Genomic DNA, 144,179 nt, shown 5'->3' with positions numbered 1-144,179 from the left:
TTAGTTCTTTATATATCCTAGAGATTAATGCTCTATCTGAGGTGCATGTGGTAAAATTTTCTCCCATTCTGTAAACTCTCTCTTCATGATATTGATTGTTTCTTTTGCTGAGAAGAAACGTTTTTACTTTGAATCCATCCCATATATTGATTCTTGATTTTATTTATTGTACTTTAGGAGTCTTCTTAAGGAACTCAGATCCTAGGCTGACATGGTGATGATTTGGGGCAACTTTTTCTTCTATTTGGAGTCTCTGGTCTAGTGCCTAAAATCAGCATACTGTAGTGACATGACCACGTCAGTGTTTATAGCAGCTCAGTTCACAATAGTTAAGCTATGTAACCAACTTAGGTGCTCTTCAACAGATGAATAGATAAAGAAAATGTGGTACATACACCCAGTGGAATAGTAAACAGCCTTAAAGAAGAATGGAATTATGGCATTTGACAGTAAATGGGTGGAACTGGAGACTATCATGCTCAGTGAAATAAGCCAATTCCAAAAATCCAAAACCTGAATGTTCTTTCTGACACTTGGATACTAATACAAAATAAGGAAGGGTAGGAAGCAAGAATAGATGTTTATTGGATTAGACAAAGGGAAATGAAGGGAAGGGAGGAGATATGGTAATAAGAAAGATAGTAGAATAATCAGTCATAACTTTCCTATTTGATAGTAGAGGATAGGAAAGGCAACAGAATACAACAGACACTAGTATGACAATATGTAAAACAGTGGATGTGTAACCGATGTGATTCTGCAATCTGTATACAGGGTAAAAATGGGAGTTCATAACCCACTTGAATCAAATGTATGAAATATCATATGTCAAGAACTATGTAATGTTTTGAACAACCAATAATAAAAATTTAAAAAAAGAAAAAAGAGGGGAGACCCAACATGGCGGCCGGGGAGGAAGGAGTATTTTCAGGATCTCCACAGTAACGCGATCAGAAAGACCCATTAATACACCTAGAATCTACCTACGGAGGAACCTCTAGCAAAATTCCGTGGAAAGGAGACCTGCCGGGAATCAGTAAGTTTATGAGAGGTGACAGTTTGTCCCAGATGAGTGAATCTTGGCCACGCGGTGCAGAGGTTCAGTCTCCCTGCCAGCCGCCGCCAAACGGCCGCCAGCGCCTGCCCGGTTCTGCAAACGGCCCCCGGCGGCCAGGCCCGGCGCGGCGATAAGGGTCCCCACCTGCACGGCAAACAGCCCCCTCCCCGCCCACCCAGCTCAGGAGGCGACGTGAAGGGAATCTAACCAAGCCTTTATGAAATAGCGAACTGGGCTGCGTACGGGGGTTGCTGAACTGCTGAAACTGGTGCTCAGAGTAGCGGCTTTAATAGAGACTTTGCACAGCTTGTTAGAGCTCCTTTCACCATTAGTCTGTAGTGGACCACCCGGCCAAGCAGCAGAAAAAAAAACAAAAAGATTGAAAAAGAGACGCTTGGCTCCCAGACGCTTTCCTGTTCAGAGCCGCGGGTGCTTTGCGCCCATATGCTTCCTCTTTCACTTTGCTCCCTGCAGAGAAGCTGAATGGGTAATCAGCAGTGGATCTTAAGTACCTGAGGCAAAGAAAGCTCAGTACACCCCGCCCTTTTTTTGTTTGTTTGTTTTGTTTTTTTTTTTTTTTTTTTGAATATTGTATATACAGGGAGAGTTAGTGGACTGAAATTGTTGGCTGGGCTGGGATTTCGGGCCGAAAATCCAATCCGCGGGAGCCGCCATTTGCTTTCGGCATGCTGCCTTGATGGCCCTGTCTACACTGTCCAGCAGCCACATCTAGAGACTGGAACTGGGCTGCGTGCCGAGCCCTGTCCTCTGAAGTCTGGACCACGGCCTCAAGCGCCTCGGTCGCCTGTTCCCTGCTGCACCTTGGGGCAGAGCCTGCGCTGGGGTCGTTGGGCACCCCCCTGCGAAGAGACCCGTGCTCTGGAGGAGGGGGTTGGAGAGCCGTGGCGGCAGCCGCTTGGGCCCTGGGAGCTAGGCACCAGGCCGAGGAGCAGCGGAGGCCGCGGCGGCGCTGCTAAGGTCGTGAACAAGCGTGGCACCCAAGAGCGCGGTTATCGCTCCCACCAGGGCTGACAACAGAGGTCCCTTGCACCAGCTACCAGGGGAGTTGCTACCTGAGGGCAAACAAATTCGCTGGGGGTCCTCAGCCCCAAGCCCTACAAACGTAGGGTCCGAGGGAGGAAAACAGAAAGGGTGTGCCCAGGCATCCTTGAAAACAGGGCTCCCAGGAGCAGCAGACCTGGCGTGTAGCCAGTAAGGTGGTAAGCATCACAGGGAGGGGGGCCTGGATTGAGGAACCACAAGAGAAAGAGCTAGGCACTCAGGACTGGAGACTCGCACAGTATGGGAAGAAGAGCTGAGGCACAGTGATTGGTTCCCACCTATCAAGAGGAGAAGCCTGGCCCAGTGGGCATAGCTCCACCTACTGGAAGAGAAGTTAATCGAGCTCTATGACTGCATTTATTATTATTATTATTTTTTTTAATGATTATTATTAGTTTTTTTTTTTATTTTTACTTTTTGTAGTTGATGTTGTTGTTCTTTAACTTTCTTATCAATGGTTTCATTTTTTTAATTCTTTTTATTCTATTATTATTACTATTTTTTTAAACTTTAATTTCCATTTTTTAATACCATTATAATTCTTTTTGTTTGTTTTAAATTTTTATGTTTTCGTTTTTTCTCTCTTTCTCCTCACTTTTTTCTTTTGTCTATTCATTTCTTTTCAACTTTCTTATTCCCCCTCTCTTGAACCCCACCTGCCTACACTCACTCTCTTTAGTGACTTCTTCCCTTCCCCTCTAATACCTCTTCTCCCAAGCATCAAATAAATTTATAAGAGTAAACAGTAACTCAGCAGTCAAACAGAATAAGAAGTATCATGAGCATAAAAAAGCAAGGAAGAAAAGGAGTACAAACAATGCAGGACAGCCTAAATATTCAGGAGGACCTGGAGTCATCAGAAAAATGGCCATATAAAGAACTCAAGGAACACCTTAGACAGATGGAAAGGAACCTTAAAGATCACATTGAAACGGAATTACAAAAACAGATAAAAGAAGAAGTTAAAATCTTTATCAGGAGATAGAGATTATTAAAAAAAAATCAAACAATAATTCTAGAAATGAAGGAAACGATAAACCAAATTAAAAACTCAATCGAGAGTATCACTAACAGAGTGGAGCAAGTAGAAGCCAGAACGTCAGATAATGAAGACAAAATATATCAACTTGAAAAGAGTCTAGCCAACTCAGATAGGCTGGTAAAAAATCACGAGAAAAACATCCAAGAGATTTTGGATAACTTAAAAAAACCAAACTTACGAGTCATCGGGATAGAGGAAGGCACAGAGATTCATGCCAAGGGAATGAATAACCTGCTGAATGAGATAATTACAGAAAACTTTCCAGAAATAAAAAAAGAAACAGATATACAAATTGTAGATGCATACAGGACACCGAGCACACAAAATCACAGTAGACCAACGCCAAGACACATTGTTATGAAGCTATCCAATATACAGAACAAGGAGAAAATATTAAAAGCTACAAGAGAAAAGAGACAGATTACATTTAGGGGTAAACCAATAAGGCTGACAACGGATTTTTCATCACAGACGCTGAAAGCGAGAAGATCCTGGAACAACGTATTTCAAACACTGAAAGACAATGGATGCCAACCAAGAATTCTGTATCCAGCAAAATTAAGCTTCAGATACGACAACGAAATAAAAATCTTTCATGATAAACAAAAGCTAAAAGAATTTGTAGCCAGAAAACCAGCATTGCAAAGCGTCTTGAGCAAAACTCTACACGAGGAAGAAATGGAAAACAATAACCAAAACCATCAGCGGGAAGTGCCTCGGTAAAGACAGAGGAAGGGGGGAAAGCTAACCATGGAGAAATAAACTAAATTAGGGGGAAAAAAAAGATAAATAATCAAACATGTCAGGAAGTACAAACCATATATCAATAGTAACTCTAAACGTTAATGGCTTAAACTCTCCAATAAAGCGACATAGGCTGATAACATGGATTAAAAAAACAAATCCAACAATATGTTGCATCCAGGAGACTCATCTGATTGGAAAAGACATACACAGACTCAAGGTAAAAGGTTGGGAAAAAATATACCAAGCACACGGTCCTCGTAAGCAAGCAGGCGTGGCCATTCTCATATCGAATAAAATCGACTTCAAGACTAAGCTAATCAAAAGGGATAAGGAAGGACATTATATACTGTTAAAAGGAACCATTCACCAACAAGACATAACAATTATCAATATTTATGCACCAAATAATGGCGCTGCGACGTTCATAAAACAAACTCTCCTCAAGTTCAAGAATCAAATAGACCACAACACAATAATCATGGGTGACTTCAACACACCTCTCGCACCATTGGACAGATCCTCCAAACAAAAGTTGAATAAAGAAACTATTGACCTCAATATCACTATCAATAACCTAGACTTAACTGACATATATAGAATATATCAACCATCATCAAGTGGATATACTTTTTTCTCAGCAGCACATGGAACCTTCTCAAAAATAGATCATATATTATGCCATAGGGCAACCCTCGGTAAATATAAAGGGGTTGAGATAATACCATGCACTTTATCAGATCATAATGGAATGAAACTGGAAATCAATGATAAAAGAAGGAAGGAAAAATCCTACATCACATGGACAATGAACAATATGTTACTGAATGATCAATGGGTTACAGAAGACATAAAGGAGGAAATCAAAAAATTCTTAGAGATAAATGAAAATACAGACACAACATATCGGAATCTATGGGACACAATGAAAGCAGTTTTAAGAGGGAAATTCATTGCCTGGAGGTCATTCCTCAAAAAAAGGAAAAACCAACAAATAAATGAGCTCACACTTCATCTCAAAGCCCTAGAAAAGGAAGAGCAAAACAATAGCAAATGTAGCAGAAGGCAAGAACTAATCAAAATCAGAGCAGAAATCAATGAAATTGAAACAAAAGAAACTATTGAAAAAATTAACAAAACAAAAAGTTGGTTCTTTGAAAAAATAAATAAGATCGACAGACCCCTAGCCATACTAACGAAGAGAAGAAGAGAGAGAACACAAATCACTAACATACGGGATGAAAAAGGCAATATTACAACAGACGCTTCAGAAATACAGAAAACAATTAGAAATTATTTTGAAAACCTATATTCCAATAAGATAGAAGAAAGTGAAGACATCGATAAATTCCTTAAGTCATATGATTTGCCCAGACTGAGTCAGGAGGAAACTCACAACTTAAACAGACCAATATCAATAGATGAAATAGAAGAAGCAATCAAAAAACTTCCAACCAAGAAAAGCCCAGGACCGGATGGGTATACAGCGGAGTTCTACAAAACCTTTAAAGAAGAATTAATACCAATACTTTTCAAGTTATTTCAGGAAATAGAAAAAGAGGGAGCTCTACCAAATTCATTCTATGAGGCCAACATCACCCTGATTCCGAAACCAGACAAAGACACCTCAAAGAAAGAAAACTACAGACCAATATCTCTAATGAACCTAGATGCAAAAATCCTCAATAAAATTCTGGCAAATCGGATACAAAGACATATCAAAAAAATTGTGCACCATGATCAAGTAGGATTCATCCCTGGGATGCAAGGATGGTTCAATATACGGAAATCAATAAATGTTATCCACCACATCAATAGGCTTAAAGATAAGAACCACATGATCATCTCGATAGACGCAGAAAAAGCATTTGACAAAGTACAGCATCCCTTTATGTTCAAAACATTAGAAAAAATAGGGATAACAGGAACTTACCTCAACATTGTAAAAACTATCTATGCTAAGCCTCAGGCTAGCATCATTCTGAATGGAGAAAAATTGAAGGCATTCCCTCTAAAATCTGGAACAAGACAGGGATGCCCCCTATCACCACTTCTATTCAATATAGTTCTCGAAACACTGGCCAGAGCAATTAGACAGATGAAAGAAATTAAAGGCATAAAAATAGGAAAAGAAGAACTTAAATTATCACTATTTGCGGATGACATGATTCTATACCTAGAAGACCCAAAACGGTCTACAAAAAAACTACTAGAACTAATAAATGAATTCAGCAAAGTGGCAGGATATAAAATCAACACACATAAATCAAAGGCATTTCTGTATATCAGTGACAAAACTTCTGAAACGGAAATGAGGAAAAACACTCCATTCACAATAACCTCAAAAAAAATAAAATACTTGGGAATCAACCTAACAAAAGAGGTGAAAGACCTATACAATGAAAACTACAGATCCCTAAAGAAAGAAATTGAAGAGGAGCTTAGAAGATGGAAAAATATACCCTGTTCATGGATAGGCAGAACTAACATCATCAAAATGGCGATATTACCAAAAGTTCTCTATAGGTTCAATGCAATGCCAATCAAAATCCCAATGGCATTTCTTGTAGAAATAGATAAAGCAATCATGAAATTCATATGGAAAAATAAAAGACCCAGAATAGCAAAAACAATTCTAAGCAGGAAGTGTGAATCAGGTGGTATAGCAATACCAGATTTCAAACTATATTACAGAGCAATAGTAATAAAAACAGCATGGTACTGGTACCAGAACAGGCGGGTGGACCAATGGTACAGAATAGAGGACACAGAGACTAAACCACAAAGCTACAACTATCTTATATTTGATAAAGGAGCTAAAAACATGCAATGGAGAAAGGATAGCATCTTCAACAAATGGTGTTGGGAAAACTGGAAATCCATATGCAACAAAATGAAACTGAATCCCCTCCTCTCGCCATGCACAAAAGTCAACTCAAAGTGGATAAAGGAGCTAGATATCAAATCAGAGACTCTCCGTCTGATAGAAGAAAAAGTTGGCTCCGATCTACAGATTGTGGGGACGGGCTCAAAATTCCTTAATAGGACACCCATAGCACAAGAGTTAGTAACAAGAATCAACAAATGGGACTTTCTTAAACTGAAAAGTTTTTTCTCAGCAAGAGAAACAATAAGAGAGGTAAATAGGGAGCCTACATCCTGGGAACAAATTTTTACTCCTCACACTTCAGATAGAGCCCTAATATCCAGAGTATACAAAGAACTCAAAAAATTAGACAATAAGAAAACAAATAGCCCAATTAACAAATGGGCCAAGGACCTGAACAGACACTTCTCAGAGGAGGACATACAATCAATCAACAAGTACATGAAAAAATGCTCACCATCTCTAGCAGTCAAGGAAATGCAAATCAAAACCACCCTAAGATACCACCTCACCCCAGTAAGATTGGCAGCCATGATGAAGTCAAACAATAACAAGTGTTGGCGAGGATGTGGGGAAAAGGGTACTCTTGTACACTGCTGGTGGGACTGCAAACGGGTGCGGCCAATTTGGAAAGCAGTATGGAGATTCCTGGGAAAGCTGGGAATGGAACCACCATTTGACCCAGCTATTGCCCTACTCGGACTATTTCCTGAAGACCTTAAAAGAGCACACTACAGGGATACTGCCACATCGATGTTCATAGCAGCACAATACACAATTGCTAGACTGTGGAATCAACCCAGATGCCCTTCAATAGATGAATGGATAAAAAAAATGTGGCATTTATACACCATGGAGTATTACGCAGCACTAAAAAATGACAAAATCACGGAATTTGCAGGGAAATGGATGGCACTAGAGCAGATTATGCTTAGTGAAGCTAGCCAATCCCTGAAAAACAAATACCAAATGTCTTCCTTGATATAATGAGAGCAACTAAGAACAGAACAGGGAGGATGAGCAGGAAGAAAAGATTAGCATTAAACAGAGACATGAGGCGGGAGGGAAAGGGAGAGAAAAAAGGGAAATCACATGGAAATGGAGGGAGACCCTCATTGTTATACAAAATTACATTTAAGAGTTTACGAGGGGAATGGGATAACAAACATGGAGGGAAATGAATTACAGTAGATGGGGTAGAGAGAGAAGATGGGAGGGGAGGGGAGGGGGGATAGTAGAGGATAGGAAAAGTAGCAGAATACAACAGTCACTATTATGGCAGTATGTAAAAATGTGATGTGTAACCGATGTGATTCTGCAATCTGTATTTGGGAAAAAATGGGAGTTCATAACCCAACTGATTCTAATTTATGAAATATGATTTGTATGATTTGTCATGAGCTTTGTAAAGTTGTGAACATCCAATAAAAAAAAAAAAGGAAAAAAAAAAAGAAAAAAGAAAATAAATAAATAAATAAATAAAAATATTTAACATAAAAAAAAAACGACCAGTGTAATTCCATATCTTATACAAGCACAAGATCAGAAAGTTATACTTCATCTATGTACAATATGTCAAAATACATTCTACTGTCATGTATAACTAAAAAGAACAAATAAAATTTTTTTTAAAAAACAAAAACATTTAGAGATCAATATGCCATTGATATTTAGTGAATCCTAAAAAATAAATGTCTTCCTTAATCTAAAACTACATCTGTAATTTATAATTTTAATATGAACAAATATATTCAATAAAATTTTTCTTCATAATTTTCTTACTTTCACTGCTGTCATACAATATTTGGCTTATTCCAGAATGTGATATGAATTTACTAGATTATAATGATTTCTGGAAATTTACTCCCTTGATCAGTACATAAAATTTTATTTTTTTCTCATTAAACCATTTCAGAATAAAACTCTTAACCAAAATTACTAAGGTAATTAACTACAAAGAATGCAGCAATCTCTTAATCTAAGAATAGCAGTTAATACTCTATTAAGACCATTGAGACAGACTATCTATTTTTATTTATTTTGAAATGATATCAATCTTAAAATTTGTAAGAGTACCTTAAATTTGGGGAGGGGGCTAAGGGTGTAGTTCAGTGATACAACATATACTTAGCATGCATGAGGACCTAGATTTGAGTCCTAGCACCCCATCAAAAAATATTTTTTGAGTGTGAATTGTTGACATATGCTCCTTTTCTCAAAATGAAACAGTATTTCTTATAAATGATCATACTCTTCTACATAGTACAATGTGAAATCTGAGAGAAGAAAATTAACATTCATGTATTATTAATACCATGGTTTGTTTGTGAGGTTTTTTGCATTTTATCAGGAGTCTTAGAATTTAAACTTGTCGATTATTGATTATGTCCACTCTGATCACTTGAATAAAGTAGTGTTTTTTCAGGCTTCTCCTTAAAAAGTTACCTTTTCCCTTAGTAACAGATAAGAATTTTGTTGGAAATTATTTTGAGACAATATAAAAATTCCATTCCTTTTTAAAAATTAATTTTATTGTGTATATTGAGGTATACAGCAGGATGTTTGGGATTACATATAATTAGTTAAAAGACTGGTGAAACTAATATATCCATAATTTCACACAGCTAATTATTTTTCAAATTTTGTGACCCAAGAAACTAAAATCTACTCATTTAGTATTAATCCTGTATACAATGTAATTTTGTCACCTATAGTCCTCATGTACATTATTATATCTCTAGACTGGATCATCCTACATATTTACTACCTTGGGTCTTTTGGCCTGTATTTCCCCATTCCCAACACACCTGGTAACTATGCTTCTGTTCCCTATTTCTATATATTTTAATATTTTTAAGATTTCCTGTTTAAGTGAGGAAATATGATAATTTCTTTCTGTCTGGCTTATTTCACTTAGCATGTCATCCAGTCTCATCCATGTAATGATAAATGGCAAGTTCTCCATATTTATAAGGTTCAATAATATCTCACTGTATATGTGTGCCCATTTCTTTTTCTATTCATCCATTGAAAGATTCTAAGATGGTTTACAATCATGGATCTTGTGAATCATGCTACAGGGAACATGGTAGTGCAAATGAGTATAAGGTGGTGATTTCATTTCCTTTTACTGAATGCCCAAGAAAGGGAATGGTAGGTAATATGATAATTCTATGTTTAATTTCCTTTAGAAACTTCCACACTGTTTACTATAATGACTATACCAAACTGTACTTCCACCAGCATAATTCCCTTTGCACAATATAATCACCAACATTTGTCATGTTTTGACTTTTTGATAGTAGACATCCTAACAAATGTGAGAGAACATCTTATGGTTTTTATGCTTGTTTGTTAATTGAAACTAAGAATTGAACCCAGGGGCACTTTACCACTGAGCTACATCCCCAGAACATTTCATATTTATACTTTTATTTATTTGTTTGTTTAATTGTTTATTTATGTACAGGGTCTTGCTAAATTGCAGGGGCCTCCCTTAAACTTGCCTCAGCCTCCCAAGTCACTGGAATGCCCAACTCATAATGGCTTTGGTTTGCATTCTTCTGATGGTACTAATGAAACTGGGCATCTTTTCATGTACCTGTTGGTGATCTTTATAATTTCTTTGGAGAAATGTGAATTCAGAACTTTGTCTCATTTTAAATCAGGATATTTATTTTTCTACTATTAAGTTGTATTAGTCTTCATGCATTTGTGATATTAGCCCACTATCAGATCTATGGTTTATGAATATTTCTCTCAATGGAACTGAACTGCCATTTCATTTCAGTGATTATTTCCTATACTATGCAGAAGGCTTTCAGTTTGATCTGCTTCCATTTATTTAGTTGTCCCTGTGGCCTGATCTTTGAGATATCCCACCCACAAAAATCATTTCCAGTGCCAGTGACCAGGAGCTTTTCCCTATTTTCTCCTAGGAGTTTATTGGTTTCGGATATATTCAGATCTTTTATTCATTTGTATGTGGTTTGAGATCATGGTCAAATTTCATTCTTCTGTAAGTGGAAATCCAATTTTTCCAGCACTATTTGTTGAAAGTCTGTCTTCTCCCTATTGTATCCTTTTGGTGCTTTTGTCAAAAATTAGTTGACTATATATGTTTAGATCTATTTCGGGGCTCTCCATTTTGTTTTACTAACCCATCTGTCTATTTTTCCATCACTATCATACTGTTTTGATTACCATAGTTTTGTGATATAATACAAAACTGCGACCTGGGAGGACTCCAGCTTTGTTTTCTCTCTCAGAACTGTTTGGCTACTCTCAGTCTTTTATTGTTCCACAATATTTTTAAAGTTTTAAAATATTTCTATGAAAAAATTCTACTGGGAATTTTATTTGTTCTAATTAGTTATACATGACAGTAGAATGCACTTTGATACATCATACATAAATGGAGTATAATTTCTCATTATTCTAGTTGTACATGGTCTGAAATCCCACTGGTCATATAGTTATATATGTACATAAGGCAATAACATCCAATTCATTCTCCTATCTTTCCTACCCCAATTTACCCTCCCCTTTCTTCACTCCCCTCTACCTAATCTAAAGTAACTCTATTCTTCCTTAGTAGGAATTGCATCAAATCTGTACATTGATTCGAATAGCAAAGATATTTCAACAATATTAATTCTTCCTGTTCTTGAACATAGAGAAATTTTCAATTTACTTTTGTAGCGTTAAATGTTTTTCATCAATGTTTACAGGTTTCAATAGATCACATCTTTGGTTAAATTTATTCCTAGACATTTTTTTGATGCTGTAATAAATGGACTTTCTTAAATTTCTTTTTCAGTTAGGCATTTTTAAAAAATATTTTTTAGTTGTCAATGGACCTTTATTTTATTTATTTATATGTGATGCTGAGAATCAAACCCAGTGTCTCACACATGCTAGGCAAGTGCTCTACCACTGAACCACAACCACAGCTCCAGTTAGGCCTTTTTAAGTATAGAAATACTTATTTTTATGTTTATTTTTATCCTGGAACTTACCTGGAATCTTTTATTAGTCCTAAACTATTTTTTCAGAATCCTTGGGTTTCTTTTTTTGACAAATTAGATCATGTCAGGTACAGATAGAGATAATTTTACTTTTATCTTTTTGGTTTTGATGCCTTCTATTCTTTCTCAAGCCAGATTGCTCTTCTAATACTTTCAGTATTATGTCAAAAGGGGGAATGAGAGCAAGATCTTTGCATTGTACCAGATCTTAGTGGAAAATATTTCAGTTTTTCTCTATTGATTTCAAGGTTAGTTTTGGAGTTTTAATAAATGACCTCCATGATATGTAGAAATTTTCTTTCTATACCTAAACAATTGAGGCTTTTTATCAAGATACAATGTTGGCCTTTGTTGAATGCTATTTCTGTGTTGATTGAGTTAATCATATTGTCTTTATCTTCCATTCTGTTAATGTCATGCATCACATTGATTGACTTTTATGTGTTTAATATGTCTTGTATTCCAGGGATAAATCCCAATTGGTCATGACATAATATTTTGGTATGTACTGGATTCCATTTGTAATATTTTATCAAGGACTTTGGATCAATATTCAGTGAAGAAATCAGTCTTTTCCTTGTGATTTATTTTCCTCACTTTGGTATCAAGGTGATGCTGCTCTCATAAAATGAATTTGGAAGCATTTCCTCTGACTCTCTTTTTCAGAAGACTTTAAGAAATATTAACATTAATTGGCCTTTGAATGTTTGATAGAATTCTGTGAAGCCATCTGGTCCTGAGCTTTTCTTTGTTGGAAGTTTTTTAAATGCATCTTCAATCTCTTTATTCATTATTGTTCTGTTCAATCTTTTTAATTCTTCTTGCCTCAATCTTGTTAGGTTGTATTTCTCTGGGAGTTTATCTATTTTCTCTAGGTTATCCAAATTGTTGGCACATAATGTTTCCTGATAGTTTCTCCAATTCTTTTTTTTTATTATTTCTGAAACATCTTTGTAATTTCATCATTTTCATTTTTAATTTTATTGATTTAATCTTCTTTGTTCCTAGACTAGCTAGGTTTTTCTCATTTTTTTTCCAGAAAATTAACTCAGTTTTCTTTATTTTTTCAATAGTTTTTCTGCTATTTGTCATATTTTATGCTAATTTTTATTATTTACTACTTCTTTTTTTTTCTTCTAATTTTTAGGTTTAGTGTTCTTTCTATTCCCAGAGGCCTAGTGTTAGAATGTTTACTTGTGATGATTCTTCTTTTTTAATATAGGCACTTATTACACAACTTTATATAAATAAAACTTTATATAAATTTAACTATCCCTGCTCTCTTTTGCTTAACATTTGAATATAATACCTTCTTTCATCCTTTCACCTTCAGCCTCTGTGTATCCTTAAAGATTAAATGGGTCTCTGGTAGGAAGCATATGGTTGGATTTTATTTAAACCATTTAGCCCCTCAATATCTTTGGTTGGAGAATTAAATCAATTTACCTTCAAGGTTGGTATTAGTAAGTAAGAACTTACTACTAACAATACATTATTTTGGGGTTATTTCTTATCCCCTTTGTTCTTTTTACCTCTCTTATTATCATATTTGTGATCATTTTCATTTTCTGTGGTGATAAGATTTGGTTCTCTTCTCCTTATCATGTGTATATTTGCTATGTTCTTTTGCAGTTACCATAAGGCTTAACTCCAAAAAAATTATAATTTTAATATACTATTTTAAGCTAATAACAACCTAACTTCTGTTTCATACAACTCTACAATTTTACCTCTTTCATACAATTTATGTTTTGATGTCACATTTCATATGTTTTTATAGTGTGTTTCTTAGCAATGTTTAGCTTTAGTTATATTTAATTGTTTTGAATTTTAACGTTAATATTAGATATTTGGATGATTTAAACACAACCTTTACAGTATTGAAGTATTTTTTACTTTGCTATGTACTTACTTTTACCAGTGAGTTTTATACTTTCATATACATATTCAGGATAATAATTATCTTCCTTTTGTTTTCACTTAAAGAACTCTCATTAGTACTCTTGTAAGGTAAATCTAGTATTAATTTATCCCCTCAACTTGTATTCATTTATGAAATATTTTATTTTTCTTCATTTCTGAAACATAGTTTTGTTGTGTGTGATACCCTTGTTTTGCAGGGTTGTTTTGTTTTGTTTTGTTTTTTGTTTTTGTTGTTTTTGTTTTTGTTTTTTTGGTTTTCTTTCAGTACATCAACTCTCATTCTTTCCTGTCCTACAAGGTTTCTGCTAAGAAATACATTGGTAGTCTAATGGGGATTCCTTTTTATCTGAAGGCATTCTTCCTTTTGCTTTTGAAATTCTGTCTTGAATTTTAAGTTTGGTATAATATACCTTTGAGAGGACCTCATTTGATTAAATCTATCTGGGATCCTTTAAGCTTCATGGATCTGGACACCTATATGTCTCTCAAGATTTGGAAAGTTTTCAGCAATTATTTCATTAAATAAGCTTTTCATTGCTTTCTCTGTTTCTTTCCCTTCTAGAATTACCATAGCACAACAATTTCAGATAATTGAGTCCCCCATGCCCTGTAGTCTATCTTCACCCTTTTCTTCGTTTCTCACTGAGTCTCTGCAGACATTCATTTTACAGATTATTTCTTCTGCTTTTTTCTAGTCTGCTGTTGAAGCAGACTGAATTCTTCAGTTCCAAGATTTCTGGGGGTTTTTTGTATCAATCATTTTTTGTTGGTTGCTCATGGAGATAATAAATTGTTTTCATGATTTGATTGAGTTATGTATATTCTTTTGTATTAGTTGAGTTTCTTAAGGGCATTATTTTTTTATTCTTTTTCAGGCAGTTTATAAATTTACATTTCTTTGGAGTTAGTTTCTAGAGAATTACTTTGTTCTTTGGTGCTTTTATGCCTCCTTGCTTTTCCATGTTTCTTGTGTCCCTTCACTGATTTCTGCATACCTTATTGTAAAGTCACTTCTTTCAAACTTCACAGAATGACTTTAATAAGGGATGTTTTCACCTACAGGTGGATCTGAATAAGTCATTTGGTCAAGGTGCCTACTGGCTTTGATTCTGTGTGGGCACAGTGGCATATCTCTACAGCTTCATTTGTGATCATTATAAACACTGACTCTGAATTTCTCTTTAGTTTGGGCTTCAGGTGTTTGTGGAAGTAATGTTGAGTGCCCAGGCTATTAAGGCAAGAGCTTGTTCTTGCCTCTCAGTGGCAAATGTTAACTGAAGAGGTCACTTTTAGTCCTGGGTCTGGCATAACTCACAGGCAGCCACAGTGACACTGGGATCCAGGGAACAGATATTTAGAGGCCATGAACTTGCGTACCTGATTTCAAGATTTTGAGAAACTACTATAGCACTGGGACTTTCCCCAAGTCATAATCATATGTAGTTTTTTGTTGTTGTTGTTGTTTTTTGGGATTTTTTTTTTTTTTTTTTTTTTTTTTTTTTTTTTTTTTTTTTGCTAATGCAGAGTTTGTGCAGCACACCTCAGCAGCTCAGGCTCAGGGGGCTGAGATGAAGCTCTGTTTCTGGCACTCAGGGACAGCGTACAATACTAACATAACTTCAGGAAAGAAGACTTGATGTGGAGGCTTGAACACTGGAAAGTCAGGAACAGATGAAATTTGACCCAGAAACAATAAGGCACAATGACATCTCATTCTCTTGTTGAAAATACTCTGGTTGCTTCAATTTTGGAAAATTACAAATAAAATTGCTATAAATATTTATATATCGTTTGTTGTGCTGAAATAATTTTTCACTTTAGTTGGATACATACCAAACAGTGTGATTTTTAAGGAAATACAGTGATTTTTCTTTCATTTTTTGAAGACTTTAATTTTTATAAGTTTTAGGTTCACAGAAAAAATAAGGGGAAGTTACATATTTCCCATATACTCAGTGTCCCACACATGCATACCCCCCCTATTATAAACAACCCTGATAGAGTGGAATTTATTACAATTAATGAACTTACATTGGCAGAATCATTAGTACCTGGACTCAACAGTTTACTTTTGATGTTGTACATTCTATGGGTTTGGACCAATTTATAATGACATGTACCCTCCATTGTGGTATCACACAGTATTTTTACTGCCCTAAAACTCTGTGCTCTGCCTTTTTCCCCTCTTGAATCCTCAAACCCCTGGCAACCACTGATATTTTAAATGTCTCTAGCTTTGCTTTGCCTTTTCCAGAATTTCATATATTTAGAATCATACTGTGTAGAGCAATTTCAGATTGGCTTCTCTCACTTAATATTATACCTTTAAGGTTTTTTCTTCTTCTTCTTTTTTGATGCCTTGATAGAGCTTTTCTTTTCCATGATGAATAGTATGTCACTTGTAAACATACCACAACTTATTTACTAATTCACCTACTGAAGGACATTTCTTGTTGCTTCCAGTTTGGACTGTTATAATTAAAGCTGCTATAAACAATCATATGCAACTTTCTGTGTAGACAAAAGTCCTCATTATCTTTGGTTAAATATCAAGGATTATCACTGCTGGATTATATGGTAAGAGTATATTTAATTTTATAAAAAAAAAACTGCTAAGCTACCTTTCACCATGTCTGTAGCATTTTGCATCCCTACCAGCATTAAAAGAGAGCTCCTGTTGCTACATGTCCTCCTATAACGTCATCAGTGTTTCAGATTCTTAAGTGCATTCTTCTGTGATTTAGCTGGTATTTCCCTGATAACTTATGATGTGAAGCATTTTTTCATATGTTTATTTAACATGTGTATTTCTTCTCTGATAAGATGTTTGTTAAGGTCTTCAATCCATTATATGTTACTTGTATTTTTTCCTTATTTAAGCATTATTTGTATATTTTGTTTTTTTGTTTTTTTTTTCATAAGACCTCTTTCATTCATTTTTTTTTTGGATTTTTTTTTATTGGTTGTTCACAACATTACAAAGCTCTTGACATATCATACTTCATACATTAGACTGAAGTGGGTTATGAACTCCCAATTTTACCCCAAATGCAGATTGCAGAGTCACATCGGTTACACATCCACAATTTTACATAATGCCCTATTGGTAATTGTTATTTGTATATTTTGGATAAGAGTTCTTTATTACATTCTCTTAAGAATGTTTTCTTCCAGTCTGTGATTTGTCTTCTCATTTTCTTGACATTATCTTCTGAAGAATAGAAGTATTTAATTTTAATGAAGTCTGGAATATTTATTTTATCTTTTGTAAATCATGTCTTTGTATCCAAAGTGTTATCCTGAAAATGTCATCCAGGCTTTCTCTTGTGTTATCTTCTAGGAACACAATACTTTTGCATTTTCCATTTATATCTATAGTCAACCTTGAATTAGTTTTTGTGAAGTTTATAAAATCAGTGCTTAAATCCATTTTGATTTTTTTTGCACGTGTTGCTCCATTTTTATAGCACCATTGGTTGAAAAGATTATCTTTGCTCGATTGTGTTTCTTTTGCCCCTCTCTCAAAATTAGTTATTTATATTTCTGTGGCTCAATTTCTAGGTTCTCTATTCTGTTTCATTGGCAATTGTTTATTTTAAAAAACTAAGCAATATTAACTACTGAAACTTAATAGTAAGTTTTGTTCTTTTTAAAAATTGTCTTGGTTATTCTGTTTTGTTTGTGGTTGTGTGTTTTTTCCTTTTTATATAAACTTTAGAATAAGTTTGTCTATATTCAGAAAATAAGTTAATGAAATTTTAATTGGGACTTCACTGAGTACATGGAGCTAGGAAGAAGTGATAATTTGATAATACTGAACCACTGTAATGATGTATACCTTTTATTTACTTAGTTGATTTCATTCATTAGAGTTTTGTGATTTTCCTCATATTGAACTTGTGCATATTTTGATAGATTTACACCTAACTACTTCATTTTGGCATACTTATTTAAATAAAATTATGATTTTAATTTTAAATTTCAAATTGTTCATTGCTTGCATATAGAAAAACTATTGACTTGTATGTTTGCATTGTGTCCTAGAACCCTGCTATAATCACTTCTCAGTTCCAGGGGCCTTTTTGTAGATTCTTTAAGATTTTTCACATAATCATGTCACACAAACAGTGACACTTTTTATTTTTATTTTTCTATATACCTTGTATTTTCACGTCTTATTTTAATACATTTGCTAGAACTTCCACTATGATTATGCAAAAGAGTGATGGCCAGAGACTTCATTTCATGTTCCTGATCTTAGTGGGAAAAATTTCAATTTTCTCAATTTTAGTCAAGATGTTATTATAGGATTTCTGCAGATATTCTTTATTAAATTAAGGAAATTATCATGAATGAACATTGAATTTTGTTGAATGTTTTTTCTTCATCTATTGATATGGTCATATAATTTTTTTTAAATCTTGTTGATGTGATAGATTACTTTGAGATTTCTGAATGTTGGACCAGTTTTGCATATCTGGAATAAATCGCACTTGGTCATTTGTATAATTTCTTTTATATTTTGTTGTATTAGATTTGCTAATATTTTGTTAGGTATTTTACATTATGTTAATGAGTGATATCAATGAATATTTTTCTTGTGTTGTCTCTGGTTTTATTATTAAGGTAATCCTGGACAAAGAATAATTTTGGAAGCATTCTTTCTACTTCTATCTTCTAGAAGAGTTTGCAGAGTTGGTATAAGTTCTTCCTTATGTGTAATAGAATTCACCTGTGAACTCATCTGGCCCTGATTCTTTCTGTTTGGGAAAATTTTTTATTATAGTTTCAATTTCTTTAATAGATGTAAGTTCATTCAAATCATTTATTTCTTATTGCATAAGTTTTGGCAAATTTTGTTTTTCAAGAAATTATTTCTTCTTAATTGTCAGATTTATTGGCACAAAGTTCTTCATTGTATTCCTTTATTTTCCCTTCACTGTCCATAGATCTGTAATGATGGTCACTCTTCATTTCTGATATTAATAATTTATGTGCTCTTTTTTCTTAGTTAACCTGGCTAGAATTTTATTGATTAATTTTATTGATCTTTTGAAACAATTAGCTTTTGGTTTCATTGATTTTTTCCTAATAATTTTCCATTTTCAATTTACTGATTTCTACTCTAATTTCTATGATTTCTTTTCTTCTGCTTTTTTGTACTTAATTTACTTTTTTGTTTCTTGTTTCCTATCATATAAATATAGATTATTTATATTAGATCTTTCTTTTTTCTAATATTCAAAGCTATAGATTTCCCTCTTAAGCTTTGCATCTGCTGCATTCTACAAATTATGATAATTTGTGTTTTCATTTTTACTTAAGCTCAAGGTATCCATGAATTCTGAAAATTTTTAATTAGACCTGTGTGTTACTTAGAAGTTTTATGTATTTTCCCATATTGGGATTATCTCATTATCTATTATTGGTTTCTAACTAGTTCCATTTTGATCAGAAAACAGACATTATGTATTTCTATTATTTTAAATGTGTTAAGGTATGTTTTATAGCCCAGAATATGGTCTCTGTTGGTGAATATTCTATACAATCTTGAAATATGCTGCTCTCTTTGGATGGCATAGCCTATACTTATTCACTATATTACATGATTAATGTGTTGTTGAGTTTAATTATGTGCTGATTTTTCTGATTGATGCATCTATTCATTTCTGATAAACGGTATTGAACTCTCCATCCATGACAGTGAATTCATTTATTTTTTCTTGCAATTTTATCATTTTATGCTTCAAGTAGTTTAATACTTTTGTTCAGTGTATACACATGAAAGACTGTTATGTCTCATTGGAGCATTGTCCCTTTTATCATATTGTAATACACTTCTTTATCCCTGCTAACTTTCCTCACTTTGAAGTTGGTTCTGTCTGATTTCTTTTTCTTTTGATTAGCTTTAAAAGTGCTAACTTAGTATTAGAATATCTTATATCCATCTGTTTATTTCTAATTTATATGTGTCTTTATATTTAAAATTACTTTCTTATGCATAAAATGTAGTATGTTTTGTTTTTTGAACCACTTGGGAAATCTATGACTTTTAATTGTTGCATTTAGATTATTAACATTCAAATTGATTAATGATACAGTTCAATTAACGTTGACCATGTTTGTTCATATATTCTATTTCTTGCCTTTTGTTCTTTGTCCCTAATTTTTTATTTCACTCTTTTCACCTTCTGTTTCTCATGTCTTTTCATTTTCCCCTTTCTAAGCATATCAATTATGCTTTTTTTAAGTTTTAATTTTCTTAAACTTTGTAATTCATATTTGCAATTAATTTTAAGTCTACTTTTGAATGATAATATTTTGCTTCAGGTATAATGCAAATATTTTATAATAAGATCCTTATGATCCTCCCTCTTGTCCCTGTGTTATTGCTGTCATTCATTTTATTTATATGTGTATACATAAGCATATATAATGAAGTATCTTGAAGCTTGTTAAGGTTTAGATATAAGATGTCTCCCAGTGAGCTCATGTGGTAGACAATGCAAGAATGTTCAGAGGTGAAATGATTGGATTTTAAGAGCTATAACCTAATCAGTGGATTAATCCATTTGATGGATTGATAATTTGAACGAATCTCTAAGTGGGACAGGGGGGGTGTGATTGGAGGAAGTAAGTCAAGCAGGCATGCTCTTGGAGATTGTCTTCTCCTTGACCTCTCCCCCCCACTCTCTCTCTCTCTCTCAATCTCCCCTCCCTCTTTCCCCCACCTAGGCTGCCATGAGCTGAGCAGGCTTCCTTCACCATACAATTTCACCATGATGTTCTGCCTCACCTCAAACCCAGAGATATGGAGTTCGTTGAGTAAAGACGGAACCTCTAAAACCATGAGCCAAAATAAACTGTTCTTCCTCTGAGTTGTTCTGGTTAGTTATTTCAGTTGCAGCAAAACAAAGTGAACACAATGCAGTTGTTATTTTTTCAAAATCTTATCTATTAGATGAATTTTAAAAAATCAGAGATATTACTTTACCTTTACTTTATTTATGCATATTTTAGTTTCTTACCTATTTACATTTTATTCTCTCTAAAGAACTTCCAAAAGAAATGTAGTTCTACTTATAATGCAGGTCTATTTGAAACAAATAGCTTCAATTTTAGTTTGTCTGAGAACATTTTTATTTCTATCTTACTTTTGAAGTATAATCTCACAGGGTATAGTGTTCTAGGTTGATGATTTGTTTCTCTCAATGTTTTAACAGTTTATTCCATTCTCTTCTTGATTGCATGATTTTAAAGGAGAAATCAGATATAATTCTTATAATTGTTCCTTTAAATGTAGGTGTTTTATTCCTCTGGCTTCTTTTAGGATTTTATTATATCCTTGGTTTTCTGTAGTTTGGGATGATATGTCTAGGGATAGCTATTTTTACCATTTATCTTGTTTGGTGTTCTCTGAGACTCGTGGTTCCAGAAAGTGACTTTAATTTAGAGAACTTCTTTGTCATTATTGTTTTAAGTATTTTTTCTTTTCCTTTTACTTCTTTATTCTCCTTCTGGTGATATCTATGTCTATATCTATAGCCATATGTCAATGTATATCACTTTTTAAAATTCCATAGTCCTTGTTATATTCTATTTTTTTGTTCAGTTTTGTTCACTTTACTTTTCAGTTTTTTTTACTTTTTTATTGATATATCTTTATGTTCAAATATTCTTTCCTCAGTCAACTAATAAGTCCAGCAAAAAAAAAAAAATTATTCACTCTATTAGTGTTCTTGATTGCTAGCATTTCTTTTTAATTCCTTCTTAGGCTTTTCCTCTCCTTAATAACATTACCTGTCCATTCTTACATGCCCTCTACTTTATCCATTAGAACCCTTAGCATGCTAACTATATTTATAGTCCAATATTTTCAAAATTTCTGCATTATCTAACTCTAATGATTACTCTGTCTCTTTAATGTGTTTTGTTGTTACTGTTGTTGGGTTTTTTCTTTTGTACTTTTTGATATATCATGTAATTTTTTTTTCTTGAAAGCCAGTCATGAAGTGTAAAAGAAACTGCTGTAAATAGGCCTTTAGAAATGCAGTGGTGGGGCTGGGGATGTGGCTCAAGCGGTAGCGCACTCGCCTGGCATGCGTGCGGCCCGGGTTCAATCCTCAGCACCACATAAAAACAAAGATGTTGTGTCCGCCAAAATAAAAAATAATTATTAAAAAAAATTCTCTCTCTCTCTCTCTCTCTCTCTCTCTAAAAAAAAAATGCAGTGGTAAGATTTCAGGCAAAGGGAAGACTTCTTTGCTAAAGTCAGTCTTTTAGTGACAGTGAACTGCATATGTATTTTGGGGGAATCTTGTCCTCTCTTCGGTGACACAGATTGGCATCCATCCCTTCTTCACAGCCTAGAGAGACTGGAGTTGGGTATTTACCTTCTCTCAGATTAGATATGCTCTGATAACACTCCTGTAGATTAGACTCTGATTCTGAGGGCAGATCTTGCTAAAAAAAACTACAGAGTGTTCTGGAATACTTTAAAAGGGGTCTTCCTCCTCCCTTCTGCTGGTACGATGAGATGTTTCTCCATCTATATGGTGTGAATCAAGCTCCTAAAGATCAATCTCACATTTTGGAGGCCTCTTTTTAAAATTCTTTTTAGTTATAGTTGGACACAACACCTTTATTTTATTTATCTATTTTTATGTGGTGCTGAGGATCAAACCTGGGGCCTCTCACATGCTAGGCAAGGGCTCTACCCCTGAGCCACAACCCCAGCCCCTTGGACGCCTCTTTTTTTTACTCTCAGAATTGTTCACTCTGAGGGTCAGCAATTCAGCAAATGTGGTTCAGGTTTTCCTGCTCCAGAACTGGTTGCTTCAGTAGTTTCCCATTCATAAGTCTCTACTATTGTTGGCCATGGCTTCCTGTATTTGTCTACAATTAAAATTTTAGTATAGCAGTTTGCCTCATGTCCTCACCTCTATTAGAAACTGAAGAAGAGTTGTCAATTTTTCTAACTTTTTACCTGTTATTAGGAGAGAGTAGTGAGTTAGGAGAAAGTGGTGATCCAAGCTCCTTGTATGTGAAACTGAAAGTCAGACTTGCAAGTCTATATTTAACACCACATAACAACTCAAAACTTCTCCTAAGCTGCATAACCATAAATATACAATTTGCATTTCCTGAAACAATGGATAAAGTCATTTTTGTTCTGCATCTGACCAACAGAAAGTATTGTCAAAGTTTTGAATTTTTGCTATACAAATAAGTATGTAACAATCATGTCACTATTCTTTAAATTTGAGTCTCTCTAATGATAAATGATTGTGAGCATTTGAAATTTGCATATTTGATATACATGTATCTTCTATGAAGCATGTGTTCAATATTTTGTTACTTCTTTTCTGTTGCCTTGCTTATTTTTTTTTTTTTGAGTTTTAATTAAGAGTCCTTTATATATTCTGGTTATGTGTCCTTTATCAAACAGTTGATTTGTAAATATTTTTGCATAGTCTCTTGTTTAGCACTTCATTCCCTTTATAGTGTATTTTTTAGATAAAATTTTATTTTGATAAAGTCCAATTTACCTTTTTTCCTCTCTCAGTAATAACACATTTTGATTCTGTGTCCAAAAGAAATCTTTATGCCATAGGGGACTTCAACTTTGTCTCTCTCCCTCGGAGTTGAAGGCTTTAATTTACCTTAAATTAACCCTTAAAACATTTTGCAAAACACTGGCTGTACTTCAGAGCTACACCTTGGAGAGAGACTCCACAGTCTTTCCACTCACCCAAAATTTCTAGTGAATACCTGTTGAATTTTCATGAGAAAGAGCCTGAGAGTGAGTGTAAATTCCCTCTTTATTGGTGGCATAACAGGTAAAGGGCATCCTCTCACTGTAGGCCATTCTCATCCCATATCAATTTGTTCCAAAATTTGCCTATATCTTACATGCATATTCCAAGGACTCAGTCTCCCCTATGATATACAGTAGAAAATAGTGGGCTGTTTACCAGTAAAGAGATGAGTTTTTATAAAATATCTGGTAACTTGTTGGTCCTGTGACTTCAGTTCTCTAATAGGTATAAAAAAAATATGATTTTTAAAGTTTACTTAACTTCTTCCTGTGGTTAGAGTGACAGACTTTTTTCCAGCCTTCCATATCCCAGGCAGAAACATATCTTTGAATAATCTTTTATATTGTTTTTGAATTAAAAACTCTGAAAATTCCTCAAAGGATTAAACAAACTTTATATGTATGTGTTTTGTGTGTAGATGCATATACAAGAAAAAAAGAACAAAAAGACAAGTTTCATTTTTATTCAAATAAGTAAAGGTACAATGAGATTAATGAAGATTTTCAAAAATCTAAATTGTCATACAATTTATTACACAATTTAGGTTAATTTCATAATTGATTTATACAGTGGCATTTTCTATTAGATGCCAGTGAGCATAATGAGATATAAAATTATAAGACTACATGAAGCTTGTTAAGAGGACAGGAATATATATCAAACTTAAGTTACTGTTCAAGGAAACTACTGATTACTTGTCCTCCATACTAGATTATTAAAGATCAACTTTTGCAAGCATAAAGTGATAAAAATGTATTCTAAGGACACCATTTCTGCTGTAATAAATGTAGTTTTATTGTGTATGCTAAATGAACAAATGTCGGTCTTTCATGAATCTTGCTCCTGAAATAATTGAGTGCTTTTGGTATTTTGAATGATGGAATAAATTATATAGTTTTTTTCCAAGCTAACTACTGAAAGAAATAGTGTTCCCTTCCAGAAACAACCCTTTTTTAAAAAATCCAAAAAAAAAAATTAAAAGGAATCATTAAAACGATGGTGTCCTTGTCCCTCAAAAGACAAGCCAACTGTTAGCATCAACACAGCATTGGCTATGGAGAGCAGTCCAGCAACATGACTCCTCACTGTTGAAAGCCTGCTGAGGAAGTGAAAGATTGATCTGTCAGGAAAGAGGGAAGGGAAAAGGTCACAAGTGGTGTGAGAAGAATACAGCATGGGAAGACATGCCATGTGTCTTGAATCATGCATCCCTCCTGAGCAGGATTCAAGCCGCACTGCAAGTGAGAAATGGTGTGATACATTCCTCAGGCTAAAATAAGCATTTTATCAGATCTACTCTGGGAATTCACAACTCTTCACTGTGAACTCTCCCAGATTTAGAAGGACATACTTCATTTGAATCATCAGAGAGAAATGAACATCCTGCCTAGTCACCAAGAATTTAAAATTCATGGAAAAGGTATTTTAAATTTAAAATACATGCTTAAACATTTTTTATTTGTTCTAATTAGTTATACCTGACAGTAGAATGCATTTCAATTCATTGTACACAAATGGAGCACAATTTTTCATTTCTCTGGTTGTACACATGTAGAGTTGCACCATTTGTGCAATCCTACATGTACTTAGGGCAATGATGTCCATCTCATTCCACAATCTTTCCTACCCTCTGCATAATTAAAAAGCATTGGAAGTATTTTGACTGGTTAAGATTGTGTAGAAATTTATTCAGCATGATAGATCAAAACTCATCAAATTCACAAGGCAAAACAATTTGTCACCAAATTCACAAAGCAAAACAATTTTTTCCATGGTGCTAGGAATCAAACTCAGGGTCTCACATATTCTAGGCAAGTACACTAACATTAAACTACATCCCCAGCCTGCAGAATTTCATATATGTGTCCTTTCTTACTTGTTTTTTTACTTAAGTTTCTATCGGTCCTGAGTTTCACCCTCACCTCCTCATCTTTTCCAAACTTTCCACACTTGTCAAACCCTCTTTACATGTATAAATAAATAATCTTTCCTCCATAGATTATCGATTGTTTGCTTCTCTTGCATATTTACCCAAAGTTGCTGATGTTTTAAACTGGAATTAAATATTTCCTGTCTCACTGATGAGTCAGTCTTAATGTAAACCTTTCTAGAAATTAAATAGATAGGAAAAAAAGAAGAAAAAAGAAGCAGGTATGGAGACCAAGACTCAATGACTCAGCTTATTCTGGGTGATCAAATTTTACTACACATATTTTGCACAAACTGAATATGTCAACACCCTCTCTTTTATTTTTGCACTGTTAATGAAATAAAATTTTTCAGAAAGTACAAAATTGGAAGAATTGACTAATTATGTTATTCTGGCTTCTAATTCAACATGCAGAAATTTCCATAATACTATTATTACTGATTTACTGAAACCAGCATGTAGCTTCATTATTCTATAAAGCTTGCCTTCAAACAAACACTTTTCAACCTCTATTCCCATTATTCCAGCCACATTTTATAAGTATCATGTGATGACTTTTGAGTCACTTTCAGGGACTAATATTTATATTCAGTAAGTCAGATATACCTTCAAGTACTAAAAAATTTCATCCATCCTAAATTAATATTTAATCACATTTTCAATACAAAATGTTCCTCATTCAGTACAGACTGAACCACTGTTCAGGATCTATAATGGGAGAGGTAAAACCTCATCTTTCACTTCTACTTGACTTTTTTCTAGAGCCTGTTAGAAGTTTAGAGAAACAATGTGAAATTTTATATTTGGATAAAAAAAAAAACTCTGCATAGTGCATATAAATGTAGGCTTTTTTTGTGCAAAATGAGTAGCATTTTTTGCAGACCCTGTGAGAACTTTTGCCTTTGGTATTCCCCAGATAAAGGATATGTATTTTTGGCCTGTAGATTTTTAACCCATCACCACTTGGTACATACTCCCTAGAGGATTTAATGCAGATTTTTACTTTTGGATTCTATTTGCCCAGCATACTGTGATATTAATTTACTATTTTTGCCAGTGAGACCAAGAGTAGAGAGCAGAAGCCATTCCTTTCTATCATGTTGTCTGATTTCAGTACCTTTATTATTTTTAAAACTCATGGTAGTTCTATATTTGTCAATGTTTTCGATTCTACTTGCAAATGCAATGTATTGAAGATAAAGTGATATGTCTTCAAAGCACTGGCATATTCTAAAGAAGTGAAAATTTGTGACTCTCACACATACCATTTCAGTAAATATATGCATAGCTGATCAGACTCAGCCTTCTTCCTTTATTTTAAGAGCATTTTCAATGTTCATTTACAAGACTTCTTGAAAATACAAGTGAAGTCATCAACTCCTTACAATCTAAATCTTTCTCTCTACAATCCTGAGAATGTCATGAAGTTTCTTTTTTTGATAATATCAAATATAACTACACAATGATAAATTCACCCTACCTATGTAAGTTTACTCTGCCTGTCAGTTTTACATCTTTTATCTTGTCACTGACCAGCTAAGAACCTGAATGTCAGTTTTATTCAGAATAATAAATTCAGAATTGCCAATGACAAAAGATGCTATTGTCACCTTCTATTTATGTAAGAAAAACTAATAGAGGGCACTGGATTTTATAGACCTTACTCTGAAGCTTTTCATCATTGCAAACCCAAAACATTGCAAAAAGCAAAAAGACCAAGTAATCCACAAATAGACAAACAGAGGTCACAAGAAAAGGACACAAAACACAAAGTCTATGCAGACTGTTTTAAAAAATCAAACAAAAAAAAATCTCATTTTTTTCACATGCCCAAATTGCAAGATTCTAAGAAATCAGGCAAATAAATATGAGTGTCATTTGCATGCTAATTTACATACACTGTTAAATAAAAAGTTCTACACACCCTGTTTGTAAAATTACCTGCCTACTTCAAAGGGAAGGCTGCCTGGTAGAAAAGGATGAAGTCCTGGGCTACCTCTAAAGCAGAGCCAACATAGGAAAAATCGTAGTATGCTAATCTCTCTCTCCTTCCTCCAATGTTCCACATGGGTGAAGCCAAGTTGAAACAAATAATAGACATCATTTTGAAAGAATGAATACATGCATACACATACAAAAAAATACATGGGGGTTTCATCCAATTTACAAAACTTTACACCTTTATTTTGCTTTTCCCAGTCAACTCTCCAACTTTCTACATGTCTATTTGCTGCAGGATACAGACTTGCACAGAAAACATCACAGAAACACCTGCTTTTGTCTTGTTTGGTTGAGCCATTCAGATTCCCCAGCAGGGTAAGAGAAGAAAGAAGAGTGGTGGAGAGGTGATAGGGGTGTTTATTCTCTGGTTCCTTCTGTGAGAAGCCACCTTAGATGAGCAGTGTCCTCCGTAATCTTAACTTCTCTCAAGGTGGACTCTCTCCTTCCTTTTTCTGGGTTATAGAAGACACATCCTTCTCTTGTAAAGGGTTAAAATGTCTCTTTCTATCCCAAGAAAACAACCTTCTTCTCTGTTATTTTCATACACACTTGAAAAAAATTATTTATTTTTGTGGTTCTTGGGAAAATATTCTTTTTAGTAAACATTTTTTAAAGTATGCAATTTGGAATGTATCAGCAGTTCTTGCTGGAATCCTGGCTGAAAGACTTGAGGATAAATAATATTCCTGCTTTGTTACCCTTATATACTAAATGGATAAAATAATGCTAGAGAAGGGCACAGAATAAATATTTAATTTATGAATCAGCAAATAAAGTCTGTCAATGGAACTTATACTTAAAAATAATACTAAAAATTCATGTTTGCTTTTGTGTTTTCTCCTTTGGTGATTATGGGGCAGGCCAGGATTTAGACTGATGATAGTGGATCTCTCTACCTTAGGTCTTCTCTCCAACATCTCATTGGGACTCTTAAAATAGCTTTGGTTTCTGTTTTTATTTTAGATCTCCTACTGTTTATTCCTCGTGTAGCATCCAGGACAGTTTCTTCAAAAGTGTATATCTTAACTCTGTAGCTTCCAAACTTTAAGATTAAATCCAAACTTCCGAAAGTAACACTTAGTATTTGCTAAAATTTTGGTGACAATCACCATTGTCTTCAGACTTATCTATTAAATCCTTAATATCAACCCTCAAACCCTATTCCAGTTGCACAACTTCTTCACTTCTCCAAATGTACCATGCATTCCTTCCTGTTGTGTTGACCTTATGTTTTCTGTTCTTTTTTTCCATTTGCTTGTTCCTTGCCTGAATACTACCTACATATTCTTCAAGACCAAAAATGAGCACCTTATCACTTAAGAATTCTATGGCATTTGCAGAAGCCTCCTGAGCTCCCAGGGCACCACTGATGCATTCACTTTGCAGGGCACAGCTCATCATGAATTAAAATGTGCTGTTTATTTCACTCTCTGATTTTAATTTCTAAGATATGCCTGGCACACTTAAATCTCACAATAAATACCTATATAATGGATGGATGAGTAAATTAATCAATAAGATCAATGTGAACATAGTTGCTTCTTGATTTGAATCCTGCTCCCAACCCTTATAACCTGAACATCCTGAAGATTTTTCACTCTGACAATTCTCTGGCATGTGTCTCAAGAAAAACATATAATAAAAAATTAAAAGAAAAAAGAAAAACACACAACAACAACAACAAAAAACTTTTGTTAGAGTAGATGTCCATCAGTCAAATACATTCTAGCAGTATAAAGAGAAAATATATTAAGTGTAGAGTAGACTTAAATGAGTAATAGTTATTAAATGACAAAAATTAAAATGCTTTGTTTTCTATACTTTAAATCTATTAGCTACTTATTTCATAATCTTTATAGAAATCTGATATTTGGTATTTTGTGTACTCTTAAAGTTTTGGAACAGAGATTTTGTTTTCATTGCTGTCAATATCAAGTGACTGTCTAACACAACTGAAAAAGAAATTATTAGAAAGTTGCCAGGGAACTCTGAAATTCAGTAGTAATAACCAGAGATTCAAATCCAGTTAACAGGAGAGAGGCAGAGATGCTCTGAAGGTCACGGCTGCTGTTGCTGCTACAGAACATTCTCATGGAAGTCACCAACCACTGCAATGCATGAACTCCAATTATTTTTCTTTGCTCTGTCCATTAATCTTGTACAGGGCATCTGTATATAACCTCTCACTACAGTTTTGACAACGGGAGAGGCATAATTCCTTAAAAAGAAATCCAATACCATTACCAACAAAATAGAGACTAAACTCTGAGATAAGGAAACAAAGCCATATGTGAAGCAGCAAACATCCACCAAAATTATATTTAATTATTTTTTTAAACTTTGAAAATGAACAGTACCTACATTAGTAAATAACAGAGGTAATAAGAACTTTAAAATATAGAACATAGAAATAAAATAAGTGCATAAAAGCCAAAAGGGCATATTATTACTTTTAATAGACAAAAATTTAGATATTTATAGTATATAACATGATGGTTTGACTCAGGCATACATTTTGGAAAGACTAAATCAATCTAATTGACATGTATTATCTCATATAATCATTTTTAAGGTGTATGGTAAGAACTTTTAAAATTTACTCTCAGAAATTTTCAAAGGGTATTATTATAATGTGTGCTTCAGATTCCCAAAATCCCATTAACCTCAATATAAGTTACCATAACAAAACCAAAAGTAAAAACTCCCTTTAATATTTAAATTTATTATTTATTCATTCATAACATAAAATAGTTAAATGTTTTAAATATTTTTCATTGAAAGATTTTAAGATTATTTTAATTTTTCCTCTATAGGAAGCACTTTCAGTGGAGGAACACCACTAATCAAGAGGGAAGCTCTATGGAATAAAAAGAATTGATATACCAAAAAAAATTGCATTGTAGAAATGGTGGAGAAAGCATTTAATCAATAAAATAGGATACATTTGTGTTGTTCTTTCCATGATGTGCACACTGAACACTGTGTTTGTTTCTGTTTCCAATAGCTTTCAGAACATAATTATAGAATTATATGTTATCTACCCAGGGTGGATGCTTAATCTCAAAATAAAAAGATCAAAAAAAGTTTGTTCTGTTTGTTTTGGTCCCAATTTATATAAATTACAATGGCTATTGGATAGGCACAATTTTATCACAAAGATTAAAAGGTTAGACCTCATTACATGTCACCCATGCAAGGAAAATTCTATATTTCTCAGTTTTATTATACTACCCTTTCCCCATCTGCCTTCAATAGTTACAGCAATAACTATTGACTCCTCTAAGGAAAGGGGATGTCAAAGTGATTAGGTTCTGTCAGCACAGACTACAATAAAACATAAGTACATAGTTTTACCAGTGTGCTCCCTACCTTTACGATGCTTTGATTGTAAGCAAAGTTATGCCAAAGGCATTTGTTTAGTGCTACAAAACACTGAGTGTTACTTTGCATTTTGGCATGAGATTGGTGCCAATGACCCCAAATAAAAAACAGGGGCTTGCAAGGCGCAGTGGCAAACACCTGTAATCCCAGCAATTCCAGCATTTTGAGAGTCCATGTCATGAAGATTGCAAGTTCAAAGTCAACCTCAGCAACTTAGTGAGGCCCTAAGCAACTTGAAAAAACCCTGTCTCTAAATAAAAACAGCTGGAGGCCATGCCTTTAGCTGAGATAGTGACACAGTATAGACACTATCACCAAATAGCTGAAGAATATTTGCTGCTGCTGGACGTGAGGCAACAAGTCCTATGTGAAGGATTTCAGTCTTATCCATTCATTAAATCCAAACTTCTGAAAGTAACACTTAGTATTTGTGAAAATTTTGGTGGCAATTACCATTGTCTTCAGACTTATCTTTTAAATCCTTAATATCAGTCCTCAAACCCTATTCCAGTTGCATAATTTCTTCATTTCTCCAAATGTACCATGCATTCAGACCTTAGCACTACTGAGATCCATCTCTGCACATATGTTCAGGAATCAGGATGATAATCTCACATTCTGGGAAAAATGTAGAAGAAGAAGATTACAAGATAGAAACTGCTGCTTGGTCCATCAATGATGGTGACTTTCACCTTTCTCCACACCAACACTGTAGTCCCCTGATCCTCAGCTACCACCTCTCCTGGTCTCAAATGATTATATGGTGGTATGACCAAAATTTTTATCCCAGTGGGAAATGGACCCCAAGTCATCTTACTGCTTTCAGGCAGGAGTTACTATAATTACTCATTTTAGAAAATATGAGGAACAAAAGCATACTAGAGTTTTGTTTTCTCTCAGCATCAAAGGCTGGCAGTTCAAGATCAAGCCTGGCAGGATTGGTTTATGGTGAGGGCTCTCCTCTTGGCTTTCAAATGGTCACTTTCTGTCTATCATTATGTGGCATTTCCTCTGTGCACAGGCTGTGTAAAGAGCAAGCTCTGAAATCGTTTCTTCCTTCTCTGAGAACACTGATATTATTAGATTAGGGTTCTTTAATTTCTAGAATTTATAAATGTTACTTTGTAAGGAAACACGATATTTGCAGATATTATTAAATATCTGGATATGGACAGATAATCCTAGCTTATATGGGAGGTCCCCAAATATCATCACAACTATTTTTTTTTATGAGGGAAGATAAAGGAGATTTCATGAGAACAAGAGAGGAAGAGGCAATGTGAGCAAATAGGCAGAGATTGGAGTGATGTGTCCACAAACCAGGGAATGTTGGTGGTCACCAGAACCTACTAGTGCAAAGAATTGATTCTCCTAGTGACTAAAGGGGAAGCAAAGCCCTAGATTTTGATCCATTTTACTTATTTTGAACTTTTTTCTCCAGAACTTTGAAGAGAAAAAAAAATGTTGTTTTAAAATACAAAGTTTATGGTAATTTGTAATAGAAACTATAGAAAACTAACATTAAAAATTCCTTTCTTCTTTTACCAGGCTCAACATTTCACCAGCTACATTGTAAAATGACTTAACCTTATAGTTATAACTAGTCTCTTCTGAGAGGAGGGGTACATATCATTATCATATATTAAAAATTATACATATTTCTAAAAGGGGAGGGTGAGACAATTGACATTTTATCAATGAAAAAAAAGAAGTACTTTTGTTTTCAAATAAAATATTGACAATAAAAGTAACTCCATATTAAAAATGTAACTATAAATTAGCTAGATTTGACCTTTGCACAATGTATATACTTAGCTGGACCATATTGTACACAAATAAATACATACTCTTTTGATATATCAATTTAAAGTTTACTTTGAAAAATAATAAAGAAACCCATAGATTTTGAAAAGCTAATGATTCAAAATCCACCAAAAATTATTAGATATGGGACTAAAATATACTTTTCCTCCCTTTCTTCAAATAATTAAGTGTAAAATATACTAGAGATTCACTTAAGATAACAATAAACATTCCAGTGACAGACCTCTTTTCTTTATATCCAAAGAATTCCCTTTTATAAATAGAATGAGATTTTAATAGGAATTAAAAACTAACAAAAATGCTAGTAACTATCAAACCCACTTACTGGGGTCAAGAACTATCATAAAATTTTTCATGTTCTTTCTCTCTCAAGAATCACCACAATCCCACAAGGAAAGCATTTATTTTTTATGCGAATACTGGGAGACAAAAAGAGATTAAGCCACTTGCTCCAGGTCCCTTTCCTATTAAGTGACAGGCAGGATTTAGCCCAAGGCCAGTGGCTGTTGAGTCCTACATTGACCATTCCTTAAGCCACAGTCAAGTAGGTTCTGTAATCAGAAAGACCTTGGTTGAAATACAGGCTTCATTATTTACCAGCTGTGCAACCTTGTACAAGCCATGTAATCCAAGTCTCAGTGATATCATCCATAAATAAGGCTAATGATAGTATACAGCTCAAAGTGTTCTTGTGAGGATAAAACGAGATAGCTCTTAAATATTTATTCCTGGGTGGCACTTAAAAGTCATTCAGTAAATGCTTATTACAGGAGTTACACTTCCAGAATGGCAATGTGGGGAGCTCTATGGACATGTTATCCAGAAAAAGAATCATGACCGCCCCGAATTATTTTAAAATAATCATTTAAACTTTGTTATTTTTTCTAAACACATACAGAAAAGAAGACACATTGCTTCAAGGAAATTTACTAAATCTGGGACAGACATCCAAGAATCTGTGACACTTAAGTCACAATGCATTCCCTCCCTTTCGCATACCTAAGCTCTGTGTAATAGAAGCTCAAATCAAGGTAGTATGGCCAAGAAAATGGGACCTCTTCTCTCCTAAACTCACAGCCAAGGAATACCATATCTTGTGGGTTTGTGTGAATCACAAACACTTCCTGTTGCCTCAGCTCCAAGTTGCAAAGCCCACATTGTTAGTGATTATAGCAAAGAGGCAAGGGCCCCCTTCCTCCTCCCGGTCCTAATTCATACAGGAATGGCAATAGATTGGTGGTTTAATCTATAAACTTTTATTTTCACAATTCTGAGGGCTAGGACATCCAAGATTATAGGGCTGAGATTGTGGCTCAGTGGTAGAGCACTTGCCTAGCATGTTTGAGGCACTGGGCTCAAGCTTTAGAACCACATAAAAATAAGGTATTGTGTTCATCTATAACTAAAAAAATAAAAATAAAGAATGTAGCACACTGAATTCCAACATAAAGTATATCCACAAGACACTATTTTAAAAAACTATAAATAAATTGCAGAAAGATCAGTAAAGAGAGGAGAGTAGAGAGAGAGGAAGTGCTGGGGACTGAATTAGAGCAAATTATATTTCATGCTTTTGTGATTAAGTCAAAATGTATCTTAATGTTTTATATAACTAAAAAGAATTAATAAATTAAAAAAATGCTTTAAAAAAGAAGATTTGACTGTAAATGCATTAAGAGATGAATGGTAACTCCTTAAAAACAATATGAGGGGCTGAGGTTGTGGCTCAGTAGTAGAGCATTTGCCTCTACCACTGTGAGGCACTGGGTTCAATCCTCAGCACCACATAAAAATAAATAAACAAAATAAAGGTATTGTGTCCATCTACAACTAAAAAAATTTTTAAAAAATATGAATTCCAGGAAGCAAGTTTACTGGAGAGAACTGGGTAAAGAGACAGCTAAGAAGAGCCCTCAAAGTGTTATACCAAACCTTAAAATTTCATAAGAGTCCTAAAAAATTACCCCTGTAAAGGAACCCAAATGACTATGGAGCAATTAATGTCTGGAGCATTGTCAAAAATAGAGTGAGGCGCTGCCACTGAGTGGAGGCTGACAGCTGGATCTGAGATCCACAAAAGATTTCGCTTTGTGTATAGAGTGGTGAAAGATAAACTCAAATAGAAATTTGCTACAGCTATGATTAGGCCCATGCCCAATGCTGTCCGTTTAAAGGGCTGACGCAGAGGCTTCAACATGTGAGAGAAATAAAAATTCTTACTATTCTCACATATATAAATGTTATAGATATCATTATATAAATACATCCATAGCATGAGTGTATCTCACTTACATCATAGTTACCCATAGTATTGTGAGAATTAAGCAAGACTATTCATAAAAATACCCACTCTAAAGTTTTAGCTAACATGGATTAGCATTGTCTTTGCATTTCCAAAACAGAACTTTGGGTAAAAAAAAAAAATTATCTGTGGCTTTACAACAGAGCTAAGATAATTTGTTCCCATAAAAATTGTCAATGCAGTACCAACTATGAGAATGACACAAACAACAATAACAATATTTACAATGGCATTTGTTGTTGGTGTCTATGGGCCAAGGACTATACTAAATGTTTTGCACAAATAATTTCCTTCATCTTTACAAACTTTCTCCTCACTAGTTACTTTATAAACATAAATTCTAGATAATAAGGAAGCAATCATGCCCTCGAATTATTAAAAAAAAATAAGCATACACCTGCATATTTCAAACTGCATTGGTCCTGAAACAGGCTAAACATTTCTGTATAATGAATTATTCTATATTCTACAACACTGATGCAAGTACTAAGTAATAAAATGTTTATAATGTAAAGTTAATCATACATTCACCCACTGAGTGAAACAATAAACTTTGAAGGAATTGTTAAATGACTTATCTGTAAACGAATAGGATTTATTGCCCTCTAAAATTCCTAACTTCTTGGTAGGAATTTACTCAGTCTATCTGTATGTCACAAAAAGAAAAATAAAATCAAAGTGTCTGCCTTTGTCCTCTAGTGCCAGTCAATGTCATTTGAAACCTTCTCATTACTGTGCAAAGGCAAAATCCAGAGACCTGCATCAACCATTGTACTAGAGCACTTCAGAGGAGAAAAGAAGGCAAGATGTGAGGTTATATTTTGCCCCAGCCTGAATCACTCTGACGGGAGGTCACCCATCTCCTGAACCTCAACACAAATATTAATACATTGTGGGATACAGTTCCTTGTTCAGGTAAAGTATTTGCCTAAAGTGCATTGTCCCTTCTATAAGTCCTCTTAACTAAATAAAACAAAGCTTTCTAACCACTGATTTTATTCAAATTGTCACATTGCCATCTTGTGGCTGCATTTGGTAGGAGAGGAAACCAATAATCATTGTGAGGCCCACACACATTCTCTTCCTGCCCTCCATGATGTCATCTCAACTCCCTGACTAACTCACAGGAGGCTAAAAATGCTCTGCTGTTCTCATAGGCAGCTATGGGATCTCATGCAAGTAGAACTTCTATAAATTATAGGAGTGTGATTATTGCGCAGGCAAAGATATCTTCTCAATAAAGTATAAAGTAAGAAACTAAGCTGAAATCTCAAAACATCATTTTATGAAGCACTACACAGAACTCTAAAGAAGAACCATGAGGCCAAAATTTGCTTATGAGCCTTTACCATTTTCTCTAACTCCAACACTGGCAGAATGAAGGTTTCCAGCAGTATCATAAATTTTCTGACCTCCAGCTCAGGTAGCTACATATCAAGCTGAAAGCTGTGACCACTCTAAATAAGGCAAACTCACCTTACTTGTCTATTATAGGGGTCCACAAAGACCTGCCTCAAGACCAATATAATTGCCATGCCCACTTTGTTGCCTTAAATTCCAAGCCCTATGTCATTTTAAGATATTATTTCTATGAAATATTCATCTGACGCATAAATAGCATGCCTTAGTATAGCTTCATACTAACATCAACTTATATTTGCCTATGGAATCAACAATTCATCAAAATCGTCAGTTTTAGTATTGAGATCTAATCATGAAAGAATGAATTTTGTAAAGTGGAAGTGAGTTGGTGTTCCAGAATATTCCAGAGCAGGAAATTTTTCAAGAGAAAGATGGTATAGTTACAAAGAAAGTAAGTAACTCCTGTTAGGTTAGCTGGGGAGGAAGAAAGGGTAGTTAACAATTCAGGGAACCCAAGAGGAAGAAAGAGGGAACAATTGGGAGAGAAGGGCACTTAAGGAATAGTTACAAAGTTTGGAAGACTGCATCTTAGTGCTTTAATTTGAGACTGATTTACAATCTATTACCCATACTGGCTCTATGATACTCGGAGAAAAGAGGGTTGTAACAGCAAGCAGCAGTTTCTAACGAAAACCTCAACAGCCCAAAAGGCTGAAGAGACACAAGTACCTCCAGGTTATTTCGTGGAGCACTGCTGTGAGTTCTCCAACAAATAGACATGTCCACATTCATTATATTTATTTCAAAAACTCTGTTCATTGTGGGTGCTTTCAACTGAATAATAACCTCAAGAAATAGTTCTTGCTACTCTTCAACTTACCCCAGCTAGTCTTGAAGCTGTGGAAAAGACTTAAACTGCTTATTATGTTTAAAGTACCATTTTCCATTTCTTTTAAATCCCTGAATTTCCATTAATCTTAAAATGTTTTATGTTAGTAGTTATGTGGATTTTTATAAACAACAGAAACATATCTCTATGTCCATTTCACAAAATGTTTTATATTCCCTGTATTTATGCCCTACTGTTAATAGACACACAGTTAAAACTATACTTTGGGGAACCTCACGGTACTTGTACACAAGGATACTCACTTCAGAAGTTAACAGACCTAACACTCCACTTCAGATAATGACTTACAGTTTGATGGCAATGGCAATTTCTTAACAAGGGTCAATATAGTAATAGTCACTGGAACCATTTAGTAATAAAATTACAAAATTGTTGTGCTTTTGAAATTGAAGGAAGCAATGAAAAGAAATAATTTTAATAGAAACAGGCATTCTCATCTCAAATATCAATTCTTTAAAGAACATTTGTACTAGATAAGTCTTATAAAGTATCATTACAGGAATTTCTGACTTAAGTAAAAGGAAAATAATCAATAATAATAAGCTAGTGTTCTGGCTCCACTCACTTCAATCTTAATTGACATCTTTATTTGAGTACAGTAGTTTGCCAAAGGAACAAACTGGAAAATAAGAACAGTGAATACTTCCATTGAAACATTTACAAAGTACCAGCTTGAGCTAAACTTGGAGATGTATTTGTGCTTATATCTGTTATTGTGTACCAGAGGTCCCAGCTTGCACTTACCTCGTGTTCTTACTGAAAATTAAAATTAGTCAGGCATGTCTGATATCTGCTGGAGGAGATAAACAAGAAGGTGGTTTTTTTGGGTTTTTTTTTTTTTTTTGTGTGGCCTGAACTGATCTTCATGAGAGGAGGTAGATGATTGAAGTCTCAGTCTGTTCCCAGAATGGAAGTTGAGTCTAGTGGTAAGGGTGGCTGCAGGCAAATGTAATTGAACTGTATTTATGACATATTAGACTTAGTTCTAATCCTTGCACAAGAAGATACAAGCTCAAGTCAGAAAAGCAACATTGTCTCCAATTCTACTAAATACACAGCAAAACTCTAAGGACTATCCATTTAGCCACTTTGAATCTCAGCTTTATGAGTGCTAGAATCCTGGTTCTGACATTGCCAAATTAGTCATCAACAGTCAAGACAGACATATAGTCATGGCTTTCACACCCAAGCCATCCTGGGGAGGTCTGGAGCTGCAGAGAAAGGATGTAGTAGGTATTTATAGGGTAGCTGGATTAACATGAACAGCACAATGAAAAGCAAGACTGCTGAGATAAAAAGCACAAAGGTGAAGAGCAGTATGGGTGCAGGTTACTCACCTGCCTTTCCAAAAAAAGAGTTGGTATTGCAAAGCAAGACTAATTTTTTTTTGTTTTGTTTTGGTTTTTAATTTTCCTCATTTATCAAGATAATTGCAAATTTCAGATTTCAGGATTTTTATTGTTGGTGATATGCATTAATTTGAAAGCAGATAGCTTAATTTCATGATGATCAGTTGAGTTCACAGTGCTAGCTCTGAAAAATTATGAATTTGGTCTGATAATGTAGCTGATATGAAAATCATCATTGGTTAATGAATATAGAACACTTGGATAACATTCATTATGCTGATTACTTTCATGGCTTTTCTTCAATTAGTTTCCCCATTATCACATATTCCTTTTTATTTTTAATTACCATTTTATCAAAATAGAAAAGATGACTACCAATCTGAATAAATCCTAGAACAGGAGTATATATATCTGCTGCCCTGGCAACTGTGGGTGTGAGGCTGCTGGTGTTCTGGCTCCACTCAGAACCTTGGTAGTAAGATCTAATGCTCTTTTAAGCCATTAGAACTCTAGCTTGAAAATGATTTGTTTCTGATATTGGATTGATTTTTAACAATCAAATCGGAGACTTCCTTATAATTAAACAACAAAATTTGTACAACTACTCTCATTGCTATAATTATTATTTTAGGTTTGATTTCAGTTTTCCTATTTAATGCTTTCACTTCCATGTTCCCTTGACACATTTTTTTTTAAATTATTCTTTATGCCAGGTGTGATGGTGCAGCCTGTAATCCCAGCAGCTTAGGAGGCTGACAGGAGGACACCTAGTTTGAGGACATTTAGAGTCTCCAAACAACTTAGCAAGGTGCTGTCTCAAAAAAAGAAAAAAACATCTGGGGATGTGTTTCAGTGGTCAAGCACCCCTGGTGATATCCCCAGTAACAATAAATAGATAGATAAACTGAGTTCAATCTCCAGTATCCCTCCACCACAAAAAAATGTTAGGAAAGCACTGATCCAGCAATTTTACTCCTCGGTATATATCCAAAGGAAATGAGTTCATATGTCAAAGAAACATCTGAATTCACATGTGTGCTTTTTTTCTTGTTTGTTTTATGGAACTGGGGAAGGGCTTCAGAGGCATATTTACCACTGTGTTACATCTTCAGCCTTTTTTATTTTTATTTATTTTATTTATGGGTTTTTTTAATTTAAATAGGGGCTGGCTGAGGCAGGCCTCAAACTTGCAATCCTCCTGTGTCAATCTCCCTAATTGCTAGCATTGCAGGCATGCACACCACATATGATCACTCCAATGTTTATTGGAGTACTAGTCACAATAGCTTTGAAATTAGTGTATCAACTGATGAATAGATAGAGAAAACAGTGAGTACATACAATGGAAGACTACTTAGCCATAAAAAAGGTAAAATATTGTCATTTATGACAACACGAACTAACCTAGAGTAAATTACAATATAATGAAGTAATCCATAAAAGGAAAGACAAATACTGCATGATTTCATACATATATGGAATCTTGAAAAGTTAATCTCTTGACAACTGGCACTAGAAGAGTGGTTATCAAAGTCTAGGAAGAGTAGAGGTAGGAGAGGGATAGGATGGGGTTGATCTCTAAGTTATAATTAGAGAAGAGAAATAAGTTGTAGTGTCTAAATGTACATTAGCATAACTATAAGTAATTATATTTGAATAAAGCTAGAAAAAAAGCATTTTGAATATTTTCACCACAAAAGAATGATAGATGTCTAAGGAGAACCTAATTTAATTCTTGCAAAGCATGTACACGTATCAAAATTTATCACATGGTACTTCATAAATATGTATAATTTTTATGTATTAATTAAAATAAATAAATACATGAAAGGTTAACAGAGCGAAACTAATGAATATCTCACCTTGTACTGAATATTATTCCAGTGTTGAGTAGTTCATAATTATAATGACAATTTGATTTACCACTTTTTAAAGTATACAAAAATAATTTCACAAACTGTTTTAGTCAGCTTTTTTGCCACTGCAACCAAAAGACCTAACAAGAATAATTAGAGAAAAAAAAAAGTCTATTTGGGGGGCTCATGGTTTCAGAGAATGCAGTCATAGATAACCAGTTCCAAACCTCAGGGCCTGAGATGAGAAAGAACATAGTGGAAGTGTGTGGTGAAGGAAAGCAGCTGGGGACATGGCACCAGGGAGAAGAGAGGGAGCTCCACTCAACAAGAAAATACATATCCCAAAGGCATAACTCAAGGGTGCCACCTCCCCCAGCCACACCCTACCTGCCTGCAGTTATCAACCAGTTAATCCTATAAGGGGATTGACTGGGTTAAGGCTCTTTTAACCTAACCGTTTCACCTCTAAACCTTCTTGCATTGTCTCAACACAAGCTTTTGAGAGGCATCTAATATCTAAACCCTAACACAAACAATGTAAAAATATTTTATAAAATTCAATATCCATTCATGTTTTCATATTATTAACAAAAATATGGACAGGAATATACTCCCTTTATATGATAGGAAATATCTATTAAATCCTAGCAGTAACTTCATATTTGCTGATTTAATGATGAAATTTAAGAGCTTGCTTCTTGAAATTGTGAATGAGACAACTAAGAGCATCATTATCCCGTTAGCTCAAATCGACATTATGCTAAATGACATAACCTATATAATAATGTAGAAACCAAACAAACAATATGTTGTCATTGATTGTACACACCTAGAGTATCCAATACTCTATAATTAAAATTTTAAATGATATAGCTTAACATGTTAATCAAAATATCAAATATCTAATATTAGGCAGCATACAAAATGTATAAAACCCAAGTAAAAGTAAGATGCAATCACTCCATACTATAAACATAGCATGTCTCTCTTAATCAAATTGACTCAATGCCACTCAATCAATATCCAAGGTGATCGTTTCATGAAAATTGACATGATGATTGAAAAATTTCTACAAAAAGGCTAGGATAGAGTATATTCATGGGAATACAGTGAGTAAGACTAAGTGGTACCAGTTCACACACAGTAACAGAACAAAATATAGTGTGAGAAACAACCAATGATAGAACCCAATTTGTGGCACAGTTGATATGGGTAGCTGTAAAAAACAAGACATCTTTCTATTTGGTGTGGCAAGATTTATTGATATAGGTTAAAAATAACTAGTTGATTGCTGCCTCGCTCACATACATGAATGTTCAGCTTGGGGAAAAATTTTTGACATTCAGGATTTCACTCTTTTCTGCATGTACATTATGTAAATATGTAAATCTTTACATAAATATTTAAGTAGCAAATACTATATATTATGTAGTATATATTTAGTGTTAAATTATAAAATACACTAAAATATATTCTAAAAGAACCTTGCAGATTTCTTCTGTGGATCAGTGGCACTAATGTCCTGTCTATATCCACACCTTTTGCTCAGAACTTTTCTGAGACCCCCTGTAGTCTGTTAGGGCTGCCACAGCTAAGTGTTAGAGGCTGAGGGGCTTAAATAACAGAAATGTTTTTCTTAGTTATGGGGGCTAGAAGCCCCAAATTAAGGTGTCAGCAAGATCTCCTGAGGCCTCTCTCTCTCTCTGACATACAAATAATCATCATCACTGTGTTCTCACAAGATCTATTCTTTGCCTCTCTTTTTTTGGTGTCTTTCATCTTGCCCATACTGTATAAGGGGTCCACCCTTATGACTTCATTAAAGTGTAAATATCCTCTTAAAGTGCCCATCTGCTGAGAGCCATAGCCCAGTCAGAATGACGCACATAAGCTATACCAGAGGAAATAGTAGGACTGCCACACACACACAAAAAAATAATTTAGCAAAGGGGAAACTAAATGAGCAAATAACTTCTTTTTCTACAATTCGTATTGGTTCATTATAATTTTACATAATAGTGAGATTTGTTGTTACATTGTAAGGGTCCGGCGAAACGTCAGAGAAGGAAAGACCACACGAGACTAGCTTCATGCAATGGCAAGGGGGATTTTTATTAGGGATCCGTTCCAACGCGTTGGGGCTCTGTGCTCACTCAAGAAGGGAGAGCAGCCCAGAGCCCAGAGCAGAGGTCAAGCAGAGCTTAAGTACACTTTTTGGAGAGGGCGGTGGGCTTTGCATACATCAGAACAAATCATCATGAGGCGCGGGGAAATTGAACATCAATTCTGATACGTGATTAGTCCATTCATTGGCGGGAACAGTTTGGGTAGGGGTGATTGGTCACTTCTAAGTGGGGTACACATTCAAACTGATTGGTTCTGGGGCCTATATGCTCTACGTGCCATGTTACCTGGAGCCCTTAGCTATTAAACAACCAGGGAATCAATGGAGATATTTACTGGGCAGTTCCCGCATTGTCCTAACAACTTTACAGAGATTACAGGTTCCGGGGATAGCAGGGGAATTGTAACAATAAACTTTTACCTTTTAGCCCAGGCCTTGTAATCTAGAAGCTTTACAATGCCCTAGTCTTTTACACTTTAACTCAGACTTTTGCAGCTTAGAATCAGCTTAGAAATTTTACCTTTACAACATATTCACATATGCAGACCATATAAGTATAATTTGGTCAATTGCATAGCTTCCGTCTCCTTCCCTCCTCCCTGCCTTTACCCAGTCTCCTTCCTTTTCAGGCCTCCCTGAGGAAAGAACTTCTTATCTACTTTTGGCTGTCATATACCCAAACCCTGCATTTTGTGAACCACAGATAAAATGTGCTGGCCATTTATTTTATAAAAATGTCAAGATTTTAGTAAGGATTTGATTTCAAGTAAATCTGAATTTTTTTTTTTTTTAACAAATGAGTATCTTTAGCTATTCTGATATTTAAATTCAATTGTTCTTCTCCTGGCTGAGGTTAGACTCAAAGTAACCTTGAATTCAATTTTGTAGTGACCTTAGAAATAAGTCTCTTTGACCGATAGAGTAGAGGAAGTAGACAGAGGGAGAGAGGAGGAGAAGGCATGGGAATTATTAGGGAATGAGACCTACCAAATTATGTGATATCTCTGAACCAATATACTGCCATGAATCCTACTTGTATATATAATTATAATCACTAATTAAAATAATAACAATAATAATTATGGAAGAGAGGTGATTAGAGTAGAGCAATTGAATGAGGGGATTGGGAGGGGTGGAAAGGGGAGATACTAGGAAGTGAAATTGATCAAATTATATTATGTGCATGTATGGATATGACATAATGAATCTCATTTTTATGTATAATTACATTTTGCCAATAAAAATAAATAAAAGAAACAAGTCCCTTATATTGGGGAACAAAACAAAACAAACAAACAAACAAACAAAAGAATGACGCATGGCATTTTTGCCAGAAGTGGTTGAGAGGTGACACCAGCAAGCCATTGAGATGATAATGGTTATGTTAAGCTGTGTATTCAATTGTAATATTAGACCCCTGCTGTCTGCCTCTGCCTGCTACTTTGGAGTTCTCACGGGGATTCCGGGAGAGTTCCCATTGGTTGGGGAAGTGCCAGAGGAGGGATTTTCCCGTTGGTGGTTCCTGGAGGAGCCTCGTGGCGTTCAGGGGAGTTCCCGGAAGCGTGTGCGGAGTGTGCTGGTGGAGTTCAGAAATAAAGTTTGTTCCTGCTTCAGTGGCTCATGATTTGTGCCCAGCCAGACTGCAGCACCCATCTCCAAATATGGTCACACTAAAGATCAGGACTTCAAAATATGAACTTGGAGAGGGAGGCAAAGTTCAGTCTATACAGTTTTACCCGTTCTGATTTTAGGCCCAACTATGTGATTAGTTTTGCTAAACTGAATGTGAGATAACATGAAGCAGAGTCATAACCTAGATTCAGGATTAAAGAGACAACGATAAGGATGTATCAAGCCATGGTCCCATCTTTCCAAGAATATGATGAGAAGATTCAGTGATACAGACAGTTACAGAAAAAAACAGATATCACAAAATAAGGCCCTATTGCATTAAAAAAAAAAAAACACACACACACAACAGAAAGTGACAGACATATTCTTTCACTCTCCTTTAGTCTCATTCAGATTGGGCTCAGGGACAGTATGTTGGATAGTTTGAAAGAAAGCCAAAGACAGAGGATCTTAGGAATCTGAAAATTTAGAAAGAAATCACACTGTAGGCCAACCTATCCCATCTTGTATTCAGCCATGTTAAAAAATAAATAAATATGTATCAAGTACACATCCTATGCTTAGAACTCTGCAAGACTTTTTTTTGTGGGGGGGGGGTACTAGGAATTGAATCCAGGGGTACTTAACTACTGAGCCACATTCCCAGCAGCCCTTTATTTACTTATTTATTTATTTATCTTTAAATTTTGAGACAAGATCTCACTAAGTTGCAGAGGTCCTCACTAAATTGCTGAGTCTATCTTTGAACTTGCAACCCTCCTGCCTCAGCCTCCACAGCTGCTGGAATTATAGGCATGCACCACCCCACCTGGCTCTGCAAGACATTTTAAAAGAATATGGAAGATAAACTATTCTCCCTGATCTCAAGAAATATACAATCACTATTGGAGAGAGAAGACTTCATCCATCACAGAGCAGTATTACAATAATGGGCACTGATGGTCAGATTTAAATGATACAATCAGCCTGAGGAAACAATACCTATGTTTTGCTGCAGATTATTATGATACACACCTTGTTTTAAGATAAATTTGATACTCAGAAAGGAAAGTCTTATGCATTATGTGTTTCAAAGTACATTTGTGCATAAATATTTCATATCACATTATATCAATAAAGCCAAATGCCACATGAATTCCCAATCTTCTGTAAGATAACACATTTATATTTATGGAAGCTGAGTTTACATTAATCACCAAATAATCATGTGTCTACTCACTTCTTAAGGGAACCCACTGACAGGTGATAATGAAGTCAATTACATGATGTCTGATCTCAACCCCTTTGGGTAGTTCCATTGATTTCATAATTGATTTAAGTAAGAAAGATGAATGGTTTATGTGTTGTCATATGTCCTCATGGCCTTAGGCAAAGAATTCAGATCTTCAAGACAGTTCCTCCCCTTCCTATTTAGTTTTAAATCAGTGTATAAAATGTACTTGCTGCTTTGCTCTTCAGAACTAAGAGATGCACAGACTATGCTGACAGGATTGAGTTCGGAGCTCATTTTACTACACATTGTAAAACACTGATAAGATAATAACCATTTTCAATTATATTCAGTCAGGCAGCAACACTCAAAAGTGATTTTAGTAAAATCTTATTCCTAATCTCCCAAATAGGAATCCAAAGACATGGTTTTAAAAGCATAGTCAAAATGTTCCATGGACATATAAGATTTTGCCAAAGTGCAGAGCTCTGAGGCAGGATTATACCCTCCATTTGTTAACCATTCTTATTCTCTTTCTTTCTTTGCTGCCATCAAGACCCTCATTTAGTCTGACTCCTCCCTTTGCATTGCTTTACTGTGTCCAGTTTCTTTTTCTCTCTCCTTCATTAATTGGTGTAGACTGTCTTTTCTCTCTCCTGTTTTCTCCTTTTGTTTCTTTCTTCTTCCTGCGTTTTTTCACATATGACAACAAGCAATTTGTCTTCCCCTCTCTAGAACCAAATTTTAAGTTTTTGCATCAGCCACATGGTATGAATTCAGGAGGTAGGTGGAAACTACTCATGAACAAATAATGACCCCTCCACCCCGTGGAGGCAGTAGTTCCTATTAATCAGGCAATCTGTGATAGCTAGCTGACCAAGAGCAGCACCTCATATTTCAGTCCACATGTACTTGCCAACTGAATGTATCAGGCTATATAGAATCCTTCTCTGGTGAATTTTCTATTGCTATTGATAGAAAAGATCGTCTTCTCTCTTAGGATGTGTTCTAAAAGACATGTTTTCAGGAATGCTCAGAACCATGCCCCTTATCCAGGGACAAAGCTGAAGGTGACCCTCTGAGAGGCAAAAATGAGAAGCTGAGCAAATCTTTGCTACATAAATTGCCCAAGTCGACTCTCTGAAGACAAGGCTTCCCTCTACTCCACATTCACGCCTTCAAGCCTTCTCCACACTTTTCAAACAATTTTCTTTTCTTTTGTTGACTTGAATATTGTGGTGTGTTTGTTAGAGTTCATACTGTGTTTCAGTTACTTGAAAGTAAGTCCTAATAATTTTTCTTCAGTCTCATTCCTTGACAAGGCTTTCAGGGAACAATCTGTCAATATTCATAGAATGCAAAACTTCCCCAATCTTTGACTTGGAACTTCCACTTTTAGTAATTCCTCCTAAAGATATATACACTCTGAGCTGGAATAACACAGTATTATTTATACATAGTGAAATATTAAAGTGGCCTAATCAAAATGAAATATTGGTACAAGAATGGATTGTATGACCTCGTTTTATCATTAGTGTGGAAAATAGCACAATATTTAAAAGCATAATGTATAGCATATATAAAGTGATATGGAATAATATCCAAAATAGTAGGAATAAATTAATTAAAGAGATAATAGACCTGTATGACACACAAAAAAAATAATATTGATGCAAAAAATTAAGAACCAAGTGGAAATTATTCATATTAATAAGCTAGAGTAATTAACTTGTTAAAATGTTCATGTTACCAAATAGATCTACAGATTCATTGAGTTCAACATTAAAGTTCCAATGGAATTATTAACAGAAAAATAATTCTAAAATTTATATGCAACCACAGATATACTGAACAGAGAGGTTTTGACCAAGAAGAACAAAGCTGGAAATGTTATACTACCTAATTTGGAAAATTTATTGCAAAGTTACAGTAATAAACACAGTGCCATTGGCATAGGAACAGATAAATATATGAGAGGTGTTGGATAAACTTGATATTCAAAGGCAAAAGAATAAAATTGAATCCTTGTCATACCATGCACAAAAATCAACTAATAATGGACTAAATACTTATTTAAATGTAAAACCTGAAATATTAAACTCCTCAAAGAAAACATAGGGAAACCCCTGTTGTTTATTATTGGTGTGAACAATGATTTCTTTGGTATAAGATATCAAAAGCAGTGACATTCAAAACAAAAACAAACAAATGAGATAGCATCAAACTAAAATTCTTCTTTACAGGAAAGAAGAATTCCTTTCAAAAATGAAAGGAATCTATGGAATAGAAGAAGATAACTGAAAACCTTATGCCCAATAAAGGATTAGTATCCAAAATATGTAAGGAACACATAGTGTCAACAACAACCAAATAGGTTTTTCATACTCCATTGATCTTATCCCCTCCCAAATGTCCTACCTCCTAATAACCTGACCTTGGGGTTAGGATTTCAACCTATGCTAAGGATGGAAGACAAGAATATAGAGGGAGTCAGGACAACTGAAGGTCACACCAGACCATACCAGTTTCCTATAGACAAAAAAAAAAAAAAGAAAAAAGAAAAAAGAAATATATCTCTCTTTTGCTTAATCCACTTCAGCTGATTTCTTCTTCTGGCAGCTGAATGTCATTACTAACTGCTACTGGAGGGAGTTTCAAGGAACTTGAAGAAAAAAAAAATCATTGTGTGCTTTTAGGGATGGGGCATAAAAATAAACTGCTAAAACTCATTTTAAAATAGATAGCTGCTCAGGTCATTAAAAGCATAATGACCATTTTTTAAATGTTGAAGAATAGTGAACAATCGCAGGTTTTTGTATTTTTTTCATCATTTTGTTTAAAAATTGACCATTTAAAAAATGTTAAAGAATAGTGAACAATTTCAGGTTTTTGTATTTTATCATTTTGTTTTTTGAGTTGTGTACAAATTGAAATATCATATATGTGGTTATGATGCTCTTCATAATTCTCAATGAGGTCTTGATCTTACACAGTGCAAGCAGGGAAATGTTAAGACTGAAAAACTACAAAAGAAATTGAGAGTGGCCCATATGAATTAATTGATAAAAACCATGAAAACCTTCAATAAAATAAAGAAAAAGATAACTATACGAAAATTAACATTATACTTTCGTTTTACGGATGAGTTAATAATTGATATCCTTTCATGGTCTTTACCAATATATTAAAATCCAAATGATAAAATCTGAATTTTTCAAATAAACTCATTTATATTTTCTAAATACTTTCTAAAGACTTTTCAAGATAGATACCATTATTAGGATAATAAAATTTTCTTATGTTGAATGATGTTAAATGATAAGTATTCCAATGATGAATATATTTAAGTGAGACAAAATAATTTTTTCTTTTCTTCCTTTCTTCCTTCCTTTCTTTCTTTCTTGGTGGTGATTGAACCCAGGGCCTTGCTCTTGCAAGGCAAGCACTCTACCAACTGAGCTATATCCACAGCCCATAAGTTGTTTCTTAATGGGGAATAATATTAATAGATGAGGGTAAAGATTTAGTTTCTTCTCATAGCAGAGAGAATAATGACCATTGACATGAACTATTTCAATAAAATTAAAAACTCCAGTTTTTATATTAAAATACGTCATTGTTTTTCACTATATTAGAGACATGATTATGTTACCTGAAATTCCAATTTTATCTCATAATTGATTTCTCAGTTTTGTTTCTTTTATTATTGCTTGTACCTCACTTTTTAGTTTAAGAAGTCAAGTAGAAACACATGAGAAATGAAGCACTTTTAAATGTGACACATCGTTTAAGATTACAGGAGGAAATAAAGTTAAGAAAGGAGGTCATAGTTATCTATGTGGGGCTCTCCTAGCAGAGCACACACCTAGAAGGAACTGAAAGCAGTCAGGACATTTTCAGAAGCTCCCCTTCATTGCCTAGGGCAATGTCACCATTGCCTAGGGCCAGACTTCAGATTCACCTCACTAATCTGAAACTTCATCACAGACTGCATGCAGTGGTGCACACCTGTAATCCTAGCTCAGGAGGCTGAGGCAGAAGAATTACAAATTAAAAATAAGTCTTTAGTGGTACATATACACAATAGAATATTACTCAGCTACAAGGAATAATAAAATTATGACATTTTCAGGTAAATGAATAGAACTGGAGGCAACCATTGTAAATAAAATAAGCCAATACCCCCCAAAACAAAGGCCAAATGAATGTTTTCTCTCTGATATGCAGATGCTGACCTGGGGGTAGCGACACAGGTGTAGGTTCAACAGATTATACAGAGGGGAATGAGGGAAGGGGGAATGGAAAAGACAGTAGAATGAATCGGACATAAATTTTTTATGTTCATATATGAATACATGACCAATGTAATCCCACATCATGCACAAACACAAGAATGGGAGGTTATACTCCATGTATGTATGATGGGTCAAAATATATTCTACTGCCATGTATGACTAAAAATTTAAAAAATAATAAATAAAAGTTTAAAAAAAGTTTAAAAAAAAAACAAGGTTGTATTTATTTTTATTATTTGGTACTGGGGATTTAACCCAGGGCACTTAACCACTAAGCCACATCTCCAGCCCTTTTTTTATGTTTTATTTAAAGACAAGGTCGTGTTGAGTTGTTTAGGGCCTGGCTAAATTGCTGAGGCTGGCTTTCAGGTTCCCAGTCCACTGGGATTACAGGTGTGTACTACTGCACCCCACTAAATTGTAAATTTTTAAAGTGTTGATTCTACACAAGACTCCTAAGAGTCCCATTCTTATGGTTGATAGTGCTTAGCTGAAGAGGTTAATTTAGAAAACTCTGACTGGGACTGAAAACCTATAGATGTTAGTTGCGATGCTTACTGTGCCATAAATTTATAGTGAAAATTTAGTGCATTATTGTAGCTACTAGAAGAACCTCATTCAGGTGTTTCATAGATGTTCAGACTCAAACAATATGAATAAAAATGTTGGGGCTGGGGATGTGGCTCAAGCGGTAGCGCGTTCACCTCGCATGCGTACTGCCCGGGTTCGATCCTCAGCACCACATACCAACAAAGATGTTGTGTCCCCCGAGAACTGAAAATAAACATTAAAAATTTTCTCTCTCTCTCTCTCTCTCTCTCTCTCTCTCTCTCTCTCTCTCTCTCTCTCTCTTTCTCTCTCCTCTCTCACTCTTTCTTTAAAAAAAAAAAAAGAAAAAAGAAAAAAAATGTTTACTATCCTCTCAGTAATGACATCTAATACAGCATTGCAAATACCTAAATGCAATTGAATGTCCATTCCCAAATTACAATTTAGAACTAATAGAAATAAAGATAGAATAAATATGTATCTAGATACACCTGACCAGGTATGAAAGAAAGAAGTTGATTTGCCATGTGTGATTTACAAGCAGAACATTCCACATAGTAGCTGTGTCATAATGCTATTCTTTATTTTATTGGTTTATTTGTATATGGTACCAGGGATCGAACCCAGTGCCTCACACATGCTAGGCAGGTGCTCTACCACTGAGCCACAACCCTGGCCCCACAATGTTATTCTTTTTGATTTGGTCTTCATTTACCTAGATATTCATAATCATAATTTTACTTAATTTATTTCAGAAAAATAGAAAGATTTTATCTGGATATTTAGCATTACTTGACAAAACAAAATAATAATCTATTCCCTTTCATGAACTTATATATTGGCATTCAATCACACTAGTTGGAAATTTAAAATAGGTCATATGAAACAAGTACATTTGTTAAAATATTTCTGTTTGCATTCTAATGTTTTTATAAACTTGTTTCTCCCTCCATACTCCCCACCTGTCATTAGGATCTCAAGAAAGGACACAGGGTGAATACCATTCTACAAAAAAGACACTGATTAAAGGGAATTGCAGGCAGAAAATAACAGAGTGGCCAGATACTTTTGAGGCCTCATAGATGTTGAGGAAAAGAGTAAGGAAGGTGATGAGAAAGGTTGGCCATATCCACATTTTTTTTTTCCTTTGGGGGAAAAAGAAAAATCCTACTGGGAATGGTGGCTCTTGAAAAGAGGTGTGGGAGACAAAAGGTAGTTATATTTACCCAGGATACACCACGAAGGCTGCAAGTCTTGAACATAGGTACAGTCAGTAAATGTCATCTATAAAGGTCTGGGTAATAAATATTTTAGGTTTTGTAGCCCATGTGGTTTCTATCACATCGACTCAATTCTTCCCTCAAGAACATGAAGACAGCCGGAAATAAGTTAATAAATGGGGCTGTATTCCAATAAAACATTCTTAGAACATCAGGTGGCAGGTGGATTTTGCTTACAAATTGCTGTTTGCATCCACTGGCCTAAGGGAAGCCATGCATGTGGCCTTGTTCAATATATCAAGTCAGGAATCACATAGTGCTGGCAAAGGAAAGCAGCTAGAGATACCCTAAGGTGATACTTTCCCCTTGCTTCCTCTCCAATTGTCGGGACCATACAGGGGAGTCAATGGTATTCACGTTCCTTTATAAAGATAATGCAATGGAAATTAAGAAGCACAAAGGACTATGATAAAGAGAATGCTCTGTGTAGGGACCTTATGACTAGTGATCAAAGATGAGAACCATGCTTTCCATTAATAGATGTCATGATGTGTAACGGCCAAACATCCATTGATCAATGCGATCACTAACTCAAGAAATGCATGGGATGACTCACTCTACAGCATTGACCAGAGAAAATCACTTGATTCCACAGACTTTGCCTCTTGACACTACCATAAGTTCCCTGTGAGCTCCAGATCATATTATCAGAAAGGATACTGGCAAAAAGCTGATAATGAGAGACACGATCTTGAGAATTCAAATCATCCCAAATAGAACAAGTTAACAAGTTACCCAGAGAAATTGCTTAAATTTCTGAATATGAATTCATTTACAGTATTTTAAATTAATGTATTGAGGTAAAAGTAGGACAATAGGGAGCTTTATTCTACCTTACAGAGTTGAAGCATTGTAAGGAAGAACAGATAAATCATAGGAAAGAGAGAAACATGTTCATTTTATTTATTTTCTAGGAATACTTATTCCTAGAAAATTCATTTTGTGAAGAAATGATGTTAGTCCAGTGGCAATCATCACAATTCTGCATTCTTTCTACATATTGAGATAGAAAAAAAAATCTCAATGCAGTTTTTCACCTTTAGATTAAGGCTTAGATTCTCACAAGAAGATGAAACACCAAAAGGAATCACAACTAACATCTATAAATTTCAAGTCAAAGTCAGTGGGATAATGCACTCCCACTGAAAAGGAAAAAAAATAAATGTTTTTTATGAAAAGTTAGAAATTTGCTTCACTTTTAACATGACCTTCTTCAACCTCAAAAATTTTAAATTATGAAATTATGACTATTTTGGAAAGGCTAAAAGAGGTTTTAGAATGTGACTTCTGTCCAAGCTAGATGATATGTTAAACTGAGACAGAAAGTTTGAATTGGTTAAAATAGTTTTCCATCTTCAGTAGATTTGTCCTTGCCTTAGACCAAGAAATTTTGATGACCACCTATGCCAATATAATATGGTGTATCTTTGTAATATGGTGGTGATGATATATAGAGATATATCTATATATATGAGCCCAGGGACACTGTACCACTTAGTCACATCCCTGGTCCTTTTTATTTTTAATTTTGAGACAGGGTCTCACCAAGTTGCCCATATGGCTTCAAACTTGTGATCCTCCTGCCCCAGCCTCCAGAGTAAGTGAAGGCAATCCAAATTATTTCAAAGGCAATCTTTCTCTAACTGTTCAATGCAGTCATATGCTAGTTTCTATAACTAAAATTAGAAATTAAGATCCATTTTCCCAGATGAGTCTTAGAGAATATTAATAACAGAAATAAATACAAGAATTTGAAAATACAGCAGTTCTTCATAGCTAGAAATTTGTTTTTTAAAATTTGCTCCAAACTTTTATATTATGATATTTCTTGAAAGTCTGAGTCAATGATATAAAAACTTTCCAAGGGAGGGAGGGGGAAGTGCTGGGAGTGATATTGGCCAAATTATATTGTTATATTGTTCGAATGTATGAATATGTAATAGTAAATTCCATCATCATCATAGTGTACAAATATAATGTACCAATAAAATTGTGGAAAAACAAAAATAGATAATTATAACTGGACTTAATTTTTTTTTCCCAGAAATGCTATTACTTTTGACTAAAAGTTTTTGTAAAGTCCCTGCTAGATATGCGGTATGGTATCTTTTGCTACATTAACAATCCTCATTTCTGAAAACAGAGATTCTGACTCATTTTCTCATTGTAAAGAATGGAAAGGATAGACTCCTCAAATTGTATGTAATCATGTAAATTAAAAAATAAAAGCACCACATCAAATATTAAAAATAAAATAGAAAATTTAATTATATAAATCCATGTCTTTTTTCCTACTAATTTCACTCTAATTAAAGGATAAGTAGCTGGCATATAGGTATCCACGGACTATGAACACTTTTGACAAATTCATTAAATTGCACCATTTAATAAAAAATAATAATTGCTATGTTTAAGAGATCTTTTTATTTAAAGACACCATTAACTATAAATAAATGAATACCCTTAATTGAAAACTCTATTGCCAAACTTCTTCCTGCAGCTATGGTGAAATTGCAATAAATCACTGAGTTGATCTTAAAGCACGAGATGGAACTATGTTTATTCACCAGCTGGTGGTTTGTATTCACTAGCTGGCGATCAAGGGACAGGCTGCAGGTCTACACCCTTCAACCCCTCCAAGGGTTAGGGTATACCTTTATATTCCAAAACTACATTAATTATAAGTGGCTGTTGGTATGACTCAAAACCATAAACAAACATGAGAAAAAATATCATAAGCAGAGGGGAAGTGGGCCAAAACAACCCAAGTTGGGTACAGTTAAAGAATAGTTACTAATGTCTAGACAATCATTCTCTGATAGGGTACATGGTCCAAGAAAAATGGGAACCAAAAAGAACAATTTTACATTGGATAAGCATTTTCATGCTGTGTTGTCAAACATGCTATGTTAAGCAACTGTTGATGGGTACAGAGATGGAATGTTCCCCAGGGGGAAGCATTTCTTACGTGACACGGAGTCCCAGAGCAAAATGGAGTCTGGTCATTGCCCATATAGTCTGGCCCATAACACTGCTAAATATAGTGTCTAATCATGACAAAATAAAGATAAATCATCAGACATTTCATCTTATGTTTTTAATTTGGAATTTTCAAGCAACTTTTATTCTGAGATAAGAAAAGATGGGTCAATAATTTATCTTTTTCTAGTTTCATAGTGATAGCTAGATATTTAGTACTTCCTTGCTAAGAGAGATTTTTAGGGAAGGAAAACAAAATCTCCTTGAATCATTTTCTGCCCTTTGAAAAGTGAAGTATAATGAGGACATTATTTGAAGTGAGATAAGAGGAAAGAGAAATAGGCAAATGTTTCAGAAGATTTTAACCCTTGCTATTAGGTAATAAACTATTGGAAAGTGAACTGAACAGAGATGGGGCATGGACGCAGAGTGAATAATGAAATTTTTTTCCTCTGAGAAGCTAACAACCCTTGCAAAGTGTCTTTAGCATTTTTTAAAATTCCCCAGCTCTTCAAATTTGGCAGCATGATGAAAAGCCAAAAGGATGGATTTGGAAAGTGGGGAAAATCAATTTGTGAATTACAGAATGGTGGAGAGGCATCTGGCAGGGAAAGTAGCATTCCCATTTCCACTCTGAATGGCTCAACAGTCGAAATGCTGGACTACATGTCTTCGATGCTAACACCACTTCATTTCTGACTTATTTTGTGAAGAGAAGTTAAAGTAATAAAAAGTGAACAGTGATGATAATTAATGTATTTCATACTGTTGCTTCTTTCAGTATAGTTTTCCAACAAAAGTAAAAGTCAAGAACTGTTTTCAAATATTCCACATGATTTCTTATGGTTTTCTACATACCAAAGGTTTACAGAAAATTGGTCACAAATGCTATTATTTCTGAGTACTAAAATAATGTCCCCCAAATATCCTCATAGAGTTACTGAAAACAACTACTTTCTGGATTTAAGACAGACCTAAAGACTACCTTTTGTGTGTGTTAGGAGCTGGGAAGAGGAAATGAGGTCATGATGTAACGGTGCCAACACAGCTGTAAATTCTTTCATTCATTTTATAGGAATCAGCTTGAATACCAAACAGTAATTTAACCTTCTCAAACCATCATTTCCTCATCTGTCAATATACCACAAAAGATTATGTAGACTAGCCAGGTGTGGTGGCACATGCCTGTAATCCAAGTGGCTCCAGAGGCAGGCAGGAGGATTGTGAGTTCAAAACCTGCCTCAGCAATTTAGTGAGGTCCTAAGCCACTTAGTGAGACCCTGACACAAAATAAAAAATATAAAAGCCTGGGGATATGGCTCAGTGTTTAAGCACTCCTGGGTTCAATCCCTGGAGTCCAGAAAGAAAGAAAGGAAGGAAGAAAAGAAGAGATAAGATTATGCAGATTAAAGTAGTTAGCATACATGAAGACACTTGTATTGATTTCAGGAAAATTAGGTTCTGAATCTATGTGATCTTTGTTGATTCATTAATTGCCCCATATGAGGGAGATGATTTGAATATATACAAGAGTGTTAGGTAGTAGCTAGCAATGAGCAATGAAATGCAGGCAAGATCACAAATGTTCTTTAAATTACTTTAGGGTATTCTTTAATCTAATTCTAAAGTAGACAAGAAAACAAAGAGTAGTAGTTAATTTGTAGAACATATACAGAAGCAGAGGAGTTAGTTGGAAATCACATCAAGAGAAAAGAATTAATAGGACTAACTCTTGCCAGGGTCAACTGAGGTTGATGTGAAGTTAGGAATCATTGCTAAAAGTGTCTTCAATTGTCTGGGAAGGAAGATTCCTTTAGTAGCACAGGTTAACTGAGGTAATTTCTGACCAGTTACTGACTCTAGTGCCCACATTAACATGGATTTGACTTGTACATAACCCCCCCACTAAATATGATGGCCACCATGACAGTTCCAGAGAGGGTCAACTAAAGTCAAAAACTCTGCCACCTGACTTAAAGGAGGGGTTAAACCCCTGATTGGCAAAGAGTACAGAAGGTGGTTCCTAGCTCTCCTGGTAAATATCAAACACTAATAAATTTGGAGACAGAGTTGTTTCCTTTGTCATTCTTTGCTTGGAGATGGCCCACTTTCTCTCTTGAGGATGCTCTCTGCTTGAGCCTCACTTTGCTTTTACTTTACTTTCACCTCATTTTCACTTATTTATAAAGTTCTCTTGCCTGACTTTTGGTGTGTTTTAATTTTCTTGCATTGGAACACAACAACCAAGGTTTAGAGTTTCAGATGCCTGCTTTTCTGTGACAAGATTATAAATTGCATATTCCATATAGTCGTTTTCTAAGGCACATTTGAGATTAGATCAATAGCAAAATTTGAAGCATGAAACAATAAACTTGTTAAATACTAGAATTCTCTCCCTGAGAAGGGTTTGCCTTACATAATTCCTGCCTCAGCCTGGGGGGACCTTATAGTAGGAACTTGGAACTGATGAGCACTTAAGTCAGATACACCAGCATGTTTTACACTTATATAAAATCTCAAATTTACTTTGGTTTTCTCTACCATGGTTCTTTCCCTGTTGTGGTTTAGATAAGAGGTGTCCCCCAAAAGCTTATCTGTGAGACAATGGAAGAATACTGAGGAGTGAAATGATCAGATTATGAGAACTTTAGCCAAATCGGTGGATCAGTCCACTGATATGGACTAATGGGTGGTAACTGTAGGCAGATTGGGTATGACTGGAGGAAGTAGGTCACTGGGAGTGTGACTTTGAGGTTTATATTTTGTCCCTGGTGAGTACAGCTTGCTCTCTTCTTGCTGACTGCTTGAGTTGATTTCCTCTTCCATGCTCTTCTAACTACTTCACCTCAGGCCCAGAGCTCTGGAGTTGGCCATGAACTGAAACTCTGAAGCCATGAGCCAAAACAAACTTTTCCTCTTCTATGTTTTCTGTCTCAGGTCTTTTAGTCACTGCAAAATACAAAAATAAACAAACAAACAAAAAATAGACTAAACCACTCCCCAAGTCAGGGTTCTTCAATATTTCTTCAGTTGTAATCTTGCCTTATCACTTGGCAAAATTGTTAACAGTCACAGATAAGACACATGAAGAATAGCAAGCTCGTAATAAATATGCTATGGAACAAATGATCAACAGATACTTTACCTTAGAAGGCTGACAGATAGGGCACTCATTTGCTGTATTTGTGCGACAAAAAATATAAATTTTATGATTCATTTAATCATATAGATTTCCACATCTTCTTTAATAGAATGGGTAATACAATAAAATAAATATATGTGTTATGCTAACACTGTGAGAACAACTTGATTTTTTTTTCTGACAGGTGTTTTATAAATTTCTCTCTGATGTTTCCATAAGTCATTAACTTATGATATAAAATTATGATTTTATGTCTTTGTAAAATCACAAAAGAAACCTTCTCTAGGTGAGTAACTTTAATACCACCTATTTTAATATACTAACGATGTTAGTTTGAAAAGTTAGTTTTAATTTTAATCAATTAACCTCCTTGCATTTCCATTCTCAGTAAAGCATGCTCCTAAGAACAGGGAATTTCCTTGGCATGTCAAGGAGTATGGTAATTACATGTGCATATGTTCCTGGGAGGGACTGAGTGATATGACTTGGAATTGACAGCATCTTGGTGCTAAGAGCCACAGCCAAGTAATATGATCCATGGCATTTTTGGTTGCAAGGTGACGCCCGGCAAGCCATTGAGATGATATGATTATGTTAAGATTTGCATTCATATGAATATTGGACTCTTGCTGTCCACCTCGGCCTGCTACCAGACTCCTGGAGTGTTCCCATTGGTTGGGGAAGTGCAGTAGGAGGGAATTCCGGAGGAGGGACTTCCTGTGAGGGTCCAAGAGAACGCAGCGTGGGTCTGTTGGCAATCGTCCCAGGAGCGTACAGGGCATTGGCGGCAGTTTCAAAAAATAAAGTTTGTTCCTGCTTGAGTGGCTCGTGATTTTGTGCCCAGCCAGACTGCGGCATCTTGGTATGGCTGGAATTAAAGAGTCAAAAGGATTTGACATTATTTGAATCTATGTGAATCAGAGGTATCACATTTTTGACTTAAAATGTATTATAAAGCTACAGTAATAAAAACTGTATGGCAATGACTTAAAACAGACATATAGACAAATGAAACAGAATAGAGAACCCAGAAACAAACTTAATGATCTGAAACTGTTACAGCAATTATGGAAAACAGTTCAAAAATCAAAACTAGAGCTTCCATCGGATCCAGGAATCCAATCTCTCCTGTATATATCCAAACAAAATAAAATTAGTATGTTGAGGAGGTATTTGCACTCCATGTTCATTGCAGCACTATTCATGATTGCCAACACATCTAACCATGTGTGCTTTTCCCCCCACATCCTCACCAACACTAAGTTGCTTGTATTATTGATAACTGCCATTCTGATTGGAGCGAGATGAAATCTAAGAGTAGTTTAGATTTGCATTTCTCTAATTGCTAGAGATGTTGAACATTTTTTCACATATTTATTGGCCAAATGTATATCTTCTTCTGAGAAGTGTCTGTTCAATTCCTTAGCCCGTTTATTGATTGGATTATTTGTTTTGGATGTTAAGTTTTTTTGACTTCTTCATATGTCCTGGAGATTAGTGCTCTAGCTGATGTGTGGAGCAAATAATTCTTTAAGACACACTTGGATCTAAATATTCCCCATATGATTGAACCACAGAACATGTCTTTCTGACCAACTTCTGTTTATTCCCTTGCCACAAGCTACTAGTATTGCATTTTTAAATGAAATTAAAGTTGTGCTTCTGGGCATAAAAATAAAGTATTCTGCTACCTTTAAAGGTAGCAGAATACAACAGTTACTAATATGGCATTATGTAAAAATGTGGATGTGTAATCGATGTGATTCTGCAATCTGTATATGGGGTAAAAATGGGAGTTCATAACCCACTTGAATCGAATGTATGAAATATGATATGTCAAGAGTTTTGTAATGTTTTGAATAACCAATAAAAAAGTAAAATAAATAAATAAATAAATAAATAAAATAAAGTATTCTGTTTGCACAAATTTCTATTTCTGTGGTTAAGAAAACTTTAAACATCTCAGAAATTTACTCCTATAGAAAAAAATTACTTATAGGTGTGTTTGTGTGCGCACACATGTGTACACCCAGCCAAGGCTGGAGTTATGTTTAGCCATTCCATAACCAATTTGTTTCCAAAAACTTTCATGTTGGTGCTGGAATGTACCAAGTTTGGGTGTATAAGACAAAAAAGAACCTGACAATGAGTGTTGGAGCTGATTATTTGGCATCATGTGGAGAGTAGACAGTGTTAGTGTTAGTATCTATTCCAAAATTTCAGACAAATCATAAATCTCACATTGGCACTTGGGAAAAAGTCTTTAAATTGTGTGCTTCACTTTGAGATCCATCAATTTCTGAGCATCCTTTTCATAAGTACACGGAAGAGATAGAAAGAAAGAGGATATGCTTGTGCAAGGTACATCAAAGTGTGGAAAATCATAACTGAAAGAAAATTTTAGACATTCCTCTGAAAATGTTTCCCCCTAGAAATAATTTTCCTGTATGAATCAATAGGTTTCTAACTTTAATCTTTATATAAATATAATATTTGAAGAGTTCAAAATAAATAGTTTTGAAAGCTTGGCAAACACAAGAGTATCACCAATGCCTGCCTCTTCATCCCGCCCTCATACTCAATAGCCTACAGGGCAGAAGTAATTGTTTTCCTGTTATTCATTTTTTTATATATTTACTTTCCATTACTCAATAAAGTTTTTTGTCAAATATTTGCTATTATCTTTCCACTCCCTGTTGTAATAAATGAAAATATTAAGGCTCTTACAATCTAGCTTGCCCTACACTTTGTCCACCGACTATAATAAATTATTTTCCAATCTCCATTTATTTATGATTTGTATTATCAAATATTTCTAAGCCATGGAATATATTACATTTCCATTACTTTTCCTGACATTCTCTGTGGTGATGTTTTTCTGACAATTTTTCAAATTTGAACCTCATTTATTTTTTAACCTCAAGCTGTTATCCCTGAAACAGTCATCTTCTCAAAGCAAATATGAAAACAACTATTGGTGAAATGTTAATAAAAACAAAAATCTTCCCCCAACCCAGAAATATCACCACAAAGGGAGAAGGGAAAGAAAACAATTGTATTATTGAATATTCATTAAAACCCGAGCCTTATGTGCATCATAGCACAATTCACTAAAGAAGCAGCAAGAACAGAAGGAATCCCTACACTTCCATGTAGCCAAACAGATGCATCCTGTTATGTTCATATTCTCAAGATACAGAATAACTGATCCTCAGGTAAGAGGACCTGGCAGCGTCATTTGTCACATGTAGGATGAAGACTTGCTTTCTTAGGTTTACATGGCAACCAGAGAGACCATCTGAATTAGCTAATTGGCTTTATCCAAAAGATAAATATCTTGGGGGCTGGGGATGTGGCTCAAGGGGTAGCGCGCTCGCCTGGCATGCGTTCGATTCTCAGCACCACATACCAACAAAGATGTTGTGTAAGCCAAAAACTAAAAAATAAATATTGAAATTCTCTCTCTCTCTCTCTCTCTCTCTCTCTCTCTCTCCTCTCTCTAAAAAAAAAAAAAGATAAATATCTCATGTCATTATAATAGGAGGTAGTTTGGAGACAAGGAACCTGCCTGTGTTAGGCTTCCACCTTCCAAGAAATTGGGAGGTAAAGGCTGTCTTTCTTGTTCATTTCATTACAAAGGATGGTTCCAGGTCTTTGAGAAAGACATACATGGGTCACTAACTGGAAAAGGGGCCATTTGGCTTTTGAAAAGACTTACTTATCTTTCAAAGAGACAATTACATGTTTTGTGAAAGGGAAAAGGAGAAAAATCTGTTCTTATTTTTATCAGGAAAGAATGCTATTTTGTACTTTTAATTAATCCTGCTATTTTAAATTTGTATTTTTCCTTATGTATCCCAGTGTTCAGTAACAAACTCACAGGGGACCTGTGAGATATTGAAAATTGTTTGGAAAAGCACTAAACTACTTGATATCTGCCAGGCTCTGTTTAAACTGCTAGCTTGAGGAATTCAGAGACTTGATTGCTCAGTTCTTTTAGGTGATGCCATTTCTCTGCCAAAGCTGGGTCTTCAGCAATTGCTAAGATAAAGAGCAATTACTTGCAAAAGAATGTGAGATAGGAAAGGAAGGTGACAGCATTCTATGAGTCCAAGGTTTGAGAAGTTATACAGTACCTAACAGGTGCAAACATTACTAATTGTGCTTAAGAATAGAATACAATTTTTTTAAAATTTCAATTTATGTTTTTTTCAAGTAACCATTAAACTTCAGGGAATAAATATTATTAATTTTGACCTATTAGGTTAATAAACATAATTGTTATCCCTTTGAGTCTATGTTTCATGAAAAAATGAATGAGACAAAAAAATTGCTGAAAACTGAGAAAATCTGGAATCCCCCGGACTAATACCTAATCTCTGCAAAAGTACTATACCAAGTAAAAGAAATACAGTAAACTCACCTCAGTCTGGGCCTCTTTTCCTCATAATTTCATTAATAAATATTTTCCCTTCCATCCTCTGAGACTTTATTAGATTAGGATGTGTCTTAGAAAATGATTTTATCTAGGCAGAAAGAACACAGATATGAGGTGGTGCCTAACTTAGGTTTCATTCCTTTTACCAACTCCAGAGGCCACTGCTATATGGTCATAGGAATAATGAAGCTTACTATTCATAGTTATATATGGTGATAATTAATTAATGAATAAACATCTTTCGACCCAAACAGAAACATCCACCCAACCATGGAGCTCAAATCCTGGGTCAAAACATTCACTGCAAATTGATAAATTCTCTGACAATGCAGCACTCCATTAACTACACAGCTATCGATGTATAAATCTGGCAGTTTTGTGACTAGCAAAGAGGATATGACATTGGAAAATTCTTCAGGTAGGTAAGCACAACCTGTTCAACTTCCACCCTTTGAGACTTCATGTGCACAATTGCATATCTTCAATGTAGCTAATTACCCAAGTCATAATAAAGGAGATAGGACAGAAAAGAAACAGGAAAAAAAAAAACACAAAAAGAGTTAATCTGTATGTTATCATCACTGGATTCATGAACCATTGCCAGTGAAGGTCATTCACTTTAACTGGAATAAAACACAATAGCAATGTGAATTTATTAATCTCCCATAAGAATTTCCTTCCATGCATTACATTTCCACCCCTCATTTCTTTCGTCTCATTTCATGTCTTCTATTATTTTGACCTTAATAAGTTTACTCCCCAATCTCTTACTGGCCTACATGCAAGCCACTTACTGTAGGTAATTAGCTTTAGTGTGCCTGGGCCTTGTTATCTCAACCTGTGCTGTTTGCAGCCGTGTTTTATGATTACTCTTCTTATATCAGAATTTAAAAGCATAAAAATAGGATCAATGTCTGTTGAGGACACTGTGGCTAACTTTTTTCAGTCTCTAGTAACTAATTGCTTTGTCATACTCATACTCGTTTGCTTAAAACCACAAATCCAGACAGATGTGCTGTCTAATTAAAAAACAATAGGGTAAGTCAGATTAAAATTTAAGAAGTGTTTTTGCATTACCAGGTCCCTAAGTTCAAAATCAAATACCAAACGACTACAGGTTATGCTGTATAAACTTGTTTAGAGAGACCATGGGCAATTTGAAACCAATTAAAATAATTTGCATTCTTCTGACCAAGACAAACTTGACATTTCCCTCAGAGGAAATTGTGTGTGTGTGTGTGTGTGTGTGTGTGTGTGTGAGAGAGAGAGAGAGAGAGAGAGAGAGAGAGAGAGAGAGAGAGAGAGAGAGAGAGAGAGAGAGAAATCTGGGAATTGAACCCAGGGCCTTGTGCATGCAAGGCAAGCATGCAACCAAGTGAGTTATACCCCCATCCTAGAATCAAGTGTTCTTTATCAGCCCCATTGAGAGGTAAATATCCAAGAGTTATTGCTCAAGTCTTTCTCAAGGACCCAGAAGATATCCCATTGAAACTAATCATCCAGGAAGGTAGGGCTGGGATCTTCCAACGTCCTTAAGACGACAAGAGTCTGACTTCAGCAAGCTCCTTGTTTCATGTCCTGCAACTGCTTGTCTTGAAGATGTGAGAAAGTTTACTTTTCCTTTGGCAAGGCCAGTGGCAAAAACAAATGGTCCATGATCCACCTTCAACCAATCTCATAGAAACTCTACCACTTTTTGTTTCACTGGAGTGGAGTTCAGACTGAGTTCTGATCTTTCTTCCCTATTGTAATAGCTTTGAATAAAGTTTATTTGCCTGTTTAACTCTGAGACAGTTTTTGTTTGACACTCCAATGTCCAATAATTATAGAACATATTCAAAACTATCAGTTTCATTTCATAGCTTTTTCCCAGGACTGGCTCTGGTTTATCAACTGGGTGTTGTGTAGCTAGGGGAGGATTCTAAAAAATAAAGCATTTACATGTCCAGTTTATATCAGCAAAAACCTCATATTTAATATTATCAAATTATCATAACATTTATGAAATGATATTTGAAAATAAAAGTACATGAAGGAATGAAATTATTGTGTCATTCTGATTTTTCCATTAAATTGTTTCTCAATGATATATATATAGAAAATGGATAAAATATAATGAATATGACATTCAGCTTATTCTGTTTTAACATAGTAAAATATGGAAACATTAATGTTTGTTTATCATTCTTTCCTTGAAATTATCATCAGTAAACACAATGTTTGATGCTAGTTTACAATCCATCAAAATGAAGAAATGGATGGCATCAGAAGGGAGGTAGTTGGTAAGTGCAGTTCCTGACAGATTGAGTTTAGGATGCCTAAGATTTACCCCAAGGGAGATGCCCGAAAAAGCCTGCATGTGGGGAGACAGAGCAAGGATGAAGATGGGCATTTTGAAGGCATGAGAGGAGAGGAAGAATTTTCTATAGAAGGAAGAACTTTGAATTCTTTAAATGAACAAGAGATGGGAGAGAGGAGAAATTAATATTTCTAGAGGCAGAAGTAGGTCTGACTAAGCCAGTTTGGGGACAGAGCTGTGAAGTCATTTGTGATTAGGTATTGCCTTGTCACATTATGTTAATCCATCAATTTCTGTATCACTACCACAGCTGGCACTTTCCTGCATAAAAGTTTCAGATAGGGTTGGTGTCCCTCCCATTTGTGTTCTGGTGAAAATTTGAACATTCTTAACAAAAGACTTGGACTTGTCACTTTTGCCTGAAAACGTTCAGTATGTGGCTAAAAGCAGAATCAAAGAACTGGCCTCTCTGCCTCCATTTTTGCATCCATCCCCTTTGCTCCCAGTCACCTTGGATTCCAGAAACAAGATCTGATCTAGTGGAAGCTATCCTCTAGGCAACAGCAATTTTCTTACCTGGGACAAGACCCTGCCTGACCAGTCCTGAGATAGTAAACAACAGAATACATCTGATCAAGATCACCAGTTTGGCAGTTGTGAAATGTCCCTAACTGTGCAAACCTCCCAGCCCTTGTTTTTGTTCCCCTTTCTATAAAACCTCAAAGTCATCCTCAGACCCTGGAAGACAAGGATAAGGACATCGGTCCCATTGTCTTTCCAGTGTAGCTGCACTGATTGAAATGTGCACAATTGCATATGCTTCTCACCATTATGGTTGAGTAATTGGAATTGACTTGTTGATTCACAGAATCAGGCCTCTGGCCTCAGACTTCCATAACATCTTCACTGTTTTATCATAAACACTGTCTGGTGAGGAAGGGGTGATGTATCTATATTACTTGTTCTAGTCTTGACTCTGAATGCCTACATAATAAAACTCCTGGTGAAATATTAAATTGTCTTTAATGTTTAATAGAATTGATTATTTATACTTCTATTTAAGCCCAGCACAGTGGAGCATGCCTTTGATCCCAGTAGCTCAGGAGGCTGAGGCTGGAAGATCACAAGTTCAAAGCCAGCCTCAGCAAAGGCGAGGCACTAAGCAACTCAGTGAGACCCTGTCTCTAAATAAAATACAAAATAGGAAAATAGGGCTGGAGATGTGATTGAGTGTCCCTGAGTTCAATCCCTGGTACCTACCCCAAAATAATTTTAATATATTTCTATTTTACATATATAATATACATTATATATATATATATATATATATATATATATATATATATATTATGTATATTATATATATATATATATATATATATATATATATATTTCTATTTACAAAAATCCAAGTTGAGTTCTTCTTTCTCTCTCTTCTCTCTCTCACAAGTTTTTGAAGCTTAAAACATTCCTGGGATTAAGAAAAGGGCAAGTAAATGTTTCTAGAATCTGAATGTATTGTCCTTGATTTTTTTTGTTTAAATCTTTGATTGTTTCACTTATTAATTTTCCACATACATACACACACTTCATTTTACCAGTTAGATTTTAGGTTTATGAGGAAGTAATTCTAGTCACAATGTTGCATTTTAAAGCTTCAGATAACTTGGAAAAAAAACTTTGGTAAAGGCTATTTTATATGAAAACCACATTGCATAATGTATAGATTACATGGCTATCCAAAATAACTTAAAATAACGAAACTTGCACCTATAAAAAAAATTGTTGTTAGCTACTAGTTTATCTTCTGTCAATATTTCAAAGGATTTGCAATGAGAAAGTAGTAGAATGAGAATAATAGTGCTGAGAAAATGCAAATATAATTTTATAGAAGGGCCAGAAATACTACATCAGGAAGAGAAACAGGTTCAGGAAAAAAGAAAAAAAAAAAAAATCCTTTGTTGAAGTAGTAAAAGCAACACTACCACCTTGTGGCCAAAAGATAAATTGCATCCTGGAAAGAAGAAAATATAAATTTAACAATTTCTGTCCTTGAAATAATCCACATTTTTATGCCTACTGCCTCAAATTTTCTTATTTAATAAAATATAAACATAGAATTTTAAAAATTGGGTTAATACCCATAAGAGTTACGCGTTTTTGTTTTTGTTTTGTTTTAACCTGTCTCTCTCCAATGCTTTCTAACTTTCTAGCATATTTTTTACCTAATTCCTCGCCCCACCACCCAGAGCTTCTGTATTTTCACAAGCTCCAGTTACCTCAAAATTACCCCTATTTCTTCCCTCTCTTTTACTTTTAAAGTATATTTATAGTCTCGCAATAATCAAAATTAGAAATAAGAGAACATGATTAAACCATTGAACACAAAATGTGAGCATGCCTACCCCCAATCTTCTACAATGCGTTAGTTTATATTTAGTAGTTTCCAATCTGGATTTATCTCAGAATCTCCTGGAAATATTTTTAGCAACTTATTTTATTTATTTATTTATTATGTGGTGTTGAGGATCCAATGTAGTGTCTCACATATTAGGCAAGCGCTCCACCACTGAGCCACAAACAAACCCAGCCCCACCTGGGAAATGTCTAACAGGCAAATGTAATTAGTCCTGAGTAGAACTTGAGTACTCTTAGTTTTTAAAGTTCTATAAATCACCTAAACTGTCATCATTATTGCCATCCACTCCACTTAATCTCTGCTTAATTAACGTTAAAAGTAAGAAACAGATTTTTTGCATTGGTCTGAGAGGAAGAAATGTAAGAAAATCTTAATGTTTATTTCCTCTGAATACGTATAATAGGGTACTCATATACCAAAGTAACTAATAAAGGTGAAACCCGCAGGATTTAAACTATAAGGGCCTTATTTCTATCCCACTGTTGCCTTCAAATTCATCCTGCATGACTTACTTTCCACACCCTCATGGCAATATTCTTACATTCCATAGCTATGCAGCCATTTTAGGAACTAAGGTCTCATGTCTCTTATTTCCCCCAAATTAGAACTGACTGTGTTCTTCTGCATCCAGAAATGCATGGAAGAAATGTTACCAAAAGCTTTGTCCTTGTCCCTGATGCCAACCCAATAATGAGGACTCAGTTTTGAGAAAAAGGAAAAAGAAGTTTGTTTTGCTAGTAAGAGAGAAACACAGGAAACTCCTGTCCCAGAGGCTGTGATTCTGCCCATCAAGGGGAGCAGGGACTTTTAAACAGGAGATTCAAAGGCTATGTTCTACCATGTTCTCTGCCAGAGTTGTAATGCACTTTTTTAATTTGGGAGAGTCATTTCTGAGAATTTCTAGTACCATCCCCAAAGTCTGAATTATTTCATTCTTAAAGCCAGTATGTGTTTGAGGACTGATAACACTGCCTAGGATGGTGAAGAAAGGTAAACTGTTTCCCCTGGGATTAGGGAGAAGGAGAAACTAGAAAGGAGCAGGGAGAGAGGAAGGGAAAGAAACATGTCTGTTTAAAAAATAAGTTTCAGTAGCAGAGCAGCAAAGGCTATATTCAAAGCATAAAGGGACCACTGCTACAGAAAAAGAGGAAGAAAGGCAAAAATATGTCACTGTCAGGCCTTCTTAGTCTGCTCTTGGATATCACTGACAGACCACTGTGTCCTCCATTGTGGCAGGCCTTCAAAGGCTGGTTCATTTATGGAATGTAATTGTAGGTCCAGGCTGAACTGAGGGTCCCAGGTATGATGATGCTCACTTGACCTGACTTCTTACAGACATTACCCATCTTTGTTCTAGCTTCTGGTCTGAGCTCTTAACAGGGAATGGTTGAGGACAAGTTCCAGGAAAACTGCACAAGTTACATACACAGTAACACATCAAAGCATGTTAACACATGGGAAGTTCTGATCCTCAGAAGTTGCAAACATGTCTATTCCTCTTTGATTATGGTCTAGAAAGGCTTTTCTGTGTTCCTTTACCCTTTCAACGTATTAGGGCACAAACTCCATTCTTCTGGTGGCATGGCAACTCAGCAAATATTAAACTAGGGAAGAAATATTAGCCTCAATTCTACACACATTTTCAATTTTCATCACTAGTATGATTCTCTTAGGGCCTTCTCTCCTTTGACTTGAGGGAAACCATCAATAGCTGTTTCCTTAAAAAATAAAGTATTTTAACCAATTTTATGGGGGTAAAATTATATAGAGTAAAATATCATTTTTAAGTTTAATTATTTTTAAAAAGACATTAACAGTCATTATTGTTGAGCCCTTTTTGCAGATGGGATAGATATTTTTCAGTACAGCAATAACTGTCTCTCCAGAGATTTCCAGTTCTTTTATAAAAAGTGTTTTTCAGAAAGGAAGGTCTGTTTGTTTCTCCCAGCATCTTGGCCTCAGGCAGGCTGCAAGACTGGCCATTTACATTGATAGTATCTGGGGAAATGCCCCGTGGCCTTTGGTTTTACTGTGTTCCACTCCAAATCAAGTTAGCCTCCTCTACCACCAAAACTGCTAGTTTTTACTCTTCCTCCAACGCATAGTAACTATAAAGATAAGGGAATGGGAGTAACCCCAGCTACCACACCTAGGCATTCCCATTGTTCTTATCAGAAATTTAGTGGTTTATTGGTGAATACATATTTCCTAATTTATTATATGCCTTTGATTTCCTGAGTCATGAAATAGTTAAATAATTCTTCCTAATTATGTTACATCACCAAATTTTAGGAAAGCATCTGATAAGCTTCTCCTGCCACCATCCCAAATGTTTGTCTCAGTAAACCAGATCTTTACAGCATATTTGGCAGTGATAGACTTACTTATGTGTATATCGGGTATGGCAGATTAAATTCTAAAGATTCCCTTCCCTTGGCCCGTTCACTGAAAACTCATGCAAATGGTGTGGTAAAGAGAATTTGCAGATGAAATTTGCAGGCCCTTAAAATAGAGCTTTTATACTGGATTGTCTGAATTGGCCCAATCTAAATACACGAGCCCTTTAAAAGCAGATAATTTTATCATGCTAAGTGGAGAAAAATGCAGCAATACAGAGAGCAAGAAAGGTGTAAGAGAGGGGGAGGTCAGAGAGATTCAAATCTTAAGGACTGGCATGTCCTTGCTTGTTTGTAGATGAGGAAGTGAGGGCAGCTGCATGAGTCAAGAAATGTGGATGATCCCCAGGACCCAAGAACAGTAGCTTCCAGATATTAGCCCTCAAGGAAACAGAGACCTTACTGATAAAATGGTCTGAAGCTGAATTTACCCAACAGCCTGAATGAGCTTGCAAGTGTATCCTTCCCCAGACCTTCCACAAATGCACAACCTTACTTTGGCTTCAACTTGAGAAGAAAAAGATTGAAAACAAGCTAAACCAGTATGCTTGGACTTGCAACTAGCACAAATGAAACTTATTAATGAATATTGTTTTATGACACTAAATTTGCAATAATCTGTCATGTTAGTAATAGAAAACCAATGATGCAATATAGGACAAATGATTTGTAGATAATGAGAGCCAGGTTTCTCACTCTCAGAGAAAGGCTTTACAAGTAAAAAAAGGGAAAACTGAAATGAACTCAGTGGCACTAGATCTCAATTGGAGGTATTCAGTGCATATTCACATATGAAAAAAAAAAGAAATAGATGTTGAGATTTGTGTTGACATGAAAATCTTGTTTTTTAAAAGCCATTCTTCAATACAAGGAACTAGGAATTCTGGTAGAAGGTAAAGTACAGGAGCAGAACAACCAGGAACATTTATTTATTTATTTATTTATTTATTTATTTGTTTGTTTATTTATTTATTTATTTATTTTTGGTACTGGGGATTGAATCCAGGAGTAATTTACCATTGTGCTACACCCTTAGTCTTTTTTTTTTTTTTTTTTTTTTTTTTTTTTTTTTTTTTAGTACAAAGGATTGAAGCCAGGGGGCCTTTACCACTGAGCCACATCCCCAGCTCTTTTGTGTTTTATTTTGAGACAGGGTCTTGCTAAGTTGCTTAGGGTCTCTCTAAGTTGCCATGGTTGAGTTTGAACTAGAGATCCTCCTGTCTCAGCCTCCCAAGTCACTGGGATTACAGGCGTGCAACTGGCTTTTTTAATGTTAAGACAGCTTCTTGCTGAGTTTCAGCGTTCTCACTAAATTGCTGCGCCTGGCATGGAATTTGCAGTCCTCCTAACTCAGCCTCCCGAGTCACTGATATTGCAGGCAACACTGTGCTCAGCTAGCCAGGAACATTTTATGGTGCTGAGCTATACAAATATGCTCAATAATGATGTGCATATGAAACAAAGAAACAATTACCAACATGATAGTGCTCCCAACTACCGAATGTAAGACAATTTAATGAATAAAAATAATATTCCACAGAATAAAAAAAAATCAATGTATACTTACACAATTGAGCAAACTTATTTGGGATAGCTCTTTCTTAGAGTAGAATCCTAATTAATATAAACTTAAAGAAGTGATGGAAATAGAAAATCATTGTTGGCAAAAAACAGATTAGAGTGCATGTAAGAGTCATCAATAAATGTCAGACTTGGGTGAAAGCTTGTTGAGAAATAAATATTTGCATGGTCTACAAGTATCTACACAAGAGATATTTCTTAAAAACAAAGAAGGAAATAAAGTTAGACCAGTCATTGCTGGCGAACACAAAACTTATCAAAATGATCAAAAATCTACCATATACAGTCATCATATTGATACAATGTGCTGGAAGATCAGGGGCACCATTTTTAGAATTTTTGCCAAAAAATATATATCAGTATTAATCATTATGAAACATCAGACAAACCCAAATTAAAGGATATTTTACAAAATCATTGGCCAATCCTTTTCCAAAACATGAGGATCTTGTATAGTAGCCAGCCACTAGGACCACTCCAGTGACCCAGCCTTTTCATTTCTGTGGTTTCCTCCTACATTGTATCAGACGTGATAGGCAGACTTCTAAAGATGTATCCCCCTCCCTGGTTGATTCAACCTATGAATTTAGGTGCTGTGGTGAAGCATCTTTGCATATGTGATTAGGCTTGCCATGGTTCTCTGAATGACAACAGAATGCAGCTTTTAGAAGGAATATGTCACTAATACTAGGTCCCACTAGATACTATAGTTTGAGTTTTGGTTGTTCTACCACTCTCCTTTCTATCGTTCACCCCTGCCATGTCCTCAGGCCCTATGAAGGGGACCACATGTTGGGGAATGGAGCTAACAGCCACATGAACACCCCTTCTTACAAGCAGATGATCCCATCCCAGGCAAGTCTTTCTATGATTATAGTCCTAATTAACATCTTTACTGAAAACCCAGTGGAACTGCTCCTGAATTGCTGACCCACAGACACCATAAGAAAATAAATATTTTAAGTCACTGAAGTTTGGAGTTAATAAATATTCTGCAATAGAAAAGAAGCACAATAAGAAAAGACTAAGAAACCATGAGAAATAAATTTAATGTGGGATTTTAGGAAAGAGCCAGACTAGGTAAAAACTATTAGAGTCCCATGTGATTTCTTCATAAGTATTTTAATGAGCATTTTGATAACCAAGATGAACTAAATATGTCCGTTATAAACCATATTACTTCTCTAAGTTTCAGATATTTTACAATAAACTATCTGCAACATGTAGCCTACTCATATAAATCTTATGTCACTCTGTCACACAGAAACTATCATGTGCAAGAATGTTTCTAGTATATATCTAATAACAAATGTTTTCTATTAAATACATCTGTTAAGTTACCAGAAATCATTGAATTCATTAAATTGTATTCACCAAGTTCAAATGTGCACCAAGGTCCCTTTCCCATCCATAAACGTGTTTATATTCACAAACAGAGACAAGCCAAAATTTCCAAAACTGTGTTATTTAATAAGATCAAATGCTTAAAATAATCTAATACAAACATTCTGATTCAATAAAATATATGTACATTTATTTTGTATAATTGTTTACAATAAAAATCCTGAAAGAAATTTATATCTATATATTCCTCCAATGTACATGGTAAAGTCAAATATATTCAGTTTTTCTATCTATATAACAGTTTTACATTTGCATTTTCTACAGTTAAGACAAAAATGTCTTAAAAGTTTTAAGATATATATCCAATTATGTACAAAATCCCATATATCAAACGTATAAGTTCAACCTTACTTTAAAATCATTACAAATTGTAAGAAACACATTATGAAAAAATTTGTCCTAGAAGTAGCATATAACCTAGGTGGATACAAAAGTAAAAACCCATATAACCTAGGCAGATACAAAAGTAAAAACGATGATTATAAATTACAGTAGTGTCTGTATCACCTATTGTCAAAGGAGGTATTCTTTCTAAATATGTATATCATAAATAATGAATCCTTTTAAAGGCTAAAATTATTGGTTTATTCTATTTTCATTAAAATGTTTGTTTAAAATGTTATCATCTTACAAAATAGAGTATACTGAATACAATGTAGCCCTTGAGTACAAATGCCAATTATTTGATGACTTGTTCAAACTGTTTCTATGCATGGGATGATTTTTTTTTTGTTCTTCTCCCTAAATTAAGTGGTCCTAGACTCACATGTTTGTATAATTACTTTCTCTAGTTTACTTTCTTATTCTCATTTCACATTTCTATCAGTAAGTGTCTCAGATTTACCATTAGTTTACTCGCTGTGAAATTTTCCCTTGCAGTTCTTTGTGTCCACACTAGCACTCATCAGCCTAAATTCTACTTTAGCCTTGGTCCCAACAGGTAGCAGCGTCTGAATGTGTCTGGCTGGGTGAGAGGAAGAGTCTCACATGAGGTAATGACATATTTGTTCCCCTGACTCTCTCACATTTGATTGCTGAAATTTCCCACTTCCCAAATACCTGAATTTTTGGCTTTCCAGGTTTAATTTTTGGTGCTTAAATGTTCCAGTTTAAGCAGCTCTATCTATCCCTCTGCTTCCTGACCTTCTGCTTCTCCCATAATAGCCAAGTGTGCTTGCTTCCTAACACCTCCATCCTTCTCCTTGAATTTCAGCTTATGAATGCTCCTAGGATCCTGAATACTCATCTCTCACAGATTTCCACCAACCAATCTCTTAAATTCTGCAAATGTCTAGTCCTTCTGACCCTAACTTCCCACTAGGTCTTTACTCTCTCTGTGATAACCTCATCACAGTCTACTAAAACTCTGCTTGGGAAAAAAAAAAAAAAAAACCTAGGGGAAGGCTCTGATGGGGAAAATCTGATAACACTTTTCTAGTCAGTAAAATTTTTAACAATAGTAGAAGTTGCTTTGGTTGATTTGAACTAGTTCTTCTATATACTGAGTAAATTTGACATAAATCTGACCTACATAAATGAAGTTTATTTATAATTTTATCAGGTTTATGGAATACTTCACCTTTATACTAAATGCAGCAAAGAACAGGGTTTAATGTTTTAATCAAATAACAATAATAGATGCCTTCTATGTGCAAAGCAATATTGTAGGTAGTCTAAGTAATGTGCTAGGTTATCAGGTTTAAAATTAAGAAAAATTATTCTGTATAGAAGTAATATCACATTAAGGAATCTTTTTATGTCTAATTGGCACTTTTCATTGTGGAAGCTGGTTCTTTCTTCTGAAATATATATAATTGAATAATACTATCACAAAACAAAAAAATAAGTATTAAAAATCAGCAACATAAAAAATCAGCTACTGGAAATCTTATGTTGAAATGAACTTATATATTTGATGTTGAAATTTTTCATATACTGGGACACAAAGAAGGTAACTAACCTACCTATATTCTAAATAGTTCAATAACTTAACTTTAGTAAAATAAAAATCAGATTAATATATGTAATTTAAAAACAAATTACATTGTAAAGCTGCCTTTAAATTAACGGACTTTCACAATTCCAAGAAACAATAACATAACAGTGATTAGTTTAAATTTTTACATTACAAGTTTTCCAAATACGTTTAGATTATTAGAGACAAAAATGCAACAAGTTGTAAACAAAATAAAAACTTTTCATCATGGTGTTTTTTAAATATGGATTTTAAACTAATTTTTAGCTATTTTTCTTGTTATTGGTTGGAGATTTCATACCTAGACAGTGAAAAATAAGTGAGCCTGTGTGTGTTTTGAGGCTTTGGTTGGCTTTGAAGGCACAGGTCTGTTTCTTGTATGAAAATCAAGAGTCCATACATATACAACAAACACATGTGATTATAAACCATCAGTGTTTAAAATACCATTGACTATACTCGGTAGATAATGCTGCTGTGGCACTGTGTGTTCTTAGAAATGGAGGTCAATTTTCCAACTGTCAAATAATCTTTTCCTCTTCACCCTTCATTTCCTGCTTTGTTGAGATCCCTTTCTACTGTAACCGTTGTCACAACTGCATTCTGATTTTGAAATGACACATCTGTGTTCAGTGGTGGTGGTTTATACAAAAAGATTGCAAATCCATTGAAGAAAATGGTGATAACTTTACAAGTAACAGCTAAATAGAAAAATAAAAATTAATTATGTATTTGGCCCTTCAGTTAAATATACAGTAATTATTGTATCCATGGTCATGATTGCATATTCTTGTCAAGTAAGTTTTGTGTGGGATTAAGTAAATCCACGTTCTATTTATAAATTTAACACACTATCATATCTTAAGAAATTCATAAGTAACCAAGTGACTGTGATAAAATAAAATAGCCTATATCATCCTTAAACTTGAATAAGTTGCAGGTGTTTCATGTTCAAATGAAAAAAAAAAAAAACCTTTGGAGTTCTTAGGAGAACTCTTCTACATAAATATATCACATTTACTACTTAACCAAATTTACCCTGCTGTATTACCTAAAAATATGAAACATTAAGATTTACTTCACAAACTTTGATCTGTTTTCAAAGAACTCTGGTTTTGAAATTAATGAGGCAAAGAAAAACTAGCTCCAACCACAATACTAAGCATTTAATAAGTGCCAGTAGAATAAATTAAATGTGATCTTTCCATGTAGTTTTTCTAGAAGCTGATTGCTTTTTACTAATCATTACTATTTTATTTAAAAATGTATATTTGAAAATCAGGAATGCTCATTGATACAACCATTACTATATTTGTGGTAAGAGGAGCTACATAGATATACAAAAATATTAAATACTTCTCTATTTTTAAATATTCTAATTACTTGAGTTATTTTTGAAATTTAAATTTTAAATTTATCATACTACTACACATTACATGTGCTACTCTACTTCCTTAATCTTAACTTTCATTTGCTATTTAATCAAAATATCACAGACCATAAAAGGTGAATAGGGTTAAGCATCAAGACTAACCTTATAAACTATAATATCATGAGCTTTGTAATGTTTTGAACAACCAATAAAAAAATATAAAAAAAATAAAATGCTATAAGCAGTAAAAAAAAAAACTATAAAAAATTTCTTACAACATGTCTCAGAACCAAAGGACACTTCCCTACAGCAGGTCTATGTTTTCCAAAGCCTGAACACCTAGATGACCATCATTCTCAGAATTTATCTTTAGCTTTTGGGTAAACTCCCATAAAAAGTGTGAAAAAAAATTTTAAAAAGAAAATTATACGATGTGTGAAATAATGAAAGTTAAAATTATACTTTCTAGTTAAGACTGAGCCTTGAAGACTGTCTTCAAAGATTCTCATTACATGGTGTAGCAAATGATTTCTGCTCAGGACTCCAGGACTGTCCATCAGTTTACACTGAACTTTCCATAACTCCTATGACTTACGGAACCAAAAATGAGATTTTTTTACTTCACATTTACTCTAAAGTTTTCAAGAAGTCACTTACCTATACCTACTAGCATATGAGCCATCTTTATGTTATCATAAATCCAGCAAGCACCTTTAATTCCACATTGATTAATATCCCAGAGAATACATGTGCTGTCGATCGTGACACCAAATATAATTGGTCCAGGTATTGTGCCTAGAAGAATTATAGGCAAAATACAAAAGGGTAAAGGTTACAGTTTGCAATCACAAGTTTTTAATATATATAGCTATACGTATATTTATATACATAAAAATGGGCATAAGACTGTCAATGAGAAAGTTAATCATTTCATGTACAAGGCAAAAAGACAGATAAAATACTTTAAAATAAATATATTTAATTATATATTTGTAATCAGTTCAAAAATACTAACAGAAATCTTAAGCATATATTATATTAAAATTTAACTTAGTAAAGAGTTTAATTCATTGTTTTTATAACTTAATGAATATGCCTTTGAAATTAGCTATTATAGATTTTAAAAATCAAAATGCTTACTCATAATATAAAAGTAAGTCTGTTGAACTATATAATATATATAATACATGTGTTGTGTATACAAGTTAATATGAATTTGTATGAGTACACACATGTATGTAACATGTTAATAAACATGAGTATTTCTTACACACACACACACATGCACACACACACATAATTGGAGCTAACGAACAATAGGTTGAAAATATTTTTTAAAAAATTCATCTATACTGAACACGTGCAGACTGTTTTTCTTTGTCACTATTCCTTAAACAATATAGTATAACAGTTGTATTGATACATAGCACTTACATTGTTTATGTATTATAAGGAATTTAGAGATGATTGACCTATATGTATTTGTATATTTTTATGTGGTGCTAAGCATCTAAGCCAGTGCCTCACACATGCTAGGCAACTGCTTTGCCACTGAGCTCTAGCCCCTTCCCAGATTGACCTATATGGAAAAACAGGATATGCCTAAATTATATACAAATACTAAGCCATTTTACATTAGGGACTTGAGCATCCAGTGATTTTGGTACCTGCAGGGGTTTGGAACAAATCCTCCAGTGACACTCAGAGATGACTATAGTCAAGACACTTCCAATTGTTACAAGTCAAATGTCAGATTTCCAGTAGTACTTCTTAGAAAAAAACAGGCTATATCTGGTCTGTGCTTTCATTACATGTAGCATGATAGAGTCAAAAATACACTTGATTGGGGCTGGGGTTGTAACTCAGTGGTAGAGTGCATCCCTAGCATGTGTGAAGCACTGGGTTCAATTCTCAGCACCACATATAAAAAAAAATAAAAAATAAAAATGTCTATCAACAACTGAAATTTTATATATATATATATGCGCAATTGACTGAAAAGGATTATTTTCCTGGTCTCATTTCCATTATTAATTGTGTAACTATGAACAAAACCCTGAATTCTTCAGAAACTTAATTTACTCATGAGAAAAATAAGAAATTTGTTTCAGGTAATCTCTAATGTTCTTTTTTATTTTTATTTTAATAAATTATCACAATATTATGTTTATTATATTTCTTTTTTATTCTTTCTACATCTGCAAATTCCCATATCTAAAAACTTAGAAAATTCTCTAGAATATATTATTTCTCCCATTGGTTCTTAGTTTGTAAAAATGTTTACACCACTGTTGCTACTGACATATTTTAACTCATTATTTTTTACTGTTAATGCATCATAACAGTGTCACAAATAAAGATAAAAGCAGGGATAAATTAAATTATGTATTAAAGATTTTATTTTATATTCTAAGTAAATTTGATACACCTTATAAAGTTATATTTGCAACATGATTGGAAACAACCGTAACAAATTGGGTAAGTGAAAAGTTGCCATGTTATCATGTGGTATATAATTAATGTTACATCCTGAGTATTGGAAAATAGCTTTCTTAAATGACAATTATATAGTTTTCCTCTTTATTTTAATTATTTTCTTGGCATATACCATATAGAAATATATTCATAAAATCAATGAACCAAAATAGCCAACAATTACCAATGAAATGACATACCTAATAATCGAAGTAACATGAACTGTATTCCTAATGCTAGAGATCGTTGATTTTGATTAACACACCTGGAAATATTAAATGCAAGTGAGACCAAAAAAGGTTATATAGAATAATCACTCTTCGAACAAGTTCATATCTATATCAGTTTAGCATTTTGATAAAAAAGTAAATGTGCATATAAATAAACAGGTTATTTAAAAGATCTTATAGTTTAATCATTCTGGGATTATAAAAGAAGAAAAGTTTTATCATAATTAAATAACACCAAGAAACATCACCAGACCCTATGAATTTTAACAAAGGTAAAGGAGAAGAGTCATGTTTAAATGTTCCCTCTACACCTAATCTCTCAAATATTAGGTATAGAGGGAACAGTTTCATATATGAAAAACCTATAGCTAGCATCATAATTAATGGTGAGAAACTGGAAGCCTTTCCTTTGAGATAGGAATATAATACCACAATTTCTGTTTATCACAGTATTTGAATTCCTGACCAAAGTTCTTAGGTAAGAAAAAGAAATAAAAGGCATAAAAAATGTGAATAAAAAATTAAAACTGTCTTTTTACAGATGATTTATATTAATTATTTGTATGTGTGTGAAAATATATATATATATATATATATATATATATATATTCTTAAAGACTCCACCAAAAATATTAGAATTAACAAATGAATTTAGTAAAATTCTGGGACTGATACAATAAACTATTCAAAAACTAAACTAGGTAAATCTAAGTAATCAATCCCATTTACAATTGCATAAAAATATGTAGGAATAATAGTAATCAAAGGAGTATAGTTTGTGCACTAAAAATATTTTAAAAAATAATGAAAGAAATTCAGGAAGACAAAAATAAATGGAAAGGCATCCTATGCTCATGGATTAGAAAAATTAATATTGTTAAAATATATCTACTACTCAAAGTATTCTACAGTTTCAATATAATTCCTATCAAAATGCCAATAGCATCTTTCACAAAAACAGAAAACATAATTCTAATATTCATATAGAAAGATTCAGAATAGTTAAATCAATCTTGAACAAAAAGAACAAAGCTTAAGGCATCATATCAACCAATTTCAAAGTATAGTACAAAGATATACAAATGAAAAAATATGATTCTGGCATACAAGATACACACACACACACACACACACACACACACACACACCACCCACCAATAGAACAGAATAGGAAGCCACAAAGTAAATCTATATAATTGACCTTTGACAGAGGTATCAAGAACATACTATGGGTAATTAAGATTTTCTTCAATAAATTGCATTGTGAAAACTAAATATTCCCATGAAAAAGAATGAAATTGGATCCTTAACTTGTACTATAAGTATAATCAATTCAAAATGGATTAAAGACTTAACCACAAGACCTGAATATTTAAAACTTAAGCAAAAAAGTAGCATATAACAGTACAGTTACTTAGTATTAGTCTAGTCAGTGATAGTACTAGTCTAGTCAGTGATTTTTTAAATGTATAAAACCAAAAGCATAGGCACAAAAGCAAAAATAGATAAATGAGATTACATCAAACTAAAATGTTTCTACACTGCAAAGGACACAATCATCAAAGTGAAAAGATAACCTATAGAATTGAATAAAATATCTGCAAACCATACATTACATGAGGGGTTAGCATCCAAAGGAAATCAGATACTAAAACAACAAAATAGCTAGAAAAAGAATCCAATTCAAAAAATAACCAAAATATAGTTTTGCAAGGAATATATGCTAATGGTCAACAAGAATATGAAAAAAAAAAGTCTCAACATAAGAAATCATCAGGGAAATGTACATCAAAATCAGAATTAAATAAACTCACACCTATTGGTGTAAATATTACAAAAAATATATAATGGATAACGAATGTTGGCAAGGATTTAGAGAAAAGGGAAACATAGCATACTATTAGAAAGAATGAACACTGGTATGGTCATTATGAAAGGTAGTATACAGGGGTTCTCAAAAATTAAAATTAGCATGTGATTCAGCAATCTCACATCTGATTGCATATGAAAGGGAATGAAATAAGTATGTCCAAGAGTGTTCATTGCAGTATTCCCAATAGCTAAGATATGGATTCAACCTAAGTAAATGGATAAATAAAATGTGACAGATGATTCTATTCAGCCTTATAAAGCGAAGGAAATCTTGCTATTTGTTACAATATGAAGAAACTTGAAGATATGCTAATGGAAATAAATAAGATAAAGACAAAATACTACATGATATCATTCATATGTGGATATTTTTAAAAAACAACAAATTCACTTAAGTATAGGGAACAATTAATGATTGGCAGAAGCTGAGGGTGAGGAAATGGGGTGATGTTAGTCAAAGGGTAAAATGTTTCAATTACTCAGGGCAAGTTCTGGAGATGGGATGCACAGAATGGGGACTGCACTTAATAATACTGTGTTGTATGCTTGAAATATGTTAAGAGTAGATGGCAGGGCTGAGATTGTAGCTCAGTGGTAGAGCACTTGCCTCAGTGAGGCAAGCATGAGCCACTAGGTTTGATCCTCCGCAGCACATAAAAATAAATAAATAGATAGATAGATATTGTGTCCATCTACAGCAAAAAAAATTCAAAAAAGTAGATGGCAAACGTTCTCACCATACACACAAATGATAATTATGTAAGATGATATATATATATATATATATATATATATATATATATATATATATATATATAAAAATATGTGTGTGTGTGTGTGTTTGATTGTGATAATCATTTCAGTGTATATATATATATATTTTAAAATATTGTATTACACACCTTAAATATATTCAAATTTCATTTGCCAATTAAATCAAGTAAATCTGGAATTTTAAAAAAATAAACTAAAATTTATACCAAAAAATGCTGAGTTTTTACTATCATTTTTAAGTTGCAAGCACGTAATTCTTATTCTTTTTCTAACTTTGATACAGAAATCATGTCTATGGAATAGGGTATATATCTGAGACAGATTCAGGTATGAATCTGAAGCTCCATTTGAATCAACAATAATTCTTCAAGTCATAAGTGTCAAACATTAAAGAGACACAATGTTGATCACAAAAAGAAAATCATATGAAAGATAAAAGACAACCACCAGACTTTTAAAACAAGTAGTTGAAAGTAATTTCTATAATTTTTCAAAAAAAAAATTAAAAGCATTTTCCTCTTCTCTAAATACTTCCAATTTTCATGTTGTGTAGTATTAACGTTTTCAGAATAGAATCCAGAAACATTTTTTCATCAAAAAATACATGAGGGAGCTGGAGTTGTGGCTCAGTGGTAGAGCGCCTGCCTGACATGTGTGAGGCCCTGATTTTGAGCCTCAGCACTGCATATAAATAAATAAAAGATCCACTGACAACTAAAAAAATATTTTTAAAAATACATGAAAAGGTAGCAAGTGACTATTTTGAAACAAAATGTTGAAATGAGAAAATCTACAGCTTGCTAGGAAAAATACAGAAAGGCTGGTGAGTCCAAGGTAGGGCAGGTAGGAAATAGTTTTGTAAAGCTCAATATGGAAAAAAAAAAAAAAAGGAACAATTGAAAGCATAAAAAACAAACAGCCAGGTGACAGCCAGCTCCTTATTGAAGCCCTGTCTCCAGAAAGACTTACTTTCAGAGCACCTCATGTTTAAGGCAGAATGCATGTCATTTCTAATTCTGGCTTACAAGGAGTGCTCTTCATTTCCATGATGCCCAAATTGAATTGAATGTATCTTCAGCTCACACAAAAAGAAGCTTTATAAAAACAGGCAGAGAAAAACCAAGTACATCCCAGGTAGTCAAAGTTAAGATGCTTTCGCACAATCTGATTTAAACTCCATAAATCTGGGGATCTGTGAGGTTACTTTTCCAATGCCACAGAATTAATGAGTTTGCAAGGGCTGAAGTTGCCACGGAGTCTATTTTTCTTTTAACTCAACATGTTGTCTCAGAAAATGCAGATTCACAACTGATACATACCTTAATATGGACACAGTTATTGGAGTACCAGCCATAAAGGTAAAAATAATTGCAACAAAGAAAATGCCAAGAAATATGGGCAAGTTCGCACAGTGAGTTTCACATTTTCCTGCTTTAGCTTCAAAACCAAAATTATCTGCCATAGGTGTTATTTCTGCTTTCCTTTCAATACAGGAACAGTTGTAATATACCTGAAAAAGTTATATATAAAACACTGTATTTATTCTGAAAATAGATTGTTATCATTGTAAATAAGCTGATCCCTTTAGACTTGGCAAAACTTTGCATACTGTCTTAATCCATATACAATAAATAATGATGAGAAAGAGTAATTAACCCTAAACAATTAAGTAGAAATAAAACATACATTTGCAGTAGAATCATCTGTAGTTTGACGTGTGTCATTACTTCAATTTGTAAATTACTGTTGTCTCATGACTTACAAAACAAATTGATAGCAGTTATGTGATCTCACACACTTTAGGTTTTCATTAGACCATAATTATTTAAATGACTTTATTCTTTTCCACTACAGAAAGCGAAGACTATAGTAACAATCTTATTATCTGCAATAGTTTAACAGCAAACACTAGAATTGTGACAAGTGCCATACTAATATTAATTAACACATCCTAAGGATTTGGAAAAAACAACTTGCTTCTTTTAACTTTCACCTTCTAACTGTAATTTTTTGAACTTATTGGAATTACTTTAGTGCAAATAAACTATCCTTCCTAACACAGTAGGTTGATGACAACAAAACAATAGACATGACAATATCATCATCCTACAGACTATTTTACATATACACTTAGTATGTATATAAATATACTTATGCATATAATGATAATATGAAATATTAAAAGCTAGCATGATCAAAAAAATCACATGGTTTTCCTTTGTAGAAAAAATAATTCAGATAAGTAAAAAGTTGGTTAGGCTATGCGTGATGGTGCTCAGGACCATCTGTAGAAGGGTCACAAGTCTGAGGCCAGCCTCAACAATTAACCAAGACGCTGTCTCATAATAAAAAGGGCTGGGGATATAGCTCAGAGGTAAAGCATCACCAGCTATAATCTCCACGACCACAAAAGGCAACTTAAGAAACAGATAAACAAATAAAATAAAAAATAAAAAGTTGGTTAGCCACAATTTTTTCTTAAAAGCATTTTAAATCTGAACTGCATTCCTACTATAAATCTTTTAACACATTTTAAATCACAGCCACCATCAAAACAAAGTCAGGAAAGTCAAAGAAAGTTGATGTTTTATTGTTCCAATAACCAGAGACCTTTCTTCAGTGCTAAGAAAGCAGTTTTAAGACCACTGGCATGGATACAGGAAACCAAATATGAAGATGAGACCTCCAAAACTAATACATACTATGCAATTAGATGTATCAAATAATAAAGTAATGCATTTAAAATTGTAAGAGGGTAAACTGAAAACAGGATTTTGTATTATGATAAAAACTTCACAGCTCTCTTACATAAAATACACATTTGCCCATGAAGTCTGTTTTTGTAGTTGTTTTGTATACCTATAAAAATAAGATGAATATTGTTGAGAAAATGTGCATATGTATTTATTACTTTTTTATGCATTTTGCATATTTTTTTATTTTTATTTTGTCTTTTTTGCATTTTGCCTATTTAAGCTATTCCATAAGAACAAATGTCTTGTGAATCAATGGCTAGTGATGTGGACTTGCTGAACATAAAAATCCAAGACAAAGACAATATTTGGAAGTCAAAATAACTTGCTCTTACTATACAATATCCAGAAGGCAATTTTCTGTGTAAGGAGGTAATCATCTTATTACTTGGTCAAAAATACAAATGCAAATTAACCATATCAAAATCATCAACAGTACTCCTAGTATGCTCTGGGTGTTAGATTTTTCATCAGCATTTCCTTAAGCAGGATGGTATTTTTGTCTGTACATTTTTAGTTATGCATTTAAAATCTTTCTAATAATTTAACTCTTTAATATTTATATGTAAGAAAATGCTACCTACTTATCCACCTCTCAAAGGAATAGCTACCTGCCAAGTAGTTCTGATTCTAAGGTATCCACCAAGGTCACCTGTGGAATTTGATTCTTTTTAACTGATACAAACACCTGGTTTTCTTAAGGTGTTTTGAAACTAAAGCAGTTCCAGATATCTACTTGATTTGAAGGAAAATAAACCTCTGGGGATTAAATTCTTTAAACTTCTTCTGAAGTCTTTTAAATTTTCTATAGCTACTTCTTACAAATGAACATATAGTGTACATGATTCACACACATACACTCACACATGTTGGTTTGGGAAGAAATTGGAAGTCTTTCTAACAACATAAGTGATGTTACAAAAATATGTGTGAATAATTGCCAAATTGATATTTCAACAAGAACCACTTGAGTCATAAAGGAAGAAGGGTGTTTATCATCAGCAGGTTTGGGTTTTTTTAATGGAGGAGGGACAGGAAGATAAAGCAACTCCACTATAAGATCAAAAGAACTATCATAAATGCATACATTGCCTCATTAAAGATAAAGTAGCAGACACACTTACCTTTGTTTTCTTATCTAAAACAGAATTTGAACAACCTGCAAAGCATGGAGAAAAATACTGGACTCCATCTACTCCACAGAGTGGATAATAATAGGATCGTGAACAGCTACAATTGCTATTACAAGGGGCTGTCAATTTTCCCAGTTCTCCTGTTCTGTAAAGACAAAAGATCAAATTCTCTATGTCATAACTTTTTAAAATTTGTTTCATTTTAGTTACACATGACAGTACAATGATCTTGACATATCATACATTTGAATCATATGGGGTATAATTTCTCATTTTTCTGAGTATGTCATAACTTTTTTGTGATACTAAGGTTTGAACCCAGGGCACTCTATCACTGAGGTACATTCTCAGCACCACCCCCCTTTATTATTTTTTTTTTTTGAGACACAGTTTCCCTAAGTTGCCCAGGTTGGTCTTGGCCTCTAAGGTCACTGGGATTTCAGTTGTGCACTACCACACTCAGCTCTAGGTCTTAACTTTTAAAGACAAGTTCAGAGCATTGTCATATCTTCACATTCAGTCATTTATTCATTCACTGAGCACAGGATTACTGACCATATAACACAAAATTTCCACCTTTGCACATACGCTTACTTTCTTGTGATGCAGAAGCAGTAAAAATAATAGTTTTATAATGCCTGCCAGTGAAGAAGAAGAAGAAGAAGAAGAAGAAGAAGAAGAAGAAGAAGAAGAAGAGGAGGAGGAGGAGGAGGAGGAGGAGGAGGAGGAGGAGGAGGAGGCAGCAAATCAGAATAAGCAAAGAAAGCAGATTTTGGTTCTGGTGATAGACAATGATTGTGTAGACTGGTTCTGTGAATTGTGGGATGTTAAGCAGCATTCCCAAACTCCAACTACCAGATGTCTGTCAATAGTGTTTTCCTTAGTTTTGAAAGCCAAAAAGTCTCCAGACATTTGCCAAATGTCCCCAGGTATTATGTTCCCAGAATTTTTATCCAAATACGATGAATAAAATCATGTCATTCAATATATTCAATTTACCAATGGGAAAACTGAGGCCTTTAAAGATTAGGTTACTCTTCTGTATTTGCCAAATATACTTTTCCTGATCCCTAGGTCTAGGGTCATTTTAAAAAGGCTTACAAAAAGCAATATCTTTCATGATATAATGAGTTACTTTAATCAAAGATGCTTCCCCAATGCATCATTCATTCATTCAATCATACACATTGAACAAGTGTTAGGACCTATGCTAGGTAATGGGAATACAAAGCAGTATAAGATAGTCCCTGCCCTTAGAGACTTCAGGGTCTAGGAATACAGTAAAACATAAGACAATTGCATAGTAACATGTTGAGTATGGTTAGATATTTGCAAAGTGCATTCTAGAAGAACCAGAGACAGTCACCTAACACTAGCCAGAGTTTGGAGGAGAGATACTGGAGGAGCTACTTCCTGAGATGAATCTTAAAGGATGAGTAAGATATAGCTGGGCAATGAGGTGGTGGTGTTGGGGGGGGGGGGTGTTCAGAAAAAGCTGGCACAAAGGCATAGTAGTGAGAAACAGCAACCTGTGGATGTGGAGAAATATAAATGGTGTCTGAAGTCAAGAGTGAGAGGAAATGTACTTGGAGAGGAATTAGGGACCAGATTAATTAGGCTCTTCATGGGCCTTGTTACAAATAATACACTTTAACCTACTGGCAAAAGATAATAAGTATTTTTGGGAGGTGGGGGTACTGGGGATTGAACTCAGGGGCACTCAACCACTGAGCCACATGCCCTAGTTTGTATTTTCTTTAGAGACAGGGTCTCACTAAGTTGCTTAGCACCTCGTTTTTGCTAAGGCTGTCTTTGAACTCACAATCTTCCTGCCTCATCCTCCCAAACTGCTGGGATTACAGGCATGTGCCACCACACCGGGAAATAATAAGTATTTTTATAACAAAAATGACATTTCAGAAGTTCATTTTCAAAAAGTAATCCTAGAGGTTGTGCAGAGTATGGACTTGAAGAAAGGAGATCAACTAGAAGACCCTAGACAACAGGTGATGACTATACAAAGTAGAACTGTTATTTTAAGATAAAAAACATGATTACATATAACTATTATTTTGACTGTCTTCCCCCCAGAAAGAGATAATCCTATGTGCAAAGACAGATATTTCATTTTTTCATTCAGTGGTCATATGTTGAATGAAAAAATAAATGAATGGCAAGATATGGAAATGCTCTGATTTGCTCATTAAAAGTTTATAACTTTTAAATCAACCAAAAAATATTGAAAAAAATCACAACTTTTAATGAACATAGATAATTTGATCTTTTGTCTTATTTACAGTACAGGAAAACTGGGAAACAGCCTCTCGGAATGCCAATTATAACTGTGATTATATTGTATTTTAAATACAAGAAAATGTGCAGAAAATAGGTTGGAGAAAAATTTTAGTTGTGCAGCCAGTAAGATCTGATGATTTGTTAACTGATTGAAGATTGAAGGATGGAAAAGTCAAAGGCGACTCCCAGTGGTGCAATAGAAAAGGAGAATCAGTTCTGAAAAATAGGTAACAAGTATGGTTGTATATGTACAGAGATTAAGAGTATCAAATTTGGTAAAGAACATAGCTGGAAGCTAGAAATCTTAAAATCTATTTGCATACAGATATAGCTAAAACCAGGAGCCTTGATAAAACCAGCCAAGTAGAGCCTTGTGAGAAGAGCTTAAGGTATAGGGGGCCCACCTGCTAATGACTGTGCAGTGAGCTCCAACTTTGCACTAAACTACCAAAGTGGTAGCAATACATCTAAAAGTGTTTCTAAAATGCACTTGCCAGATATCTAACCAAAAAACCAGGGCCAGAGGTGAAAGGGAGAAAAACAGAAAGGGAGAATGATGAATCTGTGCCACCTTGAAGCTAAGCTAACTCTTTCACACTGGAAATCAAACAGTAAATGAATTAGCATATCCAAGTACTAGCTGATAATATTGCTAAGCTGAAAAATGGCATTTTGGTAAGTAGAGAATGAGAGGTTCATGAAGGAGATAGATTAAGGAGAAAGGTAGAAAACACACCATAAACAAGTGCATGGGAAGTGTGAAGGAAAGTGTTGTCAAAAGAGTAGATTATTATAAGTTATCTGTCACTCTGCCTGGAGTCTCTCCTTAGTCTAACCTATTCTACATGCTGTTGCCAGGTTTATGATTTTATTGACAAACACAAACATTACCACCTCAACTCACAAAAAATTTCCAGCACAAATATTGAGAGAGGACTACAGAGAAACTAACCCTTCACCTTCAGAAAGAGCCTTAATACAATAATTTTCAAATTTAAATTTTCTAATATATAATTCTCATGTTATTTATAAATAATTACTGAGAATACACAAAGTATAAGACAGAATAATGAAAACTACAGTGCATAGAATGTACATTTTATTATGAAGAGTAGGTCACTTTAGCCTCCCTATTTTATAAATATTTATTTTGTAAGGCAAGGGAGAAACTATTAGTAGAAAAATAGTAAGAGTTTGCCAAGTATATGGTTTATATGCACGTACCATTAGAATTACTTTTAAATATTTTACTTTAAATATTTTAATGTTTTAAAAATAGGCATGTTTATCACAAGTAGTAGAATTTAAACACTAAGTTTTTATTTAAATTCAAACTATCACTCTAAAATTATGCCTCTACAATAGGCAAGTAATTCCCTGAAACTATAGCAATAATAGTTATGCTTTTTTCAAGAGCTATTTCATAAGCAAAGAAAATGTAGCTATGGATATATTCAGAAAAAATATTGTATGTACTTACTATGGAATATCATATTTTATAAGGTTTTAAATACAAAATGAAACACAAATCACCATCACCAGCACTAATTACCAAATTAAGACACAAGGATTTTATCAAATGTCAAGGCAATATAAAAATGTTAGAAAATTGTATGTGGCAGAGTAAAGATTCTCTGCACCTCTATACTAGAAACTGCATCCTCACAACCTTTCCCTTCCTCCCTGAAGTGGTACTTCTTGAGCTTCTTGATTTGCTCTTTCCTTTTTCTTATACTCATGTTTCTTGGATGAGGCTATTTTGACTAAGTGGTCATGACATAAACATTTTAATGTGCAGGTATAAAAGCTAAAATTAAGAATTGGGGGGCACAGGGAAAAATAATCAGACATTGTCACACCTACTTTGTGACATCAAGCCCTATCTCTATTTATAGCTCTCTATACACACATACATAAACATGGGTGAATGTGGGTTTGTGTATGACACTAACTTTCAGGGTTTTTTGCACCACCAAGAGATGTGCATATATATTAATCACTATCTTTATGTTCCAGATTTTGACATACCTTGATAATCAGTCCCTATATCCTCCTCAAACTCAAATAACACACCTTGACTTTTTTACTGATTATGCTAAGGAAAGCTCACCTGGTAGTAATGCTTGTGCAGAACAGAAAAATATCAAGTGAATTCATATCTATCTTGTTACTTGGAATAATAAACTATTTAAAATTTTGTTTTTCTAAAAAGAATATGGAAAAAAGGTGCTTTGTTGTGATAAGTTTGTGTAAAGTTTATAAGGATGAAAGTCAGGTCTACACAACTTACTTCTACCTACTTTTCAACATTCCTAGATATTTTTCTAATATTTCTAGACATATAACATAAGAAGCCCCATTCAAACTGATCCTTGAATCTAGCCTTCACTTTTTACAGCATTTACACCTCTATCTTCCCCTCTTCTCTAACCTATCAATCTCAAAATTCTTGTATCTCTACCTGATTTAAACTCAGTTTTTTATATGGCCATGAACTCATTCTGAATCTAATCAAATCAAATAGAAAGCTCTCCTTTTGATTTACATAGCACTTTGTACATCCTCAATGACTTAAGTCATTGTTCATTCACTATTGTGCTTTCAAACCTCTCCTTTAGAATAAGGATATTGCAGAGCAAGCATTCAACAAGTGTTGTATACATGTTATGGAGCTTAACCAAACACTACTTTAGTACACTGGGCATCACACTGATGTGAAGGAATGATAGACATGTGAATAACAACTACAAATCATGATTATTGGTATTGACAAACTTTCCAAACAAATTACAATTCATTTTACCATCTGAAATGCTGAATAACACAGAATTATGGTGTCCTGGACCTGGAGTACCACCTCCCTCAACAGCCTTATGCACATCTAATGGAATAATTAAAGCACTACTGTGAACTACAAAATGCACTGCTGTGCAATGCCTCCTGCCTGATCACCCTCTCGTGTCTTAGGATTTCAAAGCAAGATAAATAAGGCAAAGAAAGAAAGGCAAATAGTCAAACTGGTTAGAGGTAGAAACACATTTATAGCACAGATTAGCAAATTGCATATTTCTCTACAATACACATAGATTTCTAAGTAGACACAACAATGGTATACCTGGGACTAGCCTCATTTTAATCTTTTATTTTATTTTCAACCCAACTATTAAGAAAATTTAATAATATGGAATAATCTTCCCTGAGGATCTTAAAAGAGCATACTATAGGGATACTGCCACATCAATGATCATAGGGGCACAATTCACAATAGCTAGACTGTGGAACCAACCTAGATGCCCTTCAATAGATGAATGGATAAAAAAAATGTGGCATCTATACACAATGGAGTATTACGCAGCACTAAAAAATGACAAAATCATAGAATTTGCAGGGAAATGGATGGCATTAGAACAGATTATGCTAAGCGAAGCTAGCCAATCCTTAAAAAAAACAAATGCCAAATGTCTTCTTTGATATAAAGAGAGCAACTAAGAACAGGGAGGAAGAGCATGAGGAAAAGATTAACATTAAACAAAGACGACTGGGGGGAGAGAAAAGGAGAGAGAAGGGAAAGCATATGGAAATGGTAGGAGACCCTCAATGTTACACAAAATTACATATAAGAGGTTGTGAGGGGAAAGGGGGGGAAACAAGGGAGAGAACTGAACAACAGCAGATGAGGTAGAGAGGGAAGATGGGAGGGGAGGGGTTGCGGGATAGTAGGGGATAGGAAAGGTAGCAGAATACAACAATCACTAATATGCCATTATGTAAAAACGTGAGTGTGTAACCGATGTGATTCTGCAATTTGTATTTGGGGTAAAAATGGGAGTTCATAACCCAATTGAGTCAAATGTATGAAAGATGATATATCATGAGCTTGGTAATGTTTTGAACAACCAATAATAATTTAAAAAAATATGGAATAATCTTAATTTAAAAAAATTAACGGGAAAATAAAATGCGAAATTCTACCCAGATTGTTATCTTAGTTTGTTTTCTTGTTGCTATGACAAAATACCTTAGTCTGGGTAATTTAAAAAGAATATAAATTTATTTGGCTCATAGTTCTGGAGGCCAAGAAGTCCAAGGACACAGTGCCAGTATCTGCTCAGTATTTGGTAAGGGCCTTCTTGCTATATCAGAGCATGGTAGAGGATATCATAAAGCAAGACAGAGAAAGAAAGCCGGCTTGAGGTCTCTCTTCCTCTTCTTATAAAGCCATTAACATCATCAGGGAGGTTGTACTCTAGATACTTCCTCTTATTCTAAGTATCTTCTAAAGACCTTACCTCCAAATACTATTGACTGGCCTGGGGATATAGCTCAGTTGGTAAAGTGCTTGCTTTGTGTGCACAAGGCCCTCGATCTCCAGCCCCCCCCCCACACACAAAAAATACTATTGCCCTATAAAGATGGAAATTATTTCAACACATATACATTTGGGGAACACATTCACATGGTAGGTGTGAATCTCTTAATCAAATATTGTGTTGTATTAGTCTTTGTAACCCTGAGGCAGGTATAGTGCCCACCCAGTATATGGCATTTTCTTCTTAAAAGCTCTTTGAACAAACACAATTTTTTAAAGAAGATATCAATTATTCAGACTAAAAGTAAAACAAAACAAAAAATTCCACATGCTCTTTCATAGAAATAAAAAGCCTTCTAAGTAAAAAAAAAAAGTCAATTAATCATAATTTAAGAATGCATATACTTGTAAATGCATACATAGTTTGCTACTCTGATAGTAATATAAAAAAGCATTGAAATATATTTACCCATTATATGATTCAGACACACCAGCAAATGGCTCATTTTCACATTTGGCATAAATAAATATAAGACTCAGCACAAGTGCAACTCCAGATGTGAACAATGCAAATTTCATTGTATTTTTACATGTCATTTTGAACTTTGAAACAAGAACACCTCCTAAAATCTGACCAAGAGCAGCTCCAGGAATCAAAACAGCTCCTAAGGAGAAAAAAGGCAAGAGAGAAAACACAGGAATACTGAGTAAATCAATCTGACAACTGGGAAAAAGTAAAAAGCAAGCTACAATATGGTTTAACATACAGAAGTTTTCAGCCAACATAAAAATACTGCATAAATGAAAGTAGTTTTATTAAGTAAGGGTTTAGTAAAATTAACTGTTGAACATAAAGATATTCTCTTTAGCCTGATAGAATTGTCTATCTCAGGTTCATACAATGAATTGTCATAAAATCAGAAACTTTTATCCAAACAAGTATAAAGTGTAGAGGCTGGGGTTGTGGTAGAGCGCTTGTCTCACACGTGTGAGGCACTGGGTTCGATCCTCAGCACCACATAAAAATAAATAAACAAAATAAAAGTATTGTGTTCATTTACAACTAAAAAACAGAAAAAGAAATTGAAAAATTTTAAGTATAAAGTGTAAATTTCAAGGTGTAAGATATTCAAAATTATATATTATCCTACTGAAAATGTGCTGCTGTGGTAAAGTAAAATTATTAGATTAAGTTAGGACAAAGAAAAAGTTTTACCTCCAAGGGTAGCTGCAAAGCTGGATGACAGTCCAAATTGATTTTCTATAAATTTAGGTAAAAATGTTGCAAATCCAGTAGTAACTAAGGCTTCTGAAGAAGTTGATAAAACTAAACACATAAAGACAGTATTCCTCATCAAATTCTAAAGAAAAAAATACAGTTGACCAAATGAATAACTAAGATTATACTGCAAAGTGCAGCATTAAAATGGTAGCATTGTGAAATATCAAAACTTTCAATAAACACAATATTAGCCTGTAAAATTACAGCATTCTCTCCAGTATCAAAATATAACTAAGGATAATTAATAGATTTACATATGTATTAATGAGAAAATGGGTAGGTGAAGCATCTAGAGAATTATAGAGACTTCATCAGTGCCATGATCATGCCTTTATTACACTCAACAGGCTAGAGACAGAAGGTAGAAGCTCACTTGGAAAGGTTTCCTTACCCACACTTATTATTATAGATGCATGTACTATAAATCCACTTATTTGATTTTTAATTGTGTTTTGAATTCTTATGTCCACTAAACAAAAACCTTGAGACTATGAGCACAGATGAGATTGGTCTCTAAGGATCATAATGACACACAAAGAATAAGGAGTCTGAAATTTAGAATAAAGTTGAACAACTAAATATCTTTATTGCTGGAATGCTTCTAATCTTTATGCTTAAGCATTAACTAGAAATCAGATACATGAAAATTTTTGCAAATTAACACATAGAAAATCAACCTCATACTAACCTGGAACTTCAACTGCAACACATTTACATAGAAAAGAACAAACAGTACCCAAAAACTACTGGAATTAAAGTGGAATGACCCTCAAAATATTCATTTAGTCAGAAATATTATTCAGACATTCAAGGATATTAGGTGGTATCCCATCCAAGGAAAAGCAGCAATAAAACTCCGTACTCATAGAGAACTGAATCAGTATAGGGATTTCTACACAGAAGGTATAAGGATAAAAAAAAATGGAAACCAATAATTCTTGAAAGTAGTGTAAATTATAATTTATAAAATAAGTTAAGGAAAATATATCAAACAGAACAGAGCTACTGTAAGAGAAAATAATAGTAGTTGGAATTAAGTTATGAACAAGCTTACAAGAATGTGCACATGTGGAGAGGAGACGAAAGGTGGCTGAGGGGAGAAGGAAAAGGCTTCAGTGACAAGTGATCAAGCACTGCATAAGGGAAATAAGAGGGGAAAATGGGCTAGTTAACAAAGGGGACCACAGATTATTGATATCACCAATAAAATAACTCATGCTTTTTCAGCTATTCTACTCTGGAATAGTTGTTCTCAAGGGGAAAAAAACTAAATCTGAAGAAATGTTGATAAAATGTAGAATTTCAGTAAGTGAGCAAACAAAAATATACTACAAAAAGGTTTGTGTGTGTGTTTTACATATGCATTATGTACATGCAGATGAGGGATGGAAGGAAAGTAAGGGGAAAAAAGTGAAAGTGAAAACAGTTTATTTCACCTTCAGAGCAGCTGGGAAATCTTTAAAACTTTTTCCAAAATTCTCATCTGTGTGTTGCAAGGAACTACTCTTATGCTGATGAGTCTGGGAAATTTTTCCAGCTTGAATTTTTGCTGTACCTGGGGAAAAAAATAGTAAACGTACTTGCTCTATCATCCCACTCACCATTTCAAAAAATGCTTACTTTTTAATTGACACAAAGTTCCACAGCTATGTAAATTCTATAACAAAAGAGGAAAGTTCCTCTCTGTCAATAAAATGGTACAAATATTTATGTCTGCGATGAGGCCGGCCCAAGAGCTAACTTTCTTTACCACTACCTAAGGAAGTTCCAACAGTCTAAACATTAAAATGAGACAATTTTGCTCTCATCTCCTATAAATTTCCTTCATTTCAAGTCTCTTAACATGTTGTCTACATTTCAAATGTTTCTCTTTCTCATCCTTTATATATTAAAGTACATTATGGCTATTTTTCTTTCCTCTTTTTTTTCTAAGATTCTTGGTAGATGAAAAATAATATTTACTATCACAATGTCCCTTTCATTTTCAATATTATTATTTAATTTTGTACTGGAGACTGAAACCAAGTACACTTCATCACTGAGTTATATCCCCCAGTCTTTTAAGTAAAAGTCTCACTAAGTTGCTGAACATCTACTTTGGTGTGGCTGGTCTTGAATTTGCAATCCTCCTGCAAATTCCCAGCCTACCAAAGTAGCTGGTATTACAGACAAGTGCTACCAGGCCTGGCTTCATTTTTCAATAGTACAATGTGAATAAATCTGAGAAAATAGTCAACATATGAAATCATAAATTGGAGGACACCTGCAGTAAAAAGAAATCAATGAGTTCATCTACTTTTAATCTGTCAAGTTCTCTTTTGCCCATTTCCAAAAATTAATCATCTATCTTTTTGCAAATAACAATGGGAATCACTAAATATTCCCAACCTAGAGAAGAGTACTTCTATATACTTATTTCAGATACAGAAGCAAGATCTCAGAGAGGACAATGAACATTATTCTCTATTAAATTTTTCCTTTTAAATAAATGTCTAGTATTAAGATATGATAAAAATGAATGTATTACAATATGACTTCAATGATAATTGAAAAAAATAAGCACTTGTAACCACAAATAATTAACATGAAGGATTTGAGGCAGAATGTTCCTTGAAATTAGTCATTAACAAAATACAAACTAAGAGTTTTAAAGATATTGTATCTTACAATGTAATATAATAAAGCAGGACTCCAGATAAAACAAATTAAAACAAATTTAGTAAGTAGTAAGGAGATGAAAATATAAATATATATATGTATATATATACATATATATATAAATGAGAAATACATGCATATTAAAATTGCATATATATATATATTAATGAGAAATACATGCATATTAAAAATGCATATATATATATTAAGGAGAAATACATGCATATTAAAATTGCAAGTAAAAATTGTCTAAAATAAAGTTATGTATTCAAAAGTTTACATATGTACACAACTGAGATTCTATACAAAAGCAAAGTGGACAAATGTACAATCTTATTAGTCATATAGAAAACAACATCTGGCTGGGCCCAGTGACTTTCACTTATAACCAGCAACTCTAGAGGTGGGGACAGGAGGATGGCAAGTTCAAAGCTAGCCTCAGCAATTTAGCGAGACCCTAAGAAACTTAGTGAGATCCTGCCTCAATACACAAAAGAAAAGGACTGGGGGTTTAGCTCAATGGACAGGGCCCTGCGTTCAATCTCCTTACCAAAAAAAGAAAACTCCATCCTTGCTAGAATTGGAAAAAAACACTCTGGTTTTAAAGAAAACTTTTTTACCTGGTAAATGTTTTGGGAAGCAAGAGAAAGGTACTATCAAAGACCAAGCAATGAAGCAAGATATGAGAAATCCAATCCACCAAGCCCCCAACCATCGTGGATCATCCTCAGTGATACCAGAGCTAAACAAAAAAAAAAAAAAAAAAAAAAAAAGGAGGTAAAAGCCAAGTCAATGTTGTTAATTAAAACTCAGTTATGATAAGCATAGACTCGAAAATTAAAGAGAATCAAGTATGATATTATCATAATAACCAAATTTTTATTGATACCTTTTCTGATAATCAGACAATGGTAGCAGACATTAATAAGTTAAATGAATAATTATTTACAAAGTTTTTTAAAACAATAAATGTGACATAAAATTTAAAGTATTTAACAGTTAATAAGTATGATGGATATTTGAAAACATATATATAGAATTTCTGAGGATTCTTTATTAAACTATGGCTGTTTTTACCCTCTACTATGTTAAAATTACTTAAAATTATTATATAATTATTTAAAATTAATTAAATATATCTCACACAAAAAAATCACTGACCTATGTTGAAAGCCCACATTCAGGGCTTCACATTTAGCATTTACTTAAGTATAAACTCTTCTAAAGTGATTTGGAGTCACTGATATTTCCACACATGCATACTGTGTGCCTTGACCCTATCCACCCACCCATCTTTACACTTACTCCCCTTGTCCGCTGGCACTCATCCCAAGTCCCTAGAAATCACTGTTCTACTTTCAAGTTGATTTTGTTTTTCAGTTTCCTCACATAAGAGAGAGCATGTGATAATTTTCTTCCAGTATCTGGCTTTTATTCTGTTAACATAATGTCATCCAATACCATTCATTTTGCTATAAGTGACAGAATTTTATTTTTCTTTATGGTTGAATAATATTCATATATATGTATTTATTTCTGATATATATGTGTACATACATTATATATGTATATATAAACACGCACATCACATACACATAAATATATATGTGTATATATGTTTTCTTATTTAATCCTGTCATGTGTGTGTGTGTGTGTGTGTGTATAAAATATTTTCACATGTCCATTTATCTGTACCTAGGTTGAATCCCTATCTTGGCTATTGAGAAGAGTGCAGTAACAAACGTGGGTATGCAGAAATATCTGATTTATGCTACATTCACTTCCTTTGTATATACACCCAAAGTAGCATAGCTGGATCATTTGGAAGCTCCGTTTTTCATTTTTGAGGAACCTCCATACTATTATCCATAGTGGCTATACAAATTTACATTCTCACCACAGTGTATAAGAGTTTCCTTTTTTCTCCACATTCTTGCCATATTATTTGTATAACAGCAGTTCTAACTCAGATCATTTGCCATTCTTTAATTGAATAACTTGTGTTAAATTTTTGTGTTCCTAAGAAAAATCTGGATATTAACAATCCTAAATCAAATGAGTAACTAGCAAACATTTTCTACCATTCTGTAAAGTTGTCTGTTGTTTCCTCTTCTGTGTAGAAGCTTTTTCATTTGATGTAATCCAATTTGTCAATGTTTGCTTTTGTTCCTGAAATTTTGGGGTCCTACCCAAAAAATCATTTCTCAATCTGTATCCTGAAGTACTCTCCCTATATTTCCACTAGTAGTTTCAGAATTCTAGGTATTGCATCAAAATCTTTAAACCATTGAGGGTTTTTTCTTTGTTTTGTTTTAACTTATCACAGTCTATAAAAGGTTATACTAAGACTAAAAACTCTAGGGGAAAAAAAATCACATACAAAGAACCACATTTCCTTATTCATTGCTTATAATCAAGCAAAGGATTGTGCAGTTATGATTCCCAATGGTAAAATGAAAAAACAGATTCTCAGCAAAGGTCATTAATTTGTCTATTCAGGAAAAGGTAAAGGCAGGTAATGTGGATTTTGCAATTAAAAGATCTACTTCAATAATGTTGTGGCTACTTACCAACCTGTAAGTATCAGCTGCTTTAAAGGATTATTGGGAAGATTAAGTAAGAAAACATGTAAGTTATGTTTATTGGAAACATTTGCTGTCTGGAATATAGTATAGGATAAATATTATATATCATTATTATTATATTGCCACGTTATTAAAATAGTGATCTCTATGACATTATAATTATAATTGTAATCTGTTTGACATTATCAGAGCTACCAGAAAATTTATTCTGAGAATCAAAGCCCCATCAGATACTTCAGGCTAGCTGTCCCCAACTAAATCTACAGAAAACATGACTACTTTATATTGAATTGTTGATTTTGAACAATGCATGAAATCTTAGAAAAAAAATGTATTTCTAAAAATTTAACCACATAGCCCTATTAAATATCCTTATATATGAATAAATACATTATTACACCAAGAGATGGTATGGTATTTGTTTATGAAGCAATGCAGCCAGAATAAGATATCATATAAAAGTTGTATATGGTCAGTTTTGTGGCTTAAAAACCCCACAACATATTGAATAACTACAGTGAAAATGATCTATGATGTTAGTATATTGAAATCAAATAGACTCAAATGAAATAAAAAGAGATATTGCCTTGCCTTTCTCCAATAGCAACATCAATGTACATGGTTAACAGTTGTCCTCCCAAAACATAGCCAATGGCTGGGCCTAAGATTGACATAGAATAGCCGATTCCTAGAAAGAAAGAAAAAAAACAAACAGACATTGGAAAGAGCCAAATGTACAACTTTGTTTACATCTCTAACAACAGTGAAAAAAAGACAAATATTTTGCTATAGAAAAATATAACTAAGGAAGTCTACTTCAAAATTACAAAAAATTCAATAAATATACCATTTGAATGGTATCATTTTATCAATAATTATGTTAAGGAATCTAAAATGTATGTCAGTAGACAATCTGTCTAACTAATAATTACAACAAGCCAAAATAATTGCAACTCCATGGAAAGTTAGATTACGTTCACTGGTGGCATGAGTAGCACATCTACTATTATTCTGTATTATGAATGATAATTAGTGTTTACAATCTCAGGAAATAAAACAATATGAAACAAGAAGTCTCCTTACTTTGCACCCACTTGGAGAGTATTTAAATTGCCATACAAAAGGATTTTGAAACTTCTATCTGCTGTTAATTCCATTTCTTAATAGACATTCATTAAACCTCTTGTTTTTAGACATTCTCCATTTTTAACTAGAGGCAAGATTTAATTGAACGTATTTATGTCTATTATATATTTAACATTTTCCTGTGTATAAAAAAAATTAACTGTATTACCAACTTACAGACTACTGCTGGGTTTTTCATTCTTATACAAAAAAGAAGAGGAAACTTAGTTTTTACCTAAACTAAGTACATCTCAATGGCAAAAATAACTAATGTACTAAATCAAGTCTCCAAAATGAAGCTCATGGAAGATGATCTGAAAACATAATTTTTATCTATCTGCCAACTTCCTTAATTTATAATACAGCTGTATTTTAAAAAGTAAAAAATACTTTAGTAGAAAAATTAAACTATATAATTCATAAGTAGTTGTGTACATATAAAGAATTCATACTCAAAAATATTTTATGAATAAAAGAGCATCTTAAAAATGCTAGAAATCAGTAATTTATAAATTCTTTTTGGTGGTGATCTTGTTTGTTTGTTTGTTTTGGTACCAGGGATTGAACTCAGGGGCACTCAACCATTGACTCACATCCCCAGCCTTATTTTGTATTTTATTTAGAGACAGGGTCTCACTGAGTTGCTTAGTGCCTCACCTTTGCTGAGGCTGGCTTTGAACTCATGATCATCCTGTCTCAGCCTCCCAAGCTGCTGGGATTACAGGCATGCGCCACTATGCCTAGCTTAGTGGTGATCTTATAAAGAAATGATTACCAATTCAGTTAAACCAACAATTTTGTAAGGACATCTTAAAACTTTTGTAAAGCACACAGTTGCTATAGAAGTTTCCATATTACAGATGTACCTAGATCTGGGCATATGGATCAGTGATAAAATGGTTGTCTAACTGTACAAAGCCCCCAGGTTCAACTGCCAGCACTGGAGGCAAAAAAAAAAAAAAAAAAGAAAAAAAGAAAAAGAAAAAGAAAGAAAGAAAAAAAAATTAAAGGATGTGCCCAGGTAGAGTTAGTAGTCTGTCAGGGCCACACCGAACACACTGACTTTCAGTACTACAGCAATGAGTTTCTTATGATAGAATAAAAAACAATAAAGAGAAAACTCATATAAAAATTAATCAGGCAATAATTAGATGAAGCACCTTGCATAGTCTGGTTAGCTCTAGACTTCAGAGAAGGAATTTTACCGAGAATTAGTTCACAAAGGGGAAAAAAAAGGACTCATATAAAAGTGTTAATCTAAAATGAAAATGTAAGAGTTTCTACACACCCTCTGGTTTTTGTTTTTTTGTTTTTTGTGGAGTCTATTCAAGTTAACGTAGATGTAACCAGTCACAATTGCCACACTCTGTGTAAGTTCCCCAGGATTTAGGCAACCCAGACAAAAGGCTTCTCCAGTGGTTCTTTCCATCCAGGAAGGTTAGCATGCCCAGGGGAGGATATAAGCAAAAATCATTATGCATTTTATTAATCATCTGGTTATAGCAATAAATAGTTAAATAAAGGAAATACTGCATTTACCTAATGGAAATGCCTATGACATTACAAATAACTTTTTACCAAGCCTGTTTTGCTTTACTTGTAAAATGAGAACCAAATTTCTTTACCTTGACAAAGATCAAGTATACTCATAAAGTAAACAATAGGACAAAATGATCCTGGGATGATTATATTAGAGGTTAAACTTACCTATGTAGAGAGAAGACTTGTGAGTGGGCACAGAATCATCAATAAAGGCTGTTCCCAGGGTGTAGAGAGGGGTTCCTCCAGTCCCCAGCAACAGTTGCCCCAAGATGAAGACATACAAGTAGTTAGAAAGCGAAGAGTTGGATGAGGTACAACTGGTGCTATTCCTTGTTGTTGAGCAAGTGTCTTTAGTTAAAAAAAAAAAAAAAAGTGAATCTACAGAAATTCATCAAGTAAATATCTAGCTTACAAATGATTTTTGCTTAACATAGTCCTTACTTTTTTTTTCAATCACTTCACTTTGATTATATTTTGACTTTCTAAAGTTGGATGGCATCAGTCTCTTTGCTGGCTGCAACCCATTTTACAGCCCCAAATGAAAGTTTCTGTTAAGTAATGAAACCTACTGCAAACATCTTACAAAGATCTGGTTAGTGAATAATTCACCTCATTGAAAGATAAATAACAACCAAAAAAGAAAAGCAAATTGTATGACAGAATTCTCCATAAAAATATCATAAGAATGTAGTTTCTAAATTATCACATCATGAACCTCCATACTGCTTTCCAGACTGGTTGCGCCAATTTGAAGTCCTACCAGAAATGTAAAAGTGTGCCTTTTATCCAACATCCTCACCAACATTTATTGTTGCTTGTATTCTTAATAACTGATATTTTGACTGGAGCAAGATGAAATTATGAGTAGTTTTGATTTCCATTTCTCTAATTGTTAGAGATGTTGAACATTTTTTCATATATTTGTTGCCTGATCGTGTATCTTCTTCTGAGAAGTGTCTGTTCAGTTCCTTAGCCCATTTATTGACTGGGTTATTTGTTTTTTGGTTGTTTGGTTATTTGTTTCTTTGACCCAGTATCCCACGTGTCGGTTTATACCCAAAGGATTTTAAAACATCATACCAGTGATGCAGCCACATCAATGTTTATAGCAGCACAATTTATAATAGCTAAATCGTGGAACCAACATAGATGCCCTTCAGTATATGAATTGATAAAGAAACTGTGGCATATATACACAATGAAATATAACTCATCATTAAAAGAGAATAAAATCATGGCATCTGCAGGTAAATGAATGGAACTAGAGAATATCATGCTAAGTGAAATAAGCCAATTCCAAAAAAAAAAAAAAAAAAAAAAAAAAAACAAAGACTGAATGTTTTCTCTGATAAATGGATGCTGATCCATAAGGGGGGTAGGGAGAGAGAACATGGGAGGAATGGAGGAACTTTGGATAGTGCAAAGGGTAGGAAAGGAAAGGGAGGGGAGATGGGGTAGGAAAGATGGTGGAATGAAATGGACATCATTACCCTAGGTACATATATTAAGTCTAGTTTGTGTACAACCAGAGAAAAGAAAAATTGTGCTCCATTTGTGTACTATGAATCAAAATGTATTCTGCTCTCGTGTATAACAATTTAAAATAATAAATAATTTTTTAAAAAATAAAAATAAAATAAATAAAATCACATTATGATACTTAAAAAATGATACTGAAAATCACCTCTTAATGTTGAGAATTCAAACAGAGCTTATAAATTCATGGAAGCATGCTGATATGGAAAGAATATATATGGGCTGATAAAATTCAGAAAAGACATGAAAATAAAACAACAAAACTATCAGAAATGAGGATCACACTAGAATGATCAAAAGGAAATAAAGATTAAGAGAATTATAAGGAGAGAAGATGCAAACATGAAGAATATTAAAGAAAAATTAAAATACCACAATTTATAAATGTGAGAGAATATTATATATAAGGATTCAAAAAATACAAAGAAATACCTAATCATCTAGAAATAAATATTATACACACACACACACACACACACACACACACACACACACTCCAAGGTAAAATAAGGAAACTTCCCTGAAATAAATGAAGACTAATCTATAATTTAAAAAGACATAGAATGTCTGAGTGAAATGTGATGCAGGATTTTTGAAACCAAGATATTCCCTTGCAAATTCACTGGATTTTAGAAGGTAAAGAAATAGCATTTTGAAAAACAAGACACAAAGGTAAAGTTATTTATGCAGAGGGAGATAAAAATCAGTATGTTTGGCAGGCATGATGGTGTATGCCTAAAAATCCCAGAAATTTGGAAGGCTGAGGTGAGCCTCAGGCTAGCCTCAAGAACTCAGTGAGACCTGTCACAAAATAAAAAGGACTGGGTATGTGGCTCAGTGGCAAAGTGCCACTATATCAAAACAAATTAAAACCCAGTAAGTGTGTACTTAATCCAACAAAAGAACGAAGGAATGCCAAAAATGTATTAAATGAAAGATAACATGATGCACAAACTTTATACTCAAACTCTTTCAGATATAAAGACAAAAACAAGTGTTTAAACACATCTTAAACCTCATAGAATAAATCTTGTTTGAAAAAAAATATTGCTAGAGTACAGTCAATCTACCAAGGAATCCTCCATTCAGAGATGAATGTGGACCTGAAGAACTTCAGAAGCAAATACAAAATAATTTATTAAATTGGACTGTTATAATATCATTTTATAAAACGGATTCAACAACTCTGTGTATACTGTTGAGGAAATTATTTGAACCTATGATTTTGACTTTCAATGGAAAATCAGTTTTGAAAACACTCAACATTGCTTAATAGGGAGGAATTGGATAATGGCTACCGAAATACAGTTAGATAGAAGAATAAATTCTGGTGTTTCACAGCGCAGTAGTATAACGAAGGACCACTTTATGTTTTGAATATAGCCTTTACTGCTCTTCCACTGCAAGTTATTTTTTTACATGGGCATGTTTCTTTCTCTTTTTTTTCTCTCAGCTCCTCTTTAATCTCTCTTCCTCCCTAACCTCCAGGGAAATAGGATTACCCTTCTTCCCCATCCTAGGCAGATTTATCTGTCCTTGACTACACACCCACCAAAGGAACAAAGTAAACCAGACTTTGAGGATGGAACCAGAAGATCTCAGAAATGACTATGGCCCAAATTAACAAGTCAATCACAACTCCAATAGAGAACACTTGGAATGTAGCCTTTGAATCACCTCAGTTCCTGCAGAAGAATCACAGCCTCTTCGACAGGTGTTCCCTTGTGTTTCTCCTTTGATACCACAGCAATAAACTTCATTTTCCTTTTTCTCAAAGCTGTATTCTCATTGGATTGACATCAGGAACAAGAACTAAGCTTTCCGTTACAGTAGGGAGATTATATTAGTTTACAACAACAACCTACTATAAAGGTTATAAAGACCCTCAAGAAACGAGTTTAAAGGCTTCAAATAAAAAGAAATGACAAATGTGGAAGAACATAGAAATACTAATCGCAAAGTTTTGAAATGGCTAACAGAACGTAGAAATACTAATTTACTGACTTTATCATGACACACTGTCTGCATGTGAATTATAACACTGTCCCCCATACTTATGTAAAGTACTATGTAAATTTTAAAAAATCTAAATTGAAACAACAAAAAAGAGGCATGTTATTTGACAACACACCACAAGGTGGAGCCCCTATGTTGTTTATGAATTCCGAATAGGGTTGCCATTAAAATCACAGATTAGAATTTCACTTAATAGAGAATCCAGTAGCAGGTCCTGCCTATAATATTTGCAGAGTCTGCAGCAAAAGAACAAAATCCACATACCATATGTCAGAATATTTATAAGTTAAATATCAAGCTCAGCCCAACCCTTAATCCCACCCAGACCCAGAGCCCCACAGCCTTGTTCCCAAGCATTTGCCCTAGACACCTGGAAGCTGAAGAAATCTCTTTCCCTTTGGCCCATCCTGTAGCCAGGGGTAGGGAAGGATGGATGCTGCGTCAGGCCAGTGGAATTCCATTCCCCCAGTCCCTTTTCTGAGAGAATTTCTAGGAGCTGCCTGGGTCTCCCAGGTTGGATTGAAGAGGCAAGGTTTTACAGAGAACCCACTCTCTTTAATTACCTGCATCAGGCAGATTGAGCTGGCAAACTTGCCTGCAGCCTCACTTTCTCTCTTCCAGGAAAGTGTAATTTTCATCCCCTGTCCCCACTCTCTATTTCCCAGACAAGGCCCTACAGGGTAGAAAAACCTGCTGGATTGTTATATTTGGTCACCCCCCCTCCCCTAGTCACAAGAGCACCTTCCTACCTGGGGAGCTCAGCTCATTTCTGCATCTCCCTTACAGCCTTTTTCAAACCTTTCTTATAAAACAGTCTTTCAAGCCTTTCTTATAAAATTTGAAAAATAAAAGATCTTTGAATGTCAATGTTTGCAAGGTGTGGGGCCCTCTGAGCACTGGGCTCAGGGAAAGGTCCTTCTTCCACAGGACAAAGATGGCTGGTGGCATCTAAAACATCTAAAACAGCAGAAAGGAAAATGTTCTTCCTGCAGGTGAGGATCAGCAATACTCCCAAGTCCAAATTCATATCCTTTGTCTGTAATAGGAAATGAGCCAGGGAGCAGCAAAGCAGTTTTGATTCATTAAGTAGGGTGAGTGGGAGGAGTTTACACAAAGACTCTCACAGGCAGCTCTGCCCTCTTTGTGGAAATTGAAAAGCAGGTAGCCTTTACCAGCACAGCCCACCTGCCTGGGATGACAGCCTGATTACTCACCATCTCTGGGGGCCTAACAGGAACTGAGTCAATGAAATAATTTTCAAAAAACAGCTACTGCAGCCTTAGAAAGATGTTATAAGAAAAACCAGCAGCATAATTACATTAAATTAACATTAGGCCAAAAGAAATGTCTTTCTAGTTTCTGTCAGCCATTTCAAAACTTTGTAAATGTAATGACCAATTCATTAGAAAGAAACATCTGAGAAGAAAAATAAATAGAAGAATTAAAACTAAATTAAATTAATGTTAGGGCATTAGCCCAAAAATATTTTCATGAAGCAGAGGAAAATTTTTAAATATAAATTTCATACTGAAACAAAACAATTGTTTATGTGAAAGAAGAAAGCAAAGCAGAAACAAATTTTTTTTAAAAAAAAGATGAAATATGCATTGGCAGGAAATCTAAAAGAAAAAAAAAATTAAAACTCCATAGAAATGAAGATACAATGTAAAGAGATCCAATGTAAAGAGACTAAAAAAATAGAGCAAAGGACATACTGAATAGAAATGAGAAAAATAAATAAAAAAGTGATTAAAAAAATTAACACATAAGCTAGCCAATGGGGATCATGTATACATATAATTGAAGTATCTGAGAAAGAGGACTAAAGCTGTGGAACAAAATATGCAAATATAAGATTGAGAAAATGATAGTAAAATCTAAAAATATGAATGTAAATTAATTTTTCATAACTGGGTACCCAGGAAATATGACCTAATGAGTCATCCCCAAGATACAGCATAGGCAAGACTTTGAAGAGACTCCAAACCATAGGCACTGGGGCTTGAGATACTTTGCAGATAATATCAGCAGTACACAGTATGTCACACACTAGAAGGACTTCTAAATGATTTCAGAGTTGACAATGGTGAATGAGTAGTTTGTGTGCTCCCTCCTAGAAACTAATAAGGGGTATAGCGTGCATCGAAACAATCAATGAGTACGGATGAATGAATCCACGACCTAAGAGTTTGAATAGACGGTATTGTATTTCTTACCTTTTCTTTTCAGCATTTTTTGTTGTTCTTTTAATATCCAGTTAGCCTAAGGTTCTGTATTTTAGATAAGCAGATTGACTGTTAATAATTATCTCAAAAATGTTTGTAATTTTATCTTGATAGAAATTATTATGGAAATGTTTTTAATATCCATCTCAAGTTATTTAAGTAAATATCAAGCACATACACACACCCCTTCCTTTTTCTTGCATGACACACATGCACAGGCCAGGGTAGCCTCTGGTATGTCCAAGGAAGAAAGGAAAGATTGGGGGTTTTACAAAGACAGAGAAATCTTCTGAAGTTAGTATGAAATTTATGGGTACTTTTGGTGCCCAAGAGAGCTTGTAAGCACTGCTTGGTGAGCAGTAGCAGTCACTATGTGAAAGCCAGATTTTTTAAGTTATAGTTTTCAGTTATTTGTCAATTGCTAAAATAATCTTAAAGGTAGGGCCTTCTTTCCCTTTATCTAAGTGAATTTGTGTTTATCATTGCCTTGTAGAACATGACTGGGCTGTTATTCACAGCTACTAGTATTGGGTGCCAGGAAGCTTGCAAACTCTGTAAAGCAAGCTACGCTTCCTCCTCTGCCTGCCAATCATGGGGAAATCTCTGTGAGGTCCTTACAGTGAGGACATCTAAGTTTTCATAGTAAGGCTTGGTTAATTTCTGTAATGATGACCCTTCTCCATTTTTGAATGGGAAATGCAAGACACTAAAAGCAAATAGGATAGTTTTATGTGAGCTGCTTGCTCACATAGATGCTTATGATTTCCATAACTACTTCTGTCATTTCATTTAACAATGAATGCTACTTCGTGCATCTAATTTTATGCTTTGTTTGACAAAAAGCACATACTTCATAATGGGAAGTACAGGTCACATGGTGAAGGTAAGCAAATTTAAGTCTGACCTACTAGTATCTAGGCAGAATTCAAGATGTGCTTTTCAAATGAAGAACAGTTGTAGGCAGGAGACACTATAGTCTTACTATAAAAACTTGATATCCCTATGATTTCCCTGTGGAGATCTCCAGAAGCTTCCTACATCCTCTCTGCTGTAAACACTGCCTGTACCTGGTGCAGAACTTGCTTTTGCTTCACTTCCAACTAAACTTTGGCAGCCTCATGCATTATCTAGTAAATGGGCAGATGTATGTGCACAAACGAGGTCATGGATGCCTCCAATACTCCAAAAGATGAACCAAGTACTATGTTTCCTTATGTGCAAGAAGCACAACAGGTAATATGACATGGCCCAGGCTGCCAAACTACTAGAAATTTACCTGCTGCGGTAGGCCTCTATAAAGGATTTGTGGTTTATCTCCTTTCCTCTGGCATGCATATGTTTTTCTAAGGCACCTAAAATACTTTTCAATTCTTCATATCTAACAAGCTTCATTCCATCAATGTAAAACCCAGCATGGTGTTCTGTGGAGTGATAAAATGATCATGGTACCTCTAGACCATAGTTATAGCCTTAGCACTACTGCCATTTGAGACCACCTCATTCTTGGTGGTGGAGAATTCTCCTGTGGTATGGAGTTTATGAATGTCTCTGGTCTCTTCCTACTAGATGCCAGAAGCATCCTCCTTCTCAGCTATAATAATCAAAAATGTTTCCTGACATGGAAAATTGCCCCAGTTGAGAACCACTTCTCCAGATAGAGACCAAGATGATTCTTATAGTACTGAGATAAGTTAATAATAATATAATCTGACTCTTTGAGTGAAACTAGGCCACCCTAATATTCTTTGCAGTAGTCAAAGAAAACATCTATAATGTAAATAGCTACATATTAAGTATCTAAAACTGTTTTGGTTTCCTTCGGAGATAGCACCAACTGTGGTTAGTGTTACCACCAGACTATGTTGACAATGATCTACGTCATGCTCCATTACTTTATCTTTCATTTGCACTAGAAAATTGTGTAGAAAAAAAGAAGAAATATTGTTAGGACTCACTACTTCTAAGTCTTTCAGATCTTTTTTTTAAAAACCTTCATTTTATTTATTTATTTGTTTGTTTGTTTGTTTTTATGTGGTGCTGAGGATCGAACCCGGCGTCTTGCACATGCTAGGCAAGCACTCTACCACTGTTTCAGATCTTTGATGGTGTCACAAAACTCTTTAATTCCCTTAAGGATAAGCTACTACTTCAGGCTTAACATCGTATTTGGGGACTGGTACTTAGCCCTTCTAACTATAACAGCTCTTAGTTCACAAATTCTGCCAGCTGATGGATCAGTACTTCCCTTCCCTGTCAACATTCTGCTGAAAGGCTTCAAGCCCATCCAAGACGGATTTAGAACAGACATATTACATACTCCTGGCCCTGTTGTAACGTCCTCCAAAAAGATCTGTTTTCCCATGAATAATGAATTCTGAGTCCATGGACTGACTTAGACTTGGGAATATGACAGAGGGTTGTGAAACTCCATTATGTAGATTCAGATCAAGTTTTTGTTCATAGGACTTAGAATTATTATATTTATATTTTAATAATTGGACCAACTTTGCCTCTAACGCATAGTGTGGTCATTTAGTTTCTCTCTCTCCAGGCTCTGAATGAGCAAAAGAAGAATATCCATTACAAGGTCCATACTATAGGTCTTAAATTAATTTTTGAAAAGGAAGGGTTACTATGAAAATATAAGATTAAATTGGATTTCATAGTAAAAAAGCCCTGGGTGCTAATTCTAATTATTAAACATTTACAGAATAGCTAATATGAGCCACAGCTATTTCAGTTACTGGAAAGATGAACAAACTATGACTCCTATACCCCCAAAAAACTAAGTTTGTATAGTAGCAGTGGTAGTTTATAATATATAAATTAAAGCCTGAAAATTTCAGAATTTATATGATCTAAATACTACAGTAACATTTTTTAAAATTATACAGAAATGCAAAATAAAATTGAAATTGTCAGAATACAACAGATCAAACTGAAAACAAATATGTAGAAATCATAAACTAAACAATGTACTAATGAAATTGAAGTGATACAGTAGATCTAGAGAATAAACTTCATTTTGAACCAGAGATTTATCACATAAAAATATATCCTCGATATGGGTGCATTTAGCAAAAACAAAAGCAATAGTATTTTATGGTGTTTCAGATCACAATATTATAGCACTTAAACTACACCCATAAAACAAAAATTTAGAAATGTCCAATCATATTGTTACGTAATATTTTAATAACACCAAGTCCATAAAACATAAAAAAAAAACTCTAAATACTTCTGTTACAGATGTATTGTTTGTATGAAATTCAACCTGGAAACCTGACTAGATTGATAATAACATTGAAATGATAGGAAATATCATCTACAAAAATAAAGTGGCATTGATATGGATAATTTTCCTACTTATTCAATATAAAAATCCTCCACATATTATTCCTAGTGACTCCACAAGCATTTTAGTAATATTAAGTATCCTTAGACTTCTTTCAATAAATATGTGATTTAACTTTGTTCCTTACGTTTTTGAAACACTCCTTTATTTCTTCTTTCCTCCATCCCTTAAATTAACAAATACCTGTTCTCCATAATATGTGGGATAATATACTGGAAAATGGTGAAATCTGGTGTGCTAGAACCCTTTTACAAGCTATATATTTTAACATTCTACACAAACGTGGTACATTTCTTTTCTGACTCGATCCTATAAACAAATAACAAGCAACAACAAAATTTGTGGTAGACACTGGATCTTTGCCAAATATTCTAGGTAAAAATGAAAGGAAATAGAAAGACTAAGACTTAGGAGAAGGGAAGGCCAATTGCTTCTCTCATCTTGATCCTATAAAAGATCAAAGATGGTCCTATTCATTACTTGAAAGGATTAAAGTGAAGCAAATAATTTTAATTGGAAAATATGGGTCAAAGTAAAATTATGATTTCAGTGAGACTGACAGGATTATTAAACTCTAGAGAAAGACATGATGTTCGGAAAGATAAGAAAGGTGAAATATCTGGGCACAACAGCACACACCTGAGATACCAGTGACTCAGGAGGTCAAGGCAGGAGGATTATAAGTTTGAGGCCAGTCTCAGAACTTAGCAAGCTCTAAAAAACTTAGCAAGAACCTGTCTCAAAATAAAAAATTAAAAGAACTGGGAATGCCCCTCAGTGGCAAAGTGGTATTGCCCCTGGATTCAATCTCTAGTACCACCATCTTCCCTTCCCACAAAAAAGTTAAGCATATACTAAATCTAAAAGGAATATGATTTAAAAACCAACCAAGTAAGTGTGGAATTGATATTAGAAATCAGTTAAGTAAGAAATGTTTTCTTTAAAAATTGTAGTGCCAAAATTACCCCCAACATCTAAGAGAAATTATGACTGATAAGTGTTTACATGACCTTGAGTTCCCAACTCTATACAGGCAGGAAACAGTCTGAAAGGACTCCTCCTTGGCATTCAAGGCGGATGATCTCCATGTGCTCTCCTCAAATGTAGCCAAAGATGGTAAAAAAAAAAAAAGAAAGACCCAGAGAAGAATGATGAAGCTGTTAACTGGGGGAATACTCATAACACCTTGAATTCACAATTTCTACAAAACAGTGACTCTGGTTTTTCTTCTTCTTTCAACTACCAGAAGGAAACAGAATGCTAATTGTAAATAAAAAAAGTCAAAAAGGATGTTTGTTTTCTTTTTAATGTGTATTGCTAAAGGAATATAGCTAGGAGAAAAGTGGGTTAAAGATACTTGAAAGACAGTAGTTGAGGTGTACACCAAATCCAATCTAGAATAAAGAAAGTAGTAGCATACAATGGGAAAATGCTAAAAATGTCCATTGTTTTGCTACATGAGATAAAGAAACAAGGATGAAGAGAATGAAATCAAAGAGTTTTATGTCCAATCGCCATTATTATCTCATCAATTTGTTCAATAACCTTCTTGAACTATGTAGCTTTCCTGTGAAAATTTACTGATGAATTCATGAAAGTTGTCAAAATCTGAAAACACATTCCATTTTTTAGCAATACATAACTGTCATCTTTTAAAATATCAACTACAATTTCTTTTAGAGTGACCAAATATTGATAATTACTTTATTCCATTTATAGCTATACATACTATATTAGATAGAAAATAAACAAAGTGATAACTAACTCTTTCTTCCAGTCTAGTCAAGGTGGAAGCAAAAGGTTTCAAGAGAAATTATGATTTTTTGGGGGGGGCTGGGGATGTGGCTCAAGCTGTAGCGCACTCGCCTGGCATGCGTGCGGCCCGGGTTCGTTCCTCAGCACCACATACAAACAAAGATGTTGTGTCCGCCAATAACTAACTAACTAAATAAAGAAAGAAAGAAAAAAAGAAAGAAAGAAATTATGATTTTCTCTAGCAATGAAAAGTTCACAGTTTTTATCTAAAGGGTATCTAAGTATTTTTTGGACCTCTAATATATTCATTTCAATATATTTATTTAGCACCTACTTTATATACCATCCCAATGCATGGGAAATATAGCAATGAACAAGACCAATCTACTTTCTGGTCCCACTGAACTCATTGTTTCATAAAGGTAGTTTAAATTTTAGGCAGATGGCATACTCCAGAGACACTATATTTGTTTTCTAACATAGGAAAGTAGCACTGCACAGCTCCAAAAAACAGCAGGCACTTAGACCAGAGAATGCAAACTATGACCCATGGATCTATTCCAGCTCACTGAATCTTTTGTAAATAAGACTTAATTGAAACACAACTGTGCCCATTTATTTCTGGGTTGCTATGTCTGCTTTCATACTATAAAACAAAACAGTAAATTGCAAGGAGACCGTATCATTGTAAACCAAAAATATTTACTACCTTGCACTTTACAGAAATTTTTTCTGATCTCTTAGACTACAATATAATTGTTCAGATATTATCAATTTTCTCATAAAATTCTTTGTTTTACTCCTCAGTCTCCATATGTACTAATTTTTGTTTTTTTACTGTATAAAGACTGAAACAAATACAATGGAGAAGAGTATAATGAACTCCCTTGAAGCCAACCATCAACTTCAACAACTATCAATCCATGATGCATCTTTTTTTAAATCTTTTGCCCCAATTTCATTTCTTACTTGTTGGTATGTAATTTTGCAATAAACCTAAACATCATATTATTCACCCTTAAAATTTTATTATGTGATAGGCTGCATTATTATCCAAAAGTTGTTTTCTGTTCCTCTAGGAAAAAGATTAGACTCCGCTGCCCCACTGGCATTAGGATTCCTTCACCTAGCTAGCATTTAAAATATGAGTTGCTTTACCCACCGACAGGTGAGTGCCAGGAAAGTACTTCAATCCAGGACAATTGCTTCGACAACCTGAAACTGTTTAGTCATCTTTTTTTCCCCCACAACCTGCAGTATGTAAATAGTGGCTGCTCAATTTACCTGAATCTTCAGAAGATGGCTTAGAGATTAGCTGTGGCTGACTTGTAAAAAACACAGTTAATGCAAGACCCACAAGACTTCTGTAAGCTCTTGAGATCTTGGTGTTATTTGTTACTAACACATAACCAAATCTATCTAGACTATAGGTCAAATGTCCCTCACTTAGCCACTCAACAAGTATATTCTGAGTGATGATATTTTCCCCAAAATTATGCAGAATGCTAGCAATGCAATGATAAATAGAACAGACAGAGAGGATTTCTCTGAGAAGAGGGCATAGATGTGTTTTTCTTTATTCCTACTCTAAGTATAACTAAAAGTCCAGAGCAATATGCACTTGTGTTGGTATATGTGTGTGCATGTGTGTGTGTTTATATGTGACTGAAGCTGAAGAGAAGACAAACCAGCATGTGATAATTGGTTACTCAAGAAACAACACTATAGTGAGTTCCTGAGGTTTTATTTTTGCCTTATGTATGCCACTGTTGGAGCTAAATGTCAAAAGGTGAAGACAGGGAAAAAAAAAAAGGCCACAAAAATACCTGATTATTCTAACAAAAGATAAGGAAAGACATAGTCTGCCATGGAAGAAATCTCTGGACAATAACCACTCTAGTCAAATACCACAGCAAAAAAGCTATAGTTGCATGTACACCCACACCGGCAATACACAAAAAGAAGCTACAACAAGGTGCCCAGATCACCCCTCCAGGCTGGTGCCAGAAAGCTGAGAACAGATATAGGGTTTGATCTCCACTGAGAGGTAATAAGCCCCACCCTGGCCAGTGAGTCTTCAGCAGTAGCCTGCATTTCCTTCTTCATGTATCAATAAGGCATTCCTTTCCCTTTCTGATTAGGTGATGTAAGAAGAAGGCTAGTGAAGCCAGGACTTTCAGAAGAGCCCAGTGGGAATTAGGCCATATGTCTCCTCCAGGGGGTCAAAGACATCATGAGGACAAGTATAGGGAGTCACTCATCTCCCTCTCCGACAGAATGGAATCATTGATGTTCTGGTGGAGATCCAGAACTGCCACTACTACTCACAACAACAAGGAGGCTGTTTCCATCTTGGGTACTACTTGAGGCTAACAGTAGAACTTTGACTTCTTTGTAATTGGGCTCACCCACCTCCACCTCCAAGCCATCAGGAAGCACAGCTATTGCAGAAGTTTTAAATAAGGTCCTGAGCTGAATAATATCAAGTAAGGCTATGATAACTTATGTACATAGAATCCATACCTAGAGCAAACACTCAAGAAGCTAAACAAAGAAAGGTACTTAAAACATAGATAAACAAAATAGAATTCTAAAAATTGTTCAAGTATCCCACAGGAAGGCAGGAAGCATAAAATAGAGAAATAAAGAAGAGAGAGAACCAAACACTTTGTGTTTACAAAGTGAAATATAAAAGTGTAGACTTAAATGTTAATACTTATATTGCACCTAACTGGTCTGAATATAATTGAAAGGCAGACTTTGGCAGGGTAGCAGAAAAAAATAACCCAAACAGGTGCTATCTCCAAGAATTTCACTTCAAGATGATGTGGGTAGGTTCAAATTTATCCAAATGTTATTCAAACATTAATCAAAATAAATTCAGAATAGCTATATTAATATTAGAACAAAACTGACTTCAAAGCAAAGAAATTTACCAGACATACAGAAAAACTGAATGAGAAAACAGTCAATCTACCAGGAAGACATACAAATCCTGAATACATATTCACCAACAAAAGAGCTATAAAACATGAAGAGTAAACAGATGAAATGAAAGGATAAACAGCAAAACCCACAATTATACTTATTAATTATTATATTATATACTTATTATTATGTTATATATCAATATAATATATTAATATACTAATATCTATAATATAATATATCATATATTATTATATATTATAATAATTGTTATATTATTAATAATGTTAATAATATTAATTAGTTAATATTAGTATTGATATTAATAATGATGTTATAATTATAATAGTTATTATATAATCTAATATTATATTAGTATATATACTAATTAATTAATATTTATACTTATTAATTATTATACTTATTAATTATTTCAACACCTCTAAAAACAATTCATAGATCAACTATTTAGAAAATTAGCAAGGATATAGGATGACTTAACAACTTCAATTACCAAAAGCATCTAATTGACATTTATAAAATATTCCACCAAACAAAGAATATACTTTCTTGTGTAGTGCCTAGAGAACACACAGCAAGATAAACCATACTGTGGACCATAAGGCAAACCTCACTAAAATTAAAAGAACTAATATCTTAGGTAATATGCATTCTGACTTCAACAAATACCAATTAAAAGAAGACAGAAAAATCTCCAAATTTTGAAAACTATTAAACAACAAACTTTCAAACAATCCATGAACCAGAGGAAATATACAGCATTAAGTACATTAAATAGAATGAAAATGAAAATGTAATACATCACAATGATAGGAAAAAGCTAAAGCAATGCTTAGAGGAATATTCATAGTAATAGAATGCACACATTAAGGCAAGTGCAGTTGTGCACACTTGCAATCCCAGAGACTTGGGAAGCTGAGGCAGGAGATAGCAAATTCAAGGCCAGTCTCAGCAACTTATGACAACCTAAGCAACTTAGCAAGATACTGTCACAAAATAAAAAATAAAAAGTGATGAGGGCTGGGCTCAGTGTTAATGTGCCCCTGGGTTCCATCCCTAATACAAAAAATAAAATAAAATAAATGTGTGCATTAGAAAAAAGGAAAACTCTCAAATTGATAGTCAAAGCTTCCATATCAGCCAACTAAAGAAGTCTCAGGAAAAAAAAAAAAAAAGTGTGTGTGTGTGTAGGGGGAGCCTAAAACAAGTAGAAGAAAAAAAATAGCAAATCAATGAATTGAAAACAGTAATGAAAACTAAATTTGTTCTTTGAAAAACTGAATTAAATTGAGTACATCTAACAAGAGACTGACAAAGAATAAAACTGAGTAGACAAATATTATCAATACCAGGAGGAGAAAAAAAAAAACCAAAGGATTCACAATAGACACTACAGCCAAAAAAGGGGATGCTAGGAAGAGCTATATTTGAATATCCCCATAATCATTAGGGAAATTGAAAATTTAGGGCAGAGGGGATTGAAATTTTAATTGAAAAATTTCCAAAACTGAAATTGATGGCCCAAATAGTTTCACTTGGGGAATTCTAACAAACATATACAGAATAATTAAAATTAATTCTAGATAATTTATTCCCAAATAAAGGGACACTTCTCAATTCATCATATGAAGCCAGTAATTACCTGAAACAAAAATCGAATAATGACAGGACTAAAAAGACATACTAATATAATTTACAAGTGCAAATACAAAAATTCTTAACAAAATATCACCAAATAGAATGAACTAATGTCAGAAGTATAAACCATTGAAAAGTGAGGTTTATTCTGGAATGCAGGGCTGTCTCAATAATCAAAAATTTCACATACACACACACAAAAAAAAAAATTGTACTCCATTACCTCCGAAGATAAAAAAGTAATAATCATGTGATCATATCAATTGATGCCAAAGAATTTGTAAAATTCAACGATGATTTATGATTAACAATTCTCTGGGAAAAAATAATAGAGTGTAATTATATCAGCTTGATAAAATTGATTTATTAAAAGAAGTGCAGCAAAAGTTAAAAGTTTTTCCCCCTAAGAACAAGGTAAGAATGTTCACTTTTTCGACCCTTATTCAAAATAATACTGGAAGTTCTATTGTGTTTAATGAAGAAAAAATAAATAAAATTAATGGTATACAGAATGTAAAGGAAGAAATAAAATTTCCAGTTTGCCTAAAACATGATATACTCAATATTATTTTAAAATTTTCCTGGAAATAAAAAAAAATTAAGTAGTGAAGTAATTTTGAAAAACATGAATAAATTTGGAAGAATAAATTCATTTTGAGAATTATTATATGGCCACGTCAATAAAGACTATGATATTGGTGGAACACAGATCAACAGAACAGCATAGAGATCCTAGAAATAGATTCTTAGAAATAGGCCCAACTGATTTTTTATAAAACTAAAAATCAATTCAACATTGGAAGAATTTCATATTTTAAATATGGTACTGGAGCAATTGGGACACCTATAGGCAAAAAAAAAAAATGAAACTTGATCTAAACCTCACATCTTATATACAAATTAGCTCAAAATGTTTCATAGAATTAACATAAATGTAACATAGACTAGGAAAAAAAATTTAAAGCAGTAGGACATAATCTTTGGAATCTAGGGCTAGGCAAATGGCTCTTGGGCTTGACAACAAAGCATAACCCATAAAAGGAAAAATAGATAAAGAGGATGTCTTCAGATTTAAAACTCTGCTCTGTGAAAGACCCTTTTATGGGAATTAAATGACAGGCCATAAAACTGATGAAAATATTTGCAAAGATATAGTACTTAGAATACATACATAACACTCAAAACTAAACAGGAAAAAAAAGAAAAGAAGAAAAATCTGGTTAGAAAATGGAAAAAAAATATGAACAGATATTTCACCAGATGGCAAATTCACATAGGCAAAAAATGCTCAGTATCCTTAGCCACTAGGGAAATGTAAATTAAAACACAAGAGATTTCAGTATACACCTATTAAAACAGCTAAAATAAAAACAAAATAATGACAACACCAAAAAAGGGCGGCAAGGATGCAGATAAACCTGACCACTCACACATGTTTCTGAGAGAAACATAAAATGGTACAGCCATTCTGGAAATCAGTTTGGCAATTTTCCAAAAAACTAAGCACATAACTATCATACAACCCAGCAATTTTACTTCTGGTTTTCTATTCCAGAAAAATGAAAACTATTTTCATACAAAAGTTTGTACACAAATGTCCATGGCTTTATTTGTAATAACTAAAATCTGGAAACGGTTCAGATAACAAGTGGTGAGACAAATCATGGAATATCCATGCCCTATAACACTAATCAAGAATAGGAAAGAATGAACACTTGATAAACACAGCAACCCAATAAATATTCAGAGAATTATTCTGAACAGAAAAGGCAAACTCTAAAAGGCTGCATACTGTTCAATTACAAAATGGAGAAAAAAATCTTTAAACATAAAATGTTTATCAAGTATGTATCATGTTTATCACATACTATTAATAAAAAGTGTTAAATGTAAATATTCAAGAATACTTAAAAAGCAAAACAAAATGCTATATAGTAATAAAAATGCTAACAATTTGCTAAATATTATATTAACCTAATCCCCAAATAGTTTTCCCTGAGAAAAGAATAACAATGTATAGATTTTTTTCTCTTTCTACTTCTTAATATTATTCAAATTATCATCAATGACCCATAGAACATCTTTAACCACAATACATAATGTACTAAAAAAAAGTAGATTCAACTAAATAAAGTATCTAAAAATGAAATAATATAAAAGCATGAAGAACCTTATCTCCATCTTAATGCAAAATGATGTCTAACATACTAGAAGCAAAAAAGTAGATTTCCATATGTTCTTTGCTTCCTTAAAAATAAATTTTAAATATATGTGTAAATGTGATGTAAAGATGTTTGAATATGCATAAATATTAAACTGTGTGGATGTGAGGGTATGCATGTTTGTTAATTATTATGTAATTAAATTTCATTGTGACTATTATTGAAAATACATGTATACATGTATGCATTTTAAAAAGGAACAGTGTTAACAGTGGGTAATCCAGGTTGTATTATCTGAGAAACACTTATTCCCTTTCTTACTATATTTTTGTTTGTGTTTTTCTATTTTCTGAGTTTTTTTTTTCTTTTTCTTTTTCTTTTTTGTACCAGGGATTGAACTCAGTGGCACTTAAGCACTGAGCCATATCCCCAGCCCTTTTTGCATTTTATTTAGAGACAGATGTCACTGAGTTGCTTAGGGCCTCCCTAAACAGCTGAGCCTGGCTTTAAAGTAGCCATCATCCTGCCTCAGCCTCCTGAGCTGCTGGGATTACAGGCATGCGCCACCAAGCCCAGCTATCTTCTGAGTATTTTACAAGGTATGTATCATGCTTAAAATAAAAAATAAAAATAAAATTTAAAAAAGATATTTATAGCTTCATATCTCATGAGAATAAAATCCTGGAAATAAATATAATTAAAATCCTTTCTCCTGGCTTACTTTGAAAGTGTTTGGCTAGACTTTGAAAATACATCAAGACCAAGTGGCACCTACAAAAAATCAAATATACTCTATGGAAAGATTTGCTTATTTATATTACTTTGAAACTACCACTGATATACTCTATGGAAAGATTTGCTTATTTATATTACTTTGAAACTACCACTGATAGTTACTGAAAAGGAAACAAAAAATTTAATTATCAGGATCATCATTATTATTCATTGCTACAATGTACTGAGAACTTTCCAGACAATGGGCATGTCCTTTACAAAACATATGTCTAATTTCCATAAGGCAGGATCACATAGTTCTAACACACAAACTCATTTCTACCTGACCCTAATATAAGTGCTATATTGTTTATTTTCATTAAATATAATGTGTAATACTAGCATTAAAATAAAATAGAAAAAAATACATTAAAACTTGCAATGGCTAATTTGTGCATTTTTTAAGAACAATGACTAAGAAAATAGAATTTCCTTTTTTATTTTTTTGCCACAAACCACATTTTTACCAATCTTTCTGAGGAAGCTACAAGAAAAAAAAATGTTTCATCATTCTCCTATACATTTTTTCTAACTGACACAACTATGCCTATGGCCTATTTAAATATTCTGTCAGAAAGTTTTAGTTTATATGTGAGATAATTATGGGCCATCAAAAATCCCACATTTTTGCATTACCTTATAAGCACTTTTAGATAAATCAATTTTTTAGCAAGTAATTATGACAAAAACCAAAAGCAGAAAATCAAAGTGCTTTGCTCTTTCAAAATATGCTTCTAATTTTAGGGTTTTTTACACATTGCAAATTTTTCAGATCCCAAATCTCACCTATAATGGTCATTTTTAGCCACTAATTCTTGCCTCTTTGATCACTAAACACAAATTGTAATTCAATGGTGAGAGAAAGAGACAGAAAAACAGACAGAGATAGAAAACAAAGAAATGTCTCATTATTCTTTGGCCAAGTTTTAGAAAATGTGGGCTGCTATCAAAACTGTCTTTCCCTGACATTGTATTCTTCTTGTATATTCTTATATACAAGAATATATATTTGTATTAAAGTATATTCTTGTCCTCTGTGGAAGAGCAAGTCATTAAGCTCCTAATATGTCTCTATCAAAGGGATCCACTCATTTATTTTATATTTGATAACTCAACAAACATTTTCTTTTTGGGGGAGTGGAGGGGGGGTGTTTACCAGAGATTGAACTCAAGGGCACTCGACCACTGGGCCACATCCCAGACCATTTTTGTATTTTATTTTTATTTTTATTTAGAGACAGGGTCTCACTGAGATCCTCCTGCCTCAGCCTCCCGAGTCACTGGGAGGTATGCACCACCACACCCATCTCAACAAACATTTCTTGAACACCTCCTCTACCTCACATGCTGTTCTAGATGCTGGCTGTGAAGAAGATTCTAAATTCAACAGGGCATCTTTAACAAACACATACTTGACCTAAAACAGCATAGAGCAGATTTTCCCAAAGCATGTTCACTGAAACACCTGGAAGAGGGAAGTTAACAATTAAGGATGGAAAGCAGGACACAGGGCAATCATTGTAATAGAGTCCCTTGCTCAGTAAGTTCTGAACTCTACATAGCAAACTGCATTATACAGTGATGCAGCAAAGACACCTGAATAACTTTCTTTATTTCCCAAACTCTTCAACCATGGAACATATTTTTAACACATATTTAATATCTCTAGAAATTACTGTGCACATCATAGCTTGGGAAACACTGGGACTTTTTTCTCTTGTTGAAGGCCATGCATTTTTTAAACCTCTACCTGCCAGCAAATTATAGTTTATGAGCAGAAGTAGTTCTGAGTTTGTATTAACATCTCAATGACAAGTCAGACTTATTTTTCTCTTCAGGCTTCTTCTCCTTCAGAAGTTTGGTCATTTGAATTTCAACAAAACTGGCAACGTTAGAGCACCTAGTATTTCATGATGGTTGTGAAACTCCTATTTTAAAGGAAGATATAAAGCAATAATCTTGAGATGAAAAGAAACCTTTCTCTCTGGTTCTACAATTGAAAGTGTCATAAAATATTCAGATCTAAATTGGAATGTATTTCCCACACTGAACTAAGATAAACTGGGTATTTTTTTTTTAAGATCAAGTCCTGAGTCTTACTATAGACTTACTGAATCAGGATCTCCAAAAGGCAGCATTAAGCATGTATAGAAATCATCTAGGATAATTCAGATCATCTAAGAAGTTAGGGGAAGACTGGAGATCCTCTTCTATGAAAAATCATGGTAGCTGCATCCGGAACATCAACTATCTCTAAAAAAGTTACTTTAATCCTTTTATTTTATGTATTAAAGTTAAATTTGAATGATTTGTTTTATTAAGAAATCACTTTCCTTTTACCTTTATTCATTTTCATTATAATACAATTGAAATATAAGAAAAATAAAAGTGATTTCCATAAAGGAAGAAATAGTAAAAGAGGGAAGAATACTCCAAGACCAACCAAAATTAAAGCATGCTGTATTGAATTAGTGATTGAGAAATTCTAAGGTTCTTTGCTCTAGGTCTTCTCCAATCTGGGCAGGCATTCCGTATTTAAATATAAACAAATTAGGAAAAAAACTTTTGAGAATACAAGACAAAAGAGAAAGTATGTAGAAATTAAGTTCAATTCTGAGTCTCACTTGAATAAAAATTTTTCTAGCACAACTTTTGAAGTAGTTATTCAGCATAACCAAAGTCCTTTATACAGAAATCTCTCAAAAAATGCCAGTTATAAAGATTTAGCATTTTACTTCTGTAACAAATTGAAACTTTTATCATTGAAGCTTACATTTTGCAGGGAGAGAAGGGAAGGGGATGGAAAATAGAAACAATACAACTTAGGAAAAAAATTGATCAAGAAGAAGCACTTTGTTGGGTTTAGTAATCACTTTTCACCAATTCCTTGCTATTGAAAAACGACCTCCCTCCCTGAGTCGAAAAGAGACAAAAAGATTATTTTTCTTAGCATTATAAAAACACTGATCCAAAAGGAATTAAAGTATACTTCGATGAAAAAAAGTTATATAACAAAGATTTATTTATTAAATGTTAAATATGTAAAAATTATACTACTGTTATTTTAAAAGTGAATGTCAATACCCATTGGAAGTAAAAAGATTTTCTTTTAAAAAGCATCAAATATGACATGTGAAAATGTTTTGACACTACTTATTTTCAGGTTAACATGTACAAAAGTTAGCCCTAGAAATATTTGTTCCTTTTAATTTTAATACTTCCTCTTTTTTGTATCCAATAACAACCAAAACTTCCCTTTGATAAATTTTATCATCTCGACTCAAAGTTAGACAATTATCTCTAGCCCTTATGTCTCCATAAAAGCTTCCCTTAAAAAACTTTCCCCCAAACCCACTTTATTTTTTTACAAAACAATAAAATATTCAAGCTGTTTTCAAATACACCTTTCTACCTTTTGATAACTCTTAACCTCCTTTTGTTATTTTCACACCTGTAGAAATTATACATGCTTATCAAATTTCATACTTTGTTTTCTTCCTCTAACTACAGTGCATTACTTTAATCTCCTCTTATAGAGATCATCTTGTCCAAAGCGAACCCTGACTTTTATTTCTCTCAAGTTCAAAAAAACATTAGCTACAAAAAAATGCACACAACCATATGTTAATTTCCTCAGGGTTTGTTTCTAATTAAACTACATATATGATTTCAAATGAAAAATTTATTTCTTAATAGTATGCTCTTTTTTTATATTATAGGTCATTATGTTTTGTTATGCTACTTAAAAAGGTTGTACATTCCCTTCCTTCTAATTCATTTACAGGAAGCTTTCAATTCATTTGTTTTCCTCTTCACACTTAAGTACACAGTTTTCTACTCTACTCTCCTTACAGTTACAAAAATAATTCAGATTTTTGGTTATAGTTTCCCATTGTTGCGAAAGTGTATTATTGTACTTGAGAAGACAAGTTTTGATGCTTTAAAAAAAAATGTAGGCCATCATACTTGAATTTAGACACTAAATTATTTAAATTCATGAAAATATTGAGTTCATTCAATATAGCTAATAACCTACCATAGTAATAAGTACAAAAATTTGAAAAATATTAAACAAAACATAATTAGAGTGCTTGTCTAGTATGTGCAAGCCTCTGGGTTCCATCTACAGTACTGGAGAGAAAAAAGAAAAACAAAAAACATAAGTACTAGAATTAGTTTTATCTGGTATTAACCAGGCATAAAATCACTATGAAGTAACTTTTTCATGAAAGTCCTAAAATATGTCCTACATTTCTACATTGTAAAAAAAAAGAGATTTATTATTTTTAATATTCCTTCCATTTCTAAGTATCTGGGTTCTTTTAGATGTGCAATGTAATCTTAGTCCTGAATTCTATATAGTGTAAACACCAACACCTACACCTACAAACACACACATGTACACCCACCATGATAATATTTGTGTTAAGGAGAAACTTCAAGAAAAAAAATTAAAGTGGATGCAGTGGTGCAAGCCTGTAATCCCAGCACCTGGGGAGGCTGAGACAGGAGGATCGAAAATTCAAAGCCAGCCTCAGCAACAGCAAGGCACTGGGTTACTCAGTGAGACCCTGTGTCTAAATAAAATACAAAATGGGGCTGGAGATGTGACTTAGTGGTTGAGTACCTCTGAGTTCAATCCCTCTCTGATACCAGAAAAAAAAAAATAGCAGATAGGCATATTCATATGTTGATAGTTGAAAAAGGAACTGACATCCCTTCCCAAACATCATCTATCAAAAATTAGAATGAAGAAGCCCTTCAGATTCAATGTTTGCACTTCTAGAAACCAAGCCTAATGAATAACTTGCATATTAATATGTTAAGAAAATGTATTACAACACTGGATATATAATATACAATTCATACTTAACAAGTCCAGACCCAAATTTTTTTTCTTTTGTTTTTGTGCAATGCTAGGGATTGAACTGAGGGCCTTGGGCATGCAAGGCAAGCACTCTACTAACTGAGCTATATCCCCAGTTGGCCAAACCCAAATTCTTTATTTCCACTCCCCACAATTTTGCCCCTAGTCTTCAACATTCTGCTATTTTGTCCCAATTGGTCACGCCAAATATAAAGGAGCCAGTATTCATTCTTCCTTCATAATAAATCCTTTTCCTCTAAAATATACTGTCAGTCATCCAGTGATCTCTACCACTACCACCCTGAACTGCAGAAAAAAACTCTCAAAGTGATTTCAAAGAAGATCAATGTGCTTCCCTCTGTAAACCTCATCCATGACTTTGCACTGCATTTCAAGAAAAATTTAAACGCCACCCTGGTATCTATCTGCCTCTTCAAGTTCATCTCATGCTACATTCTTCCCTGCTGCTCTCAGGTCAGCCCAAACTGACAATTCCTAAAATCAGCCAGTCTTAGAGCTTTTCTCCAATATGCAAAGCATTTTCAAGCTGGCCCTCCTTATCCAGTTATTATTACAATAGCCTTCTCTGCCCACCTATTTACCTGTTTGTATACTGACGTCATACCATGTGTCCCCTCTGTCTCTAACTTCAGTCTCCAGATACCTTGCTTATTCATTGTATATTTCTTCCCACTAGTACATAAAATCCAGATGGCATGGAACTGTTTTACTGCTGTTATCTCAGCACCATATACAGCCCATATCAACAAATATGTGTTGTATGATGGCAGAACAACATAAGGCCAACCTGAATTTTTCTATTTCAATGATCTATTAAATCTGATCTACTATGATAATGAAGAATGCCCACGTGGTCAACAAGAATTTGGTGAAAACCTGATTACTACACAATAATGTACTAAAAATTTATGATCTGGCTTCAGTAATCTTCTTAGCTTCATCTCCCAACCCCACCCCATCCCCACCCCCACCCCCACCACACACCTTAACTTGTTGCCATTTCCCTTCAGGAAACATAAATTGTCCAGATTGGCTATAATTCCAGGTGTGTGTGTGTCAAGAGACAATACTGAGACTGCTGAAGACAGATCAAGCTTTGTACGGGAAGAAGTTTTTATGTTTAGTTTAGAAAATCAGAGACTATGTGCAAAGTTTATTTTAAGAACTGGAAGGGAGCTGATTAACTAGAAGAGTAAAGACCTAGAGACAACACAGAGGTAACCACCTAAATGCCATAAACACAAAAACACTTTGCTATCATGCAATCAGTATCATGTGTTCCTGTGTGGCAGATCAAGCTTTAGATATCTCCTTACCATTGAGATTTTGAAAGGTGTTATACTACAGCATGTGCTACAATGCGGACCCAGTTCCTGAAACTGCCCCCAGTGAAATTATGTCAAATTTGCCTAATGAAATTTGGTCCCATCTTAGATAATGACTAGAATCTATATAAGTACTTTTTCCACTGATAACACATTCTCCTTATCTTTCTTATTCATTTTAAAACACTCCCTATTCATCTGCTTGTATATTCTATTTTTACTTTAAAATGAAGTCTGCTTACCTATTAAGTGCACTTTTTAAATCATAGCATATTTTATACTTTGTTATTGAGAACATGTTGTTATTTGTTATCATAATTGGGAAATGTGTCTTGGGAGTAATTAACATTTTTAATTTTTTTAATTCTAACAAGCAAATATAAATATTTTAACTTTCAAAAATAACACCTATAGTTCAGCAGTTTCCAATTCTCCTTGTATTCTAAGACTTGTCCTCACTTACCTAATCCCTGAAGTTCTCTAAATTTGTAACCATCTGATTTTATTCCTCATAATTTTAATGTTTGCTATTAAGTGTCCCAGAAAGGACATAAAAATGCTAACTTGAACTTTCATTAGCACATTCCTCCAGTTCTACCATAATTGTTTTTCCATTAAAAAAAAATGATTCTTTGGGAAAAAAATTGAAATAATTAAATTTCCTTTCTGTGCCTGTGAAGAATGTATATCACCTAACTGAAGCAACCCTGTAGGTTGCCCAGAAGTTATGTCTCTAAACTGAAGCACAAAGAGCTAGTTTCAGTTCTTAGGAAGAGTCCTGCTCCTGTTAATGTTACCTCTCTTTGTCTCAAATCAGGAATCAACATGTTCCAGGCACAGAGCTGTAAGAACTGCAAATAATAGCAGAGAAGGAAAAACTAGAGATTACAGAACCCCAGTGAGATCACAACACCTGCAGACAAACAGAACACTTGTTTTGAGGAGGATTGCATGTATATAGGTAATGAGAATCAAAGGATTAAAAACTCAGAGAACTACTGAAATGACAAGTAATGTACAATCTGTCTCTGTAATTTTCTACCTTATACAATTCACATGATGAAGTATGCAGTAAGCTCTGGAAAAGACTTAACCTTTTCCCCTCCGTAGAAGTGAATTACAAGAGTCAATGATCTGGTGTTGTACTACTTTCTGAAATCAAAACAAACAAAAACACAACAGAAACTTACCTTCATAAATGGACCCCAGTTGATATCGACCACTAAAAAACTGTGGCAAGGAAAATACAAGTGCCCCCAGTCCTATCATAAAGGATGCAAATGCAAGCCATCTGGGCTTGTGTCCTCTTTCACCAAAGAATGATACAAATAATGACAATAAACAGAAGGCAATATCGTAGCTTGATGATATCAGGCCAGTCAGGGAACTCTTCATCTCATAGCGCTTCTCAATAGTGGATATGCTGATATTTACTAGGCCATTTACAACAACACCTAAAAAAGAGAAAAGGAAATTTAAGTGGATTACTCTAAGTTTACTACATAGGATATGATTATTAACACAATCTACTAAAAAGTTTGGCTTTTTTGTTGTTTTTTAAAGTGTCAATTTTAAAGTTCTCAAAGTTTCAAAGATAGGCAACCTGAACATACTTCCTCGAAAATCAGTTTGCCTTTTTTTTTTTTTAAGAGAGAGTGAGAGAGGAGAGAGAGTGAGAGAGAATTTTTAATATTTATTTTTTAGTTCTCGGCGGACACAACATCTTTGTTGGTATGTGATGCTGAGGATCGAACCCGGGCCGCACGCATGCCAGGCGAGCGCGCTACCGCTTGAGCCACATCCCCAGCCCTCAGTTTGCCTTTTAAATTGTTTACTTGCGAATTTTCAGGTGCCCAACAAAACTGATGCTTGCCACATACTAAACTGCAGTTAATTGGCCTTAATTCATTTTCCTTTAAGTGATAAATAAAAGTCAGACTGATAGAGTCCCATGAAGTCGGTTTGCCAGTTGTCAAGTGTTCTGTACTTAAAAAGACCTAAGAGTACAGAGTGTACAAGTGACCCCAAAGGCCTTAAAGTAATGCTCAATTGCTTTCTGAGCCCTAACATACTTATCTATCACAACAGCTCACCTTGAGTTTTAAGAAGAGGAAATTAAGCTCTCAAACCTCTTTTTATTTTTTTCTAAAACTTATATGGATATTGAAGATATCATTTAAAAGGTTATAGCAAAAAAAAAAATGAGTTGAGTTTTATTTCAACCACTAGCATTCTAAATCATATGCACTGTAGAAAAAGAAAAAAAGAATTTCCTCTGCTTATTATAAATATAATGAAGGACTACAAGATAAACAAAGATTGGAAAACCCAACTTTGACTGATTTAAGTGTCCTGCCCAGGTATAGATGAAATTTACAAGAGTTTAAACATTAGCATAAATTGAAAATTTTAACTAGTTATGTATTTTAGTTAAGTATCAAGAACTGTTTTCATTATTAATTAATACAATGAGTTTACACATGGCAAAATCTTTAGCATCTCTTTAAATGTTTCTGTATCAAGACTTTAATTAAAAATTATTTTAAGAAAATTGAAATTGCAGCTTTCAAATGTGTTAATATGGTTTTTACTCTTATGCCAGTTTAATAAGACTTTAACAATTTCTGAGATTTCAAGATAAAATATCTGAAGTACCTAGGAAAGGACGTTTTATAAGAAAATATCTGATAATTTGAAAATCCCCCCACCTAAAAATCAACTTCCCACACCTCTCATACTGATTAAATGTCTGTCATTAGAAATCTTTAGGGAACAACTTCTCTTTGAAAATAAATTGGAATTTCCTCTAGAAGGACTACACTTTAATCCTATGAATTCCTAAGTGAACTCTATGCTATGCAAATTCCAAGAACACTGCTTTTAAAAACACTTCCATGAAATACCACACACATTTCTTGCTATTATAAATGCATGGAGATAGGAAGCACATTAGGAAGTTAAGTGCTAAGAGAAATCCTGTTTGTCTTTGAGAAATGCAGAGTTAAATAATTTCTTCAAATTTTGTTTTCCCTCCCAATTAAACATCTATTAATATTTGACGGAAATGGTCTTCCCAAGGATTATGGCAATGATGTTTTCCATCATTGAAACTTAAACTGAAACATGAATTAATTTATTGGATCACATTCATCCCAGATTATGCTTCTTAAATTGGTGATTTCTCGGTACATGAATTTTCAGGCTAAAACAAACATTTTTCTAAGTGCACCAATTATATTTTATAATAATTTAAAACAAGATTATATATTAAGTATAAATGACATATTCTAGAATAATTTAGAAATTTCACAATAAATTTTAAGGAAAAAAACAAGGTAAGTTTCGAGTTTTTGAATTTTACATTCCTTTGACACAAAGACATTTCACAATCACTGACTCTTGACAAGTAAGTTGAGTCAATAATGGAAGGAGACCTGAGGGGAGGACAAGAAACTAAGCTTCAATGTGTCCTTCAGTCTACTCCACTTTACACACCCATACACTGCTCCCCAGGAGTCACCTTAGGATAAAGTCCCACTTAGATCATTCCTTGCATTATGAGCTACACCTACTCCTCTCACCTTCTCTATGCTTTCTTTCAAGGAAGTCATTCACCTTCCACCATCTCTCTCTCTCTTCTCTTCTAAACTCGCTGAGATTGCATATTCCTGAGGACCTAAATCTGGACTTAATCTGTAACTCCCAAGAAAACCAAAATGAAATTCCTGGAACAAAACAGATCCTGGATAATTCCTGTGTCTGAATGGCTAGGAAAGCTTTACCCTTCCACAAGGCCTGAAGCCTTTGCTAATGTACTCACTGGAATGCAATTGTGTCCACAGCCCCTATCTAAATATACTCACAAAATGTGAATGCTTGTATCTAATCTATACTACAGATTTTAAATTTATTTCCTTTTCGAAGGGACCTATTTTCATTTACAAATTTATTAATCCAGATGGAGAAATAATGGAAAATAATCCCTTTAATAAAGAACTCTGAAAAAATAGGCTTTTTAAAGTAGAATGGATTACCCCCGGGGTTATATCATTCCCAGAGGTCCTTCTAATCTTCCCTGGAGGGATCCAATCAGCTTAACCAAGGAAAAGCACAAAATAGTAAAATCTTGTATAGCAAGTTTTTAAATGTTGCAATAAAGTAGAAGCTAAAATGTAGAAGGTTGAACCTGGTAGGCTGTGGTCGGTGATGGCTCCAACAAATTCCAAGCCCACCTCGCCTCGCACAGCGCGTCAGCGGCGCGGGGATCCCTGCACCTGCCCTCTTCTCCCTGAAACCTCGCCGCGTCTCGCTAGCTCTCCACCGGACTGACGCCCCCTTGAGAGAACTCTTGACTTTACCTTGAGTGAGGGCCAACAGGCAGTAGTGAATCAGAAACCCTTGTGGCGTGTTGCAGCGCTGGAGACACTGGGGATGCAAGTTGCTCCATCCGCAAGACCCCTCCTCAAACTCCGACTGTGGTCCGGGGCGCTCTTCGGAAGCCGGGGCAGTTGATGAAGGCAGAGGAGGTTCCCATGACCTGTGGGACTCCGGAGATTCCTGTGGCTGAGAACCCTCCCTCTGGGTGTCGGAGGATAAAGCAGAGACTTCCACCTGGGAGGGCGACGCAGACAAGCGATGCGGGGTGTCTGGGCTGGAAGGAATGAAAGCCGGGTTCTCAATGCCTTTGGTTCCCTTCATTGTCGTGAACTGTTCTCCGGACTCCAGTGCCTCGGAGCAGCAAAACGCTAGGTTCCTTTCTGGCTCCTCCCCTGGACAGGTGACAGCGCCCCCGTGCGGAAAAGCGTCCCACCTCCCGGCCCTCCCACCTCTGGCTGTCTCACAGCCACAGTCATCCGGACCCTCCCCCAGAAGCTCACCGCTGCCTGGAGCTTGGAATGCAGTCACCAGACTGCATGATAAGTGGGTGGCGCTAGGCTGCGCCATACCTGTCACCTCTGGTGTCAGGATAGGGCTTATAGGAAACCGCAGCGTAGGCACGCGATCCCGCCCGCTCCAGGTGAGAAGTGCGAGCCGCCCTACCCTAAGTCCCAGGCCCTTGGGGTTCTTTCTTGGTGCCCAGGGACAGGGAACAAATAGGGTTTCTGGGAGTCTGTGGCCAAAAACTCCCCCTGGGTGCTGATATGAAAGCTGTAAACAGAGTTGCATCAGAAGATCTTTCAAGAAAATATCTTGCGGTTTTCTTCCTTTGCTACTTACCAAAGCAAGAATCCTGGACTCCAAGAATCAAACAGCCACACGTATAATTTTGGATTCCATGAACATCGTGATAAAACTTTTACCTGTCATCTTCCTCAGAAAGCATACTAGCTTCCCATAACAACCACTTTATTGGCAACATAACCACTTCTTAGTTTTTATTTCCTCCAAAAGAAAAGAGTAGAAATCATGAAACTGAAAACTTATATTTAACCTTCTCTGGACAGTATGTTGCATATCTAAGATCAACAATGCTGATAATCATGTAAATAATTATCATGTATCAAATAATCCTGTATATAATTTTTACCCATGAAATTATAAGCAGAGACTTTAAAGACCTTAACACTATCTGTGATAGGAATTGCAATTTGTTCATTCTTTCATCATTAAAAAAAAAAAAAAAAATCCTAGGTTGTAGACACTCTTAGGGTATACCAGCAAACAAAAACTGAGAAATAGGGCTGGGGTTGTGGTTCAGCAGTAGAGCACTCGCCTAGCACATCTGAGGCCCTGGGTTTGATCCTCAGCACCACATAAAAATAAATAAATTAAATAAAGTCTTTAAAAAACACCTGAGAAGTATTCAGACACTTATGTACTTAACATTCCAATAGGAGAGAGCCAGTAAATAATAATACATAGTGGGTGGTACATAATATGATAAATGATTTGTAAAATATTTGTATCAATTACTTATATTGTAGTTTCTGAGTTGAGGGATTGAGTTATAAAATATACACTTACTTTGAAAAGACATTCTGTTCCCTGTTCCCTAACAGTTAAAAAAAAAAAAAGTCTAGTCTAGAATATGGGGAAGGAGTAGCAATAAAAACTAACATTTTAAAATGTCTACTATATGCCACATTATTAATCCTTGCATGATCATAACTATTATTACCTACATTTTACACATTGAAGAAATCATATACCAGCAAGGATCAGTAACTCTCACAGCAATAAGTGTTCTGCCACTTGTTAAGGATTTGTTCTCAGTTCTCTCAGCCTGGACATTTTTATTTTCTGTTTTTAAATAACCACAGTCAGAATTATCACATTCTGAGATATCAGAACACATATTTCACCTATATTTGTGAGGTTTGGGAAACTTATGCTGCATTGAATACTTCAATTTTGGAGGTGTCCAAATGAAATATGGTATGTAACCCTCTTAATCTCCCCACTCCATCTTTTTTTTTTTTTTCTGTTTTCTTTTTTTCATTGTACTGGGATTGAACCCAGGGCATTCTACCCTGAGCTATATCTCTAACCTGTTTTTATTTTTATTTTGAGACAGGATCTGGCCCAGGCTGGCCATGAATTTGTGATAATCTTGACTCTCCTCCCAAATATCTGGAACTTTGGCACTCACCACTCTGCCTGCTTAGCCTTCCTTTTGACAGAAATGGACTTAAATTTGGCATCTATAAGTATAATGAGAGATCACTATTTTAGCTATAGAATATAAATAATTCACTCATAGTTTTATTTGAGGAAATGTGGACCTGAAAATATAGCTTAAGACTATTCTGCAGCTTTTAATTAACAAATCCAAACTATCCAATCAAAATCAGAGTATTATAATCATCATACACTTAAATTCACACTACCAAGAAATCACTTTTACAGTGTTAGAGTGTAGGATTTTGTTGAAAGACTGGCAAAAGTTCTATTGCTTCATACTAAGCACCTCTTGCTCTTACTGAAAGTATTACCAACACCACTTTCCTATTACCTTACATTCTTGATGCTGCAATGATAGAAGTAAAGGGACTCAGGTTTACAACAAAGATTTTCAAACACTTGACAGTTTTCACATCTGATAATTCAGTGGAAAATTGTCACATTTTAAGTTAATATGTTGATTAATTTATGATAAATATGTCTCTAATGAGAATTGTAAATGTACTTGACAAATTGCTATAATTTTGAAGTGGATCTCATTTGCTATATTTTAAGGGATAATGGGGGCGAAAACAGTGTCTAAATTTTATGGTAAGCTATAACACTGTACATATAAGCAGATATCTCTGCTATCCTCTGCATTGTGCAATATATCTTCCCTATCAGTAATTGAATTAACTAAGGTAAAGTGGCATAATGAGAGAAGCCATTGAGATTAGTCCCCTAACTCCCTTTTCTCTGATTCCATGATTGAGAGCACTTTATGATTACATTTTGGCCTTTCAGGTTGATTGGTCTACTGGATAAAAAATGTACTGATATGCCTATTTTGAGTACTATAATTTCCCCTTCTGTGTACTCTATTAATTCCCTTCCAGTTGCAGACCAAATGTAAAAATTTTTTAGCATTATAATACTAAAAGGCTCATAGAATACTAACCTTGAGGATCTTGACAGTACCTCAATACAAACATGATACTGATATTAATGAAGCCTTAAAAATCCCAGAGTTAACATTTTACTAATACAGAGGATTTATTTAACTAATTCAAAGCAATAAATCCATCTAAATAATTTAGTATTCTTCATTTTTCCCATTTAAATGTTTCACAGAATATATAATGAAAAATAAGAAAAATTTAAGGCTAAATTATGTATTTTAATGCTGTTTTGAACTACAATTACACATAAACATATTTATATTGAAATGAAATGTAGCTATACTTTCCTTTTATACTAATCATAAATTATTGAGATATATAGCATAAACATGACAGATCAGAATTTTTGAAAGTACTTGTGTCAACACAACAGTTAATGCAATAATCTCTTAAGAAAGCTAACCTTGTAGATACAAAAAATTCCCTACAATGTAAAAAATAATACACAATGTCAATTTAAACTTTCTATTGATATATTACTGCAATTTACTCAAAACACCATTGAGCTTCCTAAAGTATACTTATGATACAAATATTATATTATTGCAAAAAAAATCATAGTGAATTTATACATATCAAGAGGTGTTTTTAACTAAAAGAATTCATTGTAAATTAATAATGAGGATGTTATACCTAAAATGTATTTCTTTGCTACTCAACATCTGATTTTGATGTCTAATAGAACCTTCAATGTGCTAGGAAGATATGGAAGATATGTAATCACAATAGCATAATCATGACAAAATGTCATCATCATTGATTAGAAAAACAGCCAAACTTCAGCTCTTGATAGTTCTGTAATTTAATTTAGTCATTACTTTTCTCTCAGCAAAAGGAACTAGTACAATGATAAAAGTTGTTAAAATTTAGATTTGTAGAACCACAAAGAACATTAAGATACCATTTGTTCCAGAAGCCTACCTCCAGGAATTTTAAAGTCAAATGTACCCACAAGCTCAATGCACTCAGAACCAAAAAAGAGACCAATCATAAGTAAAGAGAGAGAGGTGACTAAGGGATTTTCATATATTCTTTCATATGAATCTTTTCTTAATTTACTGGGAGTTGGAAATAGTGTGAGGTTGAGGGAGCTAGAAAGGTATTATTTAAAAGCAAAACAAAACACAAATCAAGTAAGAACTCTAGTGAACTTGTTCAAGGTAGTGGACAAACTTTTTTTTTTTTTTAATTTACATTTTGTTCCCTGAATGGTACAGGTTGCTCCATCATAGCCAACTTTGAGAAAAAGGAAATTGAACTCAGGAAAGTCGCTGCAACACTAGCCACCTTCATAATCCCCTGCCCTAGGTCTGCCTTGTCTACTCACTTGCCATTTGTCACTGTGGACCTCTGGACTGCTCTAATGCTCAAAACCCTTAACTGTCCAGACTCCACCTGATAGAAAATAAGGACTTTGGGTTACTTCCCCAACTTTTCCCTGTTTCAGTAGGAAGCATCTTGGAGATATCGTCGCCCATTTTTCCCTAGAAATGGAATGTAGAAATTGACAGTGGGGAAATGTAACCATGGTCCCCTTTAGGCTTTGAATACAGCCCTTGCTGCTCTGTCTCTGCAACTTATTTTTAAAAGGACATGTTTCTTTCTCTTCCTCTCTCCTTGCTCTACCTAATCTCTCCCACTTCCTGATGTCAGGGGGGAAATGATTACCTTTCTTCCCCATTTTAGGCAGATGTATCTGTCCTTGAAAACCCACCCACCACAGGAATGAAGTAATCCAGACTTTGGGGATGGTACCAGAAGATCTCAGAAATGACTCTCTCCCAAATTAATAAGTGAATTACAACTCCAACAGAGAACATATGGAATGCAGCCTTTGAATCACTTCTTTAAAAGTCTCATGTTCCTGCTGATGGGCAGAATCATAGCCTCTGGGACAGGAGTCCCCTGTGTTTCTCCTCTGCTAACAAAGCAATAGACTTTTTTCTTTTTCTAAAAAGAAAACAAAACAAAAACAACAACAACAAAATAAAATAAAACCCTTTATATTTCTACTTAATAATTAACAATTAGCTGTGGAAATTCTTAGAGCATACTAAGTACAAGCACGAAGATATCAGATCTCACAAAAGAAGTATGAGAACAGAGAATGGCTTCAGTGAACACCAGAAAATGCACAGAATCAAACATCTATTCTCTGAGGTTAGGTAGAAATGTTGCCAAAAGCTCGGTCTTTAACCCTAATTCCAATCCAATAAGAAGTACATGGTTTTGAGAAAAAGGAAAGAAGTTGATTGCTTTGCTAGCAAGGGAGAAACACAGGGGACTCCTGTCCCAAAGGCTGTGATTTTGCTCAGGAGCAACAGGTACTTCTAGAGAGGAAATTCAGAGAAAAGGAGATTAGGGAGGAGAGATCAGGAAGGAGAAGATCAGGGAGGAGAAGTTTAGGGAAAAGAAAGAAGATCAGAGAAGATCAGGGAAAAGAAGATCAGGGAGAAGTTTGGGGAAAAAGAAAAAAACACTTTAAGTTTCAAGGCCACAATGTATATAGTCAAAGCATCAAGTGAACCCCTGTTACAAAAGATCTCTGTATTCCATTTTATCAGAACATATGAGAATTTACTAGACCAAAAGATTATAGAACCTAAGCTCTTCTAAGGCAAAGTGAAATCAAGGCAATTTTTTTAAAAAATTTGATATTGATATTAAAAGTATAGCCAACACACTCTACTGTCATGTTTATCTAACAAGAAGAAATTTTAAAAAATGTATAGCCAGGGCCGGGGTTGTGGCTCAGCATAGAGCGCTTGCCTGGTGCGTGTGAGGCCCTGGGCTCGATCCTCAGTACCACATAAAAATAAATAAATAAAAATAAAGGCATTGTGTACAACTAAAAGAAATAAATATTAAAAAAAATTATAGCCAATGGAAGCACTTTGCTTCCGTCAGAAATGAAGTAACAGGGACCAGATTTAACCTGAAATATGTAAAAGAAGAAAAAGAAGATACTATAAGATGCTGATAAAGAGTAACCCTTAAGAGACAAGGAGGAAGGCAAGCAGTTTATATCTTGAGAATGTTTTCATGTGACTGAGGGGAGGGCAGGAGGTGGGAAAGGACACAGTTCTGTCAAGTATGCAGCCAAGGAGACAGATCTGATGTCTGAGGAGACCCGTGGTTAGAATACATAGAGCATAGTACTAGAGAGGGAAAAGAAAAGCCACATGGAGGAGAGGTGCAGAGTGTGCTCTACACAGCAAAGTGTGCATAGCACATAGGTGAGAAGAAACTTTTTTTTTTTTATAAAGAGAGAGTGAAAGAGGGGAGAGAGAGAGAGGAGAGAGAGAGAGAGAGAGAGAGAGAGAGAGAGAATTTTTAATATTTATTTTTTAGTTCTCGGGGGACACAACATCTTTGTTGGTATGTGGTGCTGAGGATCGAACCGGGCTGCACGCGTGCCAGGCGAGCGCTACCGCTTGAGCCACATCCCCAGCCCCGAGAAGAAACTATTATAGTGATAGGAAATAATCATCTGAAGGGTCAGAGGAATGAGCCAATAGTCACACAGGGCCTAATAAAGGTGAAATAAAGTTTCAGGCATAAAAATCATAAATAAATAAATAAACAAACAAACAAACAAATAAATAAATCCATCACCCAGACACTTGCATATAAGAAATGTTGAAAGAAGCCCTTCAGAAAAAGAAAAAAAAATGATGATATATAAAATTTTCTTATTATTTTGATCTCTGTAAAAAATAAGTTAGTATTTAAAGAAAAATAAGAATGTGGGGTTCATAAGATATGGGAAGGTGAAAAGTATGACAATATTAGTATAAAGATTAGGAAAACAAAAATGGAAGCTATTGTATTTGACTTCCCAGTCAGTGTATTCAAAATAGGATGAAATGATTAAGTCACAACTCTCTAATCTAATCACTTTACCTCTGAATATTCCTGCCTTAACAGGAGCTTTTGGGGGACACCCAAAACAAAACCATAACAGTAATTACACTACAATCATAAAAGAGAATACTCATATTCTCCTACTCACTCTCAATATAATTTTAAAGAATATGAAGTTGTAAATATGGCAAAACATAAGTCATTGAAAAGTCTGAGTAAAGAGTATATGTACTGGGCTGGGGTTTAAGCTTAGTGGTAGAATGCTTGCTTAGCATGTGTGAGGCATTGGGTTCTATCCTCGGCACAGCAAAAAATAAAGCAAAATAAAATAAAGAAATAAAATGAAGGCATTCTTGTCCATCTACAACTACAAAAATATCTTTAAAGGAGTATATTTAATAATATTGCTACTCCTATAATTTTTTTGGTAATTTTACAATTAGCACAAAATTTGAGATGTAAGGTTTGAAAAACAAATATCTTTCATAAAACCTTTTAAAAGTTTCCAATTATACTCAGAATACAATAAAATGCCATTTCATGACCTACAGGGTCTTGTATATTTTAGCCCTTGGTTATATCTCAGTCCCTATGGCATACTGCTTTTACTCCTTGCTCAATACATTTATCATTAGGATCTCTTTCTTTTTCCATCAATACGACAAATCTTCTCAGCCTCGAATCCTTTAAACTTGCTATTCTCTCTACCCAGAATATTGTTCTTTAGGATCTTGTAAAGCTGACATTTTCTCAAATTCAATCTCAGCATAAATGTCATCTTAAGGAGGCTTTCTCTGGTTTGATTGAAATAGTCACACACACAAACACAAAGAGAGAGAGAGAGAGAGAGAGAGAGAGAGAGAGAGAGAGAGAGACATATTCTCTATATTATATCACCTGTCCTGTTTACTTTCCTTATATCTTTTGTCACAATTCACAGATATTTTGCTCCCCTGTATTATCATCTTTCCAAAACCAAAATAGGTTTGTATTTCTAATTTTAGCATGATAAACATTTATTTATGAAATCCGACACCTAGCATGACAAACACTTATTGAATGTAATGAATCGATCTGAAAGTAATCCACAAAATTGTAAACATTATAATAACCATCATGATGCCTGTCATTTATATTGACAGTAACATGCGAAATTCTTTATGGGTACAATTAGTCTGTTAACCTTCCCAATCTTACTTGGTGTGATAGGCAGCTTCTGCAAGGACTTCCAATGACCCCAACCTTGTGGTTCTCACAACTCTTGGTCATTCCCTTCTTTTGTAAGTGCTGGCTAGAACTATTAACTTGCTTCTTACAAATCAAATATGGAAAAAGTTGTGAGATGACAAAAAAATAGCAAACATACTAAAGTGAAATTTGGTAGATATGACCTTGGTTACATTATCAAAGTTAAATAATATTAGTAATATATATTGACAACAAGTACCCTATGGGATGCAATGGAAAGGGCTAATCACTCCTGCATTCTTATAATGCAAAATCTCAATCTATTCATGAAAAAAATGTAAAGCAAATCCAAATTGAAGAGTAATTTACAAAGTGACTACTAGTCATAAAAGTTTGTAGATTACGAGATAAAATAAAAACCTGAGGAACAATCCTAGAACAAAGAGGATAAAGAGCTATGACAACAGAAGACACTGTCATGTCCGAGATGAGATCCTGAAATGGAAGAAAAAATATTGGCTAAAATGCTGGTGGCATGTGAATGAAGTTGTAATTTAGCTTAACAAAAGTAATGGAATGTTTGTTCTGAGAGTAGGCTGTCAACAACAGTGACTCATCTTGCACTCTCTCTTTCTGCCTCTAATGAAGTAACTTGCAGAGGAGCTGACCTATAAAGAAGTCTGCATAGCCAGGAACTATAAGTGGTCTCTGGTCAATTTCCAGGAGGGGCTGAGGCCCTTGGTCCAACAGCCCTTTAGGAACTGAATACCACCATAACTATAGTAGTGAGCTCAGAATCAGAAGCAGAAACATGGAGATGACTGCAGCCAACACTGATTTCAGCCCCTTGAGATGCTAAGCCACAGAACCCAGGTAAACTTCATCCAGATTCCAGGCCCACAGAAACTGGTATGATAAGTATTCACTGTATTAAGCCACTACATTCTGGATTAATTTGTTATTTGATAAAAAATTACTGAGTTACATACTGTCTTGGTTACTTAGTAACCTAGATAGATTATTCTGTACAATTACGCCTATTTTGACAATGAGGAGGGTGGCTTTAAAATGTTTGTAACTAGAGGCTGGAATCATGGCTCTGTGGTAGAGCACTTGCCTAGCATGTGTGAGGCACTGGACTCAATCCTCAGCACCACATAAAAATACATAAATAAAATAAGGATATTTTTAAAATGTTATATAACTTGCCCAAAGGCACACAATTAAGTGACAAAACTGAAATTCAAATCTTATTTTTTTTTTCAGAGACAAAATCTATTGTCTTAATCATTGAATTATAATGTGAGAAAAGGTCCTGTATGATAGTAGATTTATGTATATATAAGTATATATATATAAATATAAATATATATATATATGTGTGTGTGTGAAACAAAAATGATCATGTTATGGCAAGATTGCAATAAATCACCAAGTCAACCTAAAAATATAGAATGCTTCATGAATTTGAGTGTCATCCCTGCACAGGGGCCATGCTAATCTTCTCTTTACGGTTTCAGTTTTAGCATATGTACAGCCTTAGTAAACACAGTAGTTACATTTTTGCTAATGAAATTGTTTAAAGCCAGAATTTTTTACAAAACGCTGGAACCTATTTTCAAATAAATTTATGAACATAATACTCTTTAACATGTAATTCTGTTCAAGTAAAACTTTTTTTTTTTCCTTTGATGGGGTGGCATTATTATCATCACACTCCAAATGGATGATAACAAGCAATAACACTGAACTAGCAAATTCTCTTAGTTACTTGGAGGTACTCTCAAAACAATCAGTAGCCCAATAATAACAGAAAATATCAGAATTCCAAAAGATTCTTTATAGTTACATTGAGGGATTTCAGAACTGCTCAAGGAGAAATATATGAAATGAGCTTTATTTGGGAAACACTTGAACAGGATTGCATGTGAGGAAAGTCTCTCACAGCATACCATGTAGAGGCTACAGCTCTTGGGTAAGCAGTATCCAGAAAGGAAGGAGGGCAAGGGAACTCAGAGGGGAAAAGAGGAACATGGAGGAGACTTTCATGACTACTTGATGTTCCGAGCACTCCAGCCAAGAATCAGGATCAGATAGCTGCAAAAAGGGGCAGCAGTGTGTAGGGCTTATCTGATCTGTGGTTAATGCCTGTTGAGCAATTTCCCATAATATGGAAAGCACATAGGCTATAAATGGATAAGAATCTGTTTATCTGGGCTATCTTGGAAACACCAGAAGTGTAAAAATTTGAATTTGGCACTAGTAAGCGTAAAGAGTTAAGCTCAGGAGTTGCAGACTACCAGGAATTAATAAACCAACCCAGGGGTTATCTCTGGTTCACTCATATAACAGATCCACACTAGAGTTCTACAAATTGACTTGACCCAACAAGCAACAACTTGCTTTAAAAACCTTTAGGCTAAAATAAGATCATAACTTTTGTTACTTGGCAGGCAAATGTGAAGTGTCAAAGAAGTGTTTGTGCATATGGGAGCCTCAAAACACTTTGAGAAAAATATTGGCCCCTCCCCGGGCATTGATGTATTCTCTGCCCTGGCACTTGCAGGAGGAACTGGGGCTAACTCTAGGCAAAACAAAACAAGATTTTTAATGTATAGTTACATTTTACTCTGGTTTTTTACTATCTTGTATTTTTTAAAAAGATGACTTTTAAATGAGATATACATTCTTCACTGCAATCACTAACCACAATTTAGAATTGCAAATCTGTGTGACAGAGGGCAGATGAAATACAAGGGTTGAAGGGGAATATTAATTATGAGGTATAAAATTTTAAAGCTCTAGTGTCAAACCAGAACTCCACGAATAAGAAAAAATTTTGTGCCTTATAGAAATATCTACCCAGAGCTATAATTTGGTAAATGTATTTTTAGTATAAACTATGTCAAGACATATTGCAGTAAAAATGTCACTCTTCAAATTGTGGCATGTTAACATAGTAAAGACTTTATTTCTAGCTCCATACATGTTTAACAAGCATTTGGGGGATGTTTGCTATATAATATACATTCACTCAGGAGCCCAGGTTAACTGAGGATCTACCATCCTGCAGATGTACTATCTGAACCATTATAGACACAGTAGCCCCAACGAGAATCTCAGAAGTGATCCATTTCATTTCTGTTCACATTTCACTGAACAGAATTAGTAACAGCAAAATTTAAAGGAGACCAAAAAAATGTAAGTGGGAGATGTGAATAGAATATTGGATGAATATTATCTCTGGGACAGTGCCACTCCTACAAGTTTTGGGAAACTAGTATGATAGCTACACTAGTTTCCTATTGCTTTTTTCACAAATGACCAAAAAAAATAGTCACTTAAAAAAGAAAGACATTTGTGATCTTATAGTACTAGAGAATGCAAAATGGGTCTCATGTGATGGTATTCCTAGACTCTGGGTTCCTTCTATTTACTGCAGCACAATTCACAATAGCTGAACTGTGGAACCAACCTAGATGCCCTTCAGTAGATGAGTGGATAAGTAAAATGTGGTATATATACACAATGGAATATTACTCAGGATTAAAAGAGAATGAAATCATGGCATTTGCATATAAATGAATGGAGTTACAGAATATAATGCTGCAACTCCAGTGAAGTGAAGTAAGCCAACCCCCCAAAACCAAATGTGGAATGTTTTCTCTGACATAAGGAGGCTGATTCATTGTGGGGTTGGGAGGGGGAGCATGGGAGGATTAGAGGAACTCTAGATAGGGCAAAGAGATGGGAGAGGAAGGGAGGAGGCATGGGGGTAGAAAAGACAGTGGAATGAGATGGATATCATTACCCTAAGTACATGTATGAAGAGATGAGTGGTGTGAATATACTTTATATACAACCAGAGATATGAAAAATTATGCTTCATATGTGTAATATGAATTGTAATATATTCTGCTGTCGTATATAACAAATTAGAATGAAAAATTTATACATGTAAAAAAACCCCAAAAATATTCAAGGTAGTCTTTCTCACATCCTGTTACTGAAATTGGCTCTCTGTGTTCTTCTCTGACATTTAAAAAACCTTGTGATTACATTCAACCTGGATAATGCAGAACATTTTCCCAATTTTAAGGGTCAGGTGATTCAAACTTTAATTCCATCTGTTATCTTACTTCTACTTTGTCATGTAACATACCTGATTTATGGCTCTGGGTATTAGAACAGGGAAATCTTTGAGTGGCCATTTTTCTGCCAACCTCAATAGTATAGGAAAAACATTCCTACAGTTTCTTCATACCTGCTAATAATACTTAGTATTTTGTGCAATGCCTTTACATAAAATTCATATTTAAAAACTGTAAGTATGGACTGATAGACTTCCTTGTATCAATTTATAGGAATGAAGCAATTCAATACATTTTCTTTTTGTCTTAGAGGCAAGGAAGAATAATGAATTTGGTAGTACTTGCCATAGACATTTCTTTTTTAAAGAAAAAGAAAATTTGTAGTTGTAGATGGACACAAGACCTTTATTTTATTTATTTATCTTTATGTGGTGCTGAGGATCAAACCCAAGTCCTCACATGTGCTAGGCAAGCACTCTACCACTGAGCTATAGCCCCAGTCCCTGCTATAGGCATTTTACAACATCAGTTTCTGGAATAAATATGTCCTGTTTTCCTGGGTTGCCTTATAATTTCTTTCCTTTGAAAAAATGTTCCCTGCTACTTCCAATGATTTTAGAAGCAAAACTGTTTTATTAAGTGCATTTATAGAAAAACAAAATAATGTTAGCTTTGCTCAATCAATAACAATTATAGAATATTGGATGCAAAATGAAAGGAAAAATAAATATTTGCCACCATTGTGTAGAACAAACTTATTTTGTATATTATGTACAACCATGTAGAAAGCACAGCAGGAAAGAATATTCAAAGCAATAAAATAGTATCCCTTCCCTCAGAAGCATAACATTTATTTGGAATGACAAAACAATGTATATGAAGACACAAGTATGTCCAGCAGGAGATAAACAGACTGTGGCTTATGAAAAATGCTGAGTTAAATCAGGAGGAAAAATGATCAATAGTATGTGAAGTCTAATGGGCCAAGAATCAATGTCAGAAATAATTTTAATTAAAAAGCAACAGAAGTGTTTGTGTCAGATGATTTATTCTTTTAATAAATTTTATGATGGAAGAATTTTTTTGTAGTTGGACACAATAAGTTAACTTTATTTATTTATATGTGGTGCTGAGGATCAAATCCAGGGCCTTGCATGTGCAAGGTGAGCGCTCTACCACTGAGTCATGACCCAGCTCCACTGAAGAATTATTTCATTTGGTAAATGCAGCCTTGATATCAAAACAAAAAAAAATGTTACTTCCTGAAAATAAAAGTTACAGAAAAATTCTACTTAGAAGTATATATGCCATGATTTTATCCTCTTTTATTGCTGAGTAATATTCCATTGTGTATATATGCCAGATTTTTTATCCATTCATCTATTGAAGGACATCTAGGTTGGTTCCATAATTTAGTTATTGTGAATTGGGCTGCTATAAACATTGATGTGGTTGTGTCCCTATAGTATGCTGTTTTTAAATCTTTTGGGTATAGACCAAGGAGAGGGATTGCTGGGCCAAATGGTGGTTCCATTCCCAATTTTCTAAGAAATCTCCATACTGCTTTCCATATTGGCTGCACCAATTTTCAGTCCCACCATCAGTCTCTAAGTGTACCTTTTTCCCCACATCTTCATCAACACTTATTGTTGTTGGTATGGAGTTATAGAAGATAATGCTAAGTGAAGTTAGCCAATCCCCAAAAAAACAAATGCCAAATGTTTTCTTTGATATAAGGAAGCTGATTCAGAGTGGGACGGGGGAAGCATGGGAAGAATAGATGAATTCTAGATAGGGCAGAGGGGTGGGAGGAAAAGGGAGAGGGCATGGGGTAATTAATGATGGTTGAATGGGATGATCATTATTATCCAATGTACATGGATGAGGACACAAATTGGTGTGAGTATATTATGTATACAACCATTGAGCTCTATATATGTAATGAGTTGTAATGCATTCTGCTGTTATATATAAATAAAAAAAGAAAAAATCCACAATTAAAATAGAAAATATAAGTCTTTGTGAGTATGGGATAAAAGCTGCTAGACAGTTTTATGTTTGTCATTTCAAATGAATTCAGAATTATGCATCTGGTAAAAATAAATTCAATCGATTGAGTTTTCAAGCAAAGTCATGTTTAAGCACAAAGTATATTAAGAAAACACAAAATTCATAAAATGAAATTTTAGTTTTTTAATTTCAAAAAAGTATATATGCAAAATTCTCAAAAAAAATGAGTAAGCCAAG

The 144,179-nt window shown here is 34.3% G+C and overlaps 1 protein-coding gene across 1 annotated transcript; it reads right to left on the bottom strand.

Moving 5' to 3' along the window:
- Positions 1–74,739: 74,739 nt before the first annotated feature.
- Positions 74,740–129,925, bottom strand: LOC308655162 (solute carrier organic anion transporter family member 4C1-like; the record flags this gene model as incomplete). Its single annotated transcript, XM_081305014.1, has 13 exons — positions 74,740–74,900; positions 76,229–76,366; positions 78,247–78,311; positions 82,242–82,432; positions 84,800–84,953; positions 91,882–92,077; positions 92,629–92,773; positions 94,131–94,249; positions 95,973–96,094; positions 98,529–98,625; positions 100,770–100,952; positions 126,418–126,681; positions 129,586–129,925. The coding sequence occupies 13 exons, from the start codon at positions 129,923–129,925 to the stop codon at positions 74,740–74,742; spliced, it is 2,175 nt and encodes a 724-aa protein (XP_081161140.1).
- Between the last annotated feature and the right edge of the window lie 14,254 nt (positions 129,926–144,179).

This window comes from Spermophilus citellus (genome assembly GCF_964194105.1).
Source record: "Spermophilus citellus genome assembly, chromosome: 1".
NCBI lineage: Eukaryota > Metazoa > Chordata > Mammalia > Rodentia > Sciuridae > Spermophilus > Spermophilus citellus.
The sequence above is the reverse complement of the archived record's forward strand: the minus strand, read 5'-3'. Positions and strand labels throughout refer to the sequence as shown.